Consider the following 144,179-nt stretch of genomic DNA (forward strand, 5'->3'; position numbering starts at 1 on the left):
TAATGTGAAGGGCCTGGCTGGTGCGAGGATTGCAGTGGGAGTGGCAGTTGATTCTGTTAATGGCGCATGGCCTGGGTGTGTTCCCTTATTGCAGCAGCTAACTAACACATGCTCTCCCTGATGGCCTGTATCATCCTTTCCACTACCTCTGACATTCCCTCCCTCATGGACACTATTCCCTCAGTGATATTCCCAGAAATCGTTCCCATTTCCCATGCGATTACTTTTACTTCTCCCAACAGTCCCATTACCTCATCACTCATCCCACTGATGGTGTCCACGAGTGATCAGGTAAGGTCAATGCTCTCCGCACTCAATGCCATGATCTGAACGACATCTGTTGCATCCTGCATCTCAGGAGAGCATGGTCGATTTCTCCTTACCCTCACCCTGGGTCTGCCTCATGGCAACCCCCCAGTGGGAGGCGCAGGCTGGGACGGTGGAGCCCTGGGTGTTCCCCGCTGAATCCCACCTGCATTGCGAGGCGCAACCTTGGACGGTGGGGCCCTGGGTGTTACATGCTGCATCCCACCACCACTGGGACCCGCAACTTCGGACGGTGGGGCCCTGGGTGTTACGTGCTGTATTCCACCACCACTGGGACCCTCAACCTCGGACGCTGTGAAACCACGGAATGTCACATCAGAACTTAAACCACTAATCATGGAAGGATTTGCCAACGCGAAGTCCATTAACGTGGCCTCATTCATATTCAGTACAACATTGTCCCCTTTATCCATCTCCATCCCCTGCCCCTCCACCTCCCTCTCTCCCCCCAACAACCAAAGTTGGTCTGCAAGGTTAGGCTCGTACGCGTCTGAATCTTCTTCTGCATCTTCACGATTGGCATCGGGTTCTGCAAAATATAACAGAACAATCAAATGGTTGGCAGCACAGGAGGGGGCAGGATGGTTGGCATGAGTAGGCTCACAAATAGCAGGCTAGGCAGCAGATTGATTTGAAGGGCCACGATGAATTTTCAGGACTTAGCCTCTCCCTCGCATGTTTGTGCAGTACTGATTGTTTTTCTCCAGGTAGGACCCTTCAAAGCAGCGACCCTCTCTTCCAAGGGTGTCAGTTGGTGCAGATTTGGCAGGCCTCCTCCTGTTGAGTTCTTTCCCTTTTATTCTTCGTTCTTGGTGTATTTTGTTGCATTGCTGTATTGACACTCACAGCACTTTTCCGATGTTCTTAGACACATAGTGATTTTTCCAAACACACAATCCTTAGTTTGCATGCAGCAATGATTTTCAGAAATACAGCACTCCTTCTGGAACTTTTGCAGGCATGCAGCACTATTAACACAGAGCACTCACTGCTGCTTGATTCCAGCAGTTGATATTGTTCCACAGCACTCCTTCTGGCACCAAAACTCAAGCAGCTTTGTATCCCTTTAAAGATGGCCGATTGCCAAATTTCGGCGCTACTGTGCATGCGCAGACATCACGACCCGACTCCAATGTGCATGTGCAGATGTCCCAGCACTGTTTTCAGCGCAGGACGCTGGCTCCACCCCTGACTCGACTGGTCACGCTGCGCGACGACCGAGGAGAGGCCGGACAGTGGCCAAAGTGGGGAGCTATTTTTTCAGAGCACTTTTCAACGCAGAAAAGCACCGCATCAAGGTGCGTGCGCTGAAAAAAAGGGTGGGCCAATTTTGAGCCCAATGTAACTAGCACTGTTTTGTTCTGAACTGCTGACACAAGCCACTTAATGAATAAATGTGTTTACCATTTAAAAACAAGTAATTGTTTCATTTACTTTTTAACTTCATCTCAACCTGACATTGTCCAGAATAATATTTCGGAACAAGCAGCAGTTAATTTGGCCACAGCACTTCAGTAATCTACATTGTTATTAATAAAATCACACACAATAACTCTTGATTTAAAAAAAAATCCTGCAGCTGGAAAATTCTAAGCATGAGCATTCCAACAATTCCTTTGGTTGAAGGGCCTTAGGCTGCAGTTATAACTTATTACCCCTTTCACTTTCTTTCAGCACAGTGCTGCATATGCATAAACACAGAGGGAAAAATTATTCTGCGTACAAGATACCAACTTTTTCAAGAAATCTAATAATTAAAAAATCCCTCTTCTGTTGACACTTGGATGTTCTCCAGCACCACCGAGCACTGCAACATTATTTGGTGACTAAAAACTATTAACAGCGGTTCCCCTCTCTCCCCACTCCCCCCCCACCTCCCCTGCTCCCTTAGCAATAAATAGCTGCCATCACTAAGTAGATAGCAGTCACTCAGAAACTTTTTGTTGTAGATAAAATACCATTGCATTAGCATTAGTAATCAGACATGGAACCGAGAATTTCCCTTTGAGACCGGAGGGTTATACTACATATGGACTCCTGCCAGGACAGATAGGCAAACTCAGCAAGCAGTAGATTGCCATACCCATGCAATAGGAAAGATACACAAGGGAGCGTACTAAACAAGAAAGTTGAGGCAAGGCATTCATTCTGCCGTATTGATTTCTTTCTTCTGGAGAGCAACATTTCTGCTTACAATTCTTTAATCTAAGAAGAGGAGGTTTAAAAATTAGGAAAGATCAATGAATAGCATGAATTTCATACTGAACAAGGACCTTTGGGGAACAAAGGAAGACTTTGCAAAGAACAGCAGTCGTGAGCCTCAAAATCAATCGATCTCAAACATCCATGGTGACCTTGCATCTTCTAACTTTGGTAGATTCTTCTGGGATAAGTAAACAGGCTAACAAATGTGGTAAAATAGTGCATAGAGGAATTTCATACTGAAGTAGACAACACAATAGTTACACATAATTGCATCCTGATTGTGACAGAGTAGAATTCACTCAGGAGGTGGTTGTCATTCAGAAAAACCTCAAAATGGCACTATAGTTTTAAAGCATAAAATAGATGTAGGACTATAAAATAGCTGCAAATAAAGGAAGAATATTAATAGCAATGACTGTATTGAAGGAACTTTGCCATTTAGCTCAATGTTTGTATACTGCTCTTCTCCTGTCTCTCTTTCTTGTTCCCTCTCCCTACTTCTGATGTTATGAAGTTCTCCACTGCAGTTGAATGGTGTCAAATGCCAACCATCTCCAGAGTGAATTCTATTCTCTCACTCACATTTGGGGTTGAATTGCTCTTTGTGATATTTGTAACTAACATGTTACCAGTGTTTATATGAAATTCCTTTGTGTGCTACTTTATCACATTTGTTTACTTCAAATGGGTTGCGAATGCATTAAAATTGCAAATAGAGAGTTTTATTTGAACGTGATAACATATTTGTTACAAATATTACGAAGCTTTTAGCCACTCCTCCTAATATCCCTTTGGCTTGGCATCCATTTTTGTCTAATTATGCTTATGTGAAATTCTTTTAGAACACTTTTTCCTGCCTTAGGACATTTTTTTCTATGTTAAAAGTGCTATATAAATGCAAATTATTATTAAATGAAAGCAGTGACTCCATTCTCCAACAGTACTGGGTGACTGCAGACAGTAGTGCTTATTTACTTTCTTTTGAAGGAAAGAGTGCTCAATGTGTGTGACCATTTTCACATATTGCATGTTTCCTTAGTGGCATAAAAGCAATAGGGTTTACATTCAGAAGTGGTTGCATTGCTTGCTGTGGTGTTGTGTTACCCATCTAAAACACTGTGGGCTAGAAATTGCCGTTCGCCCCAAACGGAGCAGATAATTCGAATTAAATGATTATTCTCCGCTCGAATCCATAGGGTGGGGAATAGAGGGAAATTGGCTTATTTAACTTTTGCAAATTGTTGCGGCTGTGTTTGGGGTGGCTGAGGGGGCAGAAGTGTGTCGGGAGCAGGGTGAAAGATAGGCGGTTCATCAATGACGTGCTGAGCACATCAGCGCGATGCTGATGATGTCAGCGCAACACGGACGTGCTGTGTCGCGCTGATGCGTAGCAACGTCCCTCCCCTTCAGTTAAAGGGGAGGGCCGCTGCGAGCTCTGCAGCCACTTTAGTGGCGCCCACTGGCCCACCAGGGAAGGTTTCGGCCGGGCCATCATGACAACCCTTGGGTTATATAAGCATAAATTGACTCTTGCCACTGAAAATTATTTTCAATGTATCACCATTAATTCTCCGGATTCCTTTTAATTTTGCCCATATTTTTGCATTTATTGGTGTTATCACTAAAATAAAAATCTGGAACTCTTGAATAACTTAGGTAAATATTGTATATTTTAAATCAGTTTTAAGGCTTGTATTTGCCTACAACCACAGGATCCAAGTGACTGGGGTGATGAGGGATAGGCCGTCATGAAGGTTCAGTTTGTAAGTATACTGCTGAATACAGAACTGAATCATACAGAACAAAAATGAGCCAGGTTTGATCGCTGATCTGTACTGAGTTAGCTGCCTTTAACTAGCGTGGATGAACTGGTAATGTGTAGTGTGATTGTTAAACCTTTGTTAATAAACCAACTAGTTCTTAATAGCAATGCAAAAGCAAAATATTGTGGGTGCTGGAATCTGAAATAAAAACAGAAAATGTTGGAGATCTCAGTGGGTCAGGCAGCATCTGTGGAGAGAGAAACAGAGTTAACTTTTCAGGTCGATGATCCCTCGTGTCAACCGCATTGCAGTCACCTGTTACCTCATCAAAACACTTGATCAAGTTAGTTAAACATGATTGGCCTTTAACAAATCCGTGCTGGCGTTCCTTAATTAATCTACTTGTCCAAGTGACTATTAACTTTGTCTCTGATTATCGTTTAGCACCAGAAGGATACAAAATAACCTGTGTTCATTGAGGAGAAATCTGCTTTTGTGGTTGCTGCTGCTGCAAGCGGTGGGGCTCAACTTGGTCCGATTCTGAGAACCAAAGTGAGACAGTATAAGCGGCAACCATGCTGATATAGTAGATGGCAGGTAAAGTGGAGATCAGAGGGCCGATCCCTCAATGTTCTGATACTGAGTAGCAATGTGGTGAGAGTTTCTTCCAAGGTTTCAGAAAGACCTGCAAACTGCTGTCACCTAAATCTGTGAACAGAATGTGGTCAGCAAGAGCCTTTCTAAGAGGCAAATAATGAGGTGTAATGTTGCAGTATTTATGTACTTTTCCCAGCTCTCAATGAATGGACTTGCCAATAGCCACTGAGCTTCAGCCTTTCCTTCACAGGTGAGAACATAAGAACATAAGAAATAGGAGCAGGAGTAGGCCATTTGGCCCCTTGAGCCTGCTCCGCCTGAGATACCTGAGCTGCATGAATCTTGTACTCCTGCAGTAAAAGTCAAAAGCCGGTGTTAAAAACTCTCTTAAAGCTCTCTCAACAAGCAGTTAATGGCTTGAATGAGGTCGCCCACCTCTGCTGATCAGGTCTGCGTCATGCCTTCAAAGTCGCCGGAGTTAAATGCGGGATGACAGCGAGTTCCCGACACGCTCGCAATTTCCAGGATGTTTCCTGCTGACCAACCCCGCACGTTTGGCAATGGAAAAATTCCAGCCTGCTTCTCTTCGCACAGATACTGCCTGACCTGCTGAGTATTTCCAGCATTTTCTGTTTTAGTTCAGATTTCCAGCATCCATAGTATTTTGCTTCTGTGTCAGAATCTGTACTGTGCTCACTACAAAAAACAACTGGAAGGGATCTTTTTAACAGTTAATCATTCAATGATGAGCAGGGATACACAAAATAGGAGGATTCAATCACAGAAATAAGTTTAAACCTCCATAATGCCATCAGAAAGTGACAAACCATGCCTGAAACATAATCTGAATTGTGCTAATGAAGCAGTGAATCATTAAATGCCCCAATTTTAGGCATTTTAGTGTTCCAATGAGTTTCTGGTTTCCTACAGCTGTCTACCAACATCACCTCGTTGCACAAAAAGTCATAGAGCAATAGTCATTGAGCAATTCCTTTGATGCCTTTTAAAGCAATGTACGCGTCATCTGGGTAAAATCTAAATTACATTTATTTAACACTAATTTACGATTGCGTTTAAGTGAAAACAATTTACTCATTCATAATTCATGCTAAACTCAACTTCATGAGGAACTCCTAAAGTGCAATCTGTTTATTTTCACTCAATTCATCAATAGCTTGCAGCTTGATCTGCAGTGCTTTATAACTGCACACATTAATGATTTTTTACTTGACGTACAGATTATTGACAGTAAATTAGGCTTCAGCAAACCAGACATTTGGTGCAACAAAGGTAATAAAGGAAATAAATAATATGACTGCCATCTTCTGGTATTAACCATGTGATAGTGAAGTGATGGGTAATGTAACAAATTGTATGAATTGCAGAGTTTCAAATTCTGAATCCAAAAAAAAGTTGGGTTTTGTTTTCTCCCAATTTTCTGTCCTCTTCGCTTGACGACATTGACTCATGCTGAGGAATAGTTCCACAGGCACAGACAACCACTAATAACTCGATTCTTCATATTTTTAACTGAGAAAGCACAGTGAAGTGGCAAGGACCATATAACAGAACACCATCAAAGTTGGAAACAAATAAGAAATGAAGTGAATCAGGTCCTAGTGATTGGGAGACACCAAGCTTGGGTTTTAATGTCCGGTAGATTGTAAAAACTGGGAACATTTGAGGAAGGCAGGAGTTGTACAGTTCTGTGGCCTTGGGTTGAATGAAGTAGAATACACAACTGCAATGAGCCTTGAGTTAAACACAATGAGGATACCAGGAGAAAAGAGACAGTGTGCAGGACAGGATATTTACATTTTACAGAAAACAAGGGAGGAACGTTTGTAGTATATATCAGTAAAGAAAAAAATGTCACGAAAGGTTACAGTACAAAAAGAGAGAGGTTGGATACTAGAGAAGACAGACAGATTGCACATGCATCAACAGACATATTCTTGCCCTCTGCCTCTTGTCCCCAGAGTGCAAGAGAGTGGTTAGCAGAATCTCTCAGATAAGGAAGCAATATTCCAGACTTGAATGTTCTCAGACTTTCTGGAAAGTATTGAGGGAAAGGAAGCTTCCCTACAAAATAACTAATATTAAAATCAAAAGTAATTAATTCATTTGAGACACGTTCATGTAATTAGGCTTTATAAAACTGTAAGTCTTTGGCATAAAAAAGGAAAAACAAATTTCTTGGAGACAGATTCATCAAAGGAGATGTGGGTGCACAACATGAAGTCAGAGGAGACACAAACATCATCGGATGTGGAGGGGAGTAGACAAAGCGATAAGGTGGTAGTGCTGATTCAATGGGAAAAATGTTAAGAAACTATCCCTTTGAAGAACTGAAAAAAACAAGTTTTTCACTGCTCCAAGGTTACAGAGAAAGTCAGGATATCAAGATTCCGCCAGGATGTGTGAGCCTTAAAACAGGGAGTCTCAGCAGGCTGCTTGATCATGGAGTAATCACATTTAAACCTCATCCTTACTCACCCGACCGCTACACACATGCACTCTTCAGCAGGGGTCAATAGATGACAATCATAAGTGGGAACCCTGGCATTGGAGCACTGAGGCTAATTGTAGCACCCTTACCTCTGTCCGAGATGAGACCAACTAACTGAGCACAGAATGAAGACTGAGCCTGGGACCCTCCAAGACTGTAGGGCTCAGTACCACATTGTTCAGTGCATTTACACAATAAGCCATCAGGGATTTTTTTCTGCCTTTCAAATGAATTGTCCTCAAGAAGGTAGTGTAACTTGCTTGCATTTGAGTAACAGAAAAGGATAAACCAGGACATGTGACAGAACACTTATATGTTTTAAGTCACAATGTGATGAAATACTGACCATATTCATATTAGCAACGCACAATGGAAGAAAAGATTACAAATCAGCTCTCAGCTACTAAGACAATTCAGGGTAGTATTGTTGAGATAGCCTCTTTAACTGAAGGTAATTAAATAATGTAATTAAAGGCTTGATGGAATAATAATTATGGATGTCTTCTTGCTTATTAAATAGTCACTGAATCAAAAGGGGCCAATTTAACCTAACTCAGCAGATGGGAAACCCACAGAATCGGGTGGAACACCGGTTTTACACCCCGCCCAATATTACTCTCCAATGACTTAAACGGAGAGTAAAATCAGGTGGGGTGTAAAATCAGCATTGCACCCAATTCTGTCAGTTTCCGGACAGGTGGATTAGGGTATAATTGCTCCCATAGTCACAGCTGACTACCACTTTAAAACCACATCTTCCTGTTTGGAATACATTTGTCTCTTCCCAGCCATTCCAGCAAATGGAATATCTCACATGATGGGATCCTAACCTGAGGAAGGACATTCTTGCTATTGAGGGAGTGCAGCGAAGGTTCACCAGACTGATTCCCGGGATGGCGGGACTGACCTATCAAGAAAGACTGGATCAACTGGGCTTGTATTCACTGGAGTTCAGAAGAATAAGAGGGGACCTCATAGAAACGTTTAAAATTCTGACGGGGTTAGACAGGTTAGATGCAGGAAGAATGTTACCAATGTTGGGGAAGTCCAGAACCAGGGGACACAGTCTAAGGATAAGGGGTAAGCCATTTAGGACCGAGATGAGGAGAAACTTCTTCACCCAGAGAGTGGTGAACCTGTGGAATTCTCTACCACAGAAAGTTGTTGAGGTCAATTCACTAAATATATTCAAAAAGGAGTTAGATGAAGTCCTTACTACTAGGGGGATCAAGGGGTATGGCGAGAAAGCAGGAAGGGGGTACTGAAGTTGCATGTTCAGCCATGAACTCATTGAAAGGTGGTGCAGACTAGAAGGACCGAATGGCCTACTCCTGCACCTATTTTCTATGTTTCTATGTCTATAATGCATCTCAATAGGAAGGAAAACTAATGCCATCCTGCCCAGCTATAAATTCATCTTGTGTCAACCAATCATAGAGCTATCCTGTTGCATCCACAAACAGGTTCATAGGCCAGAATACCACACTATCTATCTGACAACATCATTCTTGAGGAGGCAGATGAATCTTGTCTTTTACTTTTATGCTCTGTCATTTTTCACCCTAATCTTTTCCCCCACTTTACTTCCTGAAGGCACAAACTCATTCTGAGGATCAATTCCACCAGCGGTGACAGCAATTACGGTACAACACCTAACTGTCCACTCTTCATGTTTGTGCTTTGGCAATGAATGTTGGCAAGCTCTTCACCTATTGGGGGAAGGAAGGAGAAGGTATCACAGTTGAGCCCAACCCCCTTCTTACCTACTTCTATACTTTCCAACTTTCCAGCAGAAATCATTAGATAGCAATCAGAAACAGGAGCTCTGGCTAATTGTACCCTCTCTAGCTAAGCAGGCTTGAGGCCAGTTTTAGTACTCCTAACATTGTCCTAGTTGTAACGTACTTGCTTTATGGGTTCTTTGCTTAAGAATTCATAGCAACACATTGGTATTAAGAAATAAAAACAGAAAATGTTGGAAATTTCAGCCAGACAGGCAGCATCCCTAACCCTAACCCTAACGGTTGACGTGGTGTACATGGACTTCCAAAAGGCATTTGATACAATGGCATATAATAGATTTGTCAGCAAAGTTGAAGCCCATGAAATAAAAGGGATAGTGGCAGCATGGATATGAAATTGGCTAAGTGACAGGAAACAGAAGGTAGTGGAGAATGGTTGATTTTCAGACTGGAGGAAGGTATACAGTGGTGTTCCCCAGGGGTTGTTACTAGGACCACTACTGGGGTGTACAGGGCACAATTTCAAAATTTGCAGGTGACATAAAACTTGGAAGTATAGTGAACACTGAGGACGATAGTGATAGACTTCAAGAAAACATAGACAGGCTGGTAAAATGGGCGGACACATGGCAGATGAAATTTAACATGGAAAAATGCTAAGTGATAAATTTTGGTAAGAAGAACAGGGAGAGGCAATATAAACTAAAGGATACAATTCTAAAGAGAGTGCATGAACAGAGAGACCTAGGGGTATATGTGAACAAATCGTTGAGAAAGTGTTAATAAAAGCATATGGGATCCTGGGCTTCATAAATAGAGACATGGGGGAAAAATTTGTGTGCTTTGCGCCACATGTTAGCACCAGGGGATGGCACTGAAATGCCGTTGACAACTGTAACAACAGCTAATGCTGGTTCCAGTGCCACACGCCATGCCAGTAGTGCTGCCTGTAAACCCTAGCACCAGGGAGCTTGCCAAGATGGAGATCATGACATCAGTGATTGTGCAACGCTCACTGGACGCCCAATCTCCAACATTGCCTTTAGCCACTGAACAGCAGCACAGAACAACGACAGAGAGGGCTGGCATCTACAAGCAGAAAGCTGGCTGCAGCAGTGATATTTAAAGGCACCATCCGCAATCAGCTGTATCTGACAGGGTTTTGCAGTTTCAGTGCCCGTTTTCTACTTCCTGCAATGGAAACAGCTCTCTTCAGTTATTTCAAGTTTTTTGGTTGACCGGGAGTGTTCATTCAAGTGCACTCATTATTTCTTAAAGGCTTCTAATCACAAAACCTCCTCACAGTCATGGGGATTGTGGGATTACCTCAGGAGGAGGACGAGGCAGAGGAGGAGGAGAAAGAGGAGGGAGGATGAAGGCAGCAAGATAGTCAGCCTTCTGGACGGACTTTCCGTGACCGGCTCATCAGACTCCAATTCACGTGAATGAAACCCCAGATCCCTGTAATTCACCACATCCCCATCATACCACCCCTGTCTTATTGCATATCACATTATTCTCCTGGGTGCAAAGGTGAAATGAGAGAGACCACAAAAGATTCCAAACATCATTATGAAATGTGTCTATAAACATATCACACATATGACATGAATTCTAATAATGAATGATCCTTGTGCCTGCCTTGGTTGAATAGCTGTTATTGTGTGCAAGGTGTGAGATGTGGGTGTAAGTGTTGCTAGGTGGATGAGTGCTGGGGGTGTGGTGCATTGAGTAGCGCGTGAAGCTTGTGGTACAGATGGTGGTATGTAGCATTTGTTGAAGTCTTCACTCACCCTGACCATCCATGTGAGGTTGTTAAACTTCCTCCTCCATTGGGTGTGGGACCTGGAGACCACAGTGTTGCCTGTGATGTGGTGTGCCACCCTCCTCCACATAGTCTGGCAGATTTGTGGCGAGGGCCTCCTGCTAGTTGGTACACGACCGCCCGCCTTCTTTCCACCGCTAAAATCAATGCCTCCAAAGCTTCCTCGGAACACTTCCAGGCGCTCTCTCTATGGCAGCGATCTGCAACATTTGTAAATAAGTGCTCCTTCTCCTTGTTCTTTTTATGGTTATTGAAGCAGCTGCACATCCAACAATGTTGAGATTGAGGAGCTGCAGCATCAATGAACCTCCCCTTTAAACAGTGAAAAAAGCCTATGGCAATAATGTCTTACGTTTAGATTACACCCAATATTGGTCCATCTTTTCAGTGTAACGCCAATGAGCTTGGGTTTTTAAACTAGATTTATGAATACAATCATTTTAATGCAATCTAGACTATTTTCACATGGTGCTACTTAACCATTATTAGTCTAACCACTGCCCATTCCATGGCTATAACGAATTTTTAGCACTTACAAAAGCAAAGAAGTTATGATGAAACTTTATAAAACATTGGTTCGGCCTCAACTGGAATATTGAGTTCAGTTCTGGGCATCGCTCATTAGGAACAATGTGAAGGCCTTAGAGAGGGTGCAGAAAACATTTACGAGAATTATTTCAGTGATGAGGGACTTCCGTTACATGGATAGACTGGAGAAGCTGGGTTGTTCTGCTTAGAGCAGAGAAAGTTGAGAGCAGATTTGATGGAGGTGTTCAAAATCCTGATGGCTCTAGACAGAGTGGATAGAGAGAAACTGTTCCCATTGAGAAGGGTTGAGAACCAGAGGACACAGATTTAAGGTGATTAGCAAAAGAACCAACGGCGACATGAGAAAAAGCGTTTTTTACGCAGTGAATGGTTATGATCTGGAATACACTGTCTGAAAGGGTGTTGGAGGCAGGCTGAATCAGTGCTTTCAAAAGGGAATTGGTTAAGTACCTCAAAAGGAAAAGAATTTCAGGGCTACGGGGAAAGGGCGTGGGAGTGGGACGAGCTGAAGTGCTCTTACAGAGCGCCTGCACGGGCTTGTCAGACCATATGGCCTCCTTCTGTGCTGTAACCATTCTATGATTCTATAACAAAATCCATGATAGTTAATAGTTACAGCAGTGGCTAGATGCATTGTAATGTCATCAGGTTTAGTAACTAGGACTAATGCAAAATAACATGTGGATCAGCAACAATGATAGTTTCATAGCAGGCATGGAGAACTAAACACTAAGAGGTGAACCAGCATTAACTTATTTAGAAGGGTGATAAATATTAGCAATTGTCTAGATCTTTGATTACTATCACTTTGTCTTATTGTTAAGAAGTCCCAACTGAAAGATTCAGCCTGTGTGCCATTTGGTTAGAAAATGTGGATTTTTTAAACCATTTGACTATCTTGTATTATTTAGTATCCTTCTGGTGTTACAAAGATAAGAAGTCATCTCATTGAATTCTCCTTGAGATGGCAGTGTTAAAAATAATCTATGCAGCTGGACAAACATCTGTTGACTTAATTTATCGGTACAGTTCCCTGTAAATGTTGCCAAACATTTTTTCTGATTTATATTTAAGAGCAATTATTCCTCATACCATCTGTGATGAAAATATTCACATTGTTAAAGGTTAATTTAAGAATGTGAGATTTGTATGCATACATCACTGAAGTTTGTCTTTGGCACTTCATTGCCAATCATAAAAACATAGAAACATAGAAAATAGGTGCAGGAGTAGGCCATTCGGCCCTTCGAGCCTGCACCGCCATTCAATAAGATCATGGCTGATCATTCCTTCAGTACCCCTTTCCTGCTTTCATAAAGCTAGAATCCAGGGTTGCAGAATAGAGGCATGTTCGTGAATTGAACACTCATTGCAAAAACTTAAATATGTTCCTTATAGGTAGCAATTTGAAAGTATTATTAATTTGCGCACATAATTAGTTTTATAAGACATCTTCCACTGTTTCTTTCGCAGGATCTTTTTTAAAACCTGAGAAACTTGGATAATGGCCTAAGATTTATATTGGATGATGGCACCAAAGAGGAAATAGGATAAATAGAGCAGTGCTGCTTTGTTGACATCACATTTGACGATTGTAGGAGGAAAGGAAGAATGAGGCAGACATGGACCTCTGTGGTGTAAGTACAAAAATGGCACATTCTTGAATTAATCTTTAAAGACATGAATATCTTCATAAAGATGGCAAGAGGAATAACTGCGCTTAAATATACATCAGAAAAGATTTGGCAGTGAGGAACTGCTCATGTAAATTAAGTCAACAGATGTTTGTTTAGCTGTGTAGATGTTTTTGAAGAATATCTGAAGGATAACTCAATGAGATATTGGCCCTGAAATTCCGTTTGACCTCTTCCCGCGGGGAAAAAAAAGCAAAAAGATATGCACTTACCTGCTGCTGCTGCGACTGTCTGAACTTCAGAGCCTGAGGCCCAGAGGTGACAGCTCGTGCACATGAGAACGTGCGCAGGCCGGGATCTAGTGACAGCAGCCAATCAGGTACAGTATAGTTTCTCATTCATAACAATAGGAGTCCCGTAAGTATGGAACTCCTATTGCTATGAATGAGAACCCTCCCCCCCAAACACTTAAAAACCAATAAAAAATAGAAACTAAAGTACACAATTAACATGCATTTAAATTAAAGTTGTTATAAAAAAGTACAGTTTTCCAACTTAAAAAATCTTTTTTATTAACACTTAAAATAAACTTACCATAGTGGGGAGTGTTTTTAAACATAAAAAGTGCTTTTATAACTTTATTTTTTATTTGTATGTGTATTTTTAACCACTTGCGCCTGTAAAAGTAGGCTATACGCCTGCTTTTTCAGGTGCAGGATTTTAAAGGACATTTGCAGGGCAAGATATTCGTAAATATCGGAAATTTTACCCTGCAAGTGTCCTAGCTCCCGAGATGCGGCCATCTGTCAAGACCAAAAACTTGACAGATCGGAAATGTCGGTTTCCAGCGCATGCGCATTGCGCACTGGAAACCGGCTTATCCGATGCCTTCCCGGGTCTGTAGGAACTTCTTACGGATCTGGAACATTGGAATTTCAGGGCCATTATCTTATCTGTGTAACCTAGCGTTAGCAGGGGTGGGGGAAGAATTAACGTGGTTGGATTGTGCAGTGACATCATAAATGCATTCAAAAGCGATGTGTTTATCATTTTATTACATGGAGACCTGAGCAATTCCTTCCCCTCCCTGCCAACGAAGAAGAATTAAATAACATAAGACAGTCAAAATGGTTTTAAAAGTTCCACTTTTTTTTTATCTGTGTCATACAGACTGAATCTACTAAGGTGTTTTAACAGTACAGGTTAATCTAGCTACAAGATTCCAGTTTAAAAAAAAAAGTGTTTTCAAGGAATGAAGCTCATATCTAATCACTGCATTGACAATGAGAACCGCATTTAAAATTTACTATGTTGCAATAATGACTAAGAACATAAAGAACAGAAGAAATAGGAGCAGGAGTAGGCCATCTGGCCCCTCGAGCCTGCTCCGTGGTTCAATACGATCATGGCTGATCTGATCTTGACCTCAACTCCACTTCCCTGCCCTCTCCCCGTAATCCTTGACTCCCTTCAAAAATCTGTCTATCTCCACCTTAAAATTATTCAATGACTCAGCCTCCACAGCTCTCTAGGGTAGAGAGTTCCTAAGATTCACGACCCTCTGAGAGAAGAAATTCTTTCTCATTTCCATTTTAAATGGGCGATCCCTTATTCTGAGACTATGCCCCCTAGTTCTAGATTCCCCCATGAGAGGAAAGATCCTCTCTATATCCAACCTGTCAAGCCCCCTCGGAATCTTATACGTTTCAATAAGATTACCTCTCATTCTTCTAAACTCCAATGAGTATAGACCCAACCTGCTCAACCTTTCTTCAAATGACAATTCCTTCATCTCAGGAATCAACCTCGTGAACTTTCTCTGAACTGCCTTCAATGCAAGTATATCCCTCCTTAAATAAGGAGACCAATACTTTGCGCAGTGCTCCAGGTGTGATCTCACCAAAACCCTGGACAGTTGCAGTAGGACTTCCTTAGTTTTATACTCCATCCCCCTTGCAATAAAGGGCAACATTCTATTTACTTTCCTAATTATTTGCTGTACCTGCACGCTTACTTTTTGAGTTTCATGTACAAGGACCCCCAGATCCCTCTGTACTGCAGGATTTTGTAATGTCTCCCCATTTAAATAATAATTTGCTTATTTATTTTTCCTACCAAAGTGGATAACCTCACATTTTTCCACTGCCATCTACCAAATTTTTGCCCACCCACTTAGCCTATCTCTATCCCTTTGCAGATTCCTTGCATCCTCCTCACAACTTGCTTTCCCACCTATCTTTGTATCATCAGCAATTTTGGTTACATTACACTCGGTCTTCTGCCTGCAGAGTTACATTACTATCAATATGCAATATAATTCCCAAAGCAACACGGTCTTGCCCTGAAGAGCAATTAAAAAAAAATTACAAAAATGTATGTACTGTATTTTAGTCGACCAACTTGTTGGATACATCTTGCCAAACGTCCTACACGTTAGCTATGCCTCAAATATTCTATTCCATGATAAAGATGGCAGTTGATGTTCAAATGGAATGCTACTTTGATTGCAGTTAAAATGTGAACCTTTTAACCAAAGATGCTTAAATAGGTGTGAATACAAGCCTGCGCGTGTGAGTTTGAGGAGTGAAATTTTGAAAGGTTGTGACTACTGCATCACTGATGATTTTCTTAGCTGTGGTGAGCAGTGATACTGCTGTGTGGAAACCTGGGGGCCAAAATTCAGGCCCACCAGAAAGCTGGTGCACTCACCATTTTTGAAGTGCTTTTACCGCCATCTCGGAAGAGGCCGAATCTTGATCGATATTCAGGTCTTTGTCTTTTTTTCCCAAGTGGACCGGAAGTTTGTCAAAATGGGGACGGAAGTGCGGCGGGAAGTGCTGATGAGGCGCGGAAGTGGAGGCGGGACGGCTTCTCCGCCACTGTCACTCAGCAGTGGAGCGGTGGTGACATCATTGTGCGTCTGCACCACCACGTCTCTTCCTTCCATTAAAGGGGAGAGAATCGGTGAATGTATAGGATTGGCCACTGGGCCACCAGGGAGGGTCTCGGCCGGACCAGAAGCCTGGCACCCAAGAGGGGGTGCCAGGCTGCCTGTTGGCGGCCCACCCGAACCCGGGGGCACGATAGTCCGGCCAACATGGATGCCAAAAAAAAATGGTGGCGGCCGCATTGGGCCCTCGCCTTTAATGGCCGCTGTGCAGCCAGGGCTCACAGAGGGAATGAAAAGTGCACCAACAGAAAAAGCTGTCGGGGGCACCGCTTGGCGGGCATTAAAATTTTAGCCCTGAATATCGATGGAGGTGGGGAGTCCCGATGGTGCGCGCACTGATGACGCACTTACGGCCGCTCGGCAGTGGTGGGGTGGATGTGGGGACCACCAGAAACCACCCCCTGCTGAATTTGGCTGGTGGCGGCCGTTTGACCAGAAATTGGCGGCCATTGGATTCCGCCACCTGGCCACCGCATTCCGGCAGTAACGGGCCTTATTGGGACCCTGAATTTTGGTGCCCTGATCTTCTGCTTAGCGATTTCCACTATCACTTTACCACTATCCAGATTTTAATTGTGTTTTTTAAAAATGCTAGCAGTAGTATTCTATTACTAAGATTGGGGTAGGGATCTACAATTAGTACTTCATATTTTGGTTTGCAGACGAGCTCTCGGCCAATATAGATTTACTGTATAGTTTATAATGACAGCCGAGATTTAACAAATAAATCTTTCATAGATTCATAAAATCACAGAACAGTACAGCACAGATGGAGGCCATCCGGCCCATCGAGTCTGCGCCAGCTCTTTTAAAGAGCAATCCAGTAAGTCCCACTCCCCTGCCCTTTCTACAAATCCCTACAATTTTTTTCTCCTTCAAGTATTTATCCAATTCCCCTTTGAAAGCTACTATTGAATCCATTTCCTATCAGGCTGTGCATTCCAGATCGTAACCACTCGTTGAGTTTGTCCTCATGTCTCCTCTGCTTCTTTTGCCAATCACCATAAATCTGTACCCTCTGCTTACTGCTTATTGACCTGACAGTTTCTCTTTATTTACTCTATCTAAATCCTTCATGATTTTAAACACCTCTATCAAATCTTCTCTTAGCCTTCTCTGCTCGAAGGAAAACAGCCCAGTTTCTTCAGGCTATCCACATATCTGTAATCCCTCATCCCTGGAACTATTCTAGTAAATCTCTTCTTAAATATCCTCGGCAATGCCTTCACATCCTTCCTAAAGTGTGATGCCCAGAATTGGACACAATACCCCAGCTGGGGCTGAACTAGTGTTTTATATAGGTTTAGCATAAAGCGCAGAATCCCATATGCTTTGTTGACTGCTTTGTTAACCGGTCCTGCCACCTTCAAAATTTGTGCACCAACACCCCCAGGTCTCTCGGTTCTTGCATCCCCTTTAAAATTGTACCATTTAGCCTGTAAATTTATGTTGTTTTTGTAAAAGTCTGTTGGATTATGTGCTTCCAAATCTTAGGAAAGTCAATGAAATCTTACAGTTTGAGAGAACTGACAGGCCTATATTTCTTTATTATTTAAATGGAGAAAGACTGCAAAGTGCCGCAGTACCGCGGGACCTGGGGGTACTTGTGCATGAAACACAAAAGGATAGTATGCAGGTACAGCACGTGATCAGGAAGACCAATGGTCATAGGCAATCATAGGCAGTCCCTCGGAATCGAGGAAGACTTGCTTCCACTCTTAGCATGAGTTCTTAGGTGGCTGTACAGTCCAATACGAGAACCACAGTCTCTGTCACAGGTGGGACAGATAGTCGTTGAGGGAAAGGGTGGGCAGGGAGCCTGGTTTGCTGCACGCTCCTTCCGCTGCCTGCTTTTGATTTCTGCATGGTCTCAGCGACGATACTCGAGGAGCTCAGTGCCCTCCCGAATGCACTTCCTCCACTTAGGGCGGTCTATGGCCAAGGACTCCCAGGTGTCAGTGGGGATGTCGCACTTTATCAGGGAGGCTTTGAGGGTGTCTTTGTAACGTTTCCTCTGCCCGCCTTTGGCTCGTTTGCCATGGAGGAGTTCCGAGTAGAGCACTTGCTTTGGGAGTTTTGTGTCTGGCATGCGAACTATGTGGCCTGCCCAGCGGAGCTGATCAAGTGTGGTCAGTGCTTCAATGCTGGGGATGTTGGCCTGGACAAGGACGTTAATGTTTGTGTGTTTATCCTCCCAGGGGATTTGCAGGATCTTGCAGAGATAAATCTGGTGGCATTTCTCCAGCGACTTGAGGTGTCTACTATACATGGTCCACTACTCTGAGTCATATAGGTGGGCGGGTATTACTACGGCCCTGTAGACCATGAGCTTGGTGACAGTTTTGAGGGCCTGGTCTTCAAACACTCTTTTCCTAATGCGGCCGAAGGCTGCACTGGCGCACTGGATCTCGTCGTCAATGCCTGCTCTTGTTGATAGGAGGCTCCCGAGATAGGGGAAGTGGTCCACGTTATCCAGGGCCACGCCGCGAATCTTGATATCTGGGAGGCAGTGCTGTGCGGCGAGGACAGGCTGGTGGAGGACTTTTGTCTTACTAATGTTTAGCGTAACGCCCATGCTTTCATACGCCTCGGTAAATACATTGACCATGTCCTGGAGTTCAGCCTCTGTGTGTGCACAGACCTTGCACACACAGAGGCTGAACTCCAGAACATTTATCTTGGCCTTTATTGCAATGGGGATGGAGTATAAAAGCAGGGAAGTCTCGCTACAGCTATATAAGGTATTGGTGAGGCCACACCTGGAATACTGCGTGCAGTTTTGGTTTCAATATTTACGAAAGGATATACTTGCGTTGGAGGCAGTTCAGAGAAGGTTCACTAGGTTGATTCCGGGGATGAGGGGGTTGACTTTATGAGGAAAGGTTGAATAGGTTGGGCCTCTACTCATTGGAATTCAGAAGAATGAGAGGTGATCTTATCGAAAGGTATAAGATTATGAGGGGGCTTGACAAGGTGGATGCAGAGAGGATGTTTCCACTGATGGGAGGGACTAGAACTAGAGGGCATGATTCTTAGAATAAGGGGTCCCCCATTTAAAACAGAGATGAGAAGAAATTTCTTCTCTCAGTGGGTTGTATATCTGTGGAATTTGCTGCCTGAGAGAGCTGTGAAAGCTGGGATATTGAATAAATTTAAGACAGAAATAGACAGTTTCTTAAACGATAAAGGGATAAGGGGTTATGGAGAGCGGTCAGGGAAGTGGAGCTGAGTCCATGATCAGATCAGCCATGATCTTATTGAATGGCGGAGCAGGCTCGAGGGGCCATATGGCCTACTCCTGTTCCTATTTCTTATGTTCTTATGTCCTAATAGTTTCAGCAGTTTCATTGTGCCTTTTGTTACAGAGATGAGGAAATAGATTTGACCTGTATTTTATTTTAAGTACACTGCGGTGATACCCAGCGTATTTTTAAAATTGCGAAGCCAGGAAGGAGGGTCGAGGTCCAAGGTGCAGGGCACCATCGAAGTTAAAGAATAAGAGAGGACATGAAACAAATAAAGTAGTCGTAGTTGAGTGATGCAAAACATGGGATTAAAAAGGCTGTAGTTTGTTGGTGGAAAGAAAAACTGAGGAGGTAAGGAGTCCCAGTAATTTTAGAAAGAATTAATTGGAATAGGAGATGGTGCAATGAGCTTTTAGTTAGCACAGTGAAGATACAGAGAGGAGGAGGAGCATGTAGGATAGTGCATTTGGAGCTTTGAAGCAAGAGAAGCAAGCCCTTAGAAGCACTGACCATAGTAACAGCAATATAATAAAGGGTCAGAGATTGGTGTCCAGAGGTGTGAATCGCAGTAATTTCCCCTCCACAGCAGGGAATTATACTGAAAAATTAATTGAAGCAATTAGAAACAATCTTATGGGTATGCAAGTATACATATTCACTCTTCGAAAACAATTGTAATAAATTTGCAAGACTCCTGGCTTTATCTAACTGACCAATCCTGCTTGTATATCTAACTATAATGTAATAAAATAGTCCAGTAAGCAAACGTGCTATACATATTTCTGTGTCACATTTCCATCTTTGTATATTTGTAAAACAGCGATACATTACAACTGAACAGTAGGGAATTGATCAAGCGACTACTAATAATGATGTATGAAAACTACAATTCAAAATCCAGCTGTGGGAAAGAATAAGAACCACTGAAATTGCACAGCTTGTCAGTGACCTCAGATAAAAACAAATTAACAGAAAACAGAAAATGAGGGCCCTGAAATCCCAGCCTCCCTGGGTCTGCACGGAGTGTGTACGGACCCGGAAAGATATCGCAAAAGCCGATTTTCGGCGCATGATGCGCATGTCCGAAAACCAGCTTTTCCGATCTGTCAAGTTTTATCTCGGCAGCCAGGACATTCGTATGGGCAAGACTGCGGTATTTGCCCATCTCTTGCCCAGCGAATGTCCTTAAAATTCTTGCACCTGGTAAAAGTAGGTACATAGTCTACTTTTACCAGCGTAAGAGTTTTAAAACATACAAAAACATATAAAAATAACATTTAAAAAACAGATTTTAATGTTAAAAACCCTGCCCGCTACGGTAAGTTTGTTTTAAACCCTAATAAAAAAACTTTAAAAAATTGGAAAAATCTTTTTTTTTCTAAGACATTTATTAACTTTAATTTAAATTAATGTTAAATACGTAATTTTTTTTTATTTTTACATGGTGTTTTGGTGTTAGGGGGGTGTTTCTCAATCATAATAAAGAGAACTCCTACTTACGGAGTTCCCATTATTATGAATAAGAAAATACTTTACCTAGATTGGCTGCCCAGTGCCATGTGACTCCAGCTCCAGCTCTACATCTGTCCAGACATGCATGCGTTCCAACAGGGAGAGGAGGCCTCAGGGCCGGGATCTCTGGTGGGTGCAGCAGCAAAAGGTAAGTGCGCATCTATTTTCTAGAATTGAGTCGAACGCCCGCGGGAATAAGAAACCGGGATATCAGGGCCAAGGTTTCTGATGTAAGAAAAAGATATAGGGGCTGAAATTGGTCGACATACCGCCCCCTACCGTGCGCGTACTACTGACGTACCACCCAGGGGGCACACCTGTGGGAGACCCAAGGGTCACCTGCACACCCTGGGCAAGCAGGTATAAAAGGCAGTCTACCATGCTGCCTCCTCACTCTGGAGTTACAATAAAGAGACCAAGGTCACAACAGTTTGAGCTTAAGATATACAGTCTTGTGGAATTATTCTAAACGTAACATCTGCAGTACTGCATTACATATCGCAGACAGACAATACATATATGCATTGCGTTACATGTTCCCAACATTGCAGTACATCACATAAGGCCAACATTATAATGCAATAAATTGACATTACATTACATCAGGCCAACATTACAGTTACAGTTATATTACATGACATGAGAGGACCGCAACACAGACTGGATTGTATTCAACTCACCATCCTGTGTGAGTGGGTCAGTTCCAATGCCGGTGGTGGCACGTTTGTTATCCCCAACCAGGGACAGGGCACGGATCTTGATTTCAGTCAGGGGCTCTTGGGTTGTGGGTTCTCCCCCCATACGCCACTATTGTAGATGTCTTCTTCTCCAGAAAGTAAAGTAAATCAAAGTAAAAATCTTCAATCCATTTAATATCACACACACACACACACACACACACACACACACACACAGAAAAAAAGCATTGTGTTGATCCTCTTGTCATTGCCTGAAAAGCACGAATACATCGCCATAACCTTAAGATAAATAACATCATCCATGTGATACTGAACCTACATTTACATGGTACATAACACATGGGGAAGAGGGGGGATTGCATAAATAAAATCATTACTTACTCTTGCTACCCTCACCATCTCTTACGGCAGCTTTCCCCAGTGCATACCATCGTACTTTTAGAGGACACAGCCTCCCGATCTCGTTCCATATCCTGTTGTACTCCTTGGGTGAGGGGGGGGCGCTTTCCACGACCACTGTTGGTTAGCTCAGAGTACCTCACCGTTATGTGCTCCAGGAGGGCGCAAGTAACTCCATCTCATCGAAGGCAGGTGCCCCTAACCACCCCTCCTTCTCGATGTTCCGTGGGTGACCCCTGACCCCCGAAATCGTGAGTAAAACGCTTGTGTAAAAAAAACGGGAAAAAAATATTTGCGTATGCGCAATTCCGTGCCACACCGCCCATCGAACAGAATGTCTATCTCGATCGACTACGAGGATACATATCGCCCAATGCAGACCGCTGACATAATGCTGAAATTTTTTTTAACAATTTTGTCCTCTTCGGTCTCAGCGGAATGCCGACGGTGTAAAACGACATACCGCTGGCATACCACTGAGAAATGGGCGGACCTTACCCATCAAAACAATTTCAGCCTCATAAAATGAAATCATTCACAATATCATCAAACTTGCCTACACAGTTGACTTTTGAGTATTAAAAAGGTCGAAATAGACCTCTGCCCTTAATGGGGTGCACCCACTGATTTTTAAGTGCTCCGTCTTTCCCAATGCATGGGATGGACAATCCGGGGAAATTCAGCCCTTGGTTTTTTTTTGAGAGGGGTGGATATGGAGTAATCAGCGGGGAGGAAGTGCGGGCGGGTCGGAGCAGTGTTGCACCGAGTCATCAGTGCCATGCTGATGATGTCAGCGCCCGCTGAGGATGTCAGCACGACGCGGACGTGCATCGTCTCGCTGATGCGTCACAATGTCCCTCCCTTCAGTTAAAGGAGAGGTCCACTATAAACTCTGCAGATACTTTAGTGGAAAACACTGGACCGCTAAGGAGGATTTCGGCCAGGCAAATGGCCCAGTACCCAAGAGGGGATGCCGGGCTACCTGTTGGCGGCCCGGCCGAACCCGTGGCCACCATTGTCGGGATGACCTGGCAGGTGGCCAACAATTAAAAAATAAAATGGCAGCTGCGGCAGTGCACCCTCCCCTTTAAGAGTGGACATGCCGCCCTGACACAAGGAGCTTCCCACCCAGGGGTGAACTGTCAGTGGCACTGACTGGCGGCCGCTCCGTTCCCGCAGGGCAATTTCTCATGGGGAAATTTCCCTTGCGGGGCCGTTCGGTAAGGGGTCGACAGGGCAGCAACACATGCGGAGCGGAGCCGTTCACTGCCGGGAAAATCCACAAGGGCAATTTGTGAAATGGTGGCCCCTCCACGCCGATCGAGCGATGAGTTCATACTGACCTGAGACCGCTCTTATAGAAAGGGGCAATTTCTGCCCCAAAATGTTTTAATGAATGTTTTTGCATTGTTTGCAATGTGGTTTGTTGCATAGTAGAATGTAATAAAACAGTACGTGCCACACTCAAATTTCTGTGCCACACTTCCATTTGATATAATTGTACCAATGAACGTAAACAATCCCAAGACAGCAATTAAAGAAGAGCAGGGAGTCAGTCCCCCAGTGTTCTGGCAACATCCCTCCCTCAATCAACACCATCAAAATCAGATTACTGAGTTATTTATCTCATTTGCAGTTTGTGGGATGTGGCTCTTCTGCTTTTGTCTACGTAATGATTACTGCACTTACAAAAGTAATTCATGGGCTGTAAAGCATTTTGAGAATGTGATAAGAAGCTACATAATGCAGGTTATTTCTTTTGTTGGTAGGCTCACTCCTGGTTTAAAAGCTTGGGACTTGCTACTTTTGCAGTTCCCTCTATCTGTGAGCAACATGACAGAAGATTTATCAACAATTTATGAAACATGCCAGAGCTCTTACTGTGTAGAATTGTCTCAATATCTCCACACAGCTACTTGTCTGTGCTACATGGTCATTCCTATCTGCCACAAATATATTTTAATTGCATAGAATTGACTAAAGCTGTGACTTCACTCAAAGACCGACACCAGTCACATTAGCCCCTGACATTGTATTTGTCTTGTGCTATTATGCTTGAAAATGAGAGTGGAGTTTTATGCCGTGTCTTCAATTCTGTTGTGTCACTGTGTGTGTTGACCCATACACCAAGAGAATTTGGTAGAGATGTGTTGTACGATACAAATCTAACAACCATTATGGTCAAAAGGATAGTTCATGTTGAGTTTTAGTTAGATGTTCCCAGTCTATTGCATAATGATGGCTGACTGTGTGACAGGTGACACGAGGCTCACATCAATATCACACAAGTACTAGATTATAAATTACTCCCTTTTAAAAGAAAGTATTATCAGTCACATTATTTTGGATCCATGTCTTTTGAGGTTATGTGCTGTTGCTGGGTGAAGGAATGTTGAAAGATAGCAGGTGAGCGCAAATAGTGAAAAGGTAGGAAACTCTGGAGTTTTATTCACTTACCTTTGGAGATCATAAAACATTTATACAGAACATTCCCTCGGGTGATTAAATGAGTGAGATCCATGATGGCGAGATTGTGCATGGTCTGTGGAAGGAACAGACTAAATGGATCATTTGGCCTTTTGCTATTCCTTGCTCTCATGTACTTTTTCAGTCTAACTCGGGATGAGTCTGCAGAGAAGCCATTACCTATCCTCACATAGCCCTCAGCCCCTGGACAGAAAGCAGCTCAAAATTACAATAGAAAATCTGGGAGAGAAACTCCAAGGGGTATATTTTTCTCTATTTGTTCATGGAAATAATTGACATGAATGTAAGGTAGACTTATATTACATTTAAATAGCATCTTAGTATGTCTTGGAATCGTCATAAAATATTTTACATACAACAGATTAGTTTGAAGGGCAGTGACTGTTGTTATGTAAGCAAACAATGAACCATTTTACATACAGCAAGATCCTAAAAGTAGCAACAGAAAAAAAGAACTTGCATTCACATAGGGCCTTTCACGTTTTTGGGACATTCCAAAGCACTTTACAGCTAGTACATTACTTTTGTAGTGCAGTCACTATTGCTATGGCGGCGAACATGGCAGCCAATTTTGTGCACAACAGGATCCTACAAACAGCAATGAGATGATTGATCAAATAATATGGGTCCGAAATTCAAGTGGGCCAGAAAGCTGGCGCACCGATGAGTTTTTAACTGGTACTCACCGCTGGAACTCTTGGTGCGGTGAGTAGATCCATTTTCAGGACTTTGTCCTACAGGAAATAGATCATAATGGGGATGGGCCTTAGATTCAAGGCCAGGCTGACTGGCTGAAAGTGGATCGGTCGGGCCCTCCACCGCTGTCAATCAACGTGGTGACATCATAGTGTGTGTTAAGTTTTAAAGGGGAGAGATTCGATCGTTTTTTTAACTTTGGCCACTGCGCCACCAGGGAGGGTTTCGGCCGGGCCAGCGGCCTGGCACCCAAGAGGAGGTGCCAGGCTGCCTGTTGGCAGCCAGGTCGAACCCGGGGCAAGTATTTTGCGGGCCGATCGGCAAGTCGGACAGCAAAAATTCTTCCATTGCAGCTGCGGCAGTGGGCCCTCCCCTTTAAAGGTGGCTACACTGCCGGGCCGCACTCAGAAAAACCTGCTGGGGCACCGTGTGGCGGGGGATCGACGGATCGAGCTGAAAATGGATAGGTAAGTACTTATTTTATTTTAAATTGGCGGTGCATCTAATTGGGCATCTCTTTGAGACCCTGAATTTCCGCCCCAATATTTTTAGTTCTGTTGTTTGAGGGATGACTGTTTGCCAGGACAGTGGAAGTACTCCACTGACCTTCAAATGGGATTTTTTTACATCTACCTGAGCAGGCAGGCAGACAGACAGGGAATCAGTTTATTGTCTCGTCTGAAAGATGGGACCTCCGATAGTGCAATACGCCCTCAGAATTTTTCCAAATAGTGCTCAATTTTCTAATCTATCTTGAATTAATATCCCTCATGAAGCTTTGCTAAATAGCTTGTGTTACTTTTTTAGATGCACATTCTGGTGATATTAATGGTCTCTTATTATTTTTTGAATAATTCTTACAAAAAGTAAGCTAAATTGCATCTTGCAAAGTGCTTGAAAACAATAATGAAAATTACAGTGGGTTCAATGGCTGATGCCACATCATTTAAAATGGCTGCATGCAGTTTGTAAGACGAAGAACATGTATTTATATTGGGCATCTTGAATAGAGAGAAGCAACAACGGGAACTGAGAGTGAAAGATAGTTAGAAGGGAAAAGATCAATCAGATAAAAATGAGACATTGAATTAGAAAGAATGAGTCTGAGAGAACATAAACTGACTGAAATGTCTGCACTTCTTGAAATGTCGGATCTACTTATAGCATTTTAGGGAGACTCCTTTATGGTATTTTTAAAGGTGTTTGTAGACCACAGAAAGAAACATTATGATATTAAATTAAACATTTTTTCAACGCTTTCACATGGATGTATAGAGAACTCGACACCCCCACCCCTCCGATGTAATACTGTTGGGAAGTTTATATAACCTTCTGAAAAAACATATATCTTTTGCTAGGAGTTCAATGTAAAATGTGTTCATTCAACCAACATTCAGTAAATTGAGAACTGTAGCACAATTCTTCTGAAATTAAAGACAAATGACATAAATGTGTGAAAATAAAGTGAAAGTGGGTAGAAATTCATCATTGAGGCCTGCTAATGATGCAATAACTTGAACGTACTATAAGCACCATTATCTGACCAAATCTTTTACTTACCTAATGGTTAAGTGGGCAATAATTCAGCGGAGGCAATTGAATATGCTGGTTCTCTCGTGAGTGTGAGAGACACATAACTCACAAGCTTCACTGAGTTGTGTATGTAATTTGCACGAGTGAAGGAGTGCTATAATCAAGGTGTTGCTGAGTTTTGTTTAATCTGACCTACTCTCTCATTCGTAACTGGTAACGGGCAACACCAGAGCAAATCCAGAATGCGGAGCACGAGCAGGCTTTTGGCCAATGCTGTCAAGCTGTCGCAATCCTCAAAACATCCATGAGCTGCCTCGGGGTCCTGAGCTCCTTGAAATTATTTTTATCAGCTGCATGCTGTTCCATTCTGTGCCAGGAGGTGGTGCAGATAGCATGAGTTCTTGAGTGAATTGTTGTGAAGGGACTTTGTTCTGCAAATTTGAATGAAATTCAATAAACTGAACAAAGTAGTTTAATTGCTGAGGTGCTGTCTGAAACAGCAAGGATTCTAAAAGGAAGATAATTCTTTAATACTGGTATATTTAATATTTAATATTTTTTTCCCTTTGCTTCTTGGTGCTTTAGAAAACAAGGTAAATTTGTTTTCTTGGCACAGAGTATAATCAAAACCTAATAATATCACATTGGCAGCTCTAAATCAAATAGTGATGTATAGAAGTATGGGTTTTTAACTATTTGGTAATATTATTTTCCTCATTATAGTCATTGCAACTCAAAAATAATTCATTGTATGAAATGCGTTGAGACACTTTCACATGACAAGGCTCTATCTTAATACAACATTGGCCTGGATTTTGTTGTAATAATAATGGTGAGGCTATTGGAACTCGCTGTTATTACAGAGAAAATCTGACAGCAACTTCTGGCATCTGCACGTGCGCAGTTAAACGTGGAATAGGGAAGTTGCTGTCAGAGATAATCTGCTCCTCCACAGGATGTCCTGTCGCAGTCTTCGCCTGTGGACCCGGCATTGAAATGACTGCAACGGCATGAACGGTTACTTGCCCACTCGTCCTGAACTAAAAACAGCTGAAAAAGTTAAGGCTATTGCACTCAGGGATAAGTGAGTTTTTAACGGTGTGATAAGTGCTAATTACTGCTGAACAACCTCTCTGGCCCTGAAAAAATAATTTTATAAGTCTGGAGGCTCATTCCGTCAGAAGAAAATTAGAGTTGGATATGTAAAAAAAATAAAAGTTTAAATATATATTTTATTAATTCTGTCTATCTCTTTTATCTATCTCCCTTAATCCCATCTGAATTTCCCAATCTTTATTTTGCTTTCTGGACATGATTTAAATCTAATTTATATTTCCTGCTTTATACTCCCTGGCTTGGGCTCTGCGGGAGCAAATTTGCCCCCTTTATCAATGTAAGTTAGCACCTCCGGGAAGCGCTAATGAGGCGCAAAATGCGTTTTGCCCGGGCGCAGCACAAAAATCGCCCCCCACAGAATTGGGTGGGGATTTTGCGAAGGTGCTATGAAGTAGCGTCCCACTCTTGTTGGGAGCGCCCCACTGGGCAGTGCACGGCGATGATGACATTATCGCTATTTGCATTGCGCCCTTACCGCCCCGGAAGTTAAACTGCCCCGCGTAACCTACCTTAGTGCCTGGTGATGACAATGACAGCTTCAGCTGTTGGGAACCGGATGGAGCAGCGCTATTTAAAGGTGCCATCTTGAAAACTAGTTTCTCTTGGCCATTACTTTTTTTATTTTCCAACAGATAGGCAGAGTGGCTGGTGGACCAATAGCAGCGATTTTTACATCAAAGAGTCTTCTGTCTCCTAACTTTTCGGGCAGTTTTAAAGTTAAAATATTTCTGTCGCTTCATGGGGGCTGTGCTGGCACTCGACCTCCTGCTCCGACGTCACTGCCCGAGGATGGTGAGACGAATACAAAGGCGGCGCCAATTACAGAGAGAAAGACATAGAGTGAGGGGGAGAGAAAGAAAGGCAAGCCATTTAGGACTGAGATGAGGAGAAACTTCTTCACCCAGAGAGTGGTGAACCTGTGGAATTCTCTACCACAGAAGGTTGTTGAGGCCAATTCACTAAATATATTCAAAAAGGAGTTAGATGTAGTCCTTACTACTAGGGGGATCAAGGGGTATGGCGAGAAAGCAAGAATGGGGTACTGAGGTTGCATGTTCAGCCATGAACTCATCGAAGGGCCGAATGGCCTACTCCTGCACCTATTTTCTATGTTTCTATGACTATGGGCTCTATTTTCCCCAAAGCTTTTTTTTGGTGTACTTGAAGAGTTACGCTTTTTGGGGCCCAAATACGCCAAAAAAAAATGTTCTAAAAAACCTGTCCTTTACTTTTGGGGGTGAAGCCTTGATCTGCACCAAAAAGATCGGGTTGCCACGGTAACCAGGAACACAATGCGGGCTGAGGCTGCAAAGTGAAACATACAACCAGCTCGCAACACATTAAAATATATTGCAGCAACTTTCCTCCAATTATTAAAGTTCCACCCCCTCCTGATGCCGGTGCCGATCCCCACCCCTATCCCAGGCCGAAGGGGCTTCCGGTCTGCTCCCCCACCCATAGTCCTGGCCGAGTGACCTGCCGGTCTGCTCCCCCAACCAAGTGACCTCCCGGTCCTCTCCCCCGCCTCTAGCCCAGGCCGAGTGGCCTCCCAGTCTGCTTCCCCGCCCCAATCCCAGGCCGAATGGCCTCCTCCCTCCTGGTCCCTGCACCTAACTATACCCAAAAAGCTTCCCCCCCTCCCCCTCTCCCTTACCTCTCCTGCTGCTGCTGTCCGGGCATCTTCTGCATTTACCTGCGCCATTTCCTTAACTCTCCAGAAGGTTTTTCTGCAGAGGCCACATACACTGGCCTAAGAAGAACTGGAGTAACTCTTTGCTGGCCAAAATTGCCTAATTGAAAAAAAAACTTACCTTAAAAAATCGTAACTAATTGAGTTATGCTGGTGCAAATTGATCAGGGAAACTGTGGTTTTTTAACAGGCTAAAAAAAAGCGGCCTGCTCCAAAACAACGGCACAAATTACTGGTGAAAATTGAGCCCAAAGAGAGGGAGCAGCACAGGGAGAACCAGAGGAAACATGTTGTCAGAGGAAGAAGGTGTCACAGGGCTGGCAAAAGGAGGCCTTACCCTCCCAGGTTATTCTGGCAGCAATTCTCCTACATCAATTTCACTGAGCAGCAGTATTTGCAAAGGCTGCATTTCAGCAAGGACGTAGTCACAGAGCTCTGCCATCTGCTGCAACCAGACCTCGAGCCTCAGACCAGGGTGAGGATGGTTCTCTCAGTGGCAGTCATGGTTACTATTGCATTCAATTTTTACACCAATGGATCTTTCCAGGGACCAACAGGAAACATCTCCAACATCTCCCCGTTTGCCATCAGTTGTTCCACCTGCGAGGTCACAGATGCTCTGTACAGAAGGAGGGACTATATCTCTTTCCCCATGAGCAGAGAGAAGCAGCACAAGCTTTCATGTGGCTTTGCCAGGATTGTGGGCTATCAACATAACAAAAACAGATTATCTGGTCATTATCACATTGCTGTTTGTGGGAGCTTGCTTGTTCTCAAATTGGCTGCTGCGTTTCCTACATTACAACAGTGACTATACTCTAAAAGTACTTCATTGGCTGTAAAGTGCTTTGAGAAGTCCAGTGGTCGTGAAAGGCGCTATATAAATCCAAATCTTTCTTTCTTTTTCCCCATGGTGTAGGGTGCCGTTGACTGCACCTATGTCACTTTGAGGACACCGCATCACAGTCCTGAGATCTTCTGTAACTGCAAAGGCTACAACTCATTGAACATCCAGTTGGTATGCAACCACACACAGAGAATACTCACTGTCAATGCCCACAATCCTGGCAGCAGCCACGATGCTTTCATCCTGCGCTAGACCGGTGTGCCAGCTCTGTTCCAGACCCCAAATGAAGCTCATGGCTGGTTGCTCGGAGACAAGGGCTATCTGCTATCCACCTACCCCTCTGCAACCCCAACACTCCTGCCCAGCACTCATACAATGAGAGCCATGCCGTCACCAGGTACATCATTGAGCAGACCATTGAGGTGCTGAAGCAACGGTTCTGTTGCCTTGACCACTTGGGTGGAGTCCTGCAGTACTTGCCTGAGCGGGTATCCCTATTCGTTGCCATTTGCTGCATGCTGCACAACCTGGCCATCATGAGGGCACAGCCATTGCCGCCAGGCATAGCCGCAGCACCTCAGGAAGAGGAGGAGGACCAAGAAGAGGAGCAGGAGGAGCAACAGCCATGACGAAGGAGGCAACAACTCCATTGCAATCCAGCAAGGGAGGTCCACGACAGTTTCATCAGAGCTCGTTTTCACTGATTTCCATCCCATTTCCCGGTTCCTGTGGACATCCCCATCACCATATCAATTTGCCCATCCATACCAAAGCCCCAAGACTGAAATGAGAGACAAGAGCAATCATTAAACATTCCAATCAACATTGATGAAACAACAATAAAATGTATAAATGTCACCCTTGAGCATTTCTTTATATCCTCTCTTTTATTGACCTAATCTAATACTCCTCTGCAGTGTGTCTCCTGTGGCTGCAGCACGGCTGGTGGAAGGTTGCTGTGTGTCAGGGCCAGAGACTACAGATGGTCTTGCAGGATGCCCTCGACCAGCTCTGGGCCTGGAAGGCCTGGCTGTAGAAGGCACCACCTCAGGCTGGGCAGTGGCAGTGTGGGGCTGGGTGACTGCCAGCAACAAGTGCAATGGCAGAGTGGCAGTGTTGGAATCAGGAATGCTGTCATCCTAAGAGAGGACAGCAGGTTCCTGCTCCACTGACCCAGTGCCACTCCCCCGGGCCAGCACCTCAGCATTCCCACCAATCTGCTGCAGGACAGATTGCTGGGCTGGTGCAATATCGTGAGATCTCCGGTCGACTATGCTGGATCCAACGGCGATGGTAGCAGTCAGAACTTGTGTGGCATGCAGCTGAGACTGCATGGCAGCACCAAGATGTTGCATGGCATCAAGCTGAGACTGCATTAGAGCAGTCTGAGCTTCCATGCGAGCAACCATTGACTCCGTTACAGCACCAAAACATTGCGTTGCTTCCGCCTGTGCTGCAGTGGAAGCTGCCACATCATGTCAGGAGGTCTGGATCTGCACGGTCTCTCTGGGAGTCAACCATTGTCTGCACACTGGCAATGATGGGCTCCATGGTGTGTGTAGAACTGTGTACAATTTGGGAGGTGGACTCCTCCACGCCCCTTACCACTTCCGACAGGCTCTTGGGCACCCTTGCCATTGCACCTATCATGTCGGAGTGCATGGCCATCACCCTTTGTGTGAATGCTGCCCCATGGAGGTCCTCATCTGAGTCCTGTGAGCAGAACTTGTGTGCGAACTTGCCCTCTGGGGAGATGGCTCCAGAGTTTTCCTTTCCCCTTGACCATGCTGTAGCCTGCTAGGCCCTGGTGCGCCAGTATCTGAGCTAGTGCCTGCGGGTGAGAGAAGCTGTGATGCAGTGCTTGTCTCCTCCTCTTCCTTCTCATCCTAATCCCCCTCTTCTCCCTCGTGACTCAGTTGGGGAGGTTCAGGGGCAGGCTGGTCATCTGCTGCATGGTTATCTGAAAGCATAAATGGCACAAGAATTGTGTGAATATGAGGGCAAGGGGGCAGGAATGGAGCAAGGAATGCAGACAGTATGAGCAGCTGGAAAGTAATAAGGCCTTCTGGTTAAATGGGTAAGTGGGATGAGAAGAGAGGATAAAGATACCATTGTTGCTCCCAGCAGGTTCGACATCTCTGCCGGCCATGGGCCAATGATACGCAGTACTCGCTCCTCCAAGTCAGTCAGGTGGGGCAGTTCAGCTTCCCCGCTCCAGTCCACTGCTGCTCCCTTCTGTTACGTGCCATCTTGGCCTGCAAAAGAAAGGAACCTGTGTGAGTAAGAGTCCAGTTATGTATGTAGAAGATATGCCTGCCATGGTTAAATAGCTGTGAATGTAGGTAAGGCGTGAAATGAGGATGTGACTGTGAGTAGGTACAGATGGTTGGTAATTGCCTGCAGGGTTAAGTGCTGGTTTGCAGAGTGCGCACAGACAGAGGCTCAGAGGCTGGTATGTAACAGTTGTGCAAATATGTATTCATCTTGATCACCCGACTGAAGTCGTTGGAATTTCTTCTGGCACTGTGTTGGGCTTCTGTCGACCACGGTGCTGGTCGACACCTTCACGGCCACCTCAACCACATAACCCTAAAAACCTGCAGTTTTGGCCTTCTCCCAGATGGAGGGAACAGTGCATCCCTCCTTCTCTCCACTGCCCCCACCAATGTCTCCAGTGCCAGGTCATTGAAATGAGAGGCCCTTCTAAGAGGCATTGGAGCAGCCATCGCAGACCTTCCTTCCAGCTCTCAGTCAACTCCAACAATAATGAAAATGACCAGTTGCTGCCTGAAACAACATCCCCTTTAAGAACTGGAATGAGCAGGAGGCTGATTATCGCTTAATGAAAGTCAGCTGAAATTGGGGGCAGCTCTGGTAATAGTGCCCCTGCAGCACCCCACTGAGGCCATTAGCACCTCAGATACCACCTCCCTTCATTTCTGAGGCGAAAGGTGCCCAATTTACTGCAATTTTGCAGCCCATCTCGCCGGGCGCTAAATGTTCAAAAAGCTATAGCTTAGTGGCCCAATTGCAGCGCTACCGAAATTAGCTCCTTGATTCTTCGTGAGGATTCTTCAATCTGATTAATTGAAGAGCCTCACTTTTTTTTGCTCTGTTCACAGACACCACAGATCCCATGCAGAGGGCGCTGCACTGAAACAGATGCCTGATTAGTGAAAGTCTTTGCTGACAAGCCCACAAAAACTCTATGGGCAGCGGTCAGTAAAGTGAACGGCAAAAGCTGTTCCTTCACTGCGGAGAGCAAAATCCAGGCCATTATATTTCACCAAGTTTGACGGAAGAAGTTCCAAAGTTTGTTTCATAAAGCATGTATTTTCTATAAAATTAGGGTGAATTTGTTACTATCAATATGAAGGATGCCATTGTCTGGAAATTTAATATTTCTCAATTTTTGGGATCCAGTGTCTGAATCTAGCACCACAGGCCAGATATATAAGGGTAAAGATCTCTTTTAAACTACGCACTCCTTGGCCTCATCCAGCAGAGTGCACCCTTTGACATTCCCCATACCAGCTATTTTTCTCTTAAGTTTTTCTCATGAAAAATTCATAGCAATCAACAGTATATTTGCAGCTTTTTTCTGTGGACTTGCATCCACTAAGAACTAGATAATCTTTGTGAGTGAGATTTAATATCCAGTCCCAGAAATGAAAGAACATTGTTCAAACACTCTGTGTCCTCCAGCAACTGCATAAGGCAGTTTGTGATTTGTACTGACGTGATCTTGCTAGCTTCAGACAGTAACTCTGATTGATTGTACACTTCCACAGCAAGAATAACATGTTTCCTGCCAGTACATTTAAAGCTTAAGCAAACTGTACCATCCGTACCTGTGCTCATATCATTCACATTGCCTTAGGTAATTGTTACCATTAATAGTGGGGTCGGACAAATAAGTAATTATTTTTATTCCTCTTCTGAAGGTGCTGACACTTGCTACGGTTGGTTTCTCTGGTACCAGCAGCCCGCTAGCACCTCAACCCAGTTTCCATTTTTCACCTGTGAGCTTAAAACAGTGAATTTTGGCAGGCTATTCAACAGTGAAGTGCTTCACAGGTGTGTATGATCATGTCCTCATCCCAACATCCACATGTCACTAGATAATGATGAGGAGTGAGAATTCTGGCTAATATTCTTCCCGCGCCCCTTCACACCCCCTTCCAAACCCAGGATTGCTGAGGGCAGCTGTAGTATACTATTGTCCCCATCTGAGAACTAATTGAGCACAAACCAGAGTGAGCCAGAGATCTTCTGGATCTGTGTGACTCAGTAGCACACCAGATTTATCCATTGAGCCACCAGAGGCGATCTTCATAACATTTGAGATCAATCACACAACCTGAATCTAGCACTTTCACAAATTAGTAGTTAAGGTGACATGAGGGCTGTAGGTTCATGTCCCACTCCAGAGACCTGACCACAAAATCTAGGCTGACATTCCAGTGCAGTACTGAGGGAGTGCTGCACTGTTGGAGGTGCTGTTTTGCAGATGAGACGTTAAATTGAGGCACCGTCTGCCCTCTCTGGTGGACGTAAAAGATCTCATGGCACTATTTTGAAAAAGAGCATAGTAGTTCTCCAGTATTTATTCCTCAACCATCACTAAAATCGGATTATCTGATCATCATCTCATTGCTGTTTGTGGGAGCTTGCTGTGTGCAAACTGGCTGCTGTGTTTCCTACATTATAATAGTGACTACACTTCAGAAGTACTTCATTGGTACGAAAGCATGGGCCTTACGCTAAACATCCGTAAGACAAAGGTCCTCCACCAGCCTGTCCTCACCGCACAGCACTGCCCCCCAGTCATCAAGATCCATGGCACGGCCCTGGACACCGTGGACTATTTCCCATATCTCGGGAGCCTCCTATCAACAAGAGCAGGCATCGATGACGAGATCCAACACCGCCTCCAGTGCGCCAGTGCTGTACAGCAGACACCTCAAGTTACTGGAGAAATATCACCAACGATGTCTCCGCAAGATCCTGCAAATCCCCTGGGAGGACAGGCGCACCAACATCAGCGTCCTCGTCCAGGCTAACATCCCCAGCATTGAAACACTGACCACACTCAATCAGCTCCGCTGGGCAGGTCACATAGTTTGCATGTCAGACACAAGACTCCCAAAGCAAGCGCTCTACTCCGAGCTCCTTCATGGCGAACGAGCCAAAGGTGGGCAGCGGAAACATTACAAGGACAACCTCAAAGCCTCCCTGATAAAGTGCGACATCCCCACTGACACCTGGGAGTCCCTGGACAAAGACTACCCTAAATAGAGGAAGTGCAGCCGAGAGGGCGCTGAGCCTCTCGAGTCTCAACGCCGAGAGCATGCAGAAATCAAGCGGAGGCAGCGGAAAGAGCGTGCGGCAAACATGTCCCACCCACCCCTTCCCTCAATGACTATCTGTCCCACCTGTGACAGAGTCTGTGACTCTCATATTGGACTGTTCAGCCACCAAAGAACTCACTTCAGGAGTGGAAGCAAGTCTTCCTCGATTCCAAGGGACTGCCTATGATGATGATGATGAATTCATTGCCTATAAATGTCCTTTGGGATGTCCTGAGGTTGTGAAATACGCTATATAAATGCAAGTCTTTCTGTTCTATCTATGAAGCCAAAAAACAAAGTCAGAAAACAAGCACTAGAATCTTAGGATTGAATTTTAACCCGCGATACTTCCCCAGTGAATTTATTTCTGGTACTTGTATGTGAAAGTCCAAGAACTCACAAGTGCAAAGATCTGCCAGAAAGGTTGGTGTCAGCTGTGGTTCAGTGGGTAGCACACTCTCCTCTGAGTCAGAAGGCTGTGGGTTCAAGTCTCACGTCAGAGACTTGAGCACATAAATCTGGGCTGATAAGCCAGAGCTTGCTATGTGCAAATTGGCTGCTGCGTTTCCCACATTCCTCATCATAGGTAGTCCCTTGGAATCGAGGAAGACTTGCTTTCACTCTTCAAGTGAGTCTTTGGTGGCTGAACAGTCCAATACGAGAGCCACAGACTCTGTCACAGGTGGGAAAGGGAAGGGGTGGGTGGGACAGGTTTGCCGCATGCTCTTTCTGCTGCCTGCGCTTGATTTCTGCATGCTCTCGGCGATGAGACTCGAGGTGCTCAGCGCCCTCCCGAATGCACTTTCTCCACTTAGGGTGGTCCTTGACCAGGGACTCCCAGGTGTTAGTTGGGATGTTGCACTTTATCAGGGAGGCTTTGAGGGTGTCCTTGTAACGTTCCGCTGCCCACTTTTGACTCGTTTGCCGTGAAGGAGTTCCGAGTAGAGCACTTGCTTTGGGTGTCTCGTATCTGGCATGTGGACTTTGTGGCCTGCCCAGCGGAGCTGATCAAGTGTGGTCAGTGCTTCAATGCTGGGGATGTTGGCCTGGACGAGGAAGCTAATGTTGGTGTGCCTGTCCTCCCAGGGGATTTGTAGGATCTTGCGGAGACATAAGAATTAGGAACAGGAGTAGGCCATCTAGCCCCTCGAGCCTGCTCCGCCATTCAAAAAGATCATGGCTGATCTGGCCGTGGACTCAGCTCCACTTACCCGCCCGCTCCCCATAACCCTTAATCCCTTTATTGGTTAAAAATCTCTCTATCTGTGATTTGAATACATTCAATGAGCTAGCCTCAATTGCTTCCTTGGGCAGAGAATTCCACAGATTCACAACCCTCAGAGAAGAAATTCCTTCTCAACTCGGTTTTAAATTGGCTCCCCGGTATTTTGAGGCTGTGTCCCCTAGTTCTAGTCTCCCCAACCAGTGGAAACAACCTCTCTGCCTCTATCTTGTCTATCCCTTTCATTATTTTAAATGTTTCTATAAGATCACCCCTCATCCTTCTGAACTCCAACGAGTAAAGACCCAGTCTACTCAATCTATCATAAGGTAACCCCCTCATCTCCGGAATCAGCCTAGTGAATCGTCTCTGTACCCCCTCCAAGTCTAGTATATCCTTCCTTAAGTAAGGTGACCAAAACTGCACGCAGTACTCCAGGTGCGGCCTCGCCAATACTCTGTACAGTTGCAGCAGGACCTCCCTGCTTTTGTACTCCATCCCTCTCGCAATGAAGGCCAACATTACATTCGCCTTCCTGATTACCTGCTGCACCTGCAAACTAACTTTTTGGGATTTATGCACAAGGACCCCCAGGTCCCTCTGCACCGCAGCATGTTGTAATTTCTCCCCATTCAAATAATATTCCCTTTTATTGTTTTTTTTTCCAAGGTGGATGACCTCACATTTTCCAACATTGTATTCCATCTGCCAAACCTTAGCCCATTTGCTTAACCTGTCTAAGACATCGTTGGTGGTATTTCTCCAGCGACTTGAGGTGTCTCCTGTACATGGTCCATGTCTCTGAGCCATACAGGAGGGCAGGTATTACTACAGCCCTGTAGACCATGAGCTTGGTGGCAGTTTTGAGGGCCTGGTCTTCAAACACTCTTTTATTTAGGTGGCCGAAGGCTGCTCTGGCGCACTGCCTGCTCTTGTTGATAGGAAGCTGCCGAGATATGGGAAGTGGTCCACGTTGTCCAGGGCCGCGCCGTGGATCTTGATGACTGTGGGGGCAGTGCTGTGCGGCGAGGACAGGCTGGTGGAGGACCTTTGTCTTACGGATGTTTAGCGTAAGGCCCATGCTTTCGTACGCCTCAGTAAATACGTCGACTATTTCCTGGAGTTCAGCCTCTGTCGTCCGCCTACTGTAGCTCGACGACAGAGGTTGGGGTAGTCTTGGACTGGCCTGGAGAAGGCGATGGTTGAACAGGTTCCCACTGTTTCTGTAGTTTAGTTCCACTCCAGCAGGGAGCTTGTTGACTGTCAGGTGGAACATGGCGACGAGGAAGATTGAGAAGAGGGTAGAGGCGATGACAGCCCTGTTTGACCCCGGTCCGAACGTGGATTGGGTCTGTGATGGATCCGTTGGTAAGGATCACGGCCTGCATGTCGTCGTGGAGCAGGCGGAGGATGGTGACGAACTTTTGGGGGCATCCGAAACGGAGGAGGACGCTCCATAGACCCTCACGGTTGATAGTGTCAAAGGCCTTTGTAAGGTCGAAGAAGGCCATGTATAAGGGCTGGCGCTGTTCCCTGCATTTTTCCTGTAGCTGTCACGCTGCAAAAATCATGTCCGTTGTGCCCCATAGGGGACGAAATCCGCACTGTGACTCCTGGAGGAGCTCCTTGGCCAGAGGTAGAAGATGAGTGAGGAGGACTCTAGCGACGACTTTCCCAGTGGCTGATAGCAGGGAGATTCCGCTGTAGTTGCGGCAGTCGGACTTGTCCCCTTTTTTAAAGATGGTCACGATCACTGCATCTCTGAGATCTCTCAGCATGCTCTCCTCCCTCCAGATGAGAGAGATGAGGTCATGTATTCGCGCCAGCAGTGCCTCCCCGCTATATTTCAGTGCCTCAGCAGGGATCCCATCCGCTGCCGTAGCCTTGTTGTTCTTGAGCTGCTTTATGGCTTTTTCTACCTCATGCAGTGTTGGGGTCTTACTGAGTTAGTGGCGGGTCGCATGCTGCGGGATGGAGTCGAGAACACTAGAGTCAAAGGCAGAGTCTTGATTGAGGAGATCTTCGAAGTGCTCCTTCCAGTGGGCTCTGACTGCTTTGGTGTCCTTGATGAGAGTTTCCCCGTTCTTGGGTAACAGTGGGGTGGGGTCTTGGGCATTTGGACTGTAGGTGACCTTGACTGCGATGAAAAATCTTCGCACATCATGGCTGTCGGCCAGCTTCTGTATCTCCTGTGCTTTCTCCAACCACCACCTGTTCTTTAGGTCCCGGGTTTTTCATTGGACCTCAGCCTTGAGCTGCTTTGCTGCTCTCACGTTGGGTTGTTGTTTACGGCTCAGAAATGCCCTGCGTTTATGATCTATTAGTTCTTGGATCTCCTGATCATTCTCATCAAACCAATCCTGGTGTTTCCTGGTTGAGTGACCGAGCATCTCTTTGCAGGCACTGGTTATGGAGGCCTGGAGGGCAGACGAAGCGCTGTGGCCATTCTGTGCCTCGGGGTCATCAAGGCACGTCAGGTTAGCTGTGAGGCGCTGACTGTATAGGGCTCTCTTAGCTGGGTCTTTAATTGCCCCAGCATTGACTTTTTTGTGACACTGTTTCTGCTGCACCCTTTGCTTTGGGGCTTTATTGATGTCAATGATGGATTGGATTAGGTGGTGGTCCATCCAGCAGTCGTCAGCTCCTGTCATGGCATGGTTGAAGCGCACATCCTTGCGATCCCTGGCTCGGACGATGACATAGTCGAGCAGGTGCCAGTGTTTGGAGCGAGGGTGTTGCCATGATGCCTTGTATTTGTCCCTCTGGTGGAACAGGGTGTTGGTGATGACAAGTTCCCACATTACAATAGTGACTACACTCCAAAAGTACTTAATTGGCTGTAAAGCGCTTTGAGACATCCGGTGGTCGTGAAAGGTGCTATATAAATGCAAGTCTTTCTTTTTTAAAGCTATATCACTGGCGGTGACTTCTTTTATGGATATGTTGTTTTCAGAAGATGACATTTTTAAAGTAATTTAGGTACACTAGACCTGTGTCTGTCGTCATATCTGATTTTTACATGAAACATCGATCCTGTAGGCAGTGAAAAGACCAGTGCTCACCAAATGAATCACTGCCACCCAGAATTGATACATACTTTCTTACTTCATACATGTAGTCACAGACTTCTTGTCACTTGAATTTTCCAGCCTCATGTTTCCATGCCATGTGAAACGAAGCATCCAAACACAGAAGAATGATCCATCACTCAGGGATGTGGGAAGGAAATGCCACCACTCAGCTTCTGTTCTTCCTATGTTATAAAATGCAATGATGAGGACAGTTATCTCCCAGTGGTGACCATGATAGTTGTTGAGAGCATAGGAAGACTGTGAGTTTGTGCTGGGACACTAATAGACACCAGAGCCATCTGAGGGTCTTATAGATGCACTAACAACTCTGGTTCATTTAGTGATGGTTAATTATGCTCCATCATCATTATCATCATCATAGGCAGTCCCTTGGAATTGAGGAAGACTTGCTTCCACTCGTAGCATGAGTTCTTAGGTGGCTATACAGTCCAATATGAGAGCCACAGTCTCTGTCACAAGTGGGACAGACAGTGGTTGAAGGGAAGGGTGGGTGGGGAGTCTGGTTTGCATGCCCGCTCCTTCCACTGCCTGCACTTGATTTCTGCATGCTCTCGGCGACAAGACTCGAGGTGCTCAGCGCCCTTCCGGATGCACTTCCTCCACTTAGAGTGGTCTTTGGCCAGGGACTCCCAGGTGTCGGTGGGAATGTTGCACTTTATCAGGGAAGCTTTGAGGGTGTCCTTGTAACTTTTCCGCTGCCCACCTTTGGCTTGTTAGCCATGAAGGAGTTCTGAGTAGAGCGCTTGCTTTCGGAGTCTCGTGTCTGGCAGGCGGTCAATGTGGCCTGCCCAGTGGAGCTGATCAAGTGTGGTCAGTGCTTCAATGCTGGGGATGTTGGCCTGGATGAGGACGCTAACCTTGTTGCGTCTGTCCTCCCAGGGGATTTGTAGGATCTTGCGGAGACATCGCTGGTGGTATTTCTCCAGCAACTTGAGGTGTCTACTGTACATGGTTCACGTCTCTGAGCTATACAGGAGGGCGGGTATTACTACGGCCCTGTAGACCATGAGCTTGGTGATAGTTTTGGGGGCCTGGTCTTCAAATACTCTTTTCCTCAGGCGGCCGAAGGCTGCACTGGTGCACTGGAGGCGGTGTTGGATATCGTCGTCAATGGCTGCTCTTGTTGATGGGAGGCTCCGAAGATAAGGGAAGTGGTCCACGTTGTTCAGGGCGGTGCCGTGGATCATGATGTCTTGGGGGCAATGCTGTGCGGCAAGGACAGGCTGGATGAGGACCTTTGTCTTACGGATGTTTAGTGTAAGGCCCATGCTTGCGTACACCTCAGTAAATACGTTGACTACGTCCTGGAGTTCAGGCTCTGTGTGTGCACAGACGCAGGTGTCGTCCGAATACTGTAACTCGACGACAGAGGTTGGGGTGGTCTTGGATCTGGCCTGTTGACGGCGAAGGTTGAACAGGTTCCCACTGGTTCTGTAGTTTAGTTCCATTCCAGTGGGGAGCTTGTCAACTGTGAGGTGGAGCATGGTAGCGAGGAAGATTAAGAAGAGGGTTGGGGCGATGACGCAGTCCTGCTTGACCCCGGTCCGGATCTGTGATGGATTCGTTGGTAAGGATCACGGCCTGCATGTCGTCATGGAGCAGACGGAGGATGGTGACGTACTTTTGGGGGCATCCGAAACAGAGGTGGACGCTCCATAGACTCTCGCGGTGACAGTACTCCATGCATTTGCTGATTGCCCAGTAGCTGTGAGAAGAGGTAACCATATCAACAGCATTTGAAGGAAAGCTTTCATTTGGACACTTCTGTTGTGCAACATTGCATTAGAGGAGTGGTTTTGCTGTCTTTCTATAGAAGTCTCCGGAACAGGTCTGAATTTTTAACTGACAGTTCCCACGTGTTTAGAGATGTAACATTCATATTGTGTAGCAAAGCCTGAAGCTATGTGGATTATCAAATTAATGTAACAAATGTTACTGTTTATACTTGAGTACTATTGTATTTTCTGAAGTATTAAACATTTCAAAATGCCTTTAATTTAGATAGAATTACCAGGAACAGTTATTTTTTTAGGTGAGCATTTTAAACACTTGCATGCTGTCAGAATATTACGACACAATTTAAAAAGGCACAATTATCTTTGTATAAGATACTAACATTTTATTTTGCTTAAATGTTTACAGATCTTCCACGGCATTGCTCATAGTCCGTTGAAAGTTACACAGTTCCAGGTAAGGGGGACTGGGGTGTCGGAGTGGACGAGGGATGCACATCTCCATCGAGAGGTTTTAGAAATCATTTTGTATGAGATTTCCTCAGATAGTGCAGGAAGTGTTTTCTGATTGGTTTCAGGAAAATAAATAAAAATTATGTTTCCCTTGCACACTGAACATAGACAGATAAATTTGTCTTCCCCCTCATAAATAAATCAATCTCTGTATTTTTAACAAAGGGAGAAATGTTCAGATCAAATGGGCACACTGTCCCTTTTGCTCAGAAAGTGAGCACCAATAGATGCTCCTGTCATTCTCTATCAATTATCTTTGCAAAAGTACTTAATGTTACTAAAATGCTCAGTGTAATGCTATTGTTTACCTTCACATCCTCTGACCTAGCTTGGGTTGGGATAGACTGAAAGGTTCAGTTGCGCTGATTTAAGAAAAGGAATCTGTTGGAAAGTCGGGTGGGGGAGGTGGTTATAGAATTGACTGAATATGGTTTTGCAAGGTTTTATTTTAAATGTCCTTCAGCTCTTTCTACCTCATTTCAATGGCGTCTTGGGAGCCACCACTAACCCCACAAGACATTCCAATGTGGCTGAAGTTTCCATTTTGAATACACTACACTCCCGAGGTTCCCGCAGATTGGAAGGTGGCAAATGTAACCCCACTATTTAAAAAAGGAGGGAGAGAGAAAACAGGGAACTACAGACCAGTTAGCCTGACATCAGTAGTAGAGAAAATGCTGGAGTCTATTATAAAGCATGTGATAACGGTACACTTAAATAATACCAATGGGATTAAACAAAGTCAACGTGGATTTATGAAAGGAAAATCATGTTTGACAAATCTGCTGGAGTTTTTTGATGGTGTAACTGATAGAATATATAAGGGAGAACCAGTGGATGCGGTGTATTTGGATTTTCAGAAGGCCTTTAATAAAGTCCCACATAAGAGGTCAGTGTGCAAAATTAAAGCACATAGGATTGGGGATAATATACTGGCATGGATTGAAAATTGGTTAACAGAGTAGGAATAAATAGGTCTTTTTTGGGGTGGCGGGCAGTGAATAGTGGGGTATTACAGGGATCAGTGCTTGGGCCCCAGCTATTCACAATATATATAATGATTTGGATGAGGGAATCAAATGTAATATTTCCAAGTTTGCTGATGACACAAAACTAGGTGGGATTGTGAGTTGTGAGGAGGATGCAAAGACACTGTAAGGCGACTTAGAAAGGTTGAGTGAGTGGGCAAACACATGGCAGATGCAGTATAACGTGGATAAATGTGAAGTCATCCACTTTGGTACGAAAAACATAAGGACAAAGTATTATTTAAATGGTGATGGCTTGGGAATTGTCGATCCCCAAGCTGGGAGCAGCAAAGCAGCATTACAGGCGGCTCAAGGCTGAGGTCCAACAAAAAATCCGGGACCTAAAGAATAGGTGGTGGATGGAGAAAGCACAGGAGATACAACAACTGGCCGACAATCATGATGTGCGAGGATTCTTCATCACAGTCAAGGCCACCTACGGTCCAAACTCCCAAGGCCCCACCCCACTGTTGCCCAAGAACGGGGAAACACTCATCAAGGACACCGAGGCAGTCAGGGCCCACTGGAAGGAACACTTCGAAGATCTCCTCAATCGAGACTCTGCCTTTGACTCGAGTGTTCTTGACTCCATCCTGCAGCATGCGACCTGCCACCACCTCAGTGCACGAGGTAAGAAAAGCCATAAGACAGCTCAAGAACAACAAGGCTACGGGAGCGGATGGAATCCCTGCTGAGGCACTCAAGTATGGCAGAGAGGCACTGTTGGCGCGGATACATGACCTCATCTCTCTCCTCTGGAGGGAGGAGAGCATTCCGGGAGATCTCAGAGATGCAGTAATCATGACCATCTTTAAAAAAGGGGACATGTCCGACTGCGGCAACTACAGAGGAATCTCCCTGCTATCAGCCACTGGGAAAGTCGTCGCTAGAGTCCTCCTCAACCATCTTCTCCATGTGGCCGAGGAGCTCCTCCCGGAGTCACAGTGCGGATTTCGTCCCCTACGGTGCACAACAGACATAATATTTGCAGCATGGCAGCTGCAGGAAAAATGCAGGGAACAGCGGCAGCCATTATACATGGCCTTCTTCGACCTTACAAAGGCCTTTGACAGTGTCAACCGTGAGGGTCTATAGAGTGTCCTCCTCCATTCGTCAATATCCTCTGCCTGCTCCACGACGACATGCAGGCTGTGATCCTTACCAACGGATCCATTACAGACCCAATCCACGTTCGGACCGGGGTCAAACAGGGCTCCGTCATCGCCCCAACCCTCTTCTCAATCTTCCTCGCTGCCATGCACCACCTCACAGTCAACAAGCTCCCCGCTGGAGTGGAACTAAATTACAGAACCAATGGGAAGCTGTTCAACCCTCGCCATCTCCAGGCCAGGTCCAAGACCACCCCAACCTGTGTCGTCAAGCTACAGACGTGCACGATGCCTGCGTCTGCGCACATTCAGAGGCCGAACTCCAGGACCTTAGGAGCCTCTTATCAACAAAAGCAAACATTGATGAGGGGATTCAATACCGCCTCCAGTGCGCCAGTGCAGCCTTCGGCCGCCTGAGGAAAAGAGTGTTCGAAGACCAAACCCTCAAATCTACCACCAAGCTCATGGTCTACAGGGCTGTAGTAATACCCGCCCTCCTGTATGGCTCAGAGACATGGGCCATGTACAGTAGACATCTCAAGTCGCTGGAGAAATACCACCAACGATGTCTCCGCAAGATCCTACAAATCCCCAGGAAGGACAGTCGCACCAACATTAGCGTCCTCTACCAGGCCAACATCCCCAGCATTGAAGCACTGACCACACTTGATCAGTTCTGCTGGGCAGGCCACAAAGTCCGCATGCCAGACACGAGACTCCGAAAGCAAGCGCTCTACTCGGAACTCCTTCATGGCTAACGAGCCAAAGGTGGACAGAGGAAACTTTACAAGGACACTCTTAAAGCCTCCCTGATAAATTGCAACATCCCCACCGGCACCTGGGAGTCCCTGGCCAAAGACCGCCCTAAGTGGAGGAAGTGCATCTGGGAGGGCGCTGAGCGCCTCGAGTCTTATCGCCGAGTGCATGCGGAAAACAAGTGCAAGCAGCGGAAAGAGCGTGCGGCATACCTGTCCCACCCACCCTTACTCTCAACGACTATCTGTCCTACCTGTGGCAGGGACTGTGGCTCTCATATTGGACTGTTCAGCCACCTAAGGACTCATTCTAAGAGTGGAAGCAAGTCTTCCTTGATTCTGAGGGACTGTCTATGATGATGATGAAAATGCATGGATTGAAAATTGGTAACTGACAGGAAACAGAGAGTAGGAATTAATGGTCTTTTTCGGGGTGGAGGGCAGTGACCAGTGGGGTACCACAGGGATCAGTGCTTGGGCCCCAGCTATTCACAATATATAGAAATGATTTGGATAAGGGAATCAAATGTAATATTTCCAAGTTTGCTGATGATGCAAAACTAGGTGGGATTGTGAGTTGTGAGGAGGATGCAAAGACGCTGCAAGACGATTTAGATAGGTTGAGTGAGTGGGCAAATACATGGCAGAATTTGGTAGGAAAAGTATAAGGACAAAGTATTATTTAAATGGTGATGGCTTGGGAAGTGTCGATGTACAGAGGGACCTGGGTGTCCTTGTACACCAGTCATTGAAAGCAAACATGCAGATGCAGCAAGCAATTAGGGAGGCAAATGGTATGTTGGTCTTCATTGCAAGAGGATTTAAGTACAGGAGCAAGGATATCTTACGACAGTTATATAGGGCCTTGGTGAGACCGCACCTGGAGTATTGTGTGCAGTTTTGGTCTCCTTACCTAAGAAAGGATATACTTGCCATAGAGGAAGTGCAGCGAAGGTTCACCAGACTGATTCCTGGGATGGCAGGACTGTCGTATGAGGAGAGATTGGGTCGACTTAGCCTGTATTCACTAGATTTTAGAAGAATGAGGGGGGGTCTCATTGAAACGTTTAAAATTCTGACTGGGTTGGATAGACTGGATGCGGGGAGGATGTTTCCCCTGGCTGAGAAGTCTAGAACAAGGGGTCACAGTCTCAGGATACGGGGTAGGAAATTTAGGACTGAGATGAGAATAAACTTTTTCACTCAGAGGGTGGTGAACCTGTGGAATTCTCTACCACAGAAGGCTGTGGAGGCCGTCACTGAATATATTTAAGAGGGAGATGGATAGATTTCTCGAAACAAAAGGCATCAAGGGGTATGGGGAAAAAGCAGGAATATGGTGTTGAGATAGAGAATGGTGGTGCAGACTCGAAGGGCCGAATGACCTACTACTGCTCCTATTTTCTATGTTTCTACGTTTCTATATCTAAAGTACTATCACCATGAACCAATCTGGTTGAGAACCTAAAATCTTACCTTATAGAGGATGGTAATATTGATGAGTGTTGAAGATGAAACTCTCTAAAATAGGAGTCCACCTCTGCTGGATATGGGTACATTTCAGTTTCTCTCAAAGATAAACAATGGATATAACAAGTATCTAATATAAACTAATCCTTTGTGTCTAAGAAGGTAGAGCAGCTATTTCATGGAGATGGTACACCACTTTTTGTTCTATTATTAGAGTGGCTGGACTTCTTTTTAAGTCTTAGCTTTTTTGACATGAAAGGGCTTTTCTGCTGACTAAATTAACAAGCACTGACTCTTCAGTTCATTGTTAAGAAGTGCTGAAGGAGTTAAAAGAATTTATATAGCACTTTTCATGACCTCAGGGTGTCCCAAAGTACTTTACAGCCAATGAAGTAATTTTGAACTGTTGTAATATAGGAAACACGGTAGCCAGTTTGTTCACAGCAAGCTCCTACATCAACAATGTGATAATCACCAGATAATCTGTTATTTTCTGATGTTGAGTGAGGGATAAATATTGGTCAGGACACTGGGATAACTCCCTTGCTCCTCTTCGAAATAGTGCTATGGGATCTTTTACGTTCACCTGAGAGAGCAGATGGAGCCTCAGTTTAACCTCTCATCTGAAAGACAGCACCTCTGACAGTGCAGCACTCTCTCAATACTGTACCGGAGTGTCAGCCAGTCTCAAGTCTTTGAAGTGGGACCTGGTCCACAACCTTCTGACTCCGAGGCGAGAGTGCTACCCACTGAGCCAGGGCTGACACTGTTTCTGAGTGAAACTCACTGAAACTGAGTTTCAGTTCACTGGAGTTGGTATGTTGTTTAAAAATGAAAGGCTGTATTGAGCTCGATTACTTTTCACTCAGTTGTAGTAGCTGTCCAATCTTGTTGCATTAATGCCCACTTTAAACACTTCCCTTTAGTACAGGACATTCCTCAACTACAGAAGTCTCCCACACAAGAATATCTCCCAAATTCAAATTATAAAGTAAATATAAGTACTGTAATAACATCAGTAATTATATCAGGAAAATCCTAGCCTAAATCATCAACACCAACAACAGCTTGCATTAACGGAGAAAATGGGCGCTGAACCATAAAGGAGATATTAGGAAGGGTGACTAAAAGCTTGGTCATAGATCTGGGTTTTAAGAAGAAGAAAGGGATGGAGAGACAGAGTGGTGCAGGGACAAATTCCAGTGCATAGGGCCTAAATGGCTAAAGGCAATTGTGGGATGCAGGCAGATTCTTAGGAACACCGAGATCTTGGAGGGTTGTAGGGCGGGAGGAGATTATCTACAACTGTGGGTGCCCAATAATTTATTAGTAGACTGAAGCTTACATAATGTGCCAAATCTGAGCATTTATAGTGTTCTGTTTACCATTTTGTAAACATTTTTGCAAAAACATTCAAATTGGCATTTTTCTATAGGTCACATACTTCATCTTAGGCTGAATAGAAGGTTGACATGTAACAAAATGTACTGAGAGAGAACAATAGAGTCACATGTTCACTTGATCGCATTTTAGTTAAAATCAAAACCATGGTAACTCTCTCTGTCAACTGGAGTTTTCTCAGTTCTGCACAAAACAGCATTGTATTCCCAAGGCTACAACCAGATCAATCCATCTTAAAGCAGCATTGTTACAATATTCCAAAGCATTTTTTTTAATGTATGACAATGATTTTAGTAAAAAATGGAGCACAATGGCATTCAAAAACATTGAGTTTTAAAACATTGTTGCAATAGTCTGGTCATTTCCCTCTTCATAGTAAAAGCAGCATAATTTTAATAGCATGGACATCAGGTCACCACTTTCTTTAATTCTTTGCTGAACTCGCTGGTCATCAAGATGAGGGATGCATGTGTTGGGGAATGTTATTCAGTATCAGCATCAATTACTTCTTGGTCTCATATGCAAAAGTAGCATTCTTCTGCCCCAACAATATGGTTTAAACACGACCTCAGATTATCATCTTTACTGCACCAGTGTGACTTTCTTCATTTCCCACACAAGTGATTCTTTATGTCCCAATTGCTGCTGAATTATGGACAGTGTTGTGCTGCAAATCTGTGTTCAGACTACTCAAATGAATTTCATTTACTGACCTTTACAGCCGGCAGAGAGAGACTTTCATCCCATTAGCCTAAGCTGGATTTTAATCTAGTTTCAATGGGTCCAATTTTGGCCATGACTTGCATCAATATTTTTGGAGTAAGTTGTTTTTTCTGGCTTAAGTTTAAAAAAATGTAATTGTCCCCCCCCAAAATTTGCTCCAGAGTAAGTCAGTTAGGTATGATTTTTTTTTTTAGTTCAGTTTTTTTTTCAAAAGGGTGCGTTCCCAGACAATTATGCCAGTTTTGGCCATTTATGCCACTTTGGCCAGCTAAAACTTACTCCAAATTGACTGAAGTCAGCGTATGTGGCCAGCTCTGAAAAATGTTGCGGGCAGTTAAGAATTCGGCGCAGGTTAGTACATTTAAAGCACCAAGACTTACAAAGCACTAAATAAAGCACAAAAATAAGCATTCAATAACAAATAAAAAATACAAGGAAGCTGAGAGGACCTGCACCAAGACTTACAAAGCATTAAACAAAGGCCAAAATGTAATAAGCAATTAGTTAACAAATAAAAAATAGAAGGAAGCTGAGGACCTGCAGCAAGACTTACAAAGCACTAAACAAACCACAAAAAGTAATAAGCAATCAATCAATAACAAATAAAAAAAATAGAAATCCTACCTTTATGCCAGTATCAAGTTTTTTTTTAAGTCCCCCCCCCCCATCAAAACACGCTTTCTCCGCCCCCCCCCCCCTGCCAAAACTCTCCTCCTCTCCCCCCACCTGCCCACAATCAAAACTCTCCTCACTAAACAAAGCACAACCGTCAATAAATAAAAAATAAAACTGAAGTCCTACCTCGGTCCGGGAAGTCAGTGGGCCGGCCAGCCGGTGCGGGAGGCCACTCGGCCGGGGATAGGGTGCGGCGAACATTGGGGCGTCCCTTCAGCCGGGGATAGGGGCTGCGAGCATCGGGTCCTGCTCACAACCCGCAGGACACGCTGGGAAGGTGAGGAGCATGCGTGCAGACTTCACTCGGCAGTGCTTTATGCGCTGGGCTGTTGCTCCGCTCGCCACTTCACTATCTACGCCACGCTGGGACACTGAGACTCGGCAAAGCAGGCAGGATGGCACCATTTTTTTCGGTGCCGTTTCCAGCGTGCAAAGTCAGTGCATTTAAGGTAAGTGATCCGAAAAAAGGGATTGGGGAAAATTGGGCCCTAGAAATGTAAAGACAGCATCTATTGCAACATTCGCTTTTCCTGTCACTAGGACAGTGTGCTATAATTTACTTTTATGATGTATTCTATGTATAGATACCAGACTGAGTGAGTACTGCTGGACTTCCTGCATTTGGTTACTCCATTGTTTGTCTATGAAGAACCACAATTTTTTCTGAGAGCCATGGTCTTAATACGAGGACATTCAGTTCATATTCAGCTGCATTTCAGACCTTTGAAGCCAAATTCAAGTCAGAAGACAAAAACAAAATTAAATTCTCAGCACAAATAATTGTACTCGTAGTGTGATAATTCATATCGGTTAAAATGATACCTGCTTAATGACCTGTTCTGCTCTTGAGTCTCTTCAACTCTGATTTATTTACGTGCTGTAATCCTGAGTAATTGGAATTATACTCACGTGCAAGAATAAATTTACCCCTCAACAGACACTAATGTTCGGGAATATTTTCATAATTCCCTACTTAAAATGTATTCCTCCCATGGCACTATGTGTATGCTTGAGGAATGCTTTATTTATACAAAGCCACTATGCTTATCATTCATATCAACTTCTATTTTCATTTTTGAATCAAGTATTGGATTTAAAAAACCTTCAGGAACTTTTATCCCGACTAGAGAATTTTCAAGATGGGAGCCAATTCCATCAGGACAGAAATGAGCAACAGGGAAGGATTCAAATTCCTGGGGCATTGGAACCAGTTCTGGGGAAGGTGGGACCAGTACAAACCGGACGGTCTGCAGTTAGGCAGGACCGGAACCAATGTCCTAGGGGGAGTGTTTGCTAGTGCTGTTGGGGAGGAGTTAAACTAATATGGCAGGGGGATGGGAACCAATGCAGGGAGACAGAGGGAAACAAAATGGAAACATAAGCAAAAGACAGAAAGGAGATGAGTAAAAGTGGAGGGCAGAGAAACCCAAGGCAAAAAACAAAAAGGGCCACTGTACAGCAAAATTCTAAAGGGTCAAAGTGTAATAAAAAGGCAAGCCTGAAAACTTGGTGCCTCAATGCGAGGAGTATTCGGAACCCAGGAGAGGGCTCTGAGCTAGTTAGAGTGGGTGAGAACTCAGATGAACAGGACCCCAAGAAAGAATGCAAAAAGCAGGAGGCAACAGAGCAGAGTAGCACTGGAGTAAGCGTAAACCACCAGGTGATAGGAAGGGACAATATGTATGAATATAAAGGGGCTGCAGGAGGGGTCAAAACTAAAAACTATGGTTTAAAAACTAGTATTAAAACACTCTACCTAAACGCACGCAGCACTCGAAATAAAGTAAATGAGTTGGCAGCACAAATCATTACAAATGGGTATGATTTGGTAGCCATTACAGAAACGTGGTTACAGGGTGGCCAAGACTGGGAATTAAACATACAGGGGTATCTGACAATTCGGAAGGATAGACAAGAAGGGAAAGAAGGTGGGGTAGCTTTGTTAATAAAGGATGATATTAGGGCAGTTGTGAGATGATATTGGCTCCAATGAACAAAATGTTGAATCATTGTGGGTGGAGATTAGAGATAGTAAAGGGAAAAAGTCACTGGTGGGCATAGTTTATAGGCCCCCAAATAATAACTTCACGGTGGGGCGGACAATAATCAAGGGAATAATGGAGGCATGTGAAAAAGGAACGGCAGTAATCATGGGGGATTTTAACCTACATATCGATTGGTCAAATCAAATCGCACGGGGTAGCCTGGAGGAGGAATTCATAGAATGCATACGGGGTTGTTTCTTAGAACAGTATGTTACAGAACCTACAAGGGAGCAAGCGATCTTAGATCTGGTCCTATGTAATGAGACAGGAATAATAAATGATCTCCTAGTAAAAGATCCTCTCGGAATGATTGATCACAGCATGGTTGAATTTGTAATACAGATTGAGGGTGAGGAAGTAGTGTCTCAAACGAGCGTACTATGCTTAAACAAAGGGGACTACAGTGGGATGAGGGCAGAGTTGGCTAAAGTAGACTGGGAACACAGACTAAACGGTGGCACAATTGAGGAACAGTGGAGGACTTTTAAGGAGCTCTTTCATAGTGCTCAACAAAAATATATTCCAGTGAAAAAGAAGGGCGGTAAGAGAAGGGATAACCAGCTGTGGAAAACCAAGGAAATAAAGGAGAGTATCAAATTAAAAAGCAATGCGTATAAGGTGGCCAAGGTTAGTGGGAAACTAGAAGATTGGGAAAATTTTAAACGACAGCAAAGAATGACTAAGAAAGCAATAAAGAAAGGAAAGATAGATTACGAAAGTAAACTTGCGCAAAACATAAAAACAGATAGTAAAAACTTTTACCGATATATAAAACGGAAGAGAGTGACTAAAGTAAATGTGGTCTCTTAGAAGATGAGAAGGGGGATTTAATAATGGGAAATGTGGAAATGGCTGAGACCTTAAACAATTATTTTGCTTTGATCTTCACAGTGGAAGACACAAAAACCATGCCAGAGATTGCTGGTAGGAAGAGAGGATCTTGAGACAATCACTATCACTAGGGGGGTAGTGCTGGATAGGCTAATGGGACTCAAGGTAGACAAGTCCCCTGGTCCTAATGAAATGCATCCCAGGGTATTAAAAGAGATGGCGGAAGTTATAGCAGATGCATTCGTTATAATCTACCAAAATTCTCTGGACTCTGGGGAGGTGCCAGCGAATTGGAAAGCAGCTAATGTAACGCCTCTGTTTAAAAAAAGGGGGCAGACAAAAGGCAGGTAACTATAGGCCGGTTAGTTTAACATCTGTAGTGGGGAAAGCGCTTGAAGCTATCATTAAGGAAGAAATAGCGGGACATCTAGATAGGAATAGTACAATCAAGCAGACGCAACATGGATTCATGAAGGGGAAATCATGTTTGACTAATTTACTGGAATTCTTTGAGGATATAATGAGCATGGTGGATAGAGGTGTACCAATGGATGTGGTGTATTTAGATTTTCAAAAGGCATTCGAAAAGGTGCCATACAAAAGGTTACTGCAGAAGATAAAGGTACGCGGAGTCAGAGGAAATGTATTGGCTGGCTAACAGAAAGCAGAGAGTTGGGATAAATGGGTCCTTTTCGGGTTGGAAATCGGTGGTTAGTGGTGTGCCACAGGGATTGGTGCTGGGACCACAACTGTTTACAATATATATAGATGACCTGGAAGAGGGGACAGAGTGTAGTGTAACAAAATTTTCAGATGGCAAAGATTAGTGGGAAAGTGGGTTATGTAGAGGACACAGAGAGGCTGCAAAGAGATTTAGATAGGTTAAGCGATGGGCTAAGGTTTGGCAGATGGAATACAATGTCGGTAAATGTGAGGTCATCCACCTTGGGGAAAAAAAACAGTAAAAGGGAATATTATTTGAATGGGGAGAAATTACAACATGCTGTGATGCAGAGGGACCTGGGGTTCCTTGTGCATGAAACTCTTTTAGAGTCTACCTACAAAACATAAAACATTAAACCGTGCCACCCGACCTGGGTGACACACCAGACATTTACAAGGCCCTTTTTTTTTCCTTTTTTTGGTTTTTTTTTGTGTTTTTCTTTTTTCTTTTTTTTTTGGGCACTAAAATCACAATTTTCCAGTGCCCCCTGTAAAAGGGAAGGGGACACTAAAAGCACCGGCAATTAAAACAAATTAAACTTTAAAACGTGAAATCAAATTAAAATTTGGTTGCTGGGCGTGATGATGCACTCCAGTCCCTCCGGTGCCCACCTCTCGCGGAAGGCCGCGAGCGTACCGGTGGACACCGCGTGCTCCATCTCCAAGGACACCCTGGACCGGATGTAAGAGCGGAAGAGAGGCAGGCAGTCAGGTTGAATGACCCCCTCGACCGCCCGCTGCCTGGACCGGCTGATGGCACCCTTGGCCGTGCCCAGGAGCAGTCCTACGAGGAGGCCTTCGGACCTACCCGCTCCCCTCCGCACAGGGTGCCCAAAGATCAGGAGAGTGGGACTGAAGTGCAGCCAGAATTTCAGGAGCAGCCCCTTCAAATAATAAAACAGGGGCTGCAACCTTGTGCATTCCATAAAAACATGGAACACGGACTCTTCCAGACCGCAGAAATTGCAGGCGGCCTGGGAGTCCGTGAACCGGCTTAAAAATTTGTTGCACGGCACTACTCCGTGCACCACCCTCCAGGCCAAGTCCCCGATGAATAGTGAGAGGACCCCTGCGTAGAGTGCCCTCCATCGGGGACCCCCGCCTCCTCTGGATGGCAAGATGGTACGCCATGTCGTGTCTGGACGGCCGGCGAGGATGGCAAAGTTGAGAGTGTGCAGGAGCAGCCCGTACAGGAAACCCCTCCGCGCGGAACTGAAAGGCACGGAGGGGATTTCCCCGAGGCGGCTCAAGTTGTGAGGCGCCGGCCCCCGAGGGAGGTTCCGGGGTTTGGCGCCGATGAGGAATTCCGTCCGGACGGGGGTCAGTTCGGACGGGATCTCCCCACGTGCTTGAGCCTCCTCGATGCACCTAACGGAGTCAGGACCCAGAGATGTTTTTAGCGACTCGATGGCATCGGCCGCGTGGCGGACGTTGGCAGAATTTAGGCGCCGCGCCAGCGTGTCTGGCGCCATCCAGCCCGCTCCTCCGCCATCGAGCAGGTCCCTGACCCTGGTCACCTCACCAGCCACAGCCCTCTCTTCCGACCGCCACATAAAACCTCGGTCGTGGAGGTACGGATTCCCGAGCAGCGGCTCCTGCAGGACGGCCGCCACTCCAGCCGGCGGAGAGCTGCGCTTGGTGGAGACTTTGTTCCAGACCCTGATGAGTTCCTTGTAAAAGACAGGCAGCTCCCGGAGGGCGGTCCTGACACCCCCCAAGTTCACAAACAGGAGCTGCGTGTCGTAATTGAGGTCGCGCTGCTGGCGGAAGAAATACGTCGCCAGAGCACACCACCTAGGAGGGGGCTCGACGTAAAGGTATCTCTGCAGGGTCTGAAGATGGAAAGTCGCGAGCTGGGCGCTGACGCACACCAACGACTGACCGCCCTCCTCAAGCGGGAGACTCAAGACCGCTCCTTGTGCATGAAACTCTTTTTTAGAGTCTACCTGCAAAACATAAACATTAAACTGTGCCACCCGACCTGGGTGACACACCAGACATTTACAAGGCCCTTTTTTCCTTTTTTTGGTTTTTTTTTGTGTTTTTTTTTTTTTTTGTTTTTTTTTTGGGCACTAAAATCACAATTTCTCCGGTGCCCCCTATAAAAGGGAAGGGGACACTAAAAGCACCGGCAATTAAAACAAATTAAACTTTAAAACGTAAAATCAAATTAAAATTTGGTTGCCGGGCGTGATGATGCACTCCAGTCCCTCCGGTGCCCACCTCTCGCGGAAGGCCGCGAGCGTACCGGTGGACACCGCGTGCTCCATCTCCAAGGACACCCTGGACCGGATGTAAGAGCGGAAGAGAGGCAGGCAGTCAGGTTGAACGACCCCCTCGACCGCCCGCTGCCTGGACCGGCTGATGGCACCCTTGGCCGTGCCCAGGAGCAGTCCTACGAGGAGGCCTTCGGACCTACCCGCTCCCCTCCGCACAGGGTGCCCAAAGATCAGGAGAGTGGGACTGAAGTGCAGCCAGAATTTCAGGAGCAGCCCCTTCAAATAGTGGAACAGGGGCTGCAACCTTGTGCACTCCATAAAAACATGGAACACGGACTCCTCCAGACCGCAGAAATTGCAGGCGGCCTGGGAGTCCGTGAACCGGCTTAAAAATTTGTTGCACGGCACTGCTCCGTGCACCACCCTCCAGGCCAAGTCCCCGATGAATAGTGGGAGGACCCCTGCGTAGAGTGCCCTCCATCGGGGACCCCCGCCTCCTCCGGACGGCAAGATGGTACGCCATGGCGTGTCCGGACGGCCGGCGAGGATGGCAAAGTTGAGGGTGTGCAGGAGCAGCCCGTACAGGAAACCCCTCCGCGCGGAACTGAAAGGCACGGAGGGGATTTCCCCGAGGCGGCTCAAGTTGTGAGGCGCCGGCCCCCGAGGGAGGTTCCGGAGTTTGGCGCCGATGAGGAATTCCGTCCGGACGGGGGTCAGTTCGGACGGGATCTCCCCACGTGCTTGAGCCTCCTCGATGCACCTAACGGAGTCAGGGCCCAGAGCTGTTTTTAGCGACTCGATGGCATCGGCCGCGTGGCGGACGTTGGCAGAGTTTAGGCGCCGCGCCAGCGTGTCTGGCGCCATCCAGCCCGCTCCTCCGCCATCGAGCAGGTCCCTGACCCTGGTCACCTCACCAGCCACAGCCCTCTCTTCCGACCGCCACATGAAGCCTCGGCCGTGGAGGTACGGATTCCCGAGCAGCGGCTCCTGCAGGACCGCCGCCACTCCAGCCGGCGGAGAGCTGCGCTTGGTGGAGACTTTGTTCCAGACCCTGATGAGTTCCTTGTAAAAGACAGACAGCTCCCGGAGGGCGGTCCTGACACCCCCCAAGTTCACAAACAGGAGCTGCGTGTCGTAATTGAGGTCGCGCTGCTGGCGGAAGAAATACGTCGCCAGAGCACACCACCTAGGAGGGGGCTCGACGTAAAGGTATCTCTGCAGGGTCTGAAGATGGAAAGTCGCGAGCTGGGCGCTGACGCACACCAACGACTGACCGCCCTCCTCAAGCGGGAGACTCAAGACCGCTCCTTGTGCATGAATCCCAAAAAGTTAGTTTGCAGGTGCAGCAGGTAATCAGGACGGCGAATGGAATGTTGGGCTTCATTGCGAGAGGGATGGAATACAAAAGCAGGGAGGTCCTGCTGCAACTGTACAGGGTATTGGTGAGGCCGCACCTGGAGTACTGCATGCAGTTTTGGTCACCTTAGTTAAGGAAGGATATACTGGCCTTGGAGGGGGTACAAAGACAATTCACTAGGCTGATTCCGGAGATGATGGGGTTACCTTATGATGATAGATTAAGTAGACTGGGTCTTTACTCGTTGGAGTTCAGAAGGATGAGGGGTGATCTTTTCGAAACATTTAAAATAATGAAAGGGATAGACAAGATAGAGGCAGAGAGGTTGTTTCCACTGGTGGGGGAGATTAGAACTAGGGGGCACAGCCTCAAAATACGGGGGAGCCAATTTAAAACCGAGTTGAGAAGGAATTTCTTCTCCGAGAGGGTTGTGAATCTGTGGAATTCTCTGCCCAAGGAAGCAGTTGAGGCTAGCTCATTGAATGTATTCAAATCACAGATTGATAGATTTTTAACCAATAAGGGAATTAAGGGTTACAGGGAGCGGGCGGGTAAGTGGAGCTGAGTCCACGGCCAGATCAGCCATGATCTTTTTGAATGGCGGAGCAGGCTCGAGGGGCTAGATGGCCTACTCCTGTTCCTAATTCTTATGTTCTTATGTTCTTATGTAGATCACGATAGGAAGTAGTAGTAAAGCTCCTCATCGGCATCACAGTTTCTCTCAAAATTAAAGCTAAACCAGGACATTTGAAGCAGATATTTAAAAGTCTATGAGAGTTGCATAAGCAATGTTTTTCTATCCATTTGTGATCTGATTAAAACTTGCTTTAATGGTTCATTCATGGAGAAAAACAACAGTTCTATTGCCATGGGTCGCTTTTGATTATCCTGCGAATGCTGCCAGATTTTATATAGTATAGTGATTAACATTAATCAGTTGTTGTGTCTGGCTCCCAATGTTCAGTTTGGGTTCCTACAGCCTATTTAAAATTATTAGACCTTCCATCTGCTCACTGATAAGAATAAATTGATTCCTGTTTGCCCTGTGCCTCAATATACACTGCAGCTGTTGCTGCCCTTGTTATAATGCTCCGGAAAAGCTGTGTTAGTTTCATTCCCCACCGAGTGCCCTGAGCAAGAAGTCATTTGCCAAGAGAGGCTAATTAAAAATGTAAAACTATTATCTGTACCTACTTGCTTGCTTCAGCATAAAGCACAAATTGGTGGTGATTGGCATTTACTGTTCTTTTTGAAGTACCCAGGCTGTTTGTTGTCTTTCACTGAATAATAGAAATGCCCGTGAAAATGTCAATTACATGGGCTACTGGTTTCAGTTTCCTGAGTGTTGTGCACAGAGTATCATTTAATGTAGATGTAAAGCAGTAAGTATTATAGTCATAACAATAGTTCTCTTCATACATGATTTTTGGCATGTTAACATTATGAAGGTTGGATATTCTAGGTTGTGGCTTTCTTCACAGTCACACACAATGCCAATCACAGCTGTTAATGATTGTCACCTTGATTTAACTGGACCTTTCCTCCCTGTAAACTGGATCACCTCCCCAGCATGCAGCGCTCCCATTACAAGTGTGGCTGATAGCTGACAAAAGTCAGGCAACCCAAGCAAGTGAGGTCAAAGGACAAGCAGCTGTGGGATTCAGATACCCAATCCCCTGATCAAATGTCAATTTGTTTACGACTGGAGTCGGCAGACTGCTGGGAGTGATGCGTGATGTAGCACAGCCCTAATACAGAGCTGCTGAATTCAACTGAAGTGCATTAAATATATACACAGCAACTCTCAGTACTTGAATGTTTCATTAAAATTAGAACAAATGTAACTCAAGTAGTGGCCACATGGCCCAACGGATAAGGTTTCTGAGTTTGGTGTTAATAGTGATGTTATTTGATGATTGTGAGTTTGAGTCCTGCTGCGGTCATTCTACACACTGTGCAACTCCTTTTATTAACAGGAAAAGGCTTGTGAGAGGAGCAGTGTGGCCGATTAGGGACAAAAATGGAGATCTATTGATTGAGGCTGAAGGCCTGGGGTACTGAATGAATACTTTGCATCGGTGTTTACCAAGGAAGAAGTTGCCGGGATATTGGATGAGATAAAAATAGAGGAGATACAAGAAAGGCTGGCAGTATTTAAAGTGGATAAGCCACCTGGTCCAGATGGAATGCATCCTAAGTTGCTGAGGGAAGTAAGGGTAGAAATTGCAGAGGTGCTGGCCACAATCTTCCAATCCTCCTTAGATACAGGGGTTGTACCAAAGGAGTGGAGGATTGCAAATGTTACAACCATCCTCAAAAAAGGGGAGAAGGATATATCTGGTAATTACAGGCGAGTCACTTGAATGTCAGTGGTGGGGAAGTTTTTAGAAACAATAATCTGGGAGAAAATTCACAGCCACTTGGACAAGCATGAATTAATAACGGAGAACCAACACAGATTAGTTAAGGGAAAATCATGATGAACCAACTTGATTGAGTTTTTTGATGAGATAAGAGGGTGTTGTGGCTGAGGACAATGCAGTTAATATTTATCAGTGTAACTATTTGTACTGCATTTTTTTGACAGACATGCGTCTGTCAAGCCCCGCCCCCCCCATGCCCATACTGCATTTTGTTTGACAGACTTACATCTGTGAAGCCCTGCCCCCATGCTGCATCTGTCAAGCCCCGCCCCCTGTCAAGTTTCACCCTCACCCCCTCCCGGCTCTGAATCATTCTCTCCATGTGGTACCGAGAAGCAGGACCTGAGGCCTGAAACACCGTTGAGGCCCTGACTCTCTTCGGCTGCTCAGGCTTCGACCATGACTCTCTTCCCCCCCCGACTCTCTTCCCCCGCCAACTCTCTCCCCCAACTGCCCAACTCTCTCTCCCCTCTAACTCTCTCTCCCCCCTGACACTCTTCCCCCCTGACTCTCTTCCCCCTGCTGACTCTCTCTCCTGCCCAACTCGCTCCCCACCAACTCCCTTCCCCCCGACTCTCTCTCCCTCCCCAACTCTTCCCTTCCCCCGCCCCCACGACTCTCCCCCGCCCTGACCCTTCTCGTGGGGCTGAGAGGGCCGAGATGCGTCCGAGAGCGGCGGCCGTGGGGCCGATAGCAGCGGTGGCGAGAACAGGAGGGCACATGGGATTAGAAAATGACTACCATGGGATGGGCAGTTCCTGTTACACATTCCTGTGAGACTTCAGGGTGTAGCTTATCCTCCAAGGGGACCAATCATAGACAAAGGGTGAAGCATGGTGGCCATTTGTGCAGTACAAATAAGTGCATCCCATATTTATATGGACTTTCAAAAGGCGTTTGATAAAGTACCACATACTAGGTTTGTTAGCAAAGTTGAAGCTCATGGGTAGCAGCATGGATACAAAATTGGCTAAAGGATAGAAAACAGAATTGTGGTGAATAGCTGCTTTTCAGACTGGAGGGAGGTCTGTATTTCAGTACCTGGATCACTGCTGTTTTTGATACATATTAATGACTTGAATTTGGGGGAACAGGACACAATTTCAAAATTTACAGATGTCACGAAACTTGGAAGTGTAGTAAACACTGAGTAAGGTAGTCATAGACTTCAAGAGGACATAGGCAAGTTGGTGGAATTGGCCGACACATGGCAGATGAAATTCAACACAGAAAAGTGTGAGGTGATACATTTTAGTGGGAAGATTGAGGAGTAACAATGTATGCTAAATGGTACAATTTTAAAGATGACGAAAGAAGAGGGAGACCTGTATAAAACATTAGTTTGGCCCCAGCTGGAGTATTGTGTCCAATTCTGGGTACCACACTTTAGGGAGGACGTGAAGGAATTGGAGAGATTTATTAAAATGGTTCCAGGAATTAGGGATTACAGTTAAGTGGATAGACTGGAGAGGCTGGGTTTTTCTCTTTAGAGAAGGCTAAGACGAGATTTGATAGCGGTGTTTGACATCATGGAGGGTTTAGATAGAGTAAAGTCATAGAATCTGGTTCCTTTGGCTGAAGGGTCGAAAACTAAAGAGCACAGATTTAAGGTGATTAGCAAAAGAAGCAGAGGAGACATGAAGAAAAACTTTAACGGAACGAGTGGTTACAATTTGGAACGCAGAGCCTGATGGGGTGATGGATACAGATTCACTAATATCCTTCAAAAGAAAATTTTATAAATACTTGAAGGAGAAAAAATTGCAGTGATATGAGGAAAGAGTGCGGGGTGGGGGGGCGGGCGGTGGGGTGGGGTGGGGGTCGGGGGTGGGAGGGAATGTGAATAACTGGATTGCATTTTGAAAGAGGGGGTGCAGACTCGATGGGTTGAATGGCTTCCTGTGTTGCATTATTCTATGATTCTATGATTCATTGTCAAATTCAACTTTCTCTACAATCCCAGAAGGAAAAGCTGATATCCAGGAAATAATAAAACAGTTCTCTAGCGGCTATGCATAAGTTGCACAAACGTTTTATACCTGGCTATTCTGACAGCTTAGTGGGTAAATAGACCAGCCAGTGTGATATCCTGTGCCATATAGACCAGGAAGGCCTCAGCTATACTCTGCCAGCTGATCTCAGCTGGACTAATGGGAGAGAGGGTGGAGGGAGGGTTTCATTTGTTCATTACCCCTGATCTAGGGTGGGAAAAATCAACAAGAGCTGCTGGCCCTTATCGATATCCAGTAACCCGAACCATAAGAACAAATTGTATGTATATAGCACTTTAAAAGTAAAAAATGCCCGAAAGCACTTGGCTGAGGAATAGTAAGAGGAACGCTCTGTCGCCAATGGTAGGTTGAATGGAGGGGAAAGTTGGTTAGGAACTATAAGGGACATAGAGTTAAGATTTACTGTCAGATACTTAGGATGGAGCAGGAGAAACTTGCTTTAAGCAGAGGATTATGCAGCAGAAAGCATGTCTTCATTTGAGAATATGTTAGATAGGAAGTTGAAGAAATGGAAATAAAGGGTTATGGGAACAGGGAGGGCACATGGGATTAGGATAAACACCAACATGGCCTGGTTCCGTGTTTAAAGTTCTATATAATTCTACAATTCATTGTTGGAAGACCAAAGAATATGGAAGGAGAAGTAAGTCTGAAGGACATTAGAGATAGGATGAAGTGAGACCATGGAAAGATTTGAAGATGAGGATAAAGATCTTAAATTTAATGCAATGAGGGTCAAGGAAATGATGTAGGTCCAAGAGGAAGGGAGTGAGCGGGGCTTAATGCCAGACAAAAGAGAGAGAGCTGTGGTTTGGACAAGTTGGAGTTTATGGAAGGTAGGAAAAGAAAGGCCAGCAAACAGAGCATTGGCACACTCGAGTCTGGAGGTGGATAAGTGTTTCAGTAGTGAAGGGATGGAGAATGGCATTACTGCAGCAAAATAAATAAGTGGCTTTGGTGTGTTAGAGATTTATGGCTTGGCTCAGAATCAAACAGGATATCAGGGCTAAACATGGGCTCTTTAAGCCTGAGTGAATGGCCAGGGAGATGGATGGAATTGGTAACAAGGGAATGAGGTTTGGATGGGCACAGAGGACAATGGCTTTGGTCTTCCCTGTTCAGCTGAAGGAAGTTATGACTCATCCATGACTGGACGTCATGTTGTGTACATAAATAACAGTATAACTGAAACAGGAGTAAGGTAACGTAACTGTGTCCTTTTATAGCAATTCCCAAAATGGTGTCCCAAAACCAGCATGAACCAGCATGTTTACAGCAGTGTGTGAATAGCTCCCGCAGGGTCCTAATGCCTGTCTGGTGAGAGTTTGTGCAACAAACAAATAGAGTATGAACACAACATATTTCCTCCCTTCTGAAAAATACAGTCTATGAACAGACAAAGTCCTTGTGATAGTCAGGCCATGTTCTGATACGCTGAGACCGGTGTGGAGCTTGCGGTGTTTGATCGAGATTTTCGGTTGGGAACCAGAACGGTGCCTCTGTTCCATTCTGCTGGTCTGTTGGCCTGTGAGTTGGGATCAGTCTATGAGCACTCCATCGAGTTCTATCATTGAGCTCGTAGGTGTGAAAGCTGAACTTTCGCCCGATCTGTTTTGGAGGTGAAAGTGAAGATGCGAGCTTATGACTCCGGTTTGGGCACTTAACTCTCACCCAATCTCCGTTCTTCAGGTGGAGCTTTTGAGCGCATCGTTTTGTGTCAGTGTGTGACTTTGCTTTTCATTGGTGTTCCGAAATCTGGGATGCGAATGTAGTTATCTTCAAGCTAGGTTTGGCTGGGGGTTTGAGAATGTCCAGTGGCCAGCGAAGATTCTGCCCAATCATGAGTTCAGCGGGTGTCTTCCCCGTTAGCGAATGCTTTGTCAAATGGTATATATGGAGAATGGTTTAAACCGCTTCATCGAACGTTGGCCTGCTGCGAGGTTGGCTTTCAAACCCTCTTTGATGACATGGTTAAAACGCTCAACAGCTCCGTTGGTTTGAGGATTGTGCTGAGCAGTAAGGCGATGCTCGATAGCACGACCAGTGAGGAAATCCGCAAACTGTGGTCTATTGCAGTGATTATGACCTCTGGGTGGCTCCACTTTGTGAACATACGCTGCAGAATAGTGACTATAGTTGATGAGGCTACTGAACTTGTTGTAGCGATTTCTAGCCATTTGGAATGCAGGTCATGTACTACAACAAGGAACCACTGGTGCTGTGGAACTGCGTCTGCGTCTGTGCACACACAGAGGCTGAACTCCACGACATAGTCGACGTATTTACCGAGGCGTATGAAAGCATGGGCCTTACGCTAAACATTAGTAAGACAAAGGTCCTCCACCAGCCTGTCCTCGCCGCACAGCACTGCCCTCCAAACATCAAGACCCACGACGTTGCCTTGGACAACGTGGACCACTTCCCTATCTCGGGAGTCTCCTATCAACAAGAACAGGCATTGATGATGAGATCCAACACCATCTCCAGCGCACCAGTGTAGCCTTCGGCCGCCTGAGGAAAAGAGTGTTTGTAGATCAGTCCATCAAAACTGTCACCAAGCTCATGGTCTGCAAGGCTGTAGTAATACCCGCCCTCCTGTATGGCTCAGAGATGTGGACCATGTACAGTAGACACCTCAAGTCGCTGGAGAAATACCACCAGCGATGTCTCCGCAAGATCCTGCAAATCCCTTGGGAGGACAGGCGCACAAACATTAGCGTCCTCGTCCAGGCCAACATCCCCAGCATTGAAGCACTGACCACACTTGGTCAGCTCCACTGGGCAGGTCACATAGTCCGCATGCCAGACACGAGACTCCCAAAGCAAGCGCTCTACTCGGAACTCATCCATGGCAAACGAGCCAAAGGCGGGCAGTGGAAACGTTACAAGGACACCCTCAAAGCCTCCCTGATAAAGTGTGACATCACCAATGATACCTGGGAGTCCTTGGCTATAGACCGCCCCAAGTGGAGGAAGTGCATTCGGGAGGGCGCTGAGCTTCTCGAGTATCGTCGCCGAGACCATGCAGAAATCAAGCACAGGCAGCGGAAGGAGCGTGCGGCAAACCAGGCTCCCTTTCCACCCTTTCCCTCACTGACTATCTGCTATCTGTCTGACCTGTGACAGAGACTGTGGTTCTCGTATTGGACTGTACAGCCACCTAAGAACTCATGCTAAGAGTGGAAGCAAGTCTTCCTCGATTCCGAGGGACTGCCTATGATGGAACTGCTTAAACTGGACCGAAGATATCTAACTGAAGTTGTTGCCATGGTTTTTGTGGCCATGGAATGGGCTTCATTGGCGCTGGTCGGATGTTTGTGGCCTTTTTGCTCAGACTGCATGCTTCGCAGTGTGAAATGAACTCTTCGATGCCAGAGTCAACCCCAAGCCACCATACTGAATCGTGACATCTCTGCTTCATGTGGACAATGCCAGGGTGTCCATTGTGTGCCAATGAGAGAACGCACTGTTGAAGCGACTTGGGAATTACTGCTCTATCACCACGAGCTAGGCAGCCATTGTTCCAAATGGAAAATTAATTGTGAAGTCTGTGGAAGGTTTTCAGCTCTTCCTAAATTTGCTTCGGCCACTCATTCTGGAGGAAGTGGCACACTTGCTGGACAGTAGCATCACTCTGTGATTCGGTTTTGAGTTTATCGCAGGAGACAAAGTTTCTGATGGACTGAGTGATGATCGACGTGACATATGTGTTGTCATCTGTGAACAAGTCAGCACCAGAGTCCGAAGCAGGTGTCGAGCGGCTGAGTATGTCTGCTACGTGGTTGCGACTACCAGCGATGTACTGTACATCAAAGTTATACTGATGAAGGCGATCTGACCATCAGATCCCGTTGTAGCGAGTAGTGTAGTTAGCGCTTAGTGATCTGTATGGAGGGTAAATTTCCTGTCATAGAGGTCGATGTGCCAGCGTTCACATGTGCAAGCGAGTGCTTCGTTTCCCCTGTAGAGTATTTACGTTCTGAAGAGCGTGTGAGAGGCGAAGGCTACTGGGCATTCCAGGCCGTCAATCCATTGCGAGGGCACAGCACCCTTGGCGATGCCTGATGCATCTGTGATGACGTACGTGGCAGCATTCGAATCAAAGTTCACGAGGATATGAGGGGTTGTGATTACCTCCTTAAGCGTGGTGAATGCCTGAGCTGGGACTCTGTCTGTTCACAAATGACGTCCTTGCGCATCAACTTGCGGAGTGGTTCAGCAATGTGCATGTAGTGCGGGCCGAATTTCAGATAGAAGTTGCAAGTGCCGAGGAGTTATGTAAGTTCTTTGATATTGGTAGCCTCCTGCGTTCGCTGGATCGTGTTAATGGTGTCAAGCGTCACCTTGTGCTGTGACTCTGTAGCCCAGAAAGTTTATTTCTCCAGCTGCGAATGTACACTTATTGGCATTAAGTGTAATGTTATATGTAGCAAGTCTAGCCATAACTGTGTGAAGTCACTGGTAATGTTCTGTAAGGAGTGGTTTTCAGGGGGTCAGCTTTCCCTTCTGACCTTATATGAGCGGTTCCGAATCGCTCCCACACACTTGGTTCTAGACACTGGAATTATGAAGGGACTGTGACAGACTTGGACAGACAATCGGTTTCAAGGTAGGAAGCAGGTATGGCTTTATTGTGTTTAAAAAGAAGTAAAAAGGCACACCTTTAATAACACACACAGAATAGTAATACCAATACACCCTGAGGGGTACAACACATTGAATAAATTGTCAAATTACAACCTGTGGGGAAAAGAATACAGCTTAAACTCTAAATGGGGTAAAGAGGAGAATGCAGATACATTTACACAAGTTATCCCAGCCTCCCCCCTCCCAATTCCTCTAACTAACTAACTAAGTTATAACTCTGGGGGTTCAGGGGCTATGCTCACCAATCCCTTTTGGCAGTTGCCGGTGAATCGCGGTTTCGGGGTTCGCTGCACTTGGCCTTCTAGGCGATCCGTACCCCGGACGGAGGAGCCGATTTCGGACTGCGTAGTCTTTGGTTGGGGTGCATCTGTTGATGTGGTAAGTTGCGTTTTGGATGTATGGGGTAAGTACCCACTTTCTTTGGTTAGGAATAGTTTTAGTTAGTCCCTTTTGGTAATTTCTCACCCATTCGGTCATTCAGAAGTAGATTGTAGAGTGTTTGTCAATTTGGTTGCTGACAACCTTCCGTTTCGTGGGCCTCCTGCTCGGTCAGTTCTTGATGAGTTCTAGTCGTTTCCTTCACTATTCCATTTCTTCACTCCCCAGCTCCTGCTGCTTGTTTCGGTGTCCGTGTCCGTGTTCGAGTCTCTGTCCTGTCAGTTTCCAAGTCTGCGTCCGAGTCTGTGTATCTTTCCTTGTAAAACTGGGAATAGATATACCCCAAAAAAGGCTTCCTTATCTCCCACCGAATCTGGCCCAGCTCTTTGTTTCGATTGTGCAGCCCAGCTAAATGAAACTTGATTAATTGGTTTTAATCTGGCGTTAATAGGCTTTTCAAAGTTGATGAGCTCTCGTCCATTGTGCTAGTCTGGCCTGAGCCAGATATTTCTATGCCTGTTGAAAAGGTGTTGGAATATGTATGTGACATTTGGATCCTCTGGGTGGGGTGATACTGTTTCTTCCATGGTCGATTGTTTAAGTGCTAATGTTTTCCAGGGGCAAGTTTCGTGGGTGAACAGTTCCCAGACAATTTGATTAGCTCCAATGTTCAAACTGAGTGAAGTCCCACCCCCCGGTTCTGACAGTCTGTTCCAAAATGCTCCTTTAGAGATCTTAAACTTGTAAAGCTCTTAGGTTTTTTCCTCCGATACCAAAATGTTCATTGAGTTCCAAATTAAATTCCCTTTCCTATGAGTCCAAACACTGGGGGGCGGTCTCCATGAATGCATCCCCTGTTATCCCCTGCAGCGTCATCTGCCCCTTTAAACTCATTTGTGTCCCGAAATTTTTTTCTGTACATTTTAAAAGTCCAGAAAGGGATTCTTCCCCTCTGCAGGGGAAAGGTACCAGGAATTTTTGCGAAATATTGGTAAATTCTACAGTTCTTCCATTGTCCGTCCATGGACGATGATATTGTCAAGCAGATTGAGGGCTCCCTCTAAGCCGGCTAGCATAGTAGTGACAATCTTCTGAAATGCACTTGGTGCAGAAGCAAGTCCATAGGGCATGCGTCGATACTGATGCAGACCATCATACGTCATGAATGCTATGAGCGATTTGCTGTCCTCTGCTAAGGGTATTTGCAGGTAACTGCGCATGTCGCGTTTCGGAAAAACTATTGAGCTATGGAATTCTGAAGACAGTTCGTCAATGGTAGGAAGAGGGTACTTGTCGGGTATGATGGCCTTGATGACCTCTTTCAGGTCGATGTATAGGCGGATCGCCCCACTTTTACACCAAGCAATGACTAAGTTTGAGATCCAGGATGAGGAGTCGATGCTCTCAATGATTCCCTGAGATTCGAGTCGCGTTAATTCTGCAGATACTTGATCGCAAACCGCGACTAGGAGACGGCGAAGTTGTTATGTAACCGATTTGACGGAAGGGTCAATGCGGGGCGATGGCAGAATTTTGTTGTCACTCCAAACCCTGTGAAGATTGAGGGATACTGCTTGTCAAAGTCCACCGTGTACATAGGTGTGCCGGTTGGCTCGTAAACTTTGAACCCAAGCTTGTCAAAATGGTCAACACCCATGAGGCTTCGTCCCTTCGCGACATGAAAGGAAAAGTTCTCCAATGTTATGTCCTTGTAGTATATTGGGACAGATATGAACTCCAAGTACCTCAATTTTGGAGTCGAAGTATGCATGTAGAGTGGAAGTTATGGGCTGCAGTTGACAGTGCGTGAAGTGGGTTTTGTACACAGTCTCACTCAATATGGAGACTTTGGCTCCAAGTTCAATGAGGAGGCAGCCAATGTTTGCCTCCTCACAGTCCTTGAATTTGCCCGAACTGATGTGCAAAATGTCACTAACGGTGTAAACCATACTGGATTCATCACTATCGGGGTTGTCCACATGTCGAATATGCTGTGATGGGCGACAGACAGTAACAAAATGGTTCATTTTACCACATGCAGAGCATTTCATCCTACGTGCAGGGCAGTTAGAACTCTTTGCTGAGTGTGATTTGTCCCACAGTTAAAGCAGTGGAAGTTAGGCCCGCGATCCATAGTGGGTGGCTTATTACTAGCCGTGGGTCTCTGCTGTGATTTCCGCTTTGGACATGGGCTGTAGCTGAAGTCTGCTGCACAGGGGGAGCACGAGATCTGATTGCTTTTGAATTGGAAAGAGCTGACTTGATTTCGATGGCCTTTAGTTGCTTTGCCCAATGTCAATTTGTCATCCTCCATTAGTAAGTGTTCCTGAATGCAGGGATCGTTGTTTTCTCAATAATTTGATCCCTAATCATTTCCTCTGTAAGTGCTCCGAAGTTACACCAGTTCAGTTAATGAAATGATATACTGTTTGATTGCTTCTCCGTTCCCTTCACCCACCCCTTGACGAAATTTGTATCTCTCCATCCTGATACTTTTCTTTGACCCAAAATATTTCTCGAGGGCACTTACTGTTTTGCCATAGGACTCTGTGGCTTCGATTTGGCTAAAGATGCATTGGCCTTCGATGCCGAGGCAGTGGATAAGTATTGCACGGCAGTGAGCTGGTGTTACGTTATCGCCGTCTAACCCACTCGCTGTGATATACGTAGAAAAGCTGTTTATCCATCTTGGCCACGGGAATGGAGGATCCCCGAGTGTGGGGAGAAAGTGCGGCAGGGAGCGGGAGAGGCAGGTTAATTTGATTCATTCTCGTCGCCAAATTATGTTGTGTACATAAATAACAGATTAACTAAAACAGAAGTAAGGTAACTTAATTGCGTCCTTGATAGCAACTCCCAAAATGGTGTCCCAAAACCAGCATGAACCAGAATGTTTACAGCAGTATGTGAATAGCTCCTGCATGATCCTAATGACTGTCTAATGAGGGTTTGTGTAACAAACAGAGTATAAACACAACATGTCAGACAGGCAGACTGACAGCACAGAGATGGTTCGTGGCGGAAATGACGGAGGATTCCCTTCCCTTCCCTTCCTCGAGCTGTCTGTCTCCATTTTTGGGCATAGGCTTTTGACCAGTATTCACTATAAGTCCACTGACTCCCACAGCTACCTGGACTCCACTTCCTGCATCCTGCATCTTGTAAGAACTCCATTCCATTCTCCCAGTTTCTCCGTCTCCATCGCATCTGCTCTGACAATGCCACCTTTCACACTAAGAGGCACTAGTGTGACATGTCTTCCTTTTCCTCAACAGAGGATTCCCCTTGGCCATGGTTAACATAGCCCTTGACCGTGTCTGTCCTATTTCCTGCACCTTTGCTCTCACCCCTTCCCCTCCCTCTCAGAACCATGACAGGGTTTCCCTTGTCCTCACCTTTCACCCCACCAGTCTCCATGTTCAACGGATCATCCGCCGCCATTTCCGCCACCTCCAGCCTGATCCCAGCACCAATCACATCTTCCCCTCCCCTCTCAGCATTCCAAAGGGACCGCTCCCTCCGCGACATCCTGGTCCATTTCACAGTCACCCCAAGCACCCCCTCCCCTTCCTATGACACCTTTGCGTGCAAGCGCCGGAGATGCAACACCTGCCCTTTTACTTCCTCCCTTCCCATTATCCAGGGCCCCAAATACTTCTTCCAGGTGAAACAGTGATTTACTTGTACTTCTTTCAATTTAGTATATTGCATTCACTGCTCACGATGTGGTCTCCTCTACATTGGGGAGACTAAGCGTAGATTGGGTGACCACTTTGCGGAGCACCTCCATTCAGTCCGCAAGTGTGACCCTGAGCTTCTGGTCGCCTGTAACTTTAATTCTCCACTCCATTCCCACTCTGACCTCTCCGTCCTCGGTCTCCTACAATGTTCCAACGAAGCTCAACATAAGCTTGAGGAACAGCACCTCATCTTTCGTTTTAGGCACTTTACAGCTTTCTGGACTCAACATCGAGTTTAAAAATTTCAGAGCGTAGCCGCTGCCAATCTTTGGCTCCCTTTCCCCTCCCCTCAGAGCCTGTTTCTTTCTTTCTTTCTTTCTTTCTTTCTTTTCTTCGCCTTGTCTCTAATGGCAGCCGGTCATTATCCCGCCATTTACACCCTATCTTGACTAGTGTTTTTCTAATTCCTTGTATTAGCATTTGAATTTTGTCCATCATCCCTTTTGTCTCTCTAACCCCTCCTGTCTTCCACCCTATCACAAACTTTTCCTTTTGTTATTTCTCCCCCTCCCCCTTTATGTGCTTGTTAAGAATCTGCTCTTTCCGAACACTCTCCAGTTCTGATGAAGGATCATCGACCAGAAACTTTAACTCTGCTTCCTCTCCACAGATGCTGCCTGACCCGCTGAGATTTTCAGCATTTTTTTTACTTGCAGATTCCAGCATCCGCAGTATTTTGCTTTTGTATTAGTAGAGCTCGTTGTCATCAGCGTACATATAAAAGCTTCCTTCATGCCTAGTGATAATGCTGCCAACTGGAAGCATATAGATGAGGAAAAGGAGAAGATGCAGCAATACATTCTTGTGCAACTCCAGAGGTGATCGTGCAATGTAAAATGTAAATCTTTGTGCACAGTAAAATTATCAATCAAACCACACAGAATAAAAATATTGCTCTCTACTTTGGCATTCATTAACTTTTGATATAACGCACCAAAATGTGATTTGAGGACATTTTTTCATTTTGTTCATCAGTTCTCCTGGCACAGATCTTCAAGAAAAATGAATATTGTTTATATTTGCATACCTTTTTTGTTGTGTAGCACATGTTCTATCATCTTATCAGAAATATTCATTTCATTTATATATTTTGCATTTTTTCTCAAATCTTTAGCACTGGGTTTCTTCATAAACCAGTATTTCTGGATATGAATACATTGAAAATGATGAAATCCTTCACCCTACTTTTACAGCAGCAACATGGCAAGTATTATTGGCAAGTATGAACCGAAAATGAGCTTACAGGAGTTACTACAGAAACATTCAACATCAGTTCAGCTGAATGGAACTCCTACGCAATGCAGCCCAAATAATAGCTTAATTAATGCAGTCAACATTTCTAATGAACTTTCTTATCATTAATGTCATTTGAATGATGAATCTTTATAACAGAGCTGACCTTGCTTGCTTGGTTTATTAGTTACTGGTATTGTAGCTTGAATCTCTATGTGAAGCGTACATTCTGAGGTCTGACTAGTTTCTAGTAAGGAAATGCTGCAGGTTCTTCCTCAGTAGTAATATACTTGATACAATACAGAATTACCCACATTAGTTTCCAGAACATTGAATAGCTGATTAGATTATTTCTCTGATAAGAAAGTTTTTCTTGCTTCCTAATGAAAATGAGGTAAGAAGGAAGTTTGGACTGTGAGAAAATGCATAGCTTCTAATTTATTACAGACTTCTTTGTGCTAGCTTTTAGAACATTGTTGTGCTGTGCTTTGTACCTTTGTCTGCTTAAAAATATGTTTCAGAATTTGTTGTGGAATTGTGGTCCAATTATACACAGGTCTGGAGACACACTTCGGGTATGTGCAGCACATTATGAAGAAGGATTGCTCACTGTGATTGGTCAGACTGCTTGAAGTGATTTAACTGTAGAAGTTGAAGGTATTTCAGTCCCAGCATTGTTCCGTGATAGTTAAGGTTAGAAAAGGAGAGATGAGGAGAGAACTTGTAAGTGAACCGGAGGAGAGAAGAAAGAACTTATTCGACACACTTCAGAATATGGACGTTTGGATTAGCCCATCAAGGCAGAAGATATCATCAGCAGGGAAGCGGAACTATTTTTTTATTCATCAATTAAAGTGTCACCAGGTTAAAGCAATCATAAAATCTGTTGCATTATTTTTGACAAAGTTTAAAGAAATTAATTTATGACTTCATACCACCTTGGTGTCAAGCTTATGATGTTTTCCAGTTGAGTTAAGAACTAAATGGTAGCTCTTGCCAGGACTATATTTTACTTGTCCTGGCTGTGCGCTGTGATTGTATCTCTTGACTGAATAATTTTGTACAGGGTCATCCCTGAAGCTATAATTACACAGCTCAATACAACCCTCTACATAAATCCTCTGTAGTTTCTGCAACATCCCACTCCACCTGCTTCCTTCTCTGCATCTAACTGCCTATATAATTATCTCTCTCTCACTTGCCTCAGCCACATTTCTACTCCCAAGATATCAAATTTAACAATCCAGACTAAAATACTGATAGAACAATCATATTAAATTGTATGTATGCCCAGTGTAGAGATTTTTTTTACAAAATATCTTGCTTGCTTTTTGATTTGATTTGGCTCCCACCTTTGATTGTAACCAAGATATGAATTTATATTAGTCTATAAGAGATAGCTATATGCAGATCTTGATGTTACAACATTTTCTTCACAATAAATTTTGCTTGATTTTGACAGTGATGAACTTATCCATCTTGGCTTTTGTCCACCATTGTGAAGTGTAATAAATTGATTTTTCCAAAGCCATACATATTCTTGTCTGAGAGTTTATTCAACAGTGTTTGTGAACTAAATCAGGTAACAGATGGTATTATGAAAAATTGTCACTGAACAACGGTCTTCAGTATTCTATCTCGCTTCAAAATTATATACAGGTGCAACGTCCCGAATCCAGACTTCTGAAAACTGGAATTGATTGTCTGAAAACCGCACATTTTGCCGAGCAGCAAGAAGTGGAGGATCGCTGGGCGGTGAGGTCCAAAATCCAGCATAACCATAAATCCGGCACGGATTCGGTCTGCGGCGAGGTCTGAAATCCGGCAAAACCCAAAATCCGGCATGGGTTCAGTCCCGAGGATTCTGGATTTCAGACGATTGATTTTCTTGTCTGAAATGCAGCAAAACCCAAAAACCGGCACGGACTCTGTCACGAGGATTCCAAATTTCAGATGTTGTACCTGTATCAGGAAAATAAAAAAAACTATGGAAGCACACAGTTTTTTTTAGTTTGTAGTTTTGTTATCTCTTTTGTATTTATCAAGGTGAGGGATGCCAGTGCTAGGGAACGGAACAGCATTTTACTTTGCTACTCAGTGTCAGAATCAAGCCAACTGTAGCATAGAAATGTGCAGAATATGATTTCCACTGTTATACTTCAACAATGTTTCTGTCTAACCTCAAAAGCACCCCCCAACCACACAACTGTGTTTTTTATTCCACGTATTTTGCACACAGGCCAGTTTTGTGGGTTCTCCAAATGAGATTGCCAATTTGCTCCAAATTATGGGTGATTTTGTACAATGGGCACACTGGTAGGAATTGGTATGTGATTATCAAGCTCATTGCACAGATTACATTTCCATGGTCCCAATAGGACTGAAGCTATAGTGTTCCAGAGACGATTTTAGGCAGGGGTGGGCAATTATGTGGGTTGGAGGGCCATTTAACAAGTTTTGGTGAGCTGTTGCAGGCCACCCGCCAATGTTCCACCAATCGTGCGGTCCCGCGCAGGCCGCTCCCCAGCTCCTACCGCTGGAAGAGATATTGTGCATGCGCATCTGCATAGAGCCTGTGTCAGCATTAATTCCCCACCTCAGTCATCCTTATGCCCCCCTGCAAAGATTAGTAATGCCGTCCCAATTGGTGCCAGATGAGAACTCCCCTGCTGTCATACTCTGGATACCGGGAGAGGAAAGATGCAGTGCTTTCTTCAGTAAAAGAGTTGAGATGAGCAGCCATCATTCCACTCTAAAATCAATGGGGTAAATTCAAATATGCACTGCATTCTGGGTATGAACATCCACCATTTGCGACTCAGAATCACGGAACAGATCCTTTCAAGATCGGGTCAGGGAGCATCGCTTTTGCGAATTATTAATTTGAATTAAGTATTACTATGGTTTTACCATGGCTACAGTTCGGGTCTGTCTCTGACCCAGTTCAGAGAATGTTCACGAGGTTGATTCCTGAGATGAAGGGGTTGTCATATGAAGAAAGGTTGAACAGGTTGGGCCTATACTCATTGGAGTTTACAAGCGGGCAGGATAGAATGATTTTGCGGGCCGGATATGGCCCGTGGGCCGAATTTTGTCCACCACTGATTTAAGGACTAGAAATTCGATATTGACCCGTTTGGGGTGCTAACTTTTGAGAAGTTGGAAGTTTAGCGGCAGGTGCTAATCAATCTTGCTGGCCACTAAATTCAGTCTTAGCACTCAAAGAATGCAGGGGAGCGCTAAATCAGACGCTAATGGCACAGGTGAGTGGTGTTAGGCTTTTAGCGATAATGAAAATGAGGCATTATGTAATCAGGAATGAGCGTTGGTAAAGACGCCTTCCAACCATTAAATGAAAGGGTTGCTAAAGTCTGTACACAAGCCCCCGATGATTTGAGGAGTCCAGAAAGGCAATATGCTGTGAAACATAAGAAACATAAGATATAGGAGCAGGAGTAGTCCATTTGGCCCCTCGAGCCTACTCCGCCATTCAATAAGATCATGGCTGATCTGATCCTGGCCTCAACTCCACTTCTCCGCCCCATCCCCATAACCCTTGACTCCCTTATCATTCAAAAGTCTGTCTATCTCCAACTTAAATATATTCAATGACCCAGCCTTCACCACTCTCTGGGGTGGAAATTCCAAAGATTCACGACCCTCTGAGAGAAGAAATTCCTTCTCATTTCCGTTTTAAATGGGCGACTCCATATTCTGAAACTATGCCCCCTAGTTCTAGATTTCCCATGAGGGGAAACATCCTCTCTGCATCTACCCTGTCAAGCCCCTTCAGAATCTTATACGTTTCAATAAGATCACCTCTCAGTCTTGTAAACTCCAATGAGTATAGGCCCAACCTGTTCAACCTTTCTTCATACGACAACCCCTTCATCTCAGGAATCAACCTTGTGAACATTCTCTGAACTGCCTCCAATGCAAGTATATCATTCCTTAAATAAGGAGACCAAAACTGTATGCTGTACTCCAGGTGTGGTCTTACCATCACCCTGTACAGTTGTAACAGGACTTCCCTACTTTTATACTCCATCCCCTTTACAATAAAGACCAACATTCCATTTGCCTTCCTAATTACTTGCTGTACTTGCATGCTAACTTTTTGTGTCTCATGTACAAGCACCTCTAGATCCCTCTGTCTGCTGTATTTTGTAATCTCTCCCCATTTAAATTATAATTCGCTTTTTTATTTTTCCTCATTATCATCATAGGCAGTCCCTTGGAATCAAGGAAGACTTGCTTCCATTCCCAAAGTGAGTTCTTTGATGGCTGAACAGTCCGATACGAGAGCCACAGACCCTGTTACAGGTGGGACAGACATTCGTCGAAGGTGGGACTGGTTTGCCGCGCGCTCCTTCTGCTGCCTGCGCTTGGCCTCTTCATGCTCTTTGTGTTGGGACTTGAAGAGCTTGACGCCCTCCCGGATGTACTTTCTCCACCTCGGGCGGTCTTCGGCCAGGGTCTCCCAGGTGCCAGTGGTGATGTCGCACTTTACCAGGGAGGCTTTGAGGATGTCCTTATAACGTTTCCGCTGTCCTCCTTTGGCTCGTTTACAATGAAGGAGCTCCGCATAAAGCATTTGCTTAGTGAGTCTCGTATCTGGCATGCGAACTATGTGGCCTGTCCAGCGAAGCTGATCGAATGTGGTCAGTGCTTTAATACTGGGGATGTTAGCCTGGTCGAGGACACTGATGTTGGTGTGCCTGTCCTCCCAGGGGATTTGCAGGATCTTGCAGAGATATCTCCAGTGACTTGAGGTGCCTTCTATACATCGTCCATGCCTCAGATCCATACAGGAGGGCGGGTATTACTACAGCCCTGTAGACCATGAGCTTGGTGGTAGATTTGAGAGCCTGGTTTTCAAACACTCTTTTCCTCAGACAGCCGAAGGCTGCACTGGCGCACTGGAAGCGATGTTGAATCTCCGCATCAATGTCTGCCTTTGTTGATCAGAGGCTCCCAAGATATGGGAAATGGTCCACGTTGTCCAGGGCCGTGCCTTGGATCTTGATATTTGGAGGGCAGTGCTGAGCGGCGGTGACAGGCTGATGGAGGACCTTTGTCTTACAGATGTTAAGCGTAAGGCCCATGCTTTCATATGCCTCAGTGAATATGTTGACTATATCCTGGAGTTCAGCCTCTGAATGTGCGCAGACGCTGGCGACGTCCGCATACTGCAGCTCAACGACAGAGGTTGGGGTGATCTTGGACCTGGTCTGGAGGCGGCGTAAGTTAAACAGCTTCCCACTGGTTCTGTAGTTTAGTTCCACTCCAACGGGGAGCTTTTTGTTTGTGAGGTGGAGCATGGCGGAGGGGAAGATTGAGAAGAGGGTTGGAGCGAGGACGCAGCCCCGTTTGACCCCGGTCCAGACGTGGATTGTGATATGTCCTTACTATACAGTATAAATGCACACGAGGCCCATACTTGAGAGAAGGTCACTCTGTGACCAGTTACCTTTATTACCAAGACCTCAAGTGATGAAGGTGGGTGGAGCTTCCCCTTTTATACCTTAAAGTCCAGGTTAGGAGTGTCTCCCACAAGTTCGCCCCTTGTAGTCAATGTTCTCAAGTTGTACAACTTAGGTCAGCTTATACATGGGTTACAATGATAGTTGAATACATGACATCACCTCCCCCCAAAGTCTTATTGGGATCACAGGTTAAGTCTCTCTGGTGTTTTACTCTCCCTTGTAGAGCACCTGAGTTGGGGCTCCGATTGTTGGGCGCTGGCCTGAGTGTCTGCTGTTTGCGGTGCCTCAGGCCTGTCCAGACTGCCCACAGTGACTGGGCTCTCCTCCCTTTGGTTCCGGTGTTCGGTCACCTGTGGAGGAGTAAACTCTACGTCGTGTTCTTCCTCTGCTTCTTCTATGGGGTTGCTGAACCTCCTTTTAGTTTGATCCACGTGTCTGTGACAGATTTGTCCATTGGTAAGTATAATTACCAAAACCCTATTCCCCTCTTTGGCAATCACAGTGCCTGCAAGCCATTTGGGCCCTGCAGCATAATTAAGAACAAAAACAGGGTCATTGACATCAATATATCACGCCCTCGCATTCCTGTCATGGTAGTCACATTGGGCCCAAGTTTCGGCTTCAGTTGCTCCTGATTTTTTGGAGCAAATGGTGTAGAACGGAATATCTTAGAAATTCAAATTCTCGACATTTAGTTTGCTCCAGTTCTAGTCAGTTAGAACAGTTTCACTTTGGAACAGAATTTTTGTTTCAAAAGGGGGCGTGTCCGGCCACTTACGCCTGTTTTCAAAGTTTAGGCAGTGAAAACTTACTCCAAACTAACTTAGAATGGAGTAAGTGAAGATTTTTGTACGCTCAAAAAAACCTTGTCTACACTTTAGAAAATCAGGCGTAGGTTACAAATCAGGCGTAGGGAATGGGGGGGGGGGGGCGGTTTAAAGGGAAGTTTACAAACATTAAACACTTCAGTTTTACAAATAAAGAGCCATCATCAATAATAAATGATAAAAACATCAATAAATCAACCAATAAATCAATCAAAAAAAATTAATAAGAAATAATTAAAAAAAGAAATCAATAAATAAAACATTTTCTACTTACCGACTGCAGCACCGGGAGCCCTCAGGGATCGAAATTCGGTTGCTAACACCTGCTGATAATGCTGGTATTAGGTGTTAACTGGGAGTTAGGTGGTTGGGAGTGGCGCTCGGTGCTGTTCACACGCCTGACGCGAAATTCGGTGGTAATTTTTTAAGGGCGTTAAAATGTAACGTACCACCGGCTAATGCCATGGAAATCATGGCATCAATACGCGCATAATGCCTCCTTGGTGCCCTTCTCGTCACATTCACTTTTCCGCCTCACTTAATGGCTGGCGTTCGTTAAAGGAGTTGCAGCCGGGGCTCAAAGGTCGTGGTCAGTGCTGCGTTTGATGCTCACACAGACAGTAGGGCGTTGGCAACGTACTGCTCTTGACTCATCAGATTGAGTACTAGTATCTCAGACACATTGTTGGCTTCCATATTGGAAAAAAGTGAAAGTTGGATTTCGCTGCAACCTCTGCAAAGTTATGGAAGCAGTGATCGCACACCACTCCATCCTGTGGCGACTACTTGAAAGGTGCCGGCTGCAGAGACAGCTTAGGGCAAATGTGGATCCTCCCCAGAGGAGACACCCCAGATGGTGGGGCAAGAGGCCGTACAGCCGCAGGCTTTATCGTGCGCATTATTCTTATCTTGAGATGTCCGAGGAGCACTGCTTAAGAAAGGCTGAGGTTCTGCTAGGAGGTGGAGACGGAGCTTTGCAACCTTCTGCAGATGTTATTGCCACCACGACCTCGCTATCAGTGGCAATGAAAGTGACAGCAGCACTGAACTTCTATGCTACCATCTTCTTCCAGTCTCCTGTGGGCGATATATGCAACATCTCGCAGTTTGCAGTACAATGCTGTATTCATCAAGTTACCGACACTCCCGACAGCAAATAAATGCACTAGATCAAGTTCAGTATGTCCAGGGAAGACGTGGATGAGTGCACCCGTGGCTTTACCATGATAGCGGGCTTCCCCATGGTTCAGGAGACCATCGATTGTACTCATCTGGAATTGCAGGCCTCGCATCACCTGGCCAGTCTCTTCATCTGGCCATCTGCTGAAGACATCGCGCCCCACCCTCCAAGCCTCCGTGCATACAAGTGGCAACACAAGATTGTGACAAATGAAACACATTTTTATTGACACAAAACCCCATAGTGTGCTGTAAAGAAGCACTAAAGGCCGTCATCACCAATAGCAAACAATAATTGAAACCAGTCCCTTTGAAACATTATCAGCCACATGCACGTGCAACTATTCACATTACTTCATCATGGAACAAGGACAGCATCTCTGGTCAGCATCACACAATTCTTTATTGGCTCATCCAACTACACTATTTACATTAGTTCACATTCGAGCAAGGTCACCATTTCTGGCCACTAGCACACACATCTTTACTGACTCTTTCTCAGTGCTTTCCCACCCCTTCCCTTCCCCCCTCCCAGGCCTACTGCTCCCCCTCAATGGGGTCTCAGTGCCTGCAGCAAGGCTGGTAGAAGGTCGCTGTGTTGGCGTCACTGTCACAGCTGATGGCCTAGCAGGACGTGGAAGGCCCAGCTGCAGACTGCATCATCTCAGCATGGGCCGCAGCACTATGTGGTGGATGGGCTTCAGAGAGCGGCAAGGGTGGAATGATGTTGTTCTGAGAGAGGACATCACGTTCCAACAGGCCCGACACAGTGCTATTCCCCCGGAGAAGAGCCTCAGTATCTGGAACTACCTGGCTGAGCACAAATTGCTGCCGTGCTTCGCCAATGTTAGTTCCCCATGCAACTGATGGGGCCCCAGACAGGATGGCAGCAGTCAGTACCTGCATGGATTCAAGTTGGCTCTGCACCAGGGCAGACTGCGACTGCAGCACACCATGGAGCTGATTGATGCCACCACGCACTGACAACATGAGAGTCTGCAGGCCTACCATAGCATCGGCCTGCTGCCCAATGGCTACTGCCACGTCAGCCACAGCCCATGCCACCATGTCTAGGACCCCATGGTCACTTGAAGCATCCAACATCCATTGGTATCTATCAAGGATTGGCTCTATGTGCTGCTGAGACGCAAGTGCAATCAGTGAGGCGGCCTCCACCACACTCAAAGCAACTGCATCGATACTCTCGAGCACCCTTGACAAAACACCCAGCTGATCACTGTGCATCTACAATGACTGTCTGGCGAGATCTGCGAAGTCAGCCTGATCATCAGAGCGCTGCCGAGCATCACTCAGGTGCAGTTCCAAGTGCTGCATAATTCCCAGATATACAGCCCACACTTAACAGCCCAGTTAGCGCAGTGTAGTGCATTCAGGTAAGTGTGCAACACCATGATTTTACACTGCTATCAATTCTTTAGGGGTCAACACTGAATTTCGCATTTGGGGACTGCGCCTCAAGCGAGGAGCTAAAAATTTCTCTCTTGCGGTGACAACACCTCAAAATGGTGGTACTGTATTTTGACCCCTCAGGACCAGAACTTTTATCAAATTTGTTCTGAAAATCTAAGTAGACTAGTTAGTCTCCTGTGCTTCGTGGCACATGAAGCAACCCATTTATTCAACTGCTGTCTGTCCAGAGCAAGATATTTGACTCCCTTGGAGAATCAACTTGACTTTCATCCAGAAAATCGTAGTCTTCTCTCCGGATTATTTCTGTAATTAATGCCTTTTTTTACGTGGACAGGCTATTAGCCGGACTTGCATTCCCCTTGCATAAGGACAGGTGCACTGTCTCTTATCTGGGTCCTAGCTTTTGACCTTGGCTTGGGTTATCCTACCAGGAGTTATATTCCCACCAGTATGGCTCTCAGGGTCATAGGAGCATGAAAGTATTCTTACCACCTCAATGCGTAATTCCCTGGAGAAGACATTCAACATCGCCTCCTGTGCACCAGTGCAGCCTTCGGCCACCTGAGGAAAAGAGTGTTCGAAGACCAGGCCCTCAAATCTGCCACCAAGCTGATGGTCTACAGGGCCGTAGTAATACCCGCCCTCCTATATTGCTCAGAGACATGGACCATGTACAGTAGACACCTCAAGTCACTGGAGAAATACCACCAACGATGTCTCTGCAAGATCCTGCAAATCCCCTGGGAAGACAGTCGCACCAACGTTAGCGTCCTCAACCAGGTCAAGATCCCCAGTATTGAAGCACTGACCACACTTGATCAGCTCCGCTGGGCAGGCCATATTGTTCGCAAGCCTGACACGAGACTCCCAAAGCAAGCGCTCTACTCGGAACTCCTTCACGGCAAACGAACCAAAGGTGGGCAGAAGAAACATTTCAAGGACACCCTCAAAGCCTCCTTGATAAAGGGCAACATCCCCACCGACACCTGGGCGTCCCTGGCCAAAGACCGCCCTAAGTGGAGGAAGTGCATCCGGGAGGGCCCTGAGCACCTCGAGCCTCATCGCCGAGAGAATGCAGAAATCAAGCGCAGGCAGCGGGAAGAGCGTGCGGCAAACTTGTCCCACCCACCCCTTCCCTCAACGACTGTCTGTCCCATCTGTGACAGGTACTGTGGTTCTCATATTGGACTGTTCAGCCACCTAAGAACTCATTTTTAGAGTGGAAGCAAGTCTTCCTTGATTCCAAGGGACTGCCTATGCTGATGATGTCCACTAGATAGTGTTTCTTCATTCATTTAATTTAGTAGATATGAGAGACATGGGGGTCGAAATTCGGTCTCACCATTTTTGAGGAGGTGTCACCGCCTGAATGGAGATTTTACCGCCAGATGGCAATTGCCGCTACCAAGCACAAAATCCAGTTTTGCCGCCTGAAAAGGGGATTGCAGCATTAAATCAGGCGTTGCACGCTCGTCTGGAGGCGGTATATTTGCTTCCTGTGCACTCACTCACAGGGTGAAGATGGCAGATGCAGCAGCAGTTCGCCAGTGCGCTCAACGCTTCTCCGACGCCACTCTCGATGCACTACTTGATGCCCTGGAGAGGTGTCGTTAATTACTCAGCACGAAGGCTGGAAGGAGGCCACAGCCACAAACATTTTGCAGGCTCTGGCGGGAAGTCGCTAAAATCATGTCAGCGAGTGACACGGTGCCCAGGACAGCGACCCAATGTTGGCAGAAATAGATCGACATGACTCTGTTGCTGAGGGTGAGTATATTTTACATTAACCTGACCATGCCATGCTCTGAGCTCAATGTGCAGTCTCTCCTCAATGTGAATGTGTCTGACCCCATACTCTTATGTGGGTGAGGCCAGACGCAAGGTTCGCATTTGCACCCTCACCCCCTTCAAGGGCCTGTTTATGCTGTTAACCTTCCTACTCCGTTGTTGAGACCCACTCTTCATCTTCTTACCTCCTCAATCTTCATATGCGTCTGGAAGACGCTATCCTCATGGTAACTGTTAGGTCCTCGCCCCCCTCAACTCAATTCAAGCATTGACACACCAAGTACTCCCAGCTACTGGAAGTTACATCGACCTTTAAAAACTCTCATACACTAACAAGTTCTGAACTATATAAGGCACTTCAGACAGACAGATAGAAGGCCACTAATTCTGATGTTCTCTTTAATCTTACAGGCCAAGCTTGCACAGATCAGGCAAGACCGATGCCAAGGAGGCGTTGCACGCGAACTGACGTCAGGATTTCTATTGCGGCAGCTGGCAAGGTGGCAAATCTTTATGCCCTTGAAAAAGGGCAACTGAAGTTCCCATCAGGCCGCACCCCTGCCTAACGCCGCCGCCCAGCCATTTACACCCCGTTGCCTGCCTCTCCCAGGTAGTATCAGCTGGCGGTAGCAACCGAATTTCGACCCCATGGCCTTTGCTTTGAAAAGAATAATGTTACCCAGTCCTTATCGTTTCTACACTCTCTTCATATGGATATTGACAATGTCCTATAAAATACTCTTGTGACTTTTACACATAATTAATGTTAGACTACTTGATCAATAATTCCCCAAATCATGTTGTGCTGACTATTTGAATATTAGTGTAACATTGGCTATCCTCCTATCCTCGTGTTTATCATATTGACTGAGCACCTAAATATACTAAGCAGAGCATCACCTATTTTTTTATCACAATTCCACGAGGATTCCAGAATCCATCATATCTGGTACTAATTTTTGCTTCTTTGAGTCTCTGGGTAATACTGTGCATGTTCTACTGATCGAGCAAGCATCCGGGAGGGTGCTGAACACCTCGAGTCTCTTCGCCGAGAGCAAGCTGAAGCCAAGTGTCAACAACGGAAGGAGCACGCAGCAACTCAGGCATCTGAACCTCCCATTCCTTCAACCACCGTCTGCCCCACCTGTGGCAGAGACTGTAGGTCCCGCATTGGACTATTCAGTCACCTGAGAACCCATTTTTAGTGTGGCAGCAATTCATTCTCGACTCCGAGGGACTGCCTACGATGATGATGACATGTTCTACTGACCCTTGTGCATACAGTAGGGTCCATTTGACTGGATCAGAAATTTCTCATCATCTTCATTCATGAAGACTGTTGCAAAGGAGTCGTTTAACACATCTGCTGTTTACTGATCTCTATTATATTTCCATACAATTTATGGCCTAAAGGACAATCTGGTCTTTAATACTCTGCCTACTTCATTGCAACTGTGTTATTTCTACAATCCAGTGAATTACAGCAAACACAATCTGTTTTGGAAAAAAAATCTTCCATTACATTTAAAAGGTCATGAGGAACTGTGTAGCAGAATCTAATGAACTTTTGACAAGCAAATTAAATTTCATGGCAAAAAGGTTATTCATAATGAGAAATTGCTGTATTATAATAGGCCTCATTATTACTATTTTTCAGTGAAGAATATACACTGCCGAGTGTGATAAAAGCAACAAAAGTCTGCAACATGGATTTTATTTTTGAGAATTCTTCAATATTGAATATAATTTTCTGAGGCTGTAAGTCTCTGGGTGCGGAATTACCTCCGGGGTTGCTAATGGGGCACAAGGCAGTTTTCGCCCGTGTTGTGGAAAAATATTTCCGAGACTGTATAATAGATAAAGAGAGGTTTATTAAATCGGAGACAAAGCTTTGGGAGAAGTGTTAGAGACCCCTGTCTCTGAACCAGCTTCTCAATTTGGTATCTCCAGTGAGGTTCTTTTATCTTACAAATTACGTCACTTTACATCACATGCTTTAGCACTAGTTCTTAAGTCTAATCATCGCATTACAAGGTTTACAAAGCTTTTTATACAATTACTATCCAAGGCTGAGCTCTTGATATAAACCAGCCTCGCATTGTGACAAGGCATTATAAACAAGTGCAGGCTTTTTTGGCACCGGTATAGACAAACATACTCCCACTTATCTCTCCAGTTGTTCATTATCTCACTTTCCTATCTCCATAACTCAAGGCCAGCATACCTTGAAGTCTAACTGTTTTTTTTATTATAAAGCATAATGCATCAGTATTGTCCCCTACAAAATTTATTAAAGGGGAAAATAAAAACAAATGTTTGGTCCCGTATACTAGTCAAGTATATGTCCAAAAATCTGCTCCAACAATATTCCCCCTTTTGGTCCTGGAGGATGTTCACGAAATCCAGATGACCACAATGATAGTAGCATGGTGTCATATATTCGTCCTTTGGGGTATGTTACTTCCCTGATGTTCCGTATGTCCACCTTGCCTGTAGCTCTAGGCTACCCTTCAAAGATAGTGGTCGGTGTCATCGTCGTCTGTTTCTTCATCCTTGGTGTCTTCAGGTATTTCCATCAGGTGTGCTTCTTCTTCGGCGATTACACTGGCTACTGGCATCAGTCGGGCCATCATAACTTTACAGCAGATATTAAAACGCCCGATAATCAGACAGCAAGTAATTATTATTACAACCAGAATAATTACTCCATGCATAAGATAGGACCCCCAGGATTCCCCGAACAGCCAGTCAAACCAGCCAGATCCTCCTGCTGTCGTGGATAACTTCTTTACCTCCCTTCTTATGTGATCAGCGAGGTTGGTTATGTTTTCTGAATTATCGGGAATGTAAGTGCAACATTCAGCTCCAATTAAGGCACATGTGCCCCCACTTTGTGCTAGTATATAGGGCGATTCAGTTCTGGAGTACCATTGTGCGTATGGCTACCATTTCAGCCGTTATGCCCTCCATTGCTTCAGCAGTGTCGTTAACTATCTGTTCCAGTACCTTCTCTAGGTTACGTAATTCATCCATGATGTGTACTATCCCGAATGGGAGCATCATGACCCCAAATAGCCTCTCTACCGGGGTAAGATCTCGTCTTAGTCGACCTGGTGTCTGTACTTCTGCTAAAGTACGTACCCGTCTGACAAAAGGGGACCACATATCCCAAATAACAGGACCCCCTCCAGTCCTGAGGCAACCAGGGGTAGGCCTTATGCCCGCACACAAAATAAGTGCCATTGTATGCTGTTAGATTCAATCCCAATCTCTCTTTCAGCCCCCGTCGCCACCTAATCTTAGGGTTCCAGTCCTGGCTACTTGTCTGATTCTTCAAACCCTCTATTTCAAAAAATCCCTGGTTTGTTGTTTCGCTACCTGTTATGTTCCACCTGGTTTGATAAAGTATTGCATACAATTGCTATATCCTGCTACAAAACCTGTTTCCTCACCAGTCAGGTTTCTATTGAAACAAATGTCAGTGGTGGGCCTTCCAACTCCTGAGGTGTTGGTCAAAACCAGGAACGAGGGTCGTACCGACCTATTGTATTCCGGCTGGTACCATCCGTCAATGCATCCAAAAAGTAACCCCCCGATCTCCACGCTTCTTTATCCCAACTCTGGTTCCAAGTATCATTTACTTCCCCTGTACCGTTTTGTCGCATTACCCACTCCGCTACTTCCGAAATGTTAAGGGAGATTGACCTCAAAGGGATGCCTCCTTTGCTATGTTGGGGATGTGCGAACATACCCAGCAACTGGAAAAGTTCTCATTTTGCGCATAAACATAAGACATGTACAAAAAGGTATTCACATGTAACTCTCGTTTCGGTCTAGCTAGCAGGCCGGACCTAACACGAACTATGATAATCGCACCGATCGCAATATATAGTTTTATCTTATTACTCTATAATTAACAAATAGTCAAAGGCAAAATGGCCGTATGGCTTGCTTGAAGAATCTCTCACTGTCAATCTGTAAATAGACAAACAACAACAACTAATACGTGAGCTAAACGGCTGGTTCAAAAGCCTTGAGCTGGGTCCGATGCTTCCATTGTCCATTCCCTTTAACATCGGTGCAGGCACAAGTGTCCCTGCTGATTATAACCTCATACGGTCCTATCCATTTTTGGGCAAACCCCGGTTTTTCCCGGGAGGACCCTTACCATAACGCGACTTCCCGCTAACGGGACTTCAGGGAGCTTTGTAAGCTCTGCTTCCGCGTCTCTTTCTTCCTGATTGTCCCTAACTAATTTACGCAACCCTTTTAATTGAGTACTTAGTTCCAAAACATACCGTTTTATTTTGTCTTTTAATGGGCCTACATCGGCCCCACCTGTTATGATGTTCTCTGGTAATTGCATCGCCCTTCCTGTCATTAGTTCATAAGGAGTTAATCCGGTTGTCCGGTTTGTCGTGGCTCTTAACTTCATCAATATAATGGGTAATACTTCTGTCCACGTTTTTCCTGATGTTTGCATGGCCTTTGCCAGGGCGTTCTTAAGGGTATGGTTCATGCGCTCTACCATCCCAGAACTCTGTGGGTGGTAGGGGATGTGGAATTTTTGTTTTATGCCCATCAGCTGGCATATGTTTTTACAATTTTCCCGGTGAAGTGGGTGCCTTGGTCGAAATATCCTTGCCACTGTTGAGGCTGTGCAATCACGTGTGGGGAAAGCTTCCACCCACCGGGTAAATTGATCTCTAATCACTAGGCAATATCTTTTTCCATGGGATAGGGGCAAAGGACCTGTGAAATCAATTTGTACGTGTTCCCATGGCCCCCGTGGACGGGGCTGGTATCCCATTTTAATTTTAATGGGCCTGCCTGGATTATATTGTGCGCACGTAACGCATCGATGGCAATAACTCTCCCCATCCCTTTCTACCACCAATCTCTCCCAAGACTCCCGGTCATGGCCTCTCATCGTGAATGAGACAGGCCATGATGCAACTCCAATAAGGTATTCTGTATGCATTCAGGCGCCATTACCTTGTCGTTTCGTCTCCAAACATTATCCTTCCCTTGTGTTGCGCCCTGCTTTGTCCACATACCTATTTCCTCCTCAGAAGTGTCCTGGTGTAGTTTCTCAATACTTATCTGTTCATCTCGGGCCCCAGCGACACTGACTTAATTTTAATAATTTAAAATCATTATCAATGGAGAGTGTTTTTTTCCTCTTCAATTTCTTTTTTTTCAATTAAACCAATATCTTTTTCACAGCTGATATCAACTGGTATTTAGTAAGTTATGTCTTTATCCATCGCAAACACCCCTTCTCCCCATGCTGTCATATAATCGTGTACTACCCCGAATGCATATCTACTGTCCGTATAGATATTAACAATCTTATTTTCCGATAATTCCAGTGCCCTGGTGAGAGCTACCAGTTCTGCCACTTGAGCTGACGACCCCCCATTAATTTGCCCTGATTCAACTGTCTCTAGATCCTGGTTAACTACAGCCCATCCGGTACGAGGTAATCCCTCTGCGTATTTTCGTGAGCCGTCCACAAACAAGGTTTGTTCTGCGGTTTGAAGGGGGGCGTCTTTTATTCTATCCTCTTCCATATCCTCACATACCTCTTCGCAAAAGTGGGGTTCCCCTTCACCCATCATACCTCTGCGGGGTTGTTTCCTACATCCCTAATTATGGTTACCGCTTTGTTGGGTGTTAAGAGGACTGCTTCCCACTTTGCCTGTCTCATATTAGATATGGTTCTCAGTTTTCCTGTGTTTAACATTTCTACCAATGTGTGTTTAGTGTGGAGAATGATGTTTCCAGTCATCACCACAGGCTCGCTTATTTTTACCACCCAAGCTGCGCAATCTAACGCGGCTATACATCTGGATAACCCAGCCACCACCGGGCTTTCGGTGGTAGAGTAATAGGCTATAGGTCTCCTTTTATCCCCGTGATCTTGGGTGACCACGGCCATATAGAACCTACCTTCATTGTTACAGTGGATTTGGAAATCCTTACTCATGTCAGGCAGTCCCAATCCAGGTGTGGAGACTAGTTCTGACTTGAGTTTACTATACGCCTGTTCTTGTTCAGGGCCCCACTCTATGAGGTCTAGGGCCGGTTTCCCCCCTTTCACTAATCTTTGTATTGGCTCAGCAATTTTTGCAAAATCAGGGATAAAGTTCCGGCTGTAATTAAAGAGGCCCAGTACCTTCCTCACCCCCCTTACCGTTACTGGTCTAGGCATGTCCTTGACAGCCTTTTTCCTATCCGAGGGCATTTCTTTCAGCCCCTTTGAGAGGCAGTACTCTAGGTACAGGACCTGGAATTTCCCTACCTGGGCCTTTTTGGGGTTAACCTTAAGGCCCGCCGTTTCCAGAGCCCTTAATACTAAGTATAGGGTTGCCTGATGTCGTTCCTTGGTTTCTGAGGCTATTAATATGTCGTTGACATATTGTAAAATACGATTTCCTGCCGGTACCTCTATTTGTTTTAGTATATCCCTCATGACTCGATGGAATATGGCAGGACTATTATGGAATCCTTGTGGTTTATGAGGTGGTCCAGGGACTTTAATAGGATCCATCTTCGCCTTTCTAATTTTGTCTGTGCCCAGACCCCGGGCACAGAGGCAAATATGCCTCCATGCCCTCCAGTCCCGATAAGCCAGTCAGTTTTTGTGGCTGTAGCTACACCTATACTTTCCACATAGAAACATAGAAAATAGGTGCAGGGGTAGGCTATTCGGCCCTTCTAGCCTGCACCACCATTCAATGAGTTCATGGCTGAACATGCAACTTCAGTACCCCATTCCTGCTTTCTCACCATACCCCTTGATCCCCCTAGTAGTAAGGACTTCATCTAATTCCTTTTTGAATATATTTAGTGAATTGGCCTCAACAACTTTCTGTGGTAGAGAATTCCACAGGTTCACCACTCTCTGGGTGAAGAAATTCCTCCTCATCTCGGTCCTAAATGGCTTACCCCTTATCCTTCGACTGTGTCCTCTGGTTCTGGACTTCCCCAACATTGGGAACATTCTTCCTGCATCTAACCTGTCTAACCCCGTCAGAATTTTAAACGTTTCTATGAGGTCCCCTCTCTTCTCATTCTTCTGAACTCCAGTGAATACAAGCCCAGTTGATCCAGTCTTTCTTGATAGGTCAGTCCCGCCATCCCGGGAATCAGTGTGGTGAACCTTCGCTGCACTCCCTCAATAGCAAGAATGTCCTTCCTCAGGTTAGGAGACCAAAACTGTACACAATATTCCAGGTGTGGCCTCACCAAGGCCCTGTACAACTGTAGCAACACCTACATGGTGGGCTATCTGGCCTAAATCTCCCTTACTACCATCCGCTTTTGGCCATGTCAGTTTCCCCTTGCCGCAATCAATCAGGGCCTTAAATTCGCTCATTACATCATTCCCCAATATAAGTTAGCAATTTCCACCAATTGGGTGGTGCTCAGGTAGGCCAGTGTTGGCCGTCCATCTATTCCGTTTATCAGAGCCTTCTTGTCGGTGACGGGAAGGGATATATTGGTAATGGATATTGAGGCTCCCGTGTCCATTAGCATCTCACACTGTCGGCCCCCTACTAGTGCAGACACATATATCCTTCCCTCCTTTTTACTTTGTACAGCGCCCGCCAGACATCACCGGGTGGCTTTGTACGCCTGTCACTGCTGGTATTCCTGTTCTGACATGGTCCTTGCCTTATTAGGATAGCCATTTTTACCATAGCATGTCGCTTCCAGGTGCCCTTTCTTACCACAATACGTACATTGCTTTTCACTGCCTTTCCCTTTGCATTCCCTGGCAAAATGGCCTGGTTTTCCACAATTATGGCAAGTCCCCCTTTTCTGCCCTCCTCCTGTTCCCGTGGCAGAGACCTTTTCCTGCTTTATCTTTTTCTTTTCTAAACTGCTAAAGCTTACTGTTTTAGCCTTTTTCAAAAGTCCCTTTTACACCTTCACAGATAGCTCACCACTCGCCCAGGAGTTTGACCTGATCCCTGAAGGTATTTCTAAATTTAAAACTCTTTTTATTTTACTGAGCTAGAAGCTTTCGTGTCAAGGTTTTACACAAAGGAAAATGGGAGCGTTTTAAAAGGCATTCTTTATCTCATTCCTAGACTAAATTTATGTCTTTCAACCCAATTGCATGTTTTCTTTCGACAAGTAAGTGAGCGTGTCAAATAAATTCTTTTTTTTTTACTACCGGGACCATGTATTTTTTATCTTTTACTCAACAAACCTATCCTTTGTGCATTTCCTAGCTCTGTAACTTATCATCCGAATATATCCACACCTTCGTTTCTAACTTAAAATGTAATACCATAAGGTTCACAGTTTCTTAAACTTCCCACATACAGGACAACACTACGAAGGGTTAAAAACAATTCACTCTGTTTGGAAAAAGTGGGTGGAGCTAAACCAGGCAGGCAACTCCACACCTTCCCAAGCAGGCTTTCATTCATTCCACAGTCAAACTCACTCGAGTACTCTCTTCATTCAAAATAGACACTCACAAAAATCTCTCTTCATTCAACAAAGCTTATGTCTGGATCCATATGTCACTTAAGATAGTCACTATCAGCTTTTTTATGGCATTACGTAATTACGCAAGTTACAATTAATGATAGGAATTAATTAATGACCTGGGCAGCCCGCGTTTTACATTCCCTTCCTTACCTTCCATGTTCACCAGTCTAGGACGTTTCCCTTTGTTTCTGTAATACTCACGGCCACGACTACTCTGTGGAGACCCTTTGTCTTCGCAACAAAGCTAGCGTGTTTCCTTACCACTGGAGTTTTCGGCTCTAGGTTGGATCGATCAGTTCCCTTCCGCACCGACCTTATTTACTAAAGGGACAACTCAAACTGGTTAGTCAGCCTCTTCCCGCTATCTGTTTACTCATATCTTATACACTATCCCGTCGTGCCCATACACCTCTCTTTTCAGTCTCTAACACCAGATTCCAGATACTGTCTTAAGTGATCACGTCTGATCAGACAGTATCCTGTCGTGACGCCATTTTGTTGTGGAAAAATATTTCCGAGACTGTATAATATATAAAGAGAGGTTTATTAAATCGGAGACAAAGCTTTGGGAGAAGTGTTAAAGACCCCTGTCTTTGAACCAATTCTCAAATTGGTATCTCCAGTGAAGTTCCTTTATCTTACAAGTTACGTCACTTTACAACACATGCTTTAGCACTACAAAGCTTTTACTATCGAAGGCTAAGCTTTTGATATAAACCATCCTGCATTGTGACAGGGCAGTTAAATGAGTGCAGGCTTTTGGCACCGGTATAAACAAACATACCCAGCACTTAACTCTCCAGTGTTCCTTATCTCACTTTCCTATCTCCATAACTCAAGGCCAGCATACCTTGAAGTCTAACTGTTTCTTTTATATAAAACATAATGCATCAGTATTGTATTTCTTACAAAATTCATTAAAGGGGAAAATAAAACAAATGTTTGGTCCCGTATACTAATCAAGTATATGTCCAAAAATCTGCTCCAACAATACTTCCATTTTCCGTTCCCTTTAACATCGATGCAGGCAAAAGTGTCCCTGCTGATCATAACCTCATACGGTCCTATACATTTTTGGGGCAAACCCCGGTTTTCTCGGGAGGACCCTTACCATAACGCGACTTCCCGCCAACGGGACTTCAGGGAGCTTTGTAAGCTCTGCTTCCGCGTCTCTTTTTTCCTGATTGTCCCAAACTAATTTACGCATCCCTTTTAATTGAGTAAGTTCCAAAACATACCGTTTTATTTTGTCTTTTAATGGGCCTACATCGGCCCCACCTGTTATGATGTTCTCTGGTAATTGCATCGCCCTTCCTGTCATTAGTTCATAAGGGATTAATCCGGTTGTCCGGTTTGTCGTGGCTCTTAACTTCATCAATATAATGGGTAATACTTCTGTCCACGTTTTTCCTGACGTTTTCAGGGCCTTTGCCAGGGCGTTCTTTAGGGTATGGTTCATGCGCTCTACCATCCCAGAACTCTGCAGGTGGTAGGGGATGTGGAATTTTTGTTTTATGCCCATCAGTTGGCATATTTTTACAATTTTTCCGGTGAAGTGGGTGCCTTGGTCGGAATATCCTTGCCACTGTTGAGGCAGTGCAATCACGTGTGGGGAAAGCTTCCACCCACCGGGTAAATTGATCTATAATCACTAGTCAATATCTTTTTCCATGGGATAGGGGCAAAGGACCTGTGAAATCAATTTGTACGTGTTCCCATGGCCCCCGTGGATGGGGCTGGTGTCCCATTTTAATTTTAATGGGCCTGCCTGGATTATATTGTGTGCACGTAATGCATCGATGGCAATATTTGGCGATATCTCTCCCCATCCCTTTCCACCACCAATCTCTCCCAAGACTCCCGGTCATGGCCTCTCATCGTGAATGAGACAGGCCATGATGCAACTCCAATAAGGTATTCTGTATGCATTCAGGCGCCATTACCTTGTCGTTTCGTCTCCAAACGTTATCCTTCCGTTGCGTTGCGCCCTGCTTTGTCCACATACCTATTTCCTCCTCAGAAGTGTCCTGGTGTAGTTTCTCAATACTTATCTGTTGGTCTCGGGCCCCAGCGGCACTGACTGAGGCTTCCTCACACTCTTCCTATTCTAATGCCTTCTGTGCAGCTATGTCTGCAGCTTTATTTCCCCGGTGACTCAGCCAATCTGGACTGGTTCGGTCCGGCTCCCTCCTGTGGGCTTTAATTTTAATAACCGCTACCTGTTTTGGTTTATTACTGGCTGCTAAAAGAGCTTCTATTCTCAGCTGATGCTTTATGGGATGTCCGCTAGTTGTGAAAAAACCCCTTCTCCCCCATGCTGTCATATAATCGTGTACCTACCCCGAATGCATATCTACTGTCCGTATAGATATTAACAATCTTATTTTCCGATAATTCCAGTGCCCGGGTAAGGGCTACCAGTTCTGCCACTTGAGCTGACGACCCCCCATTAATTTGCCCTGATTCAACTGTCTCTAGATCCCTGGTTAACTACGGCCCATCCGGTACGAGTTGGTCCCTCTACGTATTTTCGTGAGCCATCCACAAACAAGGTTTGTTCTGCGGTTTGAAGGGGGGCGTCTTTTATTCTATCCTCTTCCATATCCTCACATACCTCTTCGCAAAAGTGGGGTTCCCCTTCACCCATCATACCTTCTGCGGGATTGTTTCCTACATCCCTAATTATGATTACCGCTTTGTTGGGTGTTAAGAGGACTGCTTCCCACTTTGCCCGTCTCATATTAGATATGGTTCTCAGTTTTCCTGTGTTTAACATTTCTACCAATGTGTGTTTAGTGTGGAGAATGATGTTTCCAGTCGTCACCACAGGCTCGCTTATTTTTTACCGCCCAAGCTGCGCAATCTAGCGCGGCTATACATCTGGATAACCCAGTCACCACCGGGCTTTCGGTGGTAGAGTAATAGGCTATAGGTCTCCTTTTATCCCCGTGATCTTGGGTGACCACGGCCATATAGAACCCACCTTCATTGTTACAGTGGATGTGGAAATCCTTACCCATGTCAGGCAGTCCCAATCCAGGTGCAGAGACTAGTTCTGACTTGAGTTTACTATACGCCTGTTCTTGTTCAGGGCCCCACTCTATGAGGTCTAGGGCCGGTTTCCCCCCTTTCACTAATCTTTGTATTGGCTCAGCAATTTTTGCAAAATCAGGGATAAAGTTCCGGCTGTAATTAAAGAGGCCCAGTACCTTCCTCACCCCCCTTACCGTTACTGGTCTAGGCATGTCCTTGACAGCCTTTTTCCTATCCGAGGGCATTTCTTTCAGCCCCTTTGAGAGGCAGTACTCTAGGTACAGGACCTGAGATTTCCCTACCTGGGCCTTTTTGGGGTTAACCTTAAGGCCCGCCGTTTCCAGAGCCCTTAATACTAAGAATAGGGTTGCCTGATGTCGTTCCTTGGTTTCTGAGGCTATTAATATGTCGTCGACATATTGTAAAATACTATTTCCTGCCGGTACCTCTATTTGTTTTAGTATATCCCTCATGACTCGATGGAATATGGCAGGACTATTATGGAATCCTTGTGTCCTTGTGGTAATCGGGTCCAAGTATATTGTTTATCCTCCACCGTGAAGGCAAATTTTTCTTGTGATTCTGGGTCGAGGGGACGGGCCCAAAAACCATTGGCTATGTCTAGGACTGTAAAGATCTTATGTTCAGGGGATAATCCATTAAGGATTGTGGAGGGGCTGGTCACTATCGGGTGTAATTTTGGGGTGACCTTGTTAAGGGCAGTGTAGTCGATAGTGAGTCTATAACTCCCATCTGGTTTCCCTACAGGCCATGTTGGGGAGTTAGTGGTGCTAACTGTTTCTTTTAAGATACCCTTTTCCACTATCCCTTTTACTATTTCTACAACCGCTGTTCTAGCTTCAGGTCTTATAAGGTATTGTCAGTGTGGTTTATGAGGTGGTCCAGCGACTTTAATAGGATCCATCTTCGCCTTTCCAGTATCCAATTTTGTCTGTGCCCAGACCCCGGGCACAGAGGCACATATGCCTCCATACCCTCCAGCCCCAATAAGCCAGTCAGTTTTTGTGGCTGTAGCTACACCTATACTTTCCACATGGTGGGCTATCTGTCCTAAGTCTCCCTTACTGCCATCCGCCTTTGGCCATGTCAGTTTCCCCTTGCCGCAATCAATCAAGGCCTTAAGTTCTCTCATTACATCATTCCCCAATATTGTTCCCTCACGATTCTTGCATACGTAAAATCTCATGGGTATATATAAGTTATCAATTTCCACCAATTGGGTGGTGCTCAGGTAGGCCAGTGTGGGCCGTCCATCTATTCCGTTTATCAGAGCCTTCTTGTCGGTGACGGGAAGGGATATATTGGTAATGGATATTGAGGCTCCCGTGTCCACTAGCATCTCACACTGTCGGCCCCCTACTAGTGCAGACACATATATCCTTCCCTCCTTTTTACTTTGTACAGGGGCCGCCGGACATCACCGGGTGGCTTTGTACGCCTGCCACTGCTGGTATTCCTGTTCTGACAGGGTCGTTGCCTTATTAGGATAGCCATTTTTACCATAGCATGTCGCTTCCAGGTGCCCTTTCTTACCACAATACGTACATTGCTTTTCACTGCCTTTCCCTTTGCATTCCCTGGCAAAATGGCCCGGTTTTCCACAATTATGGCAAGTCCCCCTTTTCTGCCCTCCTCCTGTTCCCGTGGCAGAGACCTTTTCCTGCTTTATCGTTTTCTTTTCTAAACTGCTAAAGCTTACTGTTTTAGCCTTTTTCAAAAGTCCCTTTTACACCTTCACAGATAGCTCACCACTCGCCCAGGAGTTTGACCTGATCCCTGAAGGTATTTCTAAATTTAAAACTCTTTTTTTTTTTACTGAGCTAGAAGCTTTCATGTCAAGGTTTTACACAAAGGAAAATGGGAGCGTTTTAAAAGGCATTCTTTATCTCATTCCTAGACTAAATTTATGTCTTTCAATCCAATTGCATGTTTTCTTTCGACAAATAAGTGAGCATGTCAAATAAATTCTTTTTATTTACTACCGGGACCATGTATTTTTTATCTTTTACTCAACAAACCTATCCTTTGTGCATTTCCTAGCTCCGTAACTTATCATCCGAATATATCTACACCTTCGTTTCTAACTTAAAATGTAATACCATAAGGTTCACAGTTTCTTAAACTTCCCACATACAGGACAACACTACGAAGGGTTAAAAATGAAAGGGGAGTGTCGCTGTGCACTCTGCATGGCCTCTGACGGCCACCAGGGCAGCATGTGACCAAGCCAGTCACCCGGCACCCAAAACGGAGTGCCGGGCTGCACGATGGCGGCCGGAGCACGCTGGGGCTGCCATGGTTGAGCCGACCCGAGAGTCAGCTGCCAAAAAAAGATGGTGGCCCAGGGAAGCTGGCGCTCTCCCCTTTGATCACCTCCCCGAGAGCGGTTGTCCATCAGTGCCGTGGCCCAGGGGGCAATTTTCCCTGTAGGTTCAGGGGTCGGCGCAGGGCAGTGAGGGGTCGTCGCGCACGGCAATTACATCATCGGTGGTTGCGCTGCGGCCCGGGGTTCAGTGACTGGGCGAGCCCGATCGTGCCAGTGCCCAAGGCAGATGGGTCGGTCAGGATATGTGGCGATCACAAGGCCACCATCAATCGGGTGTCACTCCAAGACCAGTACCCGTTACCGAGAGCGGAGGACCTCTTTGCGACGCAAAGGCAAACCTTTTTCAAAATTGGACCTGACCTCAGCTTACATGACCCAGGAGCTGGCAAGTGAGTCGAAGAAGCTGACCACCATCACGACACACAAGGGGTTGTTTGAGTACAAGAGATGTCCGTTCGGGATTCGCTCGGCCGCCGCGATCTTCCAACGAAATATGGAAAGCCTCCTCAAGTCGATTCCAGGGACGGTGGTTTTTCTGGACGACATCCTCATCACGGGTTACGATACTGAGGAACACCTCCACAACCCGGAGGAGGTGCTACGCAGTCTGGACCGGGTAGGGCTGCGACTGAAAAAGGTGAAGTGCGTCTTCTTTGCTCCAGAGGTAGAATTCATGGGGAGGAGGGGAGCAGCAGATGGGATCAGACCTACTGCGTCCAAGACGGAAGCGATCCAGAGAGCGCCCAGACTCCGTAACATGATGGAGCTGTGTTCGTTCCTGGGGCTCCTGAACTATTTTGGTGACTTTCTTCCCAAATTGAGCATGCTGCTGGAGCCGCTACACGTGCTCCTACACAAAGGTTGCGAATGGGCCTGGGGGGACAGCCAGGAAAGGGCTTTTAATAGAGCACGCAATTTGTTATATTCCAACAATTTGTTAACGCTATATGACCCATGTAAAAAACTTGCATTAATGTGCGATGAGTCGTCCTATGGTGTCGGGTGTGTGTTGCAGCATGTCAATGCCAAGGGTCAGTTACAGCCGGTAGCTTATGCCTCCAGAAGTCTGTCCCAGGCAGAAAGGGGCTACGGGATGGTAGAAAAGGAGGTGCTCGCATGTGTAAATGCGGTAAAGAAAATGCCCCAGTACCTGTTTGGCACGAAATTTGAGCTGGAGACTGATCACAAACCCATAACGTCCCTTTTGGCCGACAACAAGGCCATAAATGCAAACGCATCGGCCCGCATACAGAGGTGGGCACTCACGTTAGCCACCTATGACTATACAATTTGGCACAGACCGGGCTCCGCAAATTGCGCTGATGCACTCAGCAGGCTCCCACTAGCCACCACTGAGGGGGCTACCGAGCATGCTGCTGAGATGGTCATGGCTGTTGAAGCTTTCGGAAGCGAAGGCTCACCCGTGACAACCCGTCAGATTAAAGTCTGGACTTAGTCTCTAGTCAAGAAATGTGTCCTGAATGGGGACTAGGCAGCCAGGTACAGGGCATGCCCTGAGGAATTTAAACCATTTCACAGGCGCAGGGATGAACTCTCGATTCAGGCTGATTGCCTACTGTGGGGAAACCACGTAGTCATGCCCCAGATGGGCAGAGAGGTGTTCATCAGAGAACTCCACAATGGGCACCCGGGCATTGTCACGATGAAGGCAATTGCCAGGTCACACGTTTGGTGGCCAGGGATAGATGCAGATCTGGAACTTTGTGTTCGCAGGTGCAACACGTGTGCCTAACTGGGCAATGCGCCCTGGGAAGCCCCCGTTAGCCCCTGGCCATGGTCCGCCAAGCCTTGGTCACACATCCATGTGGACTACACAGGTCCTTTCATGGGAAAAATGTTTTTGGTTGTAGTAGACGCCGACTCCAAATGGATCGAGTGTGACATTTTAAATTCAAGCACGTCCTCTGCCACGGTAGAAGGTCTACGGGCAATGTTCGCCGCCCACGGTCTACCGGACATCTTGGTCAGCAACAATGGCCCGTGCTTCACAAGCACTGAATTCCAGGACTTCATGGCAGGCAATGGAATTAACCATGTCAGAACGGCACCGTTCAAGCCGGCCTCAAACGACCAGGCAGAGCGAGCAGTGCAGATAATCAATCAGGGGATGCTCAGAATCCAAGAGGGTTCCCTACAAAGCCGCTTATCACGCTTTGTGTTGGCCTACAGATCCCGACCACACTTACCCACAGGGATTCCACCCGCAGAGCTGTTAATGAAATGAATGTTCAAAACCCGGTTATCCCTTATAGACCCCACCATGAAAGAAATTGTCGAGAGCAGGTGCCAGTCACAATATGACTACTATGACAGGAATGCGAGGGCGCGATGTATTGATGTAAATGACCCTGTTTTTGTCCTCAGCTGCGCTGCAGGGCCCAAATGGCTTGCAGGCACTGTGGTTGCCAAAGAGTGAAATAGGATTCTGGTAGTTAAACTTACCAATGGACAAATCTGCCGCAAACACATGGATCAAACAAAAAGGAGGTTCAGCAACCCCATAGAAGAAGTAGAGGAAGAACACGATATAGAGTTCACTCCACCACAGGTGACCGAACACCTGATCCAAAGGGAGGAGAGCCCAGCCACTGTGGGCAGTTCGGATAGGCCTGAGGCACGGCAAACAGCAGACACTCAGGCCAGCGCCCAACAACCGGAGCCCCAACTCACGCGCTCTACAAGAGAGCGTAAACCACCATAGAGACTAACCTGTGATCCCAATAAGACTTTGGGGGGGAGGTGATGTCATGTATTCAACCAGCATTGTAACCCATGTATAATCTGACCTAAGTTGTACACTGTGAGAACAATGACCACTAGGTGGTGAACTTGTGGGAGATACTCCTAACCTGGACCTTCAGATATAAAAGGGGAAGCTCCACCCACTTCCATCACTTGAGTGGTAAGGAATAAAGGACAGGTCACAGACTGACCTTCTCTCAAGCATGGGCCTTGTGTGCATTTATACTGTATAGTCAGGACGTATCACCCTCCATCATAAGTTCAGAAGTAGGGATGTTCGCTGATGATTGCACAGTGTTCAGTTCCATTTGTAATTCCTCAGATAATGAAGCAGTTCATGCCCATTTACAATAAGACCTGGATGATGTTCAGGCTTGGGCTGATAAGTGGCAAGTAACATTCGTGCCATACAAGTGCCAGGCAATGACTATCTCCAACAAGCGAGAATCTAACCACTGCCCCTTGATATTCAGTGGCACGACCATCGCCGAATCCCCCATCATCAACCTGGAGGTCACCATTGACCAGAAACTTAATTGGACCAGCCACTTAAATACTGTGGCTAAAAGAGCACAGAGGCTGGATATTCTGCGGTGAGTGTCTCACCTTCTGACCCCCTAAAGCCTTTCCCTCTACAAAGCACAAGGCAGGAGTGTGATGGAATATTTTCCACTTGCCTGGATGAGTGCAGCTCCAACAACACTCAAGAAACTCGACACCATCCCCAGGAAAAAGCAGCTTGCTTGATTGGCACCCCATACACCACCTTAAACATTCACTCCCTGCATCACTGGTGCAACGTGTCTGCAGTGTGTACCATCTACAAGGTGCACTGCAGAAACTTGCCAAGACCTCTTCAGCAGCACCTCCCAAACCCGCAACCTTTACAAGCTAGAAGGACAAGAGCAGCAGGCGCATGGGAACACCATCACCTGCAAGTTCCCCTTCAATTTACACACCATTCTGACTTGGAAGTATATCGCCATTCCTTCATTGTCGCTGGGTCAAAATCCTGGAACACCCTCCCTAACAACACTGTGGGAGTACCTTCACCACAAGGACTGCAGCGGGTCAAGAAGGCAGCTCACCACCAAATTCTCAATGTGTAATAAATGCTGGCCTTGCCAGTAATGCACAAATCCCAGGATGAAGAAAAAAGAGTTCTGCATTATATTGGGGAATGAAGTTGGGCAGGTGGAATGGGTATCAGTGGGAGAGCACTTGGGTGCCAGTGACCATAATTCAGTCTGATTCAAGGTAGTTATGGATAAGGACAAGGATAGAGCAGGAATAAAAGTCCCAAATTGGAGAAAAGCTAACTTTGCTAAGTTGAGAAATGATTTGGCCACAGTGGACTGGAAACAGCTACTTGAAGGTAAATCAATGTCGGAACAGTGGGAGGCATTCAAGGAGGAGATCCAGAGGGCTCAGGCCAAACATGTCCCCTTAAAGGAGAAGGATGGGAATAACAATTCTAGAGTCCATTGTATGTCTAGGGACTCATAGGGGAGGATGAAGAAAAAAAGGGAAGCTTATGTCATATATCGATGGCTAAATACTGTAGAATCTCTGGAGGAATATAGAAAGTTCAGCGGTGAAATTAAAAAGGATATTAGGAATGCTGAGAGAGCATGAAAAATTCTTGGCAAGTAAAATCAAAGAAAACCCAAAAAGGTTCTATAAATATATTAAGAGCAAGAGGATAACTAAAGAAGGAGTAGGGCCTATTAGAGACCATGAGGGTAATCTGTGTGTGGAGGCAGAAGATGTGGATATGGTTCTTAATGAATATTTTGCATCTGTTTTCACAAAGGAAAGGGGCAATCCAGATACTGCTATCGAGGAGGAGTGTGAAATTCTGGATGAAATAAACATAGTGAGAGAGGAGATATTAAGGGATTTAGCAGCTTTGAAAGTGGATAAGTCCGCAGGCCCAGATGAAATGCATCCAAGGCTGTTGAGTGAAGCAAAAGACGAAATAGCAGCGGTCTTGACCATCATTTTCCAGTCCTCTTTGGATTCAGGCATGGTGCTGGAGGACTGGAGGACTGCTAATGTGATACCCTTGTTTAAGAAGGGAGAAAGGGATAGGCCAAGTAATTACAGGCCTGTCAGCCTAACCTCAGTGGTGGGAAAATTATTGGAAAAAATCCTGAAGGACAGGATAAATCTACATTTAGAAAGGCAAGGATTAATTAGGGACAGTCAGCATGGATTTGTTAAGGGAAGATCGTGTTTGACTAATCTGATTGATTTTCTGGAGGAGGTAACCAGGAGGGTCAATGAGGGTAGTGTGTATGATGTAATGTATATGGACTTTAGCAAAGCTTTTGATAAGATCCCACATGGCAGACTGGTCATGAAGGTAAAAGCCCATGCAATCCAGGACAAAGTGGCAAGTTGGATCCAAAATTGGCTCAGAGGTAGGAAGCAAAGGGTAATTGTTTATGGGTTTTTTTGTGACTGGAAGGATGTTTCCAGTGGGGTTGCACAGGGCTCAGTACTGGCTCCCTTGCTTTTTGTGGTATACATCAATAATCTAGATTTGAATATAGGGGGTATGATTAAGAAGTTTGCAGATGATACTAAAATTGGCTGTGTGGTTGATAATGAAGAGGAAAATCATAGACTGCAGGAGAATACCAATCTACTGGTCAGGTGGGCAGAGCAGTGGCAACTGGAATTTAATTCGGAGAAGTGTGAGGTGATGTACTTGGGGAGAGCTAATAAGGAAAGGGTATACACATTAAATAGTAGGCCACTTAGAGGTGTACATGAACAAAGGGACCTTGGAGTGCTTGTCCACAGATCCCTGAAAGTAGCAGGCCAGGTGGATAAGGTGGTTAAGAAAGCAAACAGAATGCTTGCCTTTATTGGCTTAGGCATACAAGAGCAGGGCGGTTATGCTTAAATTGTACAGTACACCAGTTAGACTACAGCTAGAATACTGCGTATAGTTCTGGTCGCCATGTTATAGGAAGGACATGATTGCACTGGAGAGGGTTCAATGGAGATTTACGAGAATGCTGCCTGGAACGGAAAATCTTAGCTATGAGGACAGATTGGATAGGCTGGGTTTGTTCGCCTTGGAACAGAGGAGGCTGAAGGGAGACCACATTGAGGTGTATAAAAATTTGAGGGGCCTGGATATAGTGGATAGCAAGGGCCTATTTCCCTTGGTGTAGGTGTGAATTATGAGGGGGCATAGATTTAAGGTGGTTGGTGGAAGGTTTAGAAGGAATTTAAGGGGAAGCTTCTTCATGCAGAGGGTTGTGGGGATCTAGAACTCACTGCCTGGAAAGGTGGCAGAGGTAGAAACCCTCACCACATTTAAAAGGTGCTTGGATGGGCAATTGAAGTGCCATAACCTGCAGGGTTACAGACTTAGAGCTGGTTAGTAGGATTAGACTGGATAACCTCTTGTTGACTGGTGCAGATACAATGGTAAGTACTTCAGGGAGTGGTTTCAATCGCCTGGATGGGTCGGAGAGGAATTTTCCCAGATTTTTTCCATCAATTGACTTGGGTTTTTATCTGTTTTTTTGCCTCTCCCAGGAGATCGCATGGCTCCAGGTGGGGTGGAGTGTAAAATGTTGTGATACATGGGGTATCGCAGTTGTGTGGGGAGGACTGGTTAGGCCGGATGCTCTTTACCTGTCCGCCATTGTTCATTGTTCATAGGTTTACATATAACCTTCAGGGCTGCTGACCAAGGGCCGTGTGGCTCTTTGTCAGCCGGTGTGGACTCGATGGGCCGAAATGGCCTCCTTCTGCGCTGTAAATTTCTATGTTTCTATGTTTCTATATGGTGACTGATGTCAGCAGCCAGTGAAATGTCATGTGCATAATGGTAACTGTCATGTTTGTAACCCTCACATAACCGTAACCAATATGTAACAACACTACACTGTATGCAACTGTGAAATACACACCTTGACCACAGGGGGTGAACTTGTGTGAGACACTCCTTACCTGGTCAGCCAGGTACTTAAAGGGAGGTTCCACACAGGCTCAGCACTCCTTGGTCCAGGGAATAAAGGTGCAGGTCATGAGTGACCTTGTTTGCAGTATATGCCTCGTGTGAATATGTTCTAGAGTTGAGAACTCTATATCTGGCGACGAGAAACGGGAATCACTGAACTATAAGGATGGCCACCGGTAGCACAGAGGAACGTTACTGTGTGGGTGAGGACTGGGACGATTTTGTGGAGCGACTCCAGCAGACCTTTGTCATAAAGGACTGGCTGGGAGTGGAAGCGGCCGACAAGTCCTTCGAAGAGCTCAGCCAGCTGATTAGCGAACATCTGAAACCAGCGAGCAGCGTACACATGGCCCAGCACCAGTTCTACACACACCGGCGTCGGGAAGGGCAAAACATCTCGGACTTCGTTGCAGACCTGAGGCGCTTGGCCAGCTTCTGTAAGTTCACAGACGCCTGCAGAGGGGAGATGTTAAGGGATTTTTTCATTGAGGGCATTAGTCATGCCGGTATTTTCAGGAAACTTATTGAGGACAAGGACTTGACTTTGGAAAGGGCAGCTTTGATAGCTCAGACCTTCTTGGCAGGGGACGAGGAGACCAAGATAATTTATGCAAGCAGCCCTGGTTTTAATGTTGCGATGAACCAGGGAGTTAATGTTGTAAAAGTGATACAGAACCCTGCAGGCAAAGGCAAGTCGACACCGCCCAGGCAGGCAGGCAAGGGCAATTCGACACCGCCCAGGCAGCAACAGGCTGTAGGGTGGGACAGCAACAGAGACAATGACAGGAGGATCGGCAGTTCACGCCATCAAGAGGAACAATGCGTCCCGTGATGGGACAATTGACACCCACCACCAGAGTATTTAGAAACAACCAAGGGGTCAATCAGAGAGGAATGCCTGGTAACAGCCTCTTTGTGAACAACAATCTCAGCCAATGCTGGAGATGCGGGGGTAGACATACTGCTAAAAGCTGCAAGTTCCAGCAGTTCACTTGCAGGAATTGTAATGCCAGAGGACATTTGGCTAGAATGTACAAAAAGGCTGCAGCGAGGCTAATCTATGAAACAGAGGAATCAGACGAGGGGTCTGCAATGCAGGATGATGCCTGGGGCCAAGCCATAGATGCTGAGGTTCAGAGGGTTCATGTGGCTGACGTCCGCAGTTCATACACTAAAATGCCACCCATGATGATGAAAGTTTTATTGAATGGCATCCCGGTGCGCATGGAGCTGGATACGGGAGCCAGCCAGTCCCTTATGAGCGTCCAACAATTTGAGAGACTATGGCCACGCAGAGCTAGCAGGCCCAAACTGGAACGCATTGACACGCAGCTACACGCGTACACCAAAGAAATCATCCCAGTGGTGGGCAGTGCAAACCTGGTGGTAACACACAATGGATCACAGAACCGCCTGCCACTCTTGGATTATTCCGGGAAATGGCCCCGCGCTTTTGGGAAGGAGCTGGCTAGCCGAGATGAACTGGAAATGGGGAGATGTGCACGCCATTTCGTCTGTGGAGCGAAGTTCATGCTCGCAGGTCCTACAAAAATTCGGGTCACTGTTTCAACCCGGTGTCGGAACGTTCAAGGGCACCAAAGTAGTGTACACATCACCCCGGATGCCAGATCAGTGCACCACAAAGCCAGAGCGGTGCCGTATGTGATGCGTGAGAAAATTAAGAGTGAATTGGACAGGCTGCTCAGAGAGGGCATAATTTCACCTGTTGAATTCAGTGACTGGACAAGTCCCATCATTCCTGTCCTTAAAGCGGATGGCTCGGTCAGGATCTGCGGCGACTACAAAGCCACCATCAACCGAGTGTCGATGCAGGACCAATACCCGCTCCCGAGAGTGGAGGACCCTTTTGCCACATTGGCAGGTGGCAAGCTGTTCACTAAGTTGGACCTCACTTAGGCCTACATGACTCAGGAACTGGCTGAAGAATCCAAGCTTCTGACCACCATCACGACACACAAGGGACTATTCATCTACAAGAGGTGTCCGTTTGGCATTCGTTCAGCGGCCGCAATCTTCCAGAGGAACATGGAAAGCTTGCTCAAATCCATTTCCGGCACAATCGTATTCCAAGACGACATCCTAATAATGGATCGAGACACCGAGGAACACCTCCACAACCTGGAGGAGGTGCTATGCCAACTGGACCGGGTAGGCTTGCGGCTGAAAAAGGCCAAGTGTTTTTGGCCCCAGAGGTCGAGTTTTTGGGCAGGAGGGTTGCCACAGACGGGATCCGGCCTACCGAATCCAAAACGGAGGCGATCCTTCGTGTGCCCCGGCCCAGCAACACATCGGAGTTGCGATCGTTCCTGGGACTTTTGAACTATTTCGGGAACTTCCTGCCTAACTTAAGCACATTGTTGGAGCCGTTACATGTGCTCTTACGTAAGAGTTGTGACTGGTTCTGGGGGGGCTGTCAGGAACGGGCTTTCAACAGGGCGCGGAATCTGCTTTGTTCTAACAAACTGTTGACTTTGTATGACCGCTGTAAAAGACTAGTTTTAACATGCGATGCATCATCATACGGGGTTGGATGTGTTTTGCAGCAGGGAAATGACGACGGCCGACTACAACCGGTGGCTTATGCCTTCAGGTCGCTCTCCTAGGCAGAGCGTGGGTACGGCATGGTCAAAAAGGAAGCACTCGCTTGCGCTTACGGTGTGAAAAAGATGCACGAGTATCTTTTTGGCAGATCGTTCGAGTTAGAAACGGATCACAAGCCGCTAACATCCCTGTTGTCTGACAGCAAGGTTGTCAATGCCAATGTGTCAGCTCGCATACAGCGATGGGCTCTCACGCTGGCTGCGTATGACTACACCATACAGCACCGACCAGGCACTGAAAATTCTGCTGGCTACCACCGAGGGGGCAGCGGAGCAAAGCGCGGAGATGGTCATGGCCATTGAGGCTTTTGACACCGCAGACTTCCCCATCACAGCCCACCAGATCAAACTCTGGACCAACAGGGACCCCCTCCTATCCATGATTAAGAAATGTGTCCTGACTGGGGATTGGGCGCCCGCACACGGGGCATGCCCCGAGGAGGTCAGACCGTTTCAGAGGCGGATGGATGAGCTCTCCATCCAAGCCGACTGCCTACTATGGGGCAGCCAGGTGGTCATACCTCAGAACTCAGAGACGTCCACCAAAAGTGGCTAAGCAGTCGCAGTAGGGAAGTGAACAGGCTACCTCTACTTTAGCTGAAGCCACAGGGTTTGCACCTCGTAGAAGCATGCGTAAATGAAAAAAGACACAATCCTAGATGCACAAGGGTATGCACATGGGTGTATGAATAAAAGTTAATGTTATATTTGTTATATTTATTATGCAAAAGATGTATTTCTTTGCACAACTTTCCTGTCTTTGCATGTTACCTGGGAAGTGATTTTGTCATTTATCATTGTCATAATGGTAAGACATTAATTAACTTCGAGCAATAGGGGTTTGGGTGACAGGAATAGCTTGGTCATTGCATGACTGCTTTTGGTGTTGTTGGGTGGGGGGAAGTTAGTAAAGCATCTGGGAGCCATATGGGTGCACTGGTGCAAGTTAAGTAAAGCTGGCCATTATGGGGCCTCCCGGGCAGCAATGAGCGCTGCTGCTAGACTGCACATCAGGTTCCTCCTCCTCCTCCTCGTGTTCCACCTGTTCCTCCTCTTCCTCCTCCTCTTCCTCTGAAGAGGCTGTGTGCTCTAAGCCTTGCTCCTCCTGCAGCTCCAACCCTCGCTGCTGCGCTCTGTTTTTCAGCGCGCAGCATACGACGATGATTTTGGAGACCCCGGTTGGTGTGTACCGAAGGGCTCCTCCAGATCTGTCCAGGCATCTGAAGTGCATCATCATGGGGTGGGATCTAGAACTAGGGAGCATAGTTTCAGAATAAGAGGTCGCCCATTTAAAATGGAGGTGAGGAGGAATTTCTTCTCTCAGAGGGTTGTGAATCTGTGGAATTCTCTACCCCAGAGAGTTGTGGAGGCTGGGTCATTGAATAAATTTAAGGTGGAGATAGATAGCTTTATGAACGATAAGGGAGTTAAGGGTTTTGGGGAGCGGGCAGGGAAGTGGAATTGAGGTCAAGGTCAGATCAACCATGAACTTATTGAATGGCAGAGCAGGCTCGAGGGGCCAAATTGCCTACTCCTGCTCCTATTTCTTATATTTTTATGTTCTTATCATCTTGCCGATTGCTTGCTCGATGACACATCTGGCTGCCATTATCATGCTCCTCAGCCTCATTACTTGGCCTCCTCAATGTTGTCATTAGCCACATCTTCAGTGGATAGCCTTTGTCTCCAAACAGCCAGCCGGTAAGTCTATTTGGAGATGCAAAGAACTGAGGGAGGGTGGACTGGCACAGCTCAAAATAGTCATGACAGCTGCCAGGGAATCTGCCGCACACATGCATGATCTTTTTATGGTTGCACTTGAGCTGGGTGATGTGGGGGTGCCTTTATGATGGCCACATGTGCAGATGATGCCCTGCACCTGTGGGAAGCCAGCCAGAGCTGCAAAGCCGAGCATCCACTCAGTAACACTGGCTTCACCAGTGGAAAAGTTGACATCATTGACTGACTTGTGGAACAAGGCATCGGTCACCTGGGTGATGCATATGTGGGCGGCCGACTGCGAAATCCTGCAAATGTCTGCTGCAGATCCCTGGAAAGAGCCTGAGGCAAAGAAGTTGAGGGTGGTGGTGACTTTGACAGCCATGGCTAAGGCATGTCCACCGGGTTCTCTGGGAAGCAGGTTTTGTTCCAGCAAGCTACAAATGACTGCGATGACCTGGCGCAATAGCCTAAGGATCCTGAAGCACTGGTGTTCAGTCATGCTGAGGAAGCTCATTCTCTGCCTGCATACCCTGTGTTGTGGGTATCGCCTCTGGCGAGGTGCACCCCTGTGCTGACCCCCTCTCTCTTTTGGAGCATCAGATCATTAAGCAGAAGGCTGCTGTTGTGGTTGCTGCTGCTGCTGGTGTGGCTGGTGTTATTGGTGCTGGGGCTCATCATGGTCCGATTCTAAGGTTCAATCTCAGACAGCATAAGCTAGTTAAGAAAGGAGGGAGAGCGAAAACAGGGATCTACAGCCTGACATCAGTCGTTGGGAAAAAGCTAGAATCCATTGTTAAGGAAATGGTATCAGGGCACTAAGAAAATCATAACATGATTAAGCAGAGTCAAAATGGGTTCATGAAAGGTGTTATATATGTAAACTTGTATTTACTCTGTACAGCCACCAGAGAGCTCATCCCTGGAATCCCAAGGAATCCCATAATCCCTTAGGAGCACAGGTATTTAAGAAGACCTCACAGGTTGGAGAGGCACTTTGGAGACCTGCAATAAAAGACTAAGGTCACACTTTACTTTGAGCTCACAGTGTTCAGTCTGACTCTTTCTCCATACATAAGAACTGGCGACGAGATACAAATAGCGAAAACAAAAAAGCAGAGAACAGTGGGCATCCTGGAGAAATTCTCGGAGGGAGATGATTGGGAAACTTTTGTGGAGTGACTCAACCAATAATTCGTAGCCAATGAGCTAGATGGAGAAGGGAACGCTGCCAAATGAAGGGCAATCCTCCTCACCGTCTGTGGGGCACCAACATATGGCCTCATGAAGAATCTGCTCACTCCAGCGAAACCCACGGAGAAATCATACGACGACTTGTGCACACTGGTCCAAGAGCATTTGAACCCGAAGGAAAGTGTTCTGATGGCGAGGTAACAGTTCTACACCTACAAAAGGCCTGAAGGCCAGGAAGTGGCGAATTATGTCGCTGAGCTAAGACGCCTTGTAGGACATTGCGAATTTGAAGGACATTTGGAGCACATGCTCAGAGACTTTTTCGTACTTGGCATTGGCCACAAAACCATACTTCGCAAACTTTTGACTGTAGAGACCCCAACCTTGAGTAAGGCCATAGTGATAGCCTAGGCATTCATTGCCACCAGTGACAATATGAAGCAAGTCGCTCAGCACACAAGTGCTGCTACAAATACTGTGAACAAAGTGATGTTGTTTTCGAATCATAATGTACAGGGCAGGTCATACATACCTGCAGCTGCACGTCCGCAAATGTCTCAGAGTCCACCATCAAGGGTGATGAATGCAAGGCCATAAACACCTTGTTGGCACTGTGGGGGTGATCATCGTTTCCATTCATGTCGATTCAAAGGGTACGTTTGCAAGGGCTGTGGAATAATGGGACACCTCCAACGAGTGTGCAGGTGAGCTGCAAAATGTGTTAAACCTGCAAACCACCATGTTGCAGAGGAGGACAGATCCATGGAGGATCATGACGAACGAGAGCCTCAGATAGAGGAGCCAGAGGTACATGAGGTTCACACATTCACCACGAATTGTCCCCCGATAATGCTGAATGTTGAACTAAATGGACTCCCGGTGTCAATGGAGCTGGATACTGGCGCGAGCCAGTCCATCATGGGCAAAAAGACTTTCAAAAGATTGTGGTGCAACAAGGCCTCAAGACCAGTCTTAACTCCAGTTCGCACGAAAATAAGAACCTACACAAAAGAACTGATTCCTGTAATCGGCAGAGTTACCGTAAAGGTCTCCTACGATGGAGCGGTGCACAAGCTACCACTCTGGGTGGTACCGGGCGATGGTCCCATGCTGCTCGGCAGGAGCTGGCTGGGAAAGATACGCTGGAACTGGGACGACGTCCGAGCGCTATTGCCCACTTCGTGTGCCCAGGTCTTAAACAAATTTCCTTCGCTGTTCGAACCAGGCATCGGGAAATTCCAAGGAGCAAAAATGCAAATCCACTTAATTCCGGGGGCGCGACCCATCCATCACAAGGCGAGAGCAGTACCGTACATGATGAGAGAAAGGGTAGAGAGCGAGCTAGACCGACTGCAAAGAAAGGGCATCATTTTCCCGATCAAGTTCAATGAGTGGGCCAGTCCTATCGTCCCAGTCCTCAAGGGAGACAGCACCATCAGAATCTGTGGCAATTACAAAGTAACTATCAATCGTTTCTCCCTGCAGAACCAATACCCACTACCAAAGGCCGGCGACCTCTTTGCAACGCTGGCAGGAGAAAGGACGTTCACAAAGCTGGATCTGACTTCAGCCTACATGACGCAGGAACTGGAGGAATCATCGAAGGCCCTCACCTGCATCAACATGCACAAAGGTCTTTTTATTTATAACAGATGCCCGTTTGGAATCCGATTGGCGGCGGCGATATTCCAGAGAAACATGGAAAGCTTACTGAAGTCAGTCCCCCACACCGTGGTCTTCCAGGACGACATCTTGGTCACAGGTTGGAACACAGTCGAGCACGTGCAGAACCTGGAGGAGGTTCTTAGTTGACTCAACCGCATGCGGCTCAGGTTAAAACACTCGAAGGAGGAATTTCTTCATTCAGAGAGTTGTGAGTCTTTGGAATTCTCTGCCCCAGAGGGCTGTTGATGCTGAGTCTCTGAATATATTCAAGGCTGAGAGGGATAGGGCTAGATTTTACACTTTTGTGCAGATCGGTCAAAAATGGGCATTATTTCCGGCATGAGTGGTAAAAATGGGTTTTCCGATTGCCGGCTTGTCGCCCATTTTCAAAGCCCCTAGTCTCCATTTTTTAAATTGTGTGTTACCGCGAGCGATATGAAATGGGCGTTAGTATTAAATCTCTCTGATCTTCTGCCGTAAAGTGTCGCTGTCCTTAGCAACGGCCTAGCAATGCTCGATTCCCGCAATTCAGGAGGTCAAGAATCATCATGACATACGCATAAAAGGAGACAGAGAGGAAGCTGAGAGGGAGTGAAGGCGTAAGTGGCTGTGGTGTGGCTGCTTTAGGAGGAAAGAGGGAGAGTTTCGAGCTTAATAGCAATTTGTGCAAAAAAAAATTGCTGTTACCAGCTAGATATTTTCCCGAATTTAGTGCCTATAATGGAGGGAGAGGAGGAGGCGACACAGCACGCTGTAGAGACTGACACTGGCGAGAGCAGTGAGCTGGGAGAGGAGCATATTAGAGGACGCAAAAGAGCGAGGAGGTTCTCGGAAGAGGCTAATGTCTCCCTCATGCAGGAGGCCAAGTCACGCTGGGGTGATTTAACACAGGGAGGGCGTGGGAAACCCAACCCAAAGGCCTACCAGAAGATATTGGCCGTGATAGCAGAGGTGGTCTCGTCGGCGGCCAACGAGGTGCGTGAGGGCAAGCAATGTCACAAGCGATGGAACGACCTTGTCGGATCCGCAAGAGTAAGTATTACATTTATTACATGTACTTATGTACTTGTATAATTTGATTTGTAAGAGTCATGAGTGACTATCATCAGATGTGAGGTTTTTCACTTTTACCGCGAATGTTGTAGTCAAAGTCTGTGGTCACGGTGCACGTCTTTAGGTAAAGAATGACAATTATCATAATAATCATGATTACATCTGTCGGTTATGTGTTGTATCAGTCTCTATGACAGTACCGACAATGATATCATGCAATGATTTCATGCCATGTCGCCTTGTTATCTTTTACAGAAGAAGCTCTCAACAAAAAGGTCCAAGCAGAGGCGAACGGTTGGGGGGGGCCACCAGTCACCAGTGACCTCACTGACATCGAGGAGCAGGTGCTCGCACTAGTGGGGAGGCACCCCTAGATGGCCACGCAGGAATCTGCAGACCCTGAGGTGATGCCACGTGAGTAAAGCTTACACCATTGCATGATCTAAAGTCAATAGATGCCACACCCATTCATATCCGAACAATAATATATGATAGATGATTTCTAAAATAGTCCTATAAATAATGCTGGCCTCATAAGAATCATTGCAATGCAGAATGTGTTGAATGTCTGTGATGATTTTGGTAGCAGTGGTGCTTTTGTCATGCATATGCTGTGTGTAGCGCTGTACTCACCTTGTGACCATAGCTCCCACTTCTCCTCTAATAACCTCATTTGTGTTTTGCAGCTCAGCCAGCAGCGTGACCACAGAGGCCAGAAGGTGGGAGCGCGGGGCCGGATTCGCCGGATGATCCTACATCTGGTGCTGAGTAGCTGTGATTCTCGCGCGTCAATCAGCTGGGTCTGTTCTCTACGGATGAAAGCGTGGACTTCGAGGAGTCTGCATCGCCAGGCTCCAGAAGGCATTCCGCCCCAAGGCCATCTAGTTCTCCTCCGGCCATTCCTGCCTCCACTCTGGAGGTACTGGGCCCAAGCACCTCGCCACAGGGCACCCCATTTGTCCCCAAGACGGCACCGACCCCGCTGAGGTTTCGTGGACGCGGCAGGTCTGGTCCACGAGCGCCAGTTCAGAGCGGAGAGATGGTAAAGTTGTCCAGGAGAACTGTAGACATAGGTGACCAGATCCTAAATGGACTGGGGGGCATATCCCGACAGCTGGCCAGCACCTCCGGCACCATGACGGAGTACATTCTGCTGATGGCAGAGGCCCTGGAGGCGATAGCCAGGAACACTCTGGCACAGGCCTCCCAGTGGTCCCGGAGCATGGCACTCCACCTCTGGGTTCCGGGAATGTTGTAGTCAAAGTCTGTGGTCACGGTGCACGTCTTTAGGTAAAGAATGACAATTATCATAATAATCATGATTACATCTGTCGGTTATGTGTTGTATCAGTCTCTGTGACAGTACCTAGCAATGATATCACGCAATGATTTCATGCCATGTCATCTTGTTACCTTTTACAGAAGAAGTTCTCGACAAAAAGGTCCAAGCAGAGGCGAACGGGTGGGGGGCCACCAGTCACCAGCGACATCGAGGAGCGGGTGCTCGCACTAGTGGGGAGGCACCCCTAGATGGCCACGCAGGCATCTGCAGACCCTGAGGTGATGCCACGTGAGTAAAGTATACACCATTGCATGATCTAAAGTCAATAGATGCTACACCCACTCATATCCGAACAATAATATATTGTTATTGTTACCCACACCCACAGTGCCAATGACAGATGAGAGACAGGAGCAAGATCCTGCTTCTGGATCTGAGAATATTCCCATCTCGGTACCCCACGCTCCCGTGCCCATGCAGCCACCGGCTCTGCCTTCATCCCCCCCAATGAGGCACTGCCTGAGGAGTTCCTTGGCCAGGCGGCGTGGAGCGAGGAGGGGAAGGAGTAGAGGTGAGGACAAGAAGGGGAGGGGGGAAGGAAAGTGAGGTGCATGTCCGCAGGTGATAGCTGTGTTATATCTCCATCTCGGTGTATGCAATTTGTTGTAATGTATGGGGGGGGGAGGGGGTCACCCTGTTAGTTTGCATTTTTATGCTGTGTTGCTGGACATGTTGACCATTTGATTGATGTCAATGGTCAAAAAAGTGGGGTGGGTGTGGTGTGTTTTTGCCCGTGATACTTATGATTTCAGACCAATGGTCGTCTTAAATGTTTTTTATTCAACATAACTTTGTTGCGCATTGTCTCAGATAGTTAGACCGTTACACACTGGTGATTCCTTAACATAAAAGGGTATAATTACCCAACTTGAATCAACTTAAACTTTAACTGGCACCAAGGTGATGCCCACCATTGATGTCTTAGCTGCACACACACAGCAGTGTGTCAGCTTTGTCAAGAACAGCAACATTCTTTCAGGCAAATTGCTCATTTACGAGCTGCTGACGTAAGAGTCTTGCAGCTATGTAGCCACCACGGGCCCTTTCCTGCGATCTGGAGGGGGGCGTGGGCATGGTTGCATAATCAGCCTGATTGTCTGGCCCTAGGTCAGCATCCTGCTCCTCGTCCTCCTCTTCCACTCTCTCCTGAGATGGACCATCAGTCCCTTCTGGCAATTCTTGTCCCCTCCTGATAGTCAGGTTGTGCAGCTTGGAGTACACAGTCACGAATTGTGCTACTTGCTCAGGGTTGTATTGTAGCTCCCCTCATGACTGCTCCAGGCATCTAAAGCGCTGCTTAAGCACACTAATTGTTTTCTGGACCACATTGTGTGTGTCTCTGTGGCTCTCGTTGTTTCGCTTCTCGGCCTCGGTGTGGATGTCACGCAGGTGATCATCAGCCAGGTGGCTAGACCATATCATTTGTCACCAAGCATCCAGCATTGATCTTGTGGCTGACTAGTAAACATGTCAGAGACAGCGCACTCACGCAGGATGTGAGCCTCATCGAAGCTGCCTGGATATTTGGCATTCACTGCCATAATTATCTGGTTGTGGTCGACAACTAGTTGGATCTTCAGGGAGTGAAATCCTTTTCTGTTGCGAAAAACCTCTGGGTCCTGAGAAGCTGCCTGCATGGCGATGTGAGTGCACTGCATTGCTCGCTGCACCTTGGGGAACTTAGCAAAGCGGTAGAATGCTCCAGCTCTGTCAGTCTGAGCCTCCGTGGTCATGGGGAAGCTGATAAAATCCATCCTACGCACGTAAGGGCCTCCGTGACCTGTCTAATGCAGCAATATGTGGCATGCTGAGACATAGGGGAAATATCGACCACGGAGGCCTGAAAGGAGCCGGACGTGTAGAACGACAGTGCACGGTGACCTTGACCTCAACGGACAGTGTTGTCCTGAAGGTGCTGGCAGGCTGCAGATCTGTTCTGATGAGCTGGCATATATCACTGATAACCACTTTGTGGAAGTGCAGTCCCCGAAGGCAGGTGTTCTCAGATAAGTTGAGGTAAGACCGCTTCTCCCTGTAAGTGCGGGGTGTGTATGGTCTGGACCTCCTCCTCAGTCTGGCACGTCTTAGATTGAGCACATAATGCTGTGGATTAGATGTTGTGCAACTTGCACTCTGCAGCATCTGCGTTGTAACCGATGCAGGCTGAGAAATGACTGGCCCCATTCCAATCAAAGTATAATGCCGATTGTTCACAAGCAATAAATTTCCACACTAAGACACCTACAGTAAAACCTAATCATCCACAGTGTGAAAAGATGTCTGTTCAGATGGTCACATCACCTGAGAAGAACTCCAGAGTAAATCCAAACTCCCCTGAAGTTGAAGCAGTCTTTTCAATGAAGTGACCTGCGATTTACAAAATGCCATCCACACCGTTGTGATTAGTTCTGAATAGTTCAACTTTTTCAGAGCGCTGTTTTTGGTGAGCGATATTGTGGGTGAGATGTGTGCGAGGTGCTGAAAGTGATGCTGAGCAATATACTGAGCACTAGTTTCGGCAAATGTGATCTTTACGACAAAAAAAAGTGGGCGGTTGGTATTATTGAATCTTGGCGTTAATTACGTGCCGAAAGTAACGCTGGGTGATATTATGGGCATTGGGTTCGCCCATTCTGATAATTCCGGCCCAAAAAAGTGGGCAGGCAGTATTATTTTTTCCTGGCGTTACCTACATGGCGAAAGTAACACTCGGCGATAAATGTCTGAGAAATGGGCATCAGTTTCCATTTTGTGGCTAAATGGGCAATATCTGGACATTATACGTCATTTCAGCGGTAAAATGGACATTAAGTGGGCGTTATGCAATCAAAAATAATGGAAAATCTAGCCCATAGATTTTTGGTGTCCAGGGGAGTCAAGGGATATAAAGATCGGATGGGAAAGTGGAGTTGAGTTCGATGATCAGGCAGGACCCTAGGGGGAGTGTTTGATGGTGCTGTTGGGGAGGGGTTAAACTAATAAGGCAGGGGGATGGGAACCTATGCAGGGAGACAGAGGGAAGTAGAATGGGGGCAGAAGCAAAAGATAGAAAGAAGAAAAGTAAAAGTGGAGGGCAGAGAAACCCAAGGCAAAAATCAAAAAGGGACATATTACAGCAAAATTCTAAAGGGCAAAGTGTGTTAAAAAGACAAGTCTGAAGGCTCTGTGCCTCAATGCGAGGAGTATTCGTAATAAGGTGGACGAATTAACTACGCAGGCAGCTATTAACGAATATGATATAATTGGCATCACGGGAACATGGCTCCAGGGTGACCAATGCTTGGAACTCAACATCCAGGGGTATTCAACATTCAGGAAGGATAGACAGAAAGGAAAAGGAGGTGGGGTAGTGTTGCTGGTTAAAGAGGAAATTAATGCAATAGTAAGGAAGGACATTAGCTTGGATGATGTGGAATCTGTATGGGTGGAGCTGCGGAATACCAAAGAGCAGAAAACGCTAGTGGGAGTTGCGTACAGACCACCAAACAGCAGTAGTGAGGTTGGGGACAGCATCAAACAAGAAATTAGGGATGCGTGCAATAAAGGTACAGCAGTTATCATGGGCGACTTTAACCTACATATAGATTGGACTAACCAAACTGGTAGCAATACGGTGGAGGAGGATTTCCTGAAGTGTATTAGGGATGGTTTTCTAGACCAATATGTCGAGGAAACAACTAGGGGGCTGGTCATCCTAGACTGGGTGATGTGTAATGAGAAAGGACTAATTAGCAATCTTGTTGTGCGAGACCAGAAAAAGCCGTAAACCTGAGGACTAGGAGAAATTTAGAATTCAGCAGAGGAGGACAAAGGGTTTAATTAGGAGGGGGAAAATAGTGTATGAGAGGAAGCTTGCGGAGAACATAAAAACTGACTGCAAAAGCTTCTATAGATATGTGAAGAGAAAAAGCTTAGTGAAGACAAACGTAGGTCCCTTGTAGTCAGACTCAGGTAAATTTATAATGGGGAACAAAGAAATGGCAGATCAATTGAAGAAATACTTTGGTTCTGTCTTCACAAAGGAAAACACAAATAACCTTCCAGAAATACTAGGGGACCGAGGGTCTAGTGAGAAGGAGGTACTGAAGGAAATCCTTATTAGGCGGGAAATTGTGTTAGGGAAATTGATGGGATTGAAGGCCGATAAATCCCTGGTGCCTGATAGTCTGCATCCCAGAGTACTTAAGGAAGTGGCCCTAGAAATAGTGGATGCATTGGTGATCATTTTCCAACAGTCTATCGACTCTGGATCAGTTCCTATGGACTGGAGGGTAGCTAATGTCACACCACTTTTTAAGAAAGTAGGGAGAGTAAAAATGGGTGATTATAGACCGGCTAGCCTGACATCAGTAGTGGGGAAAATGTTGGAATCAATTATTAAAGATGAAATAGCTGCGCATTTGGAAAGCAGTGACAAGATCGGTCCAAGTCAGCATAGATTTATGAAAGGGAAATCATGCTTGTCAAATATTCTAGAATTTTTTGAGGATGTAACTAGTAGAGTGGACAAGGGTAAACCAGTGGATGTGGTGTATTTGGACTTTCAAAAGGCTTTTGACAAGTTCCCAAACACAAGATTGATGTGCAAAATTAAAGCACATGGTATTGGGGGTAATGTACTGATGTGGATTGAGAACTGGTTGGCAGACAGAAAGCAGAGAGTCGGGATAAACAGGTCCTTTTCAGAATGGCAGGGAGTGACTAGTGGGGTGCCACAGAGCTCAGTGCTGGGATCCCAGCTATTTACAATATACATTAATGATTTAGATGAAGGAATTGAGTATAATATCTCCAAGTTTGCAGATGACACTAAGCTGGATGGTGGTGTGAGCTGTGAGGAGGATGCTAAGAGGCTGCAGGGTGACTTGGACAGGTTAGGTTAGTGGGCAAATGCATGGCAGATGTAGTATAACGTGGATAAATGTGAGGTTACCCACTTTGGTGGCAAAAGCACAAAGGCAGAATATCTGAATGGCGGCAGATTAGGAAAAGGGGAGGTGCAACGAGACCTGGGTGTCATGGTACATCAGTCATTGAAAGTTGGCATGCAGGTACAGTAGGCAGTGAAGAAGGCAAATGGTATGTTGGCCTTCATAGCTAGGGGATTTGAGTATAGGAGCAAGGAGGTCTTACTGCAGTTGTACAGGGCCTTAGTGAGGCCTCACCTGGAATATTGTGTTCAGTTTTGGTCTCCTAATCTGAGGCAGGACGTTCTTGCTATTAAGGGAGTGCAGCGAAGGTTCACCAGACTGATTCCCGGGATGGCAGGACTGACATATGAGGAGATACTGGATCGACTGGGTCTGTATTCACTGGAGTTTAGAAGGATGAGAGGGGATCTCATAGAAACATATAAAATTCCTTCGGAACTTGACAGGTTAGATACAGGAAGAATATTCCCGATGTTGGGGAAGTCCAGAACCAGGCGACACAGTCTAAGGATAAGTGGTACGCCATTTAGGACTGAGATGAGGAGAAACTTCTTCACTTAGAGAGATATTAACCTGTGGAATTCTCTACCGCAGAGAGTTGTTGATGGCAGTTCATTGGATATATTCAAGAGGAAATTAGATACAGCCCTTACGGCTAAAGGGATCAAGGGGTATGGAGAGAAAGCAGGAAAGGGGTACTGAGGTGAATGATCAACGATGATCTTTTTTAATGGTGGTGCAGGCTCAAAGGGCTTAATGACCTACTCCTGCACCTATTTTCTATGTTTCTATATTTCTATGATCTTATTGCATGGTGGAGCAGGCTCGAGGGGCCATATGGCCTACTCCTGCTCCTATTTCTTATGTTCTTATGTTCTTAAACACCACCCATACTGACGTATTAGATGGTAGGTAAAGCAGCGATCAGAAGCACAATCCTTCAATGTTCTGATCATCAGTAACAATATGGTGAAAATGGCTTCTGAGGTTGCAGAAATGACCTGCAAACTCCTTAATGCTAAATCTCTGCACAAAATGACATCAGCAAGATCCTTTCCATTACACAAGGAAGCAAGTATAATGTCTAAGTATTTATGTGTTTTTTCCAGCTGTCACTTAACGGAGTCACACAATGGCTGCTGAGCTTCTGCCTCTCCTTCACAGATGAGGTTCTCCCCCAAGGTGCGCGAATCCCATACGCAACAAGTGAAAGCCAAAACCTGAGGTTAAAAAGGAAGTTAAGGGTCTGCAAGTGAGCAGTTAAGTACCTCTCCCGAGCGAGTCCGTGGCGGCCCTTGAAATGTGCCCGAGTTAAATCCGGAAATCGGTGGGATGACGGCGGGTTCCTGATGTGCTGTCAATTTCTGCGCTTGTAACAGCCGATCCACAGGCTTGGCAATGGACAAATTATGGCCATGATGCCTATAACTAAATTCATGTCAGATCTTTCAAAATTATTTTTTGCCATATTCTCATCACCTGTTTTTGTTGTCCTGCCCTCACCTCTCCTGATTCCTCCCTGGGGTACCAACAAGGCATCTCCTCGAATCTCACCCAAGCAACCACTGCTGTTGTGTTAGGGTTAATTCTATTAATAGGGTATTCGACTCCAAGGCACTGCACAGGAACGGCAATTCAAATTGAACCATCATTAGACATCCACACACATGCATATCCAGCAAGGCTCATTAGTCAATTGATTGTTTTCTTCCCCTCCCATTACAGATGTCAGCCGTAGCTGCGTGGAGATCCTATGGCACTATATCGCAGAAGAGCAGGGGAGTTTTCCCTGGTGTCTTGACTAATATTTATCCCTCATGCAATATCATTAAAAACAGACTATCTGGTCATTGCTGTTTGTGGGACCTTGCTGTGTACAAATTGGCTAACACATTTCCTACATTGCAACAGTGACTATACTTCAAAGGTACTTCATTGGCTGTAAGTTGCTTTGGGACGTCCTGACGTCGTGAAACCACGACATAAATGCAAGACTTTTTTTTTACCAGAGACACTGAGAGTAACTGTAATGCCATTACTGGCACTCTAACTCAGGTCACCTAACTCAGCACAGTCTGGGGATCAAACCTGGGCTGGGACCTTCCTGGTCTGTATGATTCAGGTGCCCAGACACAATTCTCAGGGCCTTGGAAGAGCTGGCAAGTCGTGTTCAATTGGAAGTTAATTGTAAAGTACAGGTAGTCCTTGGCTTCTCACTGTATCTGTCCTTCAGATATTGATGGCATGGCAGAAGGGGTAGAAGAAATTCAGACACCTGTTTGTGGGTTTGTGCCTCAGGGTTGCTTGCCATTGCTAGAAGATAACTTAGTTGTTGACTGGGCTACTAGTTGATACACCACCCAATGGCACAACCTTGGGGGAGGGGTTAATAGGCCAGTGTAAAGATTATACAAAAGCAAAATACTGTGGATGCTGGAATCTGGAATAAAAACAGAAAACACTGGAAACTTCAGCAGATCAGGCAGCATCTGTGGAGAGGAAGCAGAGTTAATGTTTCAGGTCGATGACCCTTCGTCAGAAAGATTATACAGTTATTCTGCTCTATTACGACAGCACCTCTTGTCTACCAATCCAGAAGCAGTATTAAAACTGTGATTAAAATTTGGCTTCCAATCTATTCTACCCTCCAAACACATCTCTTCGCTGATAAGTGATATTCCTCCACACAGAAAAAGGGAACTATGTTACATTTAAGTAAATTAACTGCCCAAAACATGCTGCTGTTACTCATGAAAAGATTTTGTTTACTTCAATGGAGGAATAGATTGCCAAAATTGGACTTGATGGCTTGCATTCTAAGGTCTTAAGAAAAGTAGCAACAGGGACAGTGGATGCATTGTTTGTAATTTACCAACATTTCCTGGATTCTGGGGAGGTCCTAGCAGATTGGAAAACCGCAAATGTAACGCCCCTATTTAAAAAAGGAGGCAGACAAAAAGCAGAGACCAGTTAGCCTAACATCTGTGGTTGGGAAAATGTTGGGAAAAAGATAATTCAGTCAGGCAGAGTCAGCATGGATTTATGAAGGGGAAGTCATGTTTGACAAATTTGCTGGAATTCTTTGAGGATGTAACGAACAGGGTGGATAAAGGGGAACCAGTGGATGTGGTGAATTTGGACTTCCAGAAGGCATTTGACAAGGTGCCACATAAAAGGTTACTGCACAAGATAAAAGTTCATGGGGTTGAGGGTAATATATTATAGCATGAACAGAAGATTGGCAAACAAACAGAGGGTCGGGATAAATGGTTCATTCTCGGGTTGGCAATCAGTAACCAGTGGGGTGCCACAGGTATCAGTGCTGGAACCCCAACTATTTACAATCTATATTAATGACTTGGAAGAAGGGACCGAGTGTAATGTAGCCAAGTTTGTTGACGATACAAAGATGGGAGGAAAAGCAATGTGTGAGGAGGACACAAAAAATCTGCACAAGGACATAGACAGGCTAAGTGAGTGGGCAAAAATTTAGCAGATGGAGTATAATGTTGGAAAGTATGATGCTATGCACTTTGGCAGAAAAAAATCAAAGAGCAAGTTATTATTTAAATGGAGAAAAGTTGCAAAGTGCTGCAATACAGCGGGACCTGGGGTACTTAGAAACATAGAAACATAGAAATTTACAGCATGATTTCGGCCCATTGTGTCCGCACCGGCCGACAAAGAGCCGCACGACCCTTGGTCTGCAGCCCTACATATAAACCTATGAACAATGACGGAAAGGCAAAGAGCACCCAGCCCAACCAGTCCAGTTCACACAACTGTGACACCCCTTATACTGAAAACATCTACACTCCACCCCAACCGGAACCATGTGATCTCCTGGGAGAGGCAAAAATCAGATAAAAACCCATGCCAGTTTAGGGAGAAAAAATCTGGGAAAATTCCTCTCCGACCCATTCAGGTGATCGAAACTAGTCCAGGAGATCACCTTGGCCGTATTCTTTTCCCTGCAGTACTGACCATTATATCTGCGCCATTCAACAAAAGGTCATTCAGTCTAATCCCAGTCTAATTACCAGCTCTAGGTCCGTAACCCTGCAGGTTACTGCATTTTAAGTGCCCATCCAACCACCTCTTAAAAATGGTGAGGGTTTCTGCATCCACCACTCTTCCAGGCAGTGAGTTCCAGATCCCCACAAACCTTTGTGTAAAGAAGCCCCCCTTCAAATCCCCTCTAAACCTTCCACCAACCAACTCAAAAAACTATGCCCCCTCATAATAGACCCCTCCACCAATGGAAATAGACCCTTGCTATCCACTATGTCCAGGCCCCTCAATATTTTGTACACCTCGGTGAGGTCTGCTCTCAACCTCCTCTGTTCCAATGAGAACAAACCCAGCCTATCCAATCTGTCCTCATAACTAAGATTCTCCATTCCAGGCAGCATCCCAGCAAATCTCCTTTGCACCCTCTCTAGTGCAATCACGTCCCTCCTATAATACAGCGACCAGAATTGCACACAGTATTACAGTTTGTGGCCGAACCAAAGTGTGACACAATTTAAGCATAACCTCCTTGCTCTTATATTCTATGCCTCGGCCAATAAAGGCAAGCATTCCGTATGCCTTCTTAACCACCTTATCCACCTGGCCTGCTACTGTCAGGGATCTGTGGACAAGCACTCCAAGGTCCCTTTTTTCATCTACACTATTAAATACCGCTTAAAGTGTATACCCTTTCTTTATTAGCCCTCCCTTCACACTTCTCTGAATTAAATTCCATTTGCCACTGCTCTACCCACCTGACCAGTAGATTGATATCCTCCTGCAGCCCATGACTTTCCTCTTCATTATTGACCACACAGTCACTTTTAGTGGTGTCTGCAAACTTCTTAATCACACTCCCGATATTCAAATCTACATCATTGATATATACCACAAAAAGCAAGGGACCCAGTACTGAACCCTGCGGAACCCCACTGGAAACATCCTTCCAGTCACAAAAACATCCATCAATCATTACCCTTTGCTTCCTACCTCTAAGCTAATTTTGGATCCAACTTGCCACTTTGCCCTGTATCCCATGGGCTTTAACCTTCATGACCAGTCTACCATGTGGGACCTTATCAAAAGCCTTGCTAAAGTCCATATACACTGCATCGTACACACTACCTTCATTGACCTTCTTAGTTATCTCCTCAAAAAATTCAATCAGGTTAATCAAACACGATCTTCCCTTAATAAAGCCGCGCTGACCATCCCTAATTAATCCTTGCCTTTCCAAATGCAGATTTATCCTGTCTTTCAGGATTTTTTCCAATAATTTTCCCACCACTGAGGTTAGACTGACAGGCCTGTATTTACTTTTATAGAAACATAGAAACATAGAAAATAGGTGCAGGAGTAGGCCATTCGGCCCTTCGAGCCTGCACCGCCATTCAATGAGTTCATGGCTGAACATGCAATTTCAGTACCCCATTCCTGATTTCTCGCCATACCCCTTGATCCCCCGAGTAGTAAGGACTGCATCTAACTCCTTTTGAATATATTTAGTGAATTGGCCTCAACAACTTTCTGTGGTAGAGAATTCCACAGGTTCATCACTCTCTGGGTGAAGAAGTTTCTCCTCATCTCGGTCCTAAATGGCTTACCTCTTATCCTTTGACTGTGACCCCTGGTTCTGGACTTCCCCAACATTGGGAACATTCTTCCTGCATCTAACCTGTCTAAACCCATCAGAATTTTAAACGTTTCTATGAGATCCCCTCTCATTCTTCTGAACTCCAGTGAATACAAGCCCAGTTGATCCAGTCTTTCTTGATATGTCAGTCCCACCATCCCGGGAATCAGTCTGGTGATCCTTCGCTGCACTCCCTCATTAGCAAGAATGTCCTTCCTCAAGTTAGGAGACCAAAACTGTACACAATACTCCAGGTGTGGCCTCACCAAGGCTCTGTACAACTATAGTAACACCTCCCTGCCCCTGTACTCAAATCCCCACACTATGAAGGCCAACATGACATTTGCTTTCTTCACCGCCTGCTGTACCTGCATGCCAACCTTCAATGACTGATGTACCATGACACCCAGGTCTCATTGCACCTCCCCTTTTCCTAATCTGTCACCATTCAGATAATAGTCTGTCTCTCTGTTTTTACAATCAAAGTGGATAACCTCACATTTATCCACATTATACTTCATCTGCCATTCATTTGCCCACTCACCTAACCTATCCAAGTCACTCTGCAGCTGTAAAGTCTGTCCCTGCAGTACAGACTCACACAAGGCACATGCTGAAGTCAAGGTCACTCTTGACCTGCACCTTTAATACACAGCTCTCGAATGCCACACTTGCCTGAGACCTGTCTTTATATACCTGTGTGGAACAGGTATCCAGTGTCTCCTGCAAGTGCACCCCTGGTGGTAAGGTAAGCTTGTGGTTACAGGTCATCTCTAATTACAGTCATGTGTAGCATGGTAAGATACAGTTATGTACAGTAATGTGAGATACATGATATCACCCTCCCCCAAGGTCTTATTGTCTTTATAGGTTCAGTCTCTCAGGTGGTCTATGCTCTCGCGTAGAGCGTCTTAGTTGTGGTTCAGTTGTTTGCCATGGTGCCTGTTTTTCTTCTGGTGTGATTGCTGGTATCTCGCCTGGGCTGTCTGTTTCGTTCAGTTTGATTGTTGGTGTCTCGCCTGGGCTGTCTGTTGGGATTGCCCTTTCCTCAGGTTGTTCCCTCTGTCTGTCCACCAGGTGTGGTGTGAGTTCCACATTGTAGTCTGCTTCTGGATCAGCAGTGTTGTTGGTGAATCTACTTTTGACTTGGTCTACATGCCTCCGGCAGGTTTGGCCATTGTCCATTTGTACCACCAGTAGCCTGTTTCCTTCCTTGCCTGTTACTGTCCCTGCAAGACATTTGGGACCCCTGCCGTAGTTTAGTGCAGACACTTTGTCCCCATCTCATTCCACCTCCCCTCGAATTTCAGTCATGGTACTCAGTTAGCTTACAGTGCTTTGCCTCAATGATTTCATGCAAGTCTGGGAGGGAATAATGAGAGCCTTGTCTTTAAGGTCCGTTTCATCAATAGTTGCGCGGGGGGAACTCCAGTCAATGAATGCGGACAAGATCTGTATGCCAGCAGCAGTCGCGACAGATGACCCTGCAGCGTGGGACCTTGGATTTTGAGCATGCCTTGTTTAATGATTTGCACTGCTCGCTCCGCCTGGCCGTTGGAGGCCGGCTTGAACGGTGCTGTCTTGCCGTGATTTATGCTATCGTCACTTATGAAATCTTGGAATTCTGCGCTGGTGAAGCACGGACCATTGTCACTGACCAACATGTCAGGAATTCCGTGCGTTGCAAACATAGTTCCAAGGCTCTCCACAGTAGTGGAGGTGGTGCTTGAGTTTAAAATGGTGCATTCGATCCACTTTGAAAATGCATCTACAACTACGAGGAATATTTTGCCCATGAATGGGCCCGCATAGTCTACGTGTACCCGCGACCACGGTTTGGTGGGCCAGGGCCAGGAGCGCAGGGGGGCCTCCCTGGGGGCATTACTGAGTTGGGCACAAATGGTGCACCGTCGGACGCAGAGCTCCAAGTCCACGTCAATGCCAGGCCACCAGACGTGAGATCTGGCTATGGCCTTCATGAGAATGATCCCCGGGTGATCGCGGTGGAGCTCCCGGACAAATGCCTCTCTGCCTTGCAGAAGCATAACTTCTCGGCTGCCCAACATCAGGCAGTCTGCTTGTAGTGACAGCTCATGCATGCACCTATGGAAAGTTTGATCTCCTAGGGGCAGGCATCGCGAGCCTCTGCCCAGTCACCAGTTAAGACACATCTTTTTACTAAGGATAACGTGGGGTCGCTCGTCGTCCAGGCTCTGATTTGGCGAGCCGTCATGGGCGAACCTGTGGACTCAAAGGCATTGATTGCCATGACTATCTCACAGTCCTGTTCGTCAGACCCTTCCATGGTCGCCAGGGGTAGCCTGCTAAGCGCGTCGGCACAGTTGTCTGTGCCTGGTCTGTGCCTTATGGTGTAGTCGTAAGATGCCAGCATGAGTGTCCACTGTTGAATGCGCGGCGAGGCGTTGGCGTTTATTGCCTTGCTCTCGGATAGTGGGACGTCAGGGGCTTGTGGTCGGTTTCTAACATGAACTTGGCCCCAAAAAGTTATTGGTGCATCTTTTTGACACTGTACACGCACGCGAGCGCCTCCTTCTCCACCATTCCGTACCCGCGCTCCGCCCGCGAAAGTGACCTGGAGGCATAAGCTATGGGTTGTAATTTACCCGCACCATTGACATGTTGTAAAACGCACCCGACCCCGTATGCTGATGCATCACATGTGAGAACTAGCTTTTTACCTGGATCAAAGAAAGCCAAAATACTGTTGGAACACCGAAGGTTGCATGCCTTATTGAAGGCGCGTTCCTGGGCGTACCCCCAAAACCAATCGCACCCCTTTCTGAGTAGCTCATGGAGAGGCTCCAGCAGCGTGCTTAAGTTCTGCATAAAGTTCCCAATGTAATTGAGTAGCCCGAGAAAGGCGCGCAGTTCCGAGACATTACGGGGCCTGGGTGCCAGACGAATTGCTTCGGTTTTGGACTCTGTTGAGCGGATTCCATCAGCGGCAATCCTTCTGCCCAAAAATTCAACCCCGGGCGCGAGAAACAGGCACTTGGATTTCTTAACTCTTAGTCCTACCCGATCCAACCACTTTAGTACTTCCTCCAAATTGCGGAGATGGAAGTTGGTGTCCCTGTCTGTGATAAGTATGTCGTCTTGAAATACAACCATCCCCGGGATTGACTAGAGCAGACTCTCCATGTTGCACTGGAATATAGCAGCTGCCGACCTGATGCCGAATGGGCATCGATTGTACATGGAAAGGCCTCGATGTGTGTTGATGGTGGTGAGTAGCTTAGATTCTTCGCAGTTCTTGCGTCATGTACGCAGATATGAGATCTAGTTTTGAGAAAAGTTTTCCTCCAGCCAATGTGGCAAATAAGTCCTCCGCTCTGGGCAGCGGGTATTGGTCCTGTCGGGAGACTCTGTTTATGGTAGATTTGTAATCCCTGCAGATTCGTACGGATCCATCAGGCTTCATGACTGGGACGATGGGACTTATCAGTCGCTAAATTCCATGGGTGAGATAATGCCTTCCCGCAGAAGCCTGTCCAGTTCATGTTCAATCTTTTCCCTCATCACATAGGGCACAGCTCTAGCCTTGTGATGGACCAGGCTAGCATCCTGTGTGATGTAGATTTTGACTTTAGCCCCTTTGAAGGTGCCCACACCTGGCTGAAAGAGATGTTCAAATTGACTTCGAACTGTTGAGCAGGAGGTCCATTCCTCTGACGACATGGCGTGAACATCATCCCATTTCCAATTTAGTTTTGCCAGCCAGCTTCTTCCCAGCAGTGCTGGGAGATCTCCGGGGACAATCCACAGGGGAAGTCGGTTCACTGTCCCTTTGTGTGTGACTGAGAGCATGGCGCTGCCAAGGACTGGGACGATTTCTTTGGTATCGGTCCTTAGTTTGGTATCGACCCTTGTGAGTTTTGGTCTGTCTCTTTTGTGCGGCCACAGCTGTTCAAATTGTTGAGTGCTCATGAGAGATTGACTCGCTCCCGTATCCAGCTCCATGTTGACGGGTATCCCGTTGAGTAGGACCCTCATCATTATTGGAGGCGTCTTGTTGTAGGAGCAGTGGCCATTGATCATGTTGACCCGCTGTACATCGGTGTCCCAGGTACTGTCCCCACTGTCTTCTGGTTCGCTTTCCGACCCTTCCGATTCGTATACTAGCCGAGCTGCCGTTTTTCTGCACATGCGGGCCAGATGTCCTGTATAGTTGCAGTTTTTGCAAACGGCATGCTGAAATCGACACTCTCTTGATGAGTGCCTTCCCCCACATCTCCAGCACAGACCGCTTCCATTGTTTCCAAGGAATGAGCTGCGTCTGGCTGATCTCTCTTGAGCTTCTCTCAGTTTGTAGTTGATTGCTCGTATTGTGGGTTGATGAGGTGTGAACGGCCGTTCATGTGGCCCTTGATGGCTTCTGGTGCCACTGCCTGCTGTTGAGGGCCTGCTCTCCTGCATTTGTTTGTGTGTGGGGATAGCGGCTTGTTTCACGCTGTGAACCCCTTGTTCCCATGTTTCGTTAGTTGTCGTACCCGCAGTGTAGATCAACCTCGTTTCTTCTTCTCCTGCCAAGAATGTCTGTGCAACCAGTGCTGCTGCCTCTAGGGTCAAGTTCTTGGTCTCTATGAGCTTTCGGAATATGCCTGCGTGGCCTATTCCTTCAATAAAAAATGTCTCTCAGTACTTCTCTCCTTAGTTCATCGGAGAACTCACATAAGCTAGCCAACCTCCGAAGTTCCGCCACGAAGTTGGGTATGCTCTGGCCCACACAGCGTCTGTAGTTGTAGAACCTGTGTCTGGCCATGTGTAGGCTGCTCGCTGGCTTCAGGTGGTCTCTTATCAGTGTGCTCAACTCTTCAAACGACTTGCTTGCTGGTTTCCCGGGTGCCAGCAAGTCCTTCATTAAGGCATATGTTTTCGAGCCACAGCTGGTCAAGAGATGGGCTCTTCTCTTGTCTGCCTTATCGTCGCCTAACCAGTCTTTGCTTACAAAGCTTTGCTGGAGTCTTTCTATAAAGTCCTCCCAATTATCTCCAGCATTGTATTTTTCATCTGAGCCGTTGGTCGCCATTCTGTGGATTCTGTAATCCCGTAACTCGTCACCACTGTAAAGTCCTGTCCCTGCAGTACAGACTCACACAAGGCACATGCGGAAGTCAAGGTCACTCAGGACCTGCACCTTTATTACACAGCTCTCGAAGGCCACACTTGCCTGAGACCTGTCTTTATATACCTGTGTGGAACAGGTATCCAGTGTCTCCTGCAAATGCACCCCTGGTGGTAAGGTAAGGTTATAGGTCATCTCTAGTTACAGTCATGTATAGCATGGTAAGATACAGTTATGTACAGTAGTGTGAGATACATGACAGCAGCCTCATAGCATTTTCCTCGCAGCTCACACTGCCACCCAACTTAGTGTCATCCACAAATTTGAAGATACTACATTTAATCCCCGCGTCTAAATCGTTAATGTACAATGTTAACAGCTGGGGCTCAGCACAGAACCTTGCGGTAGCCCACTAGTCACTGCCTGCCATTCTGAAAAGTACCCATTTACTCCTACTCTTTGCTTCCTGTCTGCCAACCAATTCTCAATCCACGTCAGCACACTACCCCCAATCCCATTCTCCCTTCTTAAACAAGGGTACTACATTAGCAGTCCTCCAATCTTCCGGCACCATGCCCAGATCCAAAGTGGACTGGAAAATGATGGTGAAGGCCTTTGCTATTTCCTCCTTTGCCTCGCTCAACTTGTGCATGAAACACAAAAGTTTAGTATGCAGGAAGGCCAATGGAATCTTGGTCTTTATTGCAAAGGGGATGGAATATAAAAGCAAGGAAGTCTTGCTACAGTTATACAGGGTATTGGTGAGGCCACACCCGGAATACTGCATACAGTTTTGGTTTCCATATTTAAGAAAGGATATGCTTGCTTTGGAACCAGTTCAGAGAAGGTTCACTCGGTTGATTCTGGAGATAAGGGGATTGACTTATGAGGAAAGGTTGAGTTGGATGGGCCTCTACTCATTGGAATTCAGAAGAATGAGAGGTGATTTTATCAAAACGTATATGATTATGAGGGGGCTTGACAAGGTGGATGCAGAGAGGAGGTTTCCACTGATAGGGGAGACGAGAACTAGGGGGCATAATCTTAGAATAAGTGGCCGCCCATTTAAAACTGAGATGAGGAGGAATTTCTTCTCTCAGAGTGTTGTAACCTGTGGAATTCGCTGCATCAGAGAGCTGTGGAAGCTGGGTCATTGAATAAATTTAAGACAGAGATAGACAGTTTCTTAACCGATAAGGGAATAAGGGTTTATGGGGAGCTGGCAGGGAAGTGGAGCTGAGTCCATAATCGGATCAGCCAAGACTGTATTAAATGGTGGAGCAGGCTCGAGGGGCCATTTGGCCTGCTCCTGCTCCTATTTCTTATGTTCTTATGTTCACTGACAACATCTGCCAAAATGAGGTTTGCTCATTTGTTGCAGATGTTGGGGAACGGGTATGGACATGAGTGAAATGTCTAGAAGACCTCTCAGGCAGCCTTCCGTTGGTTCCCTTTTTGTCCAAACACATCAGTACGAACGATTCCTGATGGCACACCCTCTAGTGCAAATAACGGGAGCCTATTGGAAAATAAATAGCCACCTGACATTAATAGTCATAAAAGCCGAAATGACAAATAAACAAAAAATAAAATACCAGAAGGGCCTTTAAAAGACCTAATGCATTTACCTTACTAAAGTGTGTGCACTTGTAAAATGCCCAGCTGCAGGCCCCCTGTGGTCTTGTCATTCGCCAGGTTCCACTCTGCTTGATACTCTGTGCCCAGCATTTCCCTGAGATAGAAAACAGAGCCATGTCTCCTTCTGAATATGGTAATCAAGCTCATTTCTGCTTTCAGTGGGAGCTTCAGAGGCCCAAGCCAGACCTGACTTGAATATCGAGAAAAGCCAACCCAGGCCTGATTCCAATATCGTAACTGACTGGGAATGTAGGAAATTAGATTTTCTTCTATCTTGTTGCTGCCCAAGATCGAGGTGGTAGTGAGATGAAAATTGTCCATAAGAAATCTTGACATGTTGGCCTTGATTTTGCGGTCAGCAGCGGAGCTGATTTAATGCTCTTTATTTCCAAAGAGCAGTATTTTTACGGTCACAGACCAGAATATCAATAACCAGTGATGGGTATCATATATTTTCCTTTTATAAATGAGAAATCTTATACATTTCTATAATTTTCTCTTCAAGATGCACATCACGGATTTGGATAACAAGTAATGATACAATATCACATGGCATTGAGATTCAAAGAACTATTATTCTTGCTGTAAATTTACTGTTTCACCAAACCCTCAATGGGCAGCAGTGCTCACGGGGACTGCGGATTGCATCGGGATATAAAAGTGTAGCAACGAAGCTTTGACCTGAACTCACTTTGAGTGTAGGGGCCTGAAAGTCAGTACTGCTGGTGCTCCCCCCATTTCTTTGGGGCCATTAGCGCCGAAATTTGTTCATGGCTGGGCCACCCCTATTCAGCTGCAAAAGTGAAAAAATGGGTTCCAGCGCTAATGAACCCTTTCAAAGTGGAATTTTCAGCGGTATGGCTTAATTTGAGCATTATGATCACTGAGAAATTCAGCATGCAGGTAAGGGTTTCTAATGAGCCAGCTGCTCCCTGGCTTTTTTAACGGGTAGGGTTTGCAGCAAGACCCTGAGGGGGGAAGGAGATTGGAAGGAGGTTGGAAGGAGTTTGGAAGGGTGGCTGGTGTAAGCGGTACAAGGAGAGCCAACAGATTCACTGATATGGAGCTGGAGACACTGATGGGCGGTGTGGAGGACAGAAGAAGAATACTGTTTCGTGACGTGGGGAGACCTGGCAGACGGGCAGTACATAATGCATGGAGAGAGATTGCAGGGGAGGTGTCAGGCACCTCCATATATGTGAGGACGCATCCTCTCAGGAGGGTGTTGGCCAGTCCACACCCGGCCTTTCCATGGTAGCGATGGGTCGACTCCCCCTAGCTCTGTGGTGACGGGGATCCTCCTCCTCCTCCTGTGCCTCCTTCTCCTCCTCCTCCTCAGGTGGTACTGCTGATTGAACAAATACTTTTGTTCTGTCTTCATGAAGGAAGACACGAATAACCTCCCGAAAATACTAGGGGACCGAGGGTCTAGCAAGAAGGAGGAACTGAGGGAACTGAGGGAAATCCTTATTCGTCAGGAAATTGTGTTAGGGAAATTGATGGGATTGAAGGCCGATAAATCCCCAGGGCCTGATAGTCTGCATCCCAGAGTACTTAAGTAAGTGGCCCTAGAAATAGTGCATGCATTGGTGATCATTTTCCAGCAGTCTATCGACTCTGGATCAATTCTTATGGATTGGAGGGCAGCTAATGTAACCCCACTTTTTAAAAAAGGAGGGAGAAAGAAAACAGGGAATTATAGACCAGTTAGCCTGACATCAGTAGTGGGGATAATGCTGGAATCAATTATTAAAGATGTAATAGCAACGCATTTGGAAAGCAGTGACAAGTCAGCATGGATTTATGAAAGGGAAATCATGCTTGACAAATATTCAAGAATTTTTTGAGGATGTAACTAGAAGAGTGGATAAGGGAGAACCAGTGGATGTAGTATATTTGGACTTTCAAAAGGCTTTTGACAAGGTCCCACACAAGAGATTAGTGTGCAAAATTAAGGTACATGGTATTGGGGGTAATGTATAGAACTGGTTGGCAGACAGGAAGCAAAGAGTGGGAATAAACGGATCCTTTTAAGAATGGCAGGCAGTGACTAGTGGAGTACCGCAAGGTTCAGTGTTGGGACCCCAGCTACTTACAATATATATTAATGATTTGGACGAAGGAATTGAATGTAATATCTCCAAGTTTGCAGATGACACTAAACTGGGTGGCAGTGTGAGCTGTGAGGAGGATGCTAAGAGGCTGCAGGGTGACTTGGACAGGTTAGGTGAGTGGGCAAATGCACGGCAGATGCAGTATAATGTGGATAAGTGTGAGGTTATCCACTTTGGTGGCAAAAACAGGAAGGCAGATTATTATTTGAATGGTGACAGATTAGTAGAAGTGGAGGTGCAACGAGACCTGGGTGTCACGGTACATCAGTCATTGAAAGTAGGCATGCAGGTACAGCAGGCAGTAAAGAAAGAAAATGGAATGTTGGCCTTCATAATGAGAGGATTTGAGTATTGGAGCAGGGAGGTCTTACTACTGCAGTTGTACAGGGCCTTGGTGAGGCCTCACCTGGAATATTGTGTTCAGTTTTGTTCTCCTAATCTGAGGAAGGACCTTCTTGCTATTGAGGGAGTGCAGCGAAGGTTCACCAGACTGATTCCTGGGATAGCAGGACTGACATATGAAGAAAGACTAGATCGTCTAGGCTTATATTCACTGGAATTTAGAAGAATGAGAGGGGATCTCATAGAAGAATAAAAAATTCTGACGGGTTTGGACAGGTTAGATGCAGGAAGAATGTTCCCAATGTTGGGGAAGTCCAGAACCAGGGGTCACAATCTAAGGATAAGGGTAAACCATCTAGGACCGAGACGAGGAGAAACTTTTCCACCCAGAGAGTGGTGAACCTGTGGAATTCTCTACCACAGAAAGTTGTTGCGTCCAATTTGTTGGATATATTCAAGAGAGAGTTAGATGTGGCCCTTACCGCTAAAGGGATCAGAGGGTATGGAGAGAAGGCAGGAGTGGGGTACTGAAGCTGCATGATCAGCCATGATCATATTAAATGGTGGTGCAGGCTCGAAGGGCCGAATGGCCTGCTCTTGCACCTATTTTCTATGTTTCTATGTTTCAACCTTCAGCGGCTGTACCCTCACAATGGCTCGGTTGTGCAGCATGCAGCAGACCATGATGATTATAGAGAACCGTTGAGGAGAATACAGCAAGGTGCCACCAGAGCGGTGCAGGCAGTGGAACCTCTGCTTGAGGATGCCTATACACTGCTCGATGATGCACCTGGTGGCACAATGAACGTCATGCTTTGACGTTGTCCTGGGGTTCTGCAGTGGAGTGAGCAGCCAAGTAGACAGGGGATATCCCTTGTCCCCAAGCAGCCAACCACAATCCTGATTCGGGCCGGTGAAGATGGCAGGCACACTGATCTGGCGCAGAATGAACGAATCACGGCTGCTGCCTCCCATGCCCGCTGCCTCTCTACGCAGTGCTGACGGTGACGCCTTCTCCTGCGTGGGCCCTGCTTCTGACCAGGAGTACCAGGTGTCGCCCTCCCAACACTCCTCGCATCCTCAGGTTGAACCCTGCCAAGCAGGTCTTTGTAGCCCACAAGCCTCCACTAAAGAGTCAGACCTGAAAGTTGTACAAAGCTTTGTGAAAACCTCTGAGCAGCACTCAGCAGGTTTACTGGAGCCAAAACAATTAATAATACTATATCAAAAGCTAAATACTGCAGATACTGGAATCTGAAATTATGGGGTCAAGTTTTGGCCTGAGTTGCTCCTATTTTTTTGGAGCAACTAGTTTAGAATGGAGTATCTTAGAAATTGCAACTCTTGGCATGTAGTTTGCTCCAGTTCTAGTCAGTTAGAACAGTTTCATTTTAGATCAGATTTTTTTTTCAAAAGGGGCGTGTCTGGCCACTTACGCCTGTTTTGCAAGTTTAGGCAATGAAAACTTACTCCAAACTAACTTAGAATGGAGTAAGTGTAGATTTTTGTACGCTCAGAAAAACCTTGCCTACACTTAAAAATCCGGTGTAAGGAAGAGAGAAGGAGTGGGGTTGGGGGGGGGGCGGCGAGGGAAGTTTATAAAATGAAACACATCACTTTTACAAATAAAGAGCCATCATCAATAATAAATGATAAATAAATCAACCAATAAATCAATGAAAAAAAATTAATAAATACAAAATTTAAAAAAAATTAAAAAATCAATACATAAAAAATTAAGTTTCTACTCATCGACTGCAGCACCAGGAACCCTCCAACAGCGTGCTGGGACAGGGCCCCCCCAGTGTCTCTCTCTATCTCTGTCTGTCAGTGTCTCTCTGTGTTTCTAACAGCGAGAGGTGGGGGGAGGAATGGGGGGGGGGGAAAGGGAGAGGAGAGTGAGGAAGGGGGAGAGGAGAGGGGAGGGAGGGGATAGAGGAGAGGGAGGGAGGGGGGAGAGGAGAGAGAGGGAGGGGGGAGGAGAGGGAGGGAGGGAGGGGGGAGAGGAGAGGGAGGGAGGGTGGAGAGGGAGGGAGTGAGGGGGAGAGGAGAGGGAGGGAGGGGGGAGAGGAGAGGGAGGGAGGGGGGTAGAGGAGAGGGAGGGAGGGGGGAAGGCTGAACGGGCCCGACCGACGAGAGGAAGCCGGGCCGAAGACTTCGGGTGGGGCCCGCCCCCAGCAAGATGCCGGACGGGCGGGCCCCGCCGAAGACGTGGAGGGAGCGGGAGCGGAAGCGGGAGTGGTAGCTGAACTGGTGGGGGTGGGGGGGTGGGCGGGAGTGAACTGGACCGGGAGCTGAATGGGGGGGGGGGCGCGGGAGAGAGCCGGGGGGAGCGGGAGCTGAACATGCGGAGGGGGCAGGGGGGGGCGTTGGGGCGAGAAAGAGCCGAAGGGAGCGGGAGCTGAACGGCAGGGCGGGGGGGCGGCGGGAGAGAGCCAGAGGGAGCGGGAGCTGAACGGAGGGGGGGCGGGGGTGGGAGCTGGAGCGGGAGCTGAAGCTGAAGAGGAGGGAGGTGCAGTCCGATCTTCGCCGTCGCAGTGAGCCCATTCAGCCAGGGCTAGGGGCAGCGTGCTTCGGGCCGCTCCCACACAGCCTCAGGCGCCTGGAGCTACTGCACATGCGTGCACACTCTAGCGCCCATGTGCAGAGGTCCTGGCACTGTTTTCAGCGCCGGAACCTGGCTCCGGCCACTACAGCTTGTGCTACGCTGTGCCAAGGTCTTGGAACGTTCCAGCAGCGGAGAGAATACCGAGGTAAGTTTTAAGCGCGATTTTGAGAGTAGAAATCAGGCATGGCTCGTGGGGCTGCGCTGTTCTAGGCGCGGCCCGAAACTTGATCCCAAAAACCCGAAAATTAATAATACTATTTCCCTACCAAAAGGACCCGATCGCGGCAAAACTCCAGCGGCGTCACGTTTGTGCACCGACTGGAAAAGTTCGCGGGGGCACTGCCGGGAAAAATGCTACCTTTTTATGCCTGAATTTCGCTGGCCTGGCCGCTTTTCAGCAACATGCATGCTGCTGAGGTCACCACTGAAAACTTTCCTTTACTGTGGCTTCACCCCGCCGTTTCTGGTGTAAGTGCGCACCACTCAAATCCCCCCCAAGCTGAATATGGCTTGGGGAGGGAAAAACACCTGGCTGCGGTGGCCAATCAATTTTTTCGGCTCCGAGCTCCCTATTAGGTACACAGTATCAATGAATATACCCAACTTGCATAAAGTTAGAATAAGTTTCCCATTAGGTGACACATAGCTACATTTGTGTTATTTTCTTTATGGCATTATCATTACCTTAAAAAACTGCTCCTCTCTGAAAAACAAATGCCTTCAGCAGCCTAGTATATCAAAAGCATTGGGCAGCTAACTCCCAATCACAATATATAATGGTCCAGCTAAAAATAACGGTGAGGCTGTCAGCACTCACTGTTATTAAAGAGTAAATCTAACAGCAACTTTCGGGGAGCACACATGCGCAGTTAAACGTGGATATTAAAACGCTGCTGATTGAGTTGCCCTCTCCTCCAGAAGCTGCATGGTCCTTTCGCCAAAAGATTTGGCATTGAAATACTGGGAACAGTGTGACGTTGATGTACTTATGGTGATAGATACACGCCAAACAGCAGTGTCAGCTGTGGCTCAGTGAATAGCACTCGCGTCTCTGAAGGTCATGGTTAAAATCTCACTCCAGGAACTTGAGCACAAAATTCAGGCTGACACTCCAGTGCAGTACTGAGGGAGTGCTGCACTGTCGGAGGTGCCATCTTTCGGATGAAACATTAAACCGAGGCTCTGTCTGCTCTCTCAGGTGGATGTAAAAGATCCCCTGGCACTATTTTGAAGTAGAGCAATGGAGTTATCCCTGGTGTCCTGCCCAATATTTATCCCTCAATCAACATCACTAAAACAGATTATCTGGTCATTATCACATTGCTGTTTGTGGGAGCTTGCTGTGCGCAAATTGACAGCCGTGTTTCTTACATTACAATAGTGACTACACTCCAAAAAGTACGTCATTGGCTGTAAAGCGCTTTGAGACATCAGGTGGTCGTGAAAGGTGCAATATAAGTCCAAGGGGCTGAAATTCATCAACTCTCCGCCCGCTGCTGCCGACTGCTGCCGACATTCCTCGTGAAGATCCGCCCAGTGCCACTTTGGAGGTGGCCTGGAGCGGGCAGGAGGAGAGAGCCGCCGGGAACCGCCCGCTGATGTCAGCGGACGGCCGAGTGGCGCAACTGACCTCCTGCCCGCCAAGCTCCCAGATTCCTGCGGGCAGGGGTCGGCGGGAGTTGGCGGCAGAATGGGGGTGGATCGCTGCGAGGAGCGTATGTCCCCGACAGTAAGTATGAAGAACCTGAATAAAAGGTAAGTGAACATTTAAAAAAAACATTTCTACAGCGACTTACCTGGATGGGGTACCCTGAAGGTCTTCCGATAGTTTTTTTATTTTTTACTGTTGATTTTTTTTTCAAGTCTTCGACCCTCCATGGGCCAGACTCCATCCTCGACGGCCCTTGGGCGGCAAGCACCTCTGCCGCCGAGAATGAGACCTCCCACCCGTTGTCGCCCAGATTAGCGACGCACATCATCCATTTGCCACCTGATGACCTTCGAGGGACCTCGGCGATGAATATCCCACCCAAAGTACCGTCCGGTACCTTGGCGGCCATCGCTGCCTCTTTGGGCAGCACTTTGGCAGCACTTGGTACAGCACTTGGGCAGGTGGAGGCCTTGATGAAAATTGGCCACCAAGTCTTTCTTTTTTTTTCTTTGAAACGCCAGAAGAAGGTAGGGCTTGTCCATTCCAGTGTAAGTAAATCTTTAACTGCGAGATAACTCTTGATTACTGCGAAACAACCTCTCTGGCACTGAAAATTTACTTTTACAAGCGTGGTGTCTCATTCCTTCAGATTTTAATTATTGTTGGAGACTTAACTTTTTTAAAACTTTTTTTCTGTCTCTTTTATCTCTGAATCTCATCTTTCATTTGTTTTCTCTTTATTCCACTTTGTGTATAAGATTTGGCATTGTATTAACTATTCTAACTTACGCTTCCTAATTCAGACTCTGTAGCCTTGATTTTTTCTACCGGGTCGGGGGAGAGGCGGTCGACATCTGCTGTAAATTTGAACACTGCTCCTGGCTCCATGTCAGCTTTCTCCATGACTTTCTCCTGATTGGGCTTGTTAAGCCCACCCTGCGAGGTTCCCGGCCAATTAAAAGGAAGCGAGTCTGTTGAAGTCATTTGATGACATGTCCTTAAAGGGACCATGTCCACATTCAATTTGACAGGTGTGCTGTCGGTGTTGTGTAGCATTGAGGTGCTGCAAACACTGACAAGCACTGTACAAAGGTGCATGGCTTCACTCAGACTCTCCCATGACTCCCTCCATATGCTTATGAAGGGAGTTACAGCATGCAGGGAGGTTCTCTTGCCTTCCGGTGGGTGGAAGAGACCTCCCCAAGAGACCAACACAGCCGGGTTGCACATTGTACAGGAGGACACAAGCAGGGATGTCATCAGAAGGACAAAACAACAACTACTCCTGCACATTCTTACACCAACTTACCTTGCAACTCCACCCATCCCTTCACAGTTACCCTCATACTTGTCCAATCATACCGACTAACAAAACACAAGGGTAGGCACATGGGTCTTTTAGCCAATGTTCATGGCAATTTTTTCTTCATGTATTTTCAAACATTGAAATCTTTATTTTCAACACTTTGCCTTTCTGGACAGATTAGTGTGCTCCTTTGGAAGTGGCTTAGTGAGTTGTAGTGAATGATGAGACATAACGGTATATCCCACAATGGTGATGAGTGTGGAAGGAATGGCTTGGGCAATGTGGGGATGCTTTATGGTGTAATGTGGGGTGGTGCCAACCGAGCACATCATGTGGCAGCCAGGGTGTACAGCATCAAGTGAAGTAAATCTGGCCATGGTAAGGCCTCCCGGCCTCCTGGGCAGCAACGTGGTCATGTGCTGATGTCCTGTGTCCTGTCCAGCATCAGGTGACAGCGGAGAAGGTTGGTGTTGTTGTTGGTATTGCTGGTGTGCTTGGTGATGTTGGTGTTGGGGCTGATCATGGTGAGATTTTGAGGAACAAGGTGAGCTTTTTTTCAAGGGCACCGATGCTGATGGACGAGATGGCAGGTAAAGTTGAGATGACAGAAGTGATCTGTCAATGGTGAGATAGGTTGTTCCAAGAAGGTGACACTGGATAGAGAGTATACTACAAACACTCCCAAACTGCATAAAGTTGAAAGTATTCCAAATCTTAAAGGATCCAGCTTCTAAAATTGGAAAGTGAACAGCTGTGAAATGGTAGCTACTATACCAGTTTTGCAGCTGCCCCCAATCAAAACAATGGAGAGTCACTGAAAACCCAACGTACTTACCTGATGTGATCCCCGAGCGATGGGAACCTCATAAAAAAAGCTGGAGAAATGGTTAGTAGCTGGTAAAATTCTGCTTAAATACCTTTAATCACCCTCTTAAGTATTTCAATTGGCTCACCCACTGTTTAGTGCAGGATCTGCAAAGCGCAGGCAGAGCCGGCACTTGGGAAACTTCCACGGAGATGGATTCAGAGCGGGATACTTTAGCTTTTAGATTTTGCCTGCGGACCTGCCTCCGAACCCACCCTTTGAGCGCCAGTAAAATCCAGCCCTGCGTGTCTCAGTAAGGATTCCTCAACCTGATTGGTTATGGAGATACACAGTTTATTTCCCTGTTCTCACAGGTCCCAGATCCCCTGTAGAGAGCGCAGTACCGAAATGGATTTCTAATCACCGCACGTTCCAGTGCAAGAGCCCATATAAAGTCTGTGGGCAAGTGTAAGTGTAATGAATGGCTGGTGCCATTCATTTGTCACTGACAGCAAAATTCGGGCTGAAAATGGTTTGCTTCTTAAGTTCACTGATAACTCGAGTGTCAGATGAATTCTCTCAGTTCACAGGTAGATAACTGGATGGGATAATCTGAAAAATTCAATATTGGATAGAGGATAAAACGGAGAGATCCCAATTTAATTTACTTTAATGGCCTCTCCACTTGGCTGACTGTGGAGTGGCTTTGATTGTGCTGACTGGTATGGGGTTGAAATAATCCGGCAGCTTCTTGGGTTTGAAATACCGACTCTAAGTTGTGATTGTTGTGGTGCAATTAATAAATTGCAATAAAATGTCATCACGAGTCATAAAAATCAAGCAGCACGCTAGCAGCTGCTGTTTATCCCCAGAATCTTCCACAACTGTTCTTAATTTTAGCACTGATTCCCGTCTGATTCCCGTATCACTCAATACAGACAGAGTCTCCTGTCCTTTGCAAATTTTGTGACTTTAGGATATTTGCAGTATCAATGTGGTCGGAGGCCAGCCTGAGCAGTACACCTCTTAGCATGCACTGGAGGAATGAGCCCCACATAAACCAATGTAGATAAGGAATATTGCCAATGATTAACTGCAGAATGCTCATACTTTAAGCTTAAACTGAACCTTTACTTCCTTCTAGATAACAGCTTCACCACCCACAGTATAATTCTACTGACTCTGCTGTGCTGCTCTGCATTAGAAAATACAGTTAAAGCTTGATAAATGCAAAACCACTTTGCCAAGCAATGCTATGCCTGAATCAGGATTATGCTTGGATCAGTATTTTCAATAAGTCCCGATAAAAATACCCATTTGCAAATATTTGTGCCACAGCCCATTTAATCATTTATTCAGCATCTCAGTCAAAATAAAAACAGAATGCAATGAGCAAAAGCTTTTCACACAGAACTCTTAAATGTGCTGTCGTCTTCAGGTGATTCATGGCTGCACTATGTGCACTACATAACATGTAGCTAATCAGATGGTTTCATGCACAGATTGGGAATTTGGTGTTTTGGCACTGGAACCTAAATGGGGTTTGGAATTAAGTTTTGCTTCACAAAGAAACCAATATATAAAGCCAATGCCCACAGTCTAGGATGTCAGATAGAAAAGAATAAAAGTTGGATGGAGTATTTGTTTATCTGGAGTTGACTACAATTTAGATGGACAATTGGATGGTGTTTATAATAAGGCGTCTCAAAAGACCTGTCAGATCAGGCCGTGATCAAAAAGCAGGGTGCTCTTGAGTCCTGGTAAAGGGACAATTTCTTTATGAAAATGTGACTGACGATCTCTCTATCTTTTTTTGGGAGGAAAGTGGGGGGACAGAAGAGCCATATGTCATTCTCAGCATGATGTCATTTGCAAATGAAATGGTGATGAAGACTTTTGATGAGATTTCTGTCATATTGGTAAATCTTTTTTTTACTTGCAAACACTTGTTACATGAAGACAATGGCACTTTTATTATTATGGTAGTTTAAAAACTTAGCAAAGAAAGCAATCAAAGGTTAAAATAAATAAACTGGTATGTGATATTTTTCAAATTTGGGTACCAGTCAAATGGAACATGCTTCTCTCTGTCAGTTTTGTGTGTACATTTCTCTGTTCCCAAGAGCTAGACTTTCCCTAAAGTCCCTCATCGCCTGATTGCCACCCAGAAACATCGCTAACGTTCTGCAACTAATGTTGGCGAAAATTTCCATAATAAAGGTAAAAATATCGGCCGGTGAGAAAATGGATCTCGCACCAAGATTCTCAGTGGTTTCTCGGCAGTTAAAGGCGAAACTAGGTAAAACGGGTGGTTCTTACCGGAATGGACAGTAAGTATTTAAAATTTAGTCCGAGGCTGCGGTTGGGCCTAGGGAGGGGGAAAAACTCCAAAAATATTTTTTCAATTAAACAAAAAATAAAAACTTATAAAACATTCTCAAGACACTTTTTAATGTAATCGCTGTTATAGAATTTAAAAACTAATTATAAAAAACCTTTAACTTACCTTTCTTTGCAGGGTACTCACCTACCACTCTGTTTCAGGCAGCTTTTCATGGGCGGTTTCCTCGGTGGTGCGCATGAGTCCCCGTTGAGGCAAAACTTAGATCCTGGTGGTTTTCTCGGCAGTGCAAGCAGATGCATGTGGGCAGTTTGCTCCCCGGTGGTATTTTCAAAGTGTGGGCAGAACTCTTCAAAAAATAAAGAGGAAACTTTCGCCGGGCAGTTTTTCATCAAAAAACAGCTGTACATAAGAATTAGAATAGAACATAAGAATTAGGAAGAGGAGTAGGCCATCTAGCCCCTCGAGCCTGCTCCGCCACTCAACTAGATCATGGCTGATCTGGCCGTGGACTCAGCTCCACTTACCCTCCCGCTCCCCATAACCCATAATTCCCTTATTGGTTAAAAATCTATCTATCTGTGATTTGAATATATTCAATGAGCTATCCTCAACTGCTTCCCTGGGCAGAGAATTCCATAGATTCACAACCCTCTGGGAGAAGAAATTCCTTCTCAACTCGGTTTTAAATTGTCTCCCCCGTATTTTGAGGCTGTGCCCCCTAGTTCTAGTCTGCCTGACCAGTGGAAACAACCTCTCTGCCTCTATCTTGTCTATCCCTTTCATTATTTTAAATGTTTCTATAAGATCACCCCTCATCCTTCTGAACTCCAACGAGTAAAGACCCAGTCTACTCAATCTATCATCATAAGATAACCCCCTCATCTCCGGAATCAGCCTAGTGAATCATCTCTGTACCCCCGCCAAAGCTAGTATATCCTTCCTTAAGTAAGGTGACCAAAACTGCACACAGTACTCCAGGTGTGGCCTCACCAATACCCTGTACAGTTGCAGTAGGACCTCCCTGCTTTTGTACTCCATTCCTCTCGCAATGAAGGCCAACATTCCATTCGCCTTTCTGATTACCTGCTACACCTGCAAACTAACTTTTTGGGATTCATGCACAAGGACCCCAGGTCCCTCTGCACCGCAGCATGTTGTAATTTCTCCCCATTCAAATAATATTCCCTTTTACTGTTTTTTTTTCCAAGGTGGATGACCTCACATTTTCCGACATTGTATTCCATCTGCCAAACCTTAGCCCATTCGCTTAACCTATCTAAATCGCTTTGCAGCCTCTCTGTGTCCTTCACACAACCCGCTTTCCCACTAATCTTTGTGTCATCTGCAAATTTTGTTATACTATACTCTATCCCCTCTTCCAGGTCATCTATGTATATTGTAAACAGTTGTGGTCCAAGAACCGATTCCTGTGGCACACCACTAACCACCGATTTCAAACCCAAAAAGGACCCATTTATCCCGACTCTCTGCTTTCTGTTAGCCAGCCAATTCTCTATCCATGCTAATACATTTCCTCTGACTCCACGTACCTTTATCTTCTGCAGTAACCTTTTGTGTGGCACCTTATCGAATGTACTGCTGAGAAAACTGCTGAAAATGAAGGTGAAAGTCTAGCCCCATGTCTCTAGGTAAGATTTGATTGCCTCTGTATAACATGTAGAGCTTTCAATAAGCAATAAATAAAACAACAACCCCCCACTGGCATTTATATAGCATCCTTAACGTAGTAAAATGTTTCAAGGCACTTCACAGTAGCATTATCAAACAAAATTTGACACTGAGCAACATAAGGAGATATTAGGACAGATGACCAAAGAGGTAGGTTTGAAGTAGCATCTTAAAGGAGGAGATATATATATAAAGAGAGGCAGAGAAATTTAGGGAGGGAATTCAAGAGTTTGGGGTCTTGGCAGCTGAAAGTACGGCTGTCAATGGTGGAGCAATTAATTAGGGAATGCGCGAGAGGCCAGAATTGGATGAGCACCGAGATCTCAAAAGGTTGTAGGGCTGGAGGAGGTTACAAAGATAGGGAGGCATGAGGCTATGGAGGCATTGAAAACAAGGATGAGAATTTAAAAGTTGAGGTGTTGCACGCTATTTAGGCTTCATAATTAAGTGCATCACTGATAAACCATTCAGACAAAAGTTGGTTGAAACCTTTATTCTCTACATGGACATTACACAAAAATTTTAAAAAATTCACACAAGGCACACATAGAAAGATAGGGCTAAAACCTCCACTTCTTTTGCATGCTTAACGTCCACTTAACACCCATTTTACCGCTGAAATGATGTATAATGCCCATGTAGCGGCCATTTTGGCACAAAATGGAAACTGACGGGCTTTTTAGGAGACTTATCTGCAAGCGTTATTCTCCCAATGTGCTTAACGGCGAGAAAAAATATTACTGCCCGCCCACTTTTTAGGGCGGAATCAGCAGAATGGGCGAAATCTACATCCATAATATCGCCCAGCATTACTTTGCACACGGAATTAAAGCCAAGATTCAATATGAACACCCGCCCACTGTTTTTTGTTGTAAAGAGCATATTTACCCAAACTAGTGGTCATGGAGATCGGCCATCGTCAATTTCACCACCTTGCACACATATCGCCCAGAATATTGCTTAAAAAACCGCCCAGAAAAAGTGGAACTAACCAGAACGAATGCCAGTGGCGTGGCTGGCATTTGTTAAATCCCACTCTTACATGAGGAGCTGATATCGGAAAGATTTGCCTGAAAGAGTGCTGATGTGAGTGACAACGCTGACACACTGCTGTGTGTGTGCAGCTCAGACATCAATGGTGCCCATCAGCTTGGTGCCAGATAAAGTTTACGTTGATTAATGTTAAGCTGTATTTAACCCTTTCATGGTAAAGAATCACCAGTGTGAAATGGTCCAGCTATCTGAGACAAGGTTATGTTCAATAACAAAAGTTTAATACCAACATTGTTCTGAAATCATAAGTATCACAGCCAATAACACCCAACCCTCGCCCACATCCCACTTTTTCCACTATTGACATAAATCACATGTTCAACATGTCCAGCAACACAGAATACAAAGGCAAAGCAGGAGCGTGGTCCCCAGCCTCCATACATTGCAACAAATTGCATACACCCAGATGGAGATATAACACAGCCATCACCTGCGCACATGCACCTTACTTTCCTTGCCCTCTCTCCTTCTTCTCCCCACTTCTACCCCTTCCTCTCCTCACTCCACAGTGCCTGGCCGAGGAGCTCCTCAGGCGGTGCCTCATTGGGGGGGATGAATACAGATGCGTACGTTGCACAGGTACGGGAACGGGGGGATGCCGAGGGGGCAACATTCTCTGATGTAAAAGCAAGATCTTGGTTCTTGCTCTTATCTGTCATTTGCAGTGGTGGTGCAGAACCTAGGGATGGAGTGCCACGCTCGGGGACCACTGGGAGGCCTGTGGCAGCAGTGTTCCTGCGCGGAATGTACTCAGTCATGGTGGCCAGCCTCTATGCTTCGATGAGCTGTTCACCAATATCTACAGTCCTCCTGGACAACTGTATCATCTCTCCACTGTCATGTCGCGCTCGTGGAACAGACCTGCCATGTCCAAGAGGCCTCCGCGGGGTCGGCACCGTCCTGGGGACAAATGGGTTGCACTGTGGAGAGGTGCTTGGGGCCGGCACCTCCAGAGTGGAGGCGAGAATAACCGGAGGACCACTAGATGGCCTGGGGTGGAATGGCTTCTGGAGCGTGGTGATGCAG

At 46.1% G+C, this 144,179-nt stretch overlaps 2 long non-coding RNA genes across 5 annotated transcripts; one reads left to right on the forward strand and one right to left on the reverse strand.

Moving 5' to 3' along the window:
- Positions 1-6,213: 6,213 nt before the first annotated feature.
- On the reverse strand, positions 6,214-25,178 carry LOC139262974 (uncharacterized). 4 transcript variants are annotated; one of them, XR_011593011.1, is made up of 4 exons: positions 25,129-25,178; positions 24,413-24,497; positions 21,539-22,218; positions 6,214-11,168 (listed from the first exon to the last, which is right to left on the reverse strand). It is a non-coding gene; the product is annotated as an uncharacterized lncRNA (long non-coding RNA). The 4 variants fall into 4 exon arrangements; XR_011593010.1 differs by lacking the exon at positions 25,129-25,178 and having other exon boundaries at positions 21,539-21,681; positions 21,938-22,218; positions 24,413-24,611; XR_011593012.1 differs by lacking the exon at positions 24,413-24,497 and having other exon boundaries at positions 25,129-25,158.
- A 143-nt stretch (positions 25,179-25,321) lies between these two features.
- On the forward strand, positions 25,322-72,398 carry LOC139262098 (uncharacterized). Its single transcript, XR_011592890.1, has 3 exons — positions 25,322-25,605; positions 42,132-42,179; positions 70,886-72,398. It is a non-coding gene; the product is annotated as an uncharacterized lncRNA (long non-coding RNA).
- Positions 72,399-144,179: the final 71,781 nt, after the last annotated feature.

Source organism: Pristiophorus japonicus, chromosome 4, assembly GCF_044704955.1.
Source record: "Pristiophorus japonicus isolate sPriJap1 chromosome 4, sPriJap1.hap1, whole genome shotgun sequence".
NCBI lineage: Eukaryota > Metazoa > Chordata > Chondrichthyes > Pristiophoridae > Pristiophorus > Pristiophorus japonicus.